Source organism: Hypanus sabinus, chromosome 2 (genome assembly GCF_030144855.1).
Source record: "Hypanus sabinus isolate sHypSab1 chromosome 2, sHypSab1.hap1, whole genome shotgun sequence".
Taxonomy (NCBI): Eukaryota; Metazoa; Chordata; class Chondrichthyes; order Myliobatiformes; family Dasyatidae; genus Hypanus; species Hypanus sabinus.
This window is the reverse complement of record NC_082707.1, coordinates 148,990,363-149,134,541: the sequence shown is the minus strand read 5'-3', so window position 1 is coordinate 149,134,541 and position 144,179 is coordinate 148,990,363. Positions and strand designations below refer to the sequence as shown.

At 40.0% G+C, this 144,179-nt stretch overlaps 2 protein-coding genes and 1 long non-coding RNA gene across 4 annotated transcripts; 2 read left to right on the top strand and 1 right to left on the bottom strand.

Moving 5' to 3' along the window:
* Positions 1-69,095: 69,095 nt before the first annotated feature.
* Positions 69,096-111,756, top strand: gemin2 (gem (nuclear organelle) associated protein 2). 2 transcript variants are annotated; one of them, XM_059956859.1, is made up of 11 exons: positions 69,115-69,562; positions 73,166-73,348; positions 73,742-73,826; positions 80,010-80,099; positions 82,764-82,823; positions 84,606-84,719; positions 86,876-86,920; positions 93,796-93,864; positions 99,800-99,910; positions 106,897-106,955; positions 111,447-111,756. In XM_059956859.1, the coding sequence occupies exons 2-11, from the start codon at positions 73,203-73,205 to the stop codon at positions 111,481-111,483; spliced, it is 816 nt and encodes a 271-aa protein (XP_059812842.1). In that variant the 5' UTR covers positions 69,115-69,562; positions 73,166-73,202; the 3' UTR covers positions 111,484-111,756. The 2 variants fall into 2 exon arrangements, with proteins under 2 accessions (XP_059812850.1, XP_059812842.1); XM_059956867.1 differs by lacking the exon at positions 86,876-86,920 and having other exon boundaries at positions 69,096-69,562.
* A 3,904-nt stretch (positions 111,757-115,660) lies between these two features.
* Positions 115,661-143,940, bottom strand: trappc6b (trafficking protein particle complex subunit 6B). The gene is made up of 6 exons (XM_059956881.1): positions 143,705-143,940; positions 134,323-134,390; positions 133,093-133,210; positions 124,986-125,069; positions 121,815-121,908; positions 115,661-116,574 (listed from the first exon to the last, which is right to left on the bottom strand). The coding sequence occupies exons 1-6, from the start codon at positions 143,798-143,800 to the stop codon at positions 116,543-116,545; spliced, it is 492 nt and encodes a 163-aa protein (XP_059812864.1). The 5' UTR covers positions 143,801-143,940; the 3' UTR covers positions 115,661-116,542.
* Positions 133,217-141,882, top strand: LOC132385120 (uncharacterized). The gene is made up of 3 exons (XR_009509083.1): positions 133,217-133,947; positions 136,249-136,292; positions 141,123-141,882. It is a non-coding gene; the product is annotated as an uncharacterized LOC132385120 (long non-coding RNA).
* Positions 143,941-144,179: the final 239 nt, after the last annotated feature.

Genomic DNA, 144,179 nt, shown 5'->3' with positions numbered 1-144,179 from the left:
GAGGCTCAAGGTCACACTTATGGAATGTTAGTCACCTTTAACATTTCTGGGTGGCTATCCTTGCCTAACACTCAATAAAGACTTTCATCAATACCTCCCAACACCAGCCCACTCCATTCTTCCTCAATAATGGAAATCTGCCTCACTGTGAACTTTATGCATCTTAAAAGTGAAAACTGAATGAAGTAGGAGGAACTAAAGCACACACTGACTCAGTCCTCAGCACTGAACAATATCCTGCCATATTAAAGTAGCTGCTTCTCACCATACAATTTTCAGTGCTTCAATTTTTTTCTGCATTTTTTTCACAGAATATCAACTTATTCTTTATGAGAGCCGATATTATTTTCTATCCAATGTGAATTTGTTAGTTGATGCCTGCAAACAGGTGTTGAACCAATGTGAGAAAAAAAAGAGAGAAGATTGAAGAAGGTGCAGAGCAGGTTTACCAGGAATTGGCCCGGAATAGAGTGCATGTGCTGTAAGGGGGTGACAGGCCAAATGTGGATTATTTCCTCTGGAGCGGTGGAGGCTGAGGGGAGACGTAATAGTGGTTTATAAGATTATGAGTGGCATAGATAGACAGATGAAATCTTTTTCCCTAGGCTTGAAATGTTTAATACTAGAGATCATGCATTTGAGGTGAGAGGGGATAAGTTCAAAGGAGGTGTGCAGGGCATGTTTTTAAACAGAGTGCTGGGTGACTGAATTGTACGCACAGGGGATCTAATATGAGAGAGATGTTTGAGAGACTCTTAGTTAAGCACATGAATATGCAGAGAATGGACCGATATAGATGTTGTGTACGCAGAAGGGATTTGCTTAGTTAGGCGTCTAATTACTAGTTTAATTAGTTTGGCACAATATCGTGGGCTGAAGGTCCTGTCCTGTGTGGTAATGTTCGATGTTCAATGACTTAATTATCTACTAATTCTTTTATTCATTTTACAATGGTAAATAATAAACTTTCTACACTGTCTGTAATAGCATTTCAGAAAAAATAAACAATTAAGAAAAATAACATCTCTAAAGTACATAAGCCTATAAATTAATTTTGTTTTCCGAATGCTCATACACCCACTTCTTCAGCAATAAATGGTGCAGAATCACAGTCTTTTCCCAAAGTAGGGGAATCTAAAACTACAGTAGATGGCATAGGTTCAAGATGAGAGCGGAAGGATTTAAAAAGGATCTGAGGGCAACTTTTTCACCGTGAGGGTGATGGGTACAATTAAACCATTTAAAAGACATTTAGACAAATATCTGGATAGGAAAAGTTTAGAGTAATATGTGCCAAACTTGGGGAGATGGGATTATAAGTCCAAAAGACATGGATGCAGAATTAACCCACTCGGCCTATCAAACCTGCTCTGCCATTTGATCATAGCTATTTATTTTTCCTCTCAACCCCATTCTCCTGTCTTCTCCTTGTAACTTTTGATGCCCTTACTAATCAAGAACCTATCAACCTCTGCTTTAAATATACCCCAATGACTTGGCCTCTGCAGCTGCTTGTGGCAATGAATTCCACAGAATCACCACCTTCTGCTAAAGAAATATCTCCTCATGTCTGTTCTAAAGGGGTGCCCTTGTATTCTGATGCTGTGCTCTCTTGTCCTAGTATTTCCTATTTGAAACATGCTCTGCGCATCCACTCAATCTAGGCCTACGTGAAGTAGTGACTTTAGTCAGCAGGCCAAGTTAAGCCAGAGGGCCTGTTTCCATCCTATATAGCCCTATGACTCTTTGAATCTAATCTGTTCTGCAAACTTCACATCAACCACACTGCTTACTAGATATTCAACAGGCATTTTTGGACATTTGACAAATGAATCACCAATGCCTTTTAGAGGAAATTCACCTACAATTTCTAGCATCTACCAATAGTAGAGTGCTAGACACACTTATATAAATAATTATCTTTGTCAAATAAAGCATGCTGGTCATCATAGACAGGAGCAGAGGGATACACTGGAAAAAATGCTGTGCAAGACTTCTTCATTTGTTAAGCTGACTTTCTCATCCTGAATCAATTTCACATAATAAAGTGCATTCACCAGCCCCTGTTTCCACAACAGAATCTATTCCTGTTTCTTTCTTTAATTTGCTTTGCAGAGAAGTTATGAGCCCTTGCACCACCTCATGAAGAGTAGTCAGCATTACTGAAAGTGAGCTCTCTTTCAGTCCAACCTATACAGCCACTGACTCAGGATTTGGCACCAGTTATATAGAGCATGAGTTTATGAATAGTTAATCCTTAGGGCCAGGGCATGGAGATAAAATGTAAAAGGTTCCCTGGAAGGCAACACTGTATTCGTTCTTTGCTGGGGTCAGACTAACAAGAATGACGATGAGCAGATGCATCATAATGTTGGGCAGGCTTCTTGGAAGCTTGCATGTAATGTTGCAATGCATGGTGGAATAAAGACAGGAAAGGAGAAGGAGCAGGAGTAAAACATTCAGTGTTTGAGCTTGCTTTGCTATTCATCAAGATCATGGTTAATCTTCTAAGCAAATGCCATTTTCCACCACTATTTCCTCAATATCTCAAAAATCAGCTTCAGTTTTGAAGGAACTCTGAGATAGAGCCTCCAGAGCCTCTCAGGTACAAAATTACAAAAATTCACAATACTCTGCATGAAGAAATTCTCCTCATTTCAGACATAAATTACCAACCCATTATTCCTGGTCCTGAGCTCCTTAGCCAATATATATATATATATATATGAGTAGAGCTACTAGGACTTGATGTTTCAATCCCAATGATAAAGTCGGCACTCTCGATATTGGCAGTAGGTTTGGAGTGGTGATGAGGAGGGTAGCTACTTCATCGGGGTCATCAGGTGGGCACCCTCCTTCTTTGACGTTTCATTGATAAGCCCAAGACATCTCTAGAGGGCTCAACAGTGCTACCTGGTGTACCAGATACACACCCCTCAGTTCCATACCCTCCTGTCTTCATCTTGCAGCCCAGTTGTTGTCTTTCCTTTTAATCCAAACCCAATTGCTGCTTTCTACTGCTGCATTTGACAAGGACTTGATTGCTTGTTGGAGGGAGACACCCCTCACCCCCACTGTCTTCAATAGACTGGTCGTAGATGTAGCAACAAATCCCCTGCATCCCACTTCTACAGGGAAAATCTTGGTCTTCCAGCCGTTCTGAGCAGCTGCAGTTGCCAGTACAGAGCACTTGGTCTTTTTCCTCTCATTAGCCTCTTCAACACCATCTTCCCATGGTACTGCCAATTCCACAACATGTGCAGCTTGGCTGTTGTGGACCACAGGACTATGTCTGGCCAGAGTGTTCTTGCTGCAATGTCTGGGGGAAACACAAGCTTTTTCTCCAAGTCCACGTCCATTTTCCAATCCCGAGCAACATGCAGAATGCTTATATCCTTTGATGTTACTTGGTGCTCTGGAGGTCGGCCTGCTGGAACAAATCGTGTAATGTGGATATTTCCTGCCAATGTTTGTGGGAGAGCATTTACAGTGGTTTGCCTCTGTTCCAAAATTGATGCCAGCTGTCTGAGAACTTGGTTATGCTGCCAAGTATACCACCCCTGGCTGAGGCTCATGGTGCATCCTGTTAAAATGTGCCTTAGTGATCCAGGTGCTTGACAAAGAGAGCAAGCGGGGTCTTCTCCCCACCACTGGTTCAGGTTTTGAGGTGTTGGTAGGAGGTCATAAGTGGCTCTGATGGCAAAACTTAGCCAAGATCCCTCCATCTCCCAGATGTCACACCAGCTGAGTTTCCTCTTTTCCAGGCTCTCCCAATTAGTCCATTGGCCCTGCTTGGCCATTGAAACAGCTCTGGCATGTCGTTGTGCCTCCTCCTGTCTCCTCACCTCCTCCACCGCGAGCCGTCTCATCTGCACTGATGTTGCCTTGTGCCATTGAGGAGCCTTTGGGACAAGCCCGAGACCGGCTCTCCCATGTTGGACTTGGCCAACCACATCCCTGAAGTGAAGAGCAAACCTAGCACTCTGAACGGCTTCACATGAGAAACATTCTGCCTTTATATTCTGTGAGAAATTTTGAACTATCAGTGAGATCTCATTACTATGAACTCTGGAGAATGCAGATCAAATCTTCTCAATCCTACCTCATAACACAAGCCCATCAGTGCTTTCCTACTGTGGCAAGTACATCCTTTTTAATTAAGGTGACTGAAACTGTTCACAATACTCCTTGTGCATTCTCACCAAGGCCCTGTTTAAATGCAATAAAGTATCTTTAATCTTGCACTTAACTCCTCTTATAATAAGGGCTAACAAACCGCTTGCCTTCCAGAAATAGTTGCACAGAGAATAACATTTAAAACTAAGATCAAAAGAAATTAATTCACCCCAAAGTCTTCTGTCATAAAAAAAAGTATTGGAGGCCAAAGCAATAAATATTTTTGAGTTGGGGGAAGGTATGCACAAAGTGGCCACTTTATTAGGTACACCTGTAAACCTGCTCATTAATGTAAATATCTAATCAGCCAATCACATGGCAGCAACTCAATGCAAAAAAAGCATCATCAAGAGGTTCAGTTAAGTAACACACACAAAATGCTGGAGGAACTCAGTAGTCCAGGCAGCATCCATGGAAAAGAGTAAACAGTCGGTGCTTTGGGTCAAGACTCTTCATGAAGACTCAGTTGTTGTTCAGAGTAAACATCTGAATGGAGAAGAAATGTTATCTAAGTGACCTTGACCATAGAATGATCGTTGATGCCAGACCAGTGGTTTGAGTGTCTTAGAAACTGCTGACCACCTGGAATTTTCACACACAACAGTCTCTAGGTTTACACAAAATGGTGCAAAAAACAAAAACATATCTAGTCAGTGGAAGTTCTGTAGGTGAAACACCTTGTTAATGAGAAAGGTCAGAGGAGAAATTCCAGACAGATTCAAGCTGACAGGTATGTGATAGTAACTCAAGTAACCATGATTTATAACATGGGAACAATTCCAGAATTTACAATGCATCTGAAGAGGTTAACTGGATTGTTGACTATCTACATAGCTGTCTTTACTGGTAAAATAGAGAAAGTGTATCAATTTGAATTTTGTTGGAATGTAGGTATTCTTGAATATGAATATATTAATAAGAATAATATATTAATATATTAATTAGAATATAAGAATATGAACTAAGCACAAGACCCATACATTTAGACTGAAGGCCAACAGGATGGAGATACTGAAAACAGAGATGCAAGGGTAGCAAATAGAGGTTGTATTGGGTATGAAGATATTTGCCTGAAATGCTCTTCAACGGACTGTTTCAGAGCTTTGACAGCCAATGTTTTTAATAAAATCCAATGGCTTGCTCTTCTCATCCAAGTTGCTCTGGCATTAGAATCAAACTGATTCTCCTTTGTCTATCACAAAGTACACTGCAGATTCTGTGGTCAAATCAAGACGTACAAAAAAGCTGGATGAACTCAGCAGGTGGGGCAGCATCCGTTGAAAGAAGCAGTCAACGTTTCAGGTCGAGACCCTTTGTCAGGACTAAAGGAGGAGGGGGCAGGGGCCCTATAAAGAAGGTGGGGGGAGGGTGGAAAACCAATCAGAGGAAAGATCAAGGGGTAGGGGAGGGGAAGCAGGGAGGGGATAGGCAGGAGAGATGAAGAAGGAATCTAAGGGGAAAGCACTATGTGTAGTAGAAGAGGACAGAGTCATGAGAGGTGATAGGCAGCTAGAAGACGAGACGGAGTGAAGGTGGGATGGGAGAAGGGAGAGGGAGGGAATTACTGGAAGTTGGAGAATTCAATGTTCATACCAAGGGGCTGGAGACTACCCAGACGGTATATGAGATGTTGTTCCTCCAACGGAAGTTTGGCCTCATCATGGCAGTCATCATGTATGGACATATCCGAATGAGAATGTGAAGGAGAGTTGAAGTGAGTGGCAACTGGGAGATCCTGTCTGTTGTGGCAGACGGAGCGGAGGTGCTCGATGAAGCAGTCCCCCAATCTGCATTGGGTCTCACCGATGTACAGGAGGCCTCACCGGGAGCACCGGATGCAATAGATTACTCCAACAAACTCACAAGAGAAGTGTTGCCTCACCTGGAAGGACTGTTTGGGGCCCTGAATGGTGGTAAGAGATGAGGTGTAGGGACAGGTGTAGCACTTACGCTTGCAGGGATAAGTGCCTCTTGTGACTGCCATCTTCTACTACTCATAGTGCTTTCCCCTTAGGTTCCTTCTTCACCTCTCCTGCTTATCCCCTCCCTGCTTCCCCTCCCCCATCCCTTGATCTTTCCTCTGATTGATTTTCCACCCTCCCCCCCACCTTCTTTATAGGGCCCCTGCCCCCTCCTTCTTTAATCCTGACGAAGGGTCTCGACCCGAAACGTTGACTGCTTCTTTCAATGGATGCTGCCCGACCTGCTGAGTTCATCCAGCTTTTTTGTACGTCTCCTTTGTCTATCCTGCTTGTTATTTCTTAAAATTTCCAGCAGATTTTCCTTTGTGGAAACCATGCTGATTAAGGCCCATTTTTACCTCCAAGTACCTCATCCTTAATAATCAAATCTAACATTTTCCCAGCCACTGAGGTCAGACTAATTGGCCTATTGTTTCCTTTATTCTGCTTCTTGAAGAGCGGAGTGAGATGTGCAGTTTTCTAATCATCGGGAGCCATTCCAGAATCTGGTGATTTTTGAAAGATCATTACTAACGCTCCATGATCTCTTTACCCACTTCTTTCAGAACCCTTCTCTCTAGTTATGGTAATTTCACACACTTCATGAGCTGTGACACCTGGAACTTACACTGTACAGCTAGTGTCTTCCACAGTGAAGACTGACGCAAAATACTTATTCAGTTCGTCTGCCTTTTTGTTGTCCCCCATTACTACTTCTCCAACATTGTTACGTTCAATGTTGATAGATTTGCTCTACACCCATAGCATATTGCATGTACTCATTATAATAGTGTTTTAAGGAGCATTTGTGATAGCAAAATGTCTCACCAATGTTGCAACAACCGCAATACTTTCTGTTACATTTGTGGTGAGTATACGCATAAATCTCAAAGACGGAATATGATTCCTCTTATTAAAAAAGCCTATGAGCTCTACTTCGGATGTAAAATTGGTGACCAAGACATGGTTTGTGCTCCTCACATCTGTTACACAACATACGCTGTTGATCTTAGAGCTTGGCTCAGAGATACTCAGAAATCTATTGATTCAGTTATATGGCGAGAGCAGAAGGATCATGTAACAGTTTGCTACTTCTGTCTGATCAGTGTGTCTGGTTTCTCTGCTAAAAACAAGCAATCCATTGAATACCCCAATGACTCTTCAGCCATGAGACATGTCGCATGATGATAGTCTTCCAGTACTGAAGCCACCAAAGACATGGAGCCTAGAGGAGGCAGACAAAGATGCCATGATGCAGAAGCCAGGAATGGAAAATAACACAGATACCGAGATCTGTTAAAGAGTTTGACAGGCTAGATGCAGAAAGTATGGTTTTCCTGACAGAGGAGTGTAGCACCAGGGAGCACAATTTGAGAATAAAGGTTAGAATCTGATCAGAAGTCATTTCTTCTATCAGAAGGTGCTGAACCTTTGGAATTCTCTGGAGGGCTATGGTGGCTTGGCCTTTGGGTTCTACCTAAACAGAGTAGTAGGTATTTCTGGAATTTAGGAGATATATGGAGATATATATGGTAATGAAAAGTGCTGCTGAGTCAAAGATCTTGACAAATGAGAGAGCAGGCTTGAAGAGCCCAAGAATGAAATTATTTGAAATATTCAGTGGGCCTTGCAGCATCAGTGGAATGAGCTCTGGCAAAAAAAAAATGCCTTTGACCTGAAACATTAATTCTGTTTCTCTTTTTGCAAATGCTGCCTGATATTTTCTGTTTTTATTTATGATTTCCAAGCAGGAAGGGCCAAATGGCCCACTCCTGCTTCTATTTCAACTAACAGGATAACCAATTTGAGGGTGTAGCAAGAGGAAGCCTCTTATATGGAGACCAGTATTTATGAACAGCCAGCTTCCTCTCCAGCAACATACAATAAATACAGCAGTAAGTGAGTAACATTCTACTTGAAGTGAGAATAACACAAAGTATGATTTACAAGTAATGATGGTGGAAAATACCCAAAATAAACAATAAAAATCTGACCTCTGAAATGAAGAAAATGACAAACTGCTTTGTTAAGAAATGAACAACAGAACACAAATCTCAGAGTCACTCTGTAGCGACCAAAATACAGCTTACATGATTAATGGCAAAGGAATCATTAGTTTCTTCAAGCTAATTTGGAATTTTCCACTAACATTTTTTTTCTTTAGAAATCCACATTATCCCTTTATCTTCACATTCTATTCAGATATCCATGCAATCTTGGAAATATTGACTAAATCAAGCAAGGATCACAGAATTTAATGTAAGTAGTCTACATGAATGAAAATATACAGCTGATTCAATGAAACGGGTAAGACTTTCACAATGAATAGCAGGACCCAGGGAATTGTAGCAGAGGGAACTTGAAGTACATGTTTATCAAAATTGGAGTTACATATAGACAGGGTAATCAAGAAGGGTTTTTGCATAATGACCTTCATAAGTCACACCATTAAATATAAAGTTGGGAGGTGTGGTGAACTACATATACCTGTCTGGACATGCCCGTCTGCTGACTGCTCCTGTGTCTCCTCCCACAGACCCCTGTATAAAGGTGGTTGGAGGCACTGCTCCTCCCTCAGTCCCCAGGATGTTGTGTGGTGGTCTCTTGCTACTACCCGTGGTTTCTTGCAGCTAATAAAAGCCTATTATTTGCCTCCCGTCTCCGAGAGTTATTGATGGTGCATCAGGAGGTCATGATGCAATTGTACAGAAGACGGGTCAAACCACACTTGCACTATTGTGTTTAGTTACGATCACCCTGCTATAGGAAAGATGTTATAAAACTGGAAGGTGCATAGAAAATATTTATGAGAATGTTGCCAAGATTTGCATACTGAGTAATGGGGAGAGGTTGGACATTCTAGCACTTTATTCCTTAGAGTGTAGCAGACTGAAAGGTGATCTTATAATACTGAGGGGCATCAACAGGGTGAATGCAGTCAGTTTTATTCCCAGGGAATCAAGAACTAGAGAACATATGTCTAAGGTGAGTAGAGAAAGATTTAGTAGGAACTTGTGGGGCAAATTTCTTTTGCACAAAGGGTAGCATCTATGTGGAAATAAGCTGCCAAAGGAAGTGGTTGAGACAGATACAATAATAACTTTTTAAAAACAGTTGGACTGGTGCAGGTATTGAAAGGGTTTAGAAGGTTATGGGCCAAATGCTGTCAAATGGGACTAGCTTGGATGGAACATCTCAGTCAGCATGGACCAGTTGGACGGAAGGGTCTGTTTCAATGCCGGATAACTCAATTTCTCTATAAAATATGAACTTACCACTGAAGCATTTAAATTTTCATAAACTTTAGAAAGAATTCACATAATCATCATTATTATAAGGCAATAGAACTGGAGAGAAAGATTGCATATCATTCAATACAATTCATTCGTTGCAAATTTTCCCAATGGAGATAAAACACACAACATACTTCAACATTTTAATACTTCAGTATATATTTACTCCAATATCCTCATATCTACAATTAACTTTTGCTTTGAAAGTATTGCTTCATTTGACATGCAATGTCCTCTGCCTCAATATCTTGGCAACCCATGGTAATTGAAGAGTAAGCACTTCCTTGTGATATGACAATAAATAATTAGGCATGTTGCATGAATGAGATAATTACCTTAATTTCTGTAGGGAACCCTGAATAATTTATTCTAAGTAAGCAGTATCAGAGAACCTTCAAGTGCACCATTTCTTGAAACGTTGTTAAAGGTTTTTTTTCTCTTCGTAATCACTCAAGTTCTGTTTCAGCACAGAATAGGGATTCTATTACACAGAAATCCGCACTTATTTTCTCCATTGATTTCAATGTGATTAAAAATAAATAGAACTATCTGTTTACAATGAAACATTATATTTTAAAAGCATAGCTAACAACTTTAATGGAGGATGGTATTTCCAATAGCTACATTCAAATATCTGTATAGGAAAGTGTTCAAGTAATCATGTGAATGAACAAATAAAAGCAATCTATATGTTGTCTCATCTGTCAATATAAAGTGATTAATATTACTTTGGATGGATGTGCTGAGATTGAGATTAAGTTAGAAATGAGCTCCCTATGAAATTAGCTCATGAATTTAATATAAGCTCACCTAGTACAGCTTTGTATCTTGCCACATGAGATATTACAACCTAGAAATTATTACTCAGCAAAAACAGAGTCATGTACTTGCAGGGCAGTCTTTCTATGGTACAGATTTATATTTAGGGACGATGTATACCCTTTTTTCATATTTGCAGTATAAACAAAATCACACAAATATGACAAAATAAGTGGATTATTCTCAATGCCTAATCAGTGCCAGTGAAATTAGGCTTTAAATGGAGAACTCCATCCATCTAGTTCATTTTTAATGCAATTAACATCTATTTTTAATTAGAATTCTTTGGGGAAGACCTTGCTGTAAAATTTGTACTGGGAATGCAATGTACAATTAACTCATGCAATTGACCTGATCAAAAAGAAGTGTTCCCTCTTCATCAACAAGATTACAGAACACGTCAGTGTTAGCTTATTATTTTAAGGCTTATACACAGGCCAAACTTGACCAGCATTAGATGAAGCAAACTGGTGCTGACCAAAGATAGTCTTGAGATGTTTGGACTGCAGTTACTAAATTTTTAGGTGCTTGGAGGAAATCAAAGCCAAACTGGACACCCTGATGAGGAGAGGATGAACAAACCAACTTACCCTCTGGGACACCCAGCAGTCTGATAGTCAAGTGCTCATTAGAGTGTATGGCCATTAAGCTAATGATATAGTGGAGTACCACAACCTTACTGACTTCATACAGTGCAGTGAAGGTAAATGATTCCAACATCTAATTTCAGTTCCTAGCAAATTACCATAAACCTCATCTTTCTCCAAAGCTGAACACCTCACTAATCAAAAGTGTTTTATCAATTGAGATTTCAACTTAAGCTATGCCGTGCCCCCTTACACTTACTGAAAACTGTTACACAGTTACCATATGTGAGCAGTTTCGCCATCATGACAGCCACATCACCAAACACATTGTAAAACATACGCTAGAAGAGTTTTCTCACTCCTGCAGAAAAAGACAGAACACTGGGCAACAAATTTTTGTTAAGTGTTGCTTCCTCAGAATTTTTTTCAGCTTGAAGCTAAACACAAATATGATTTCAGACTACCTGTATCACACAGGAATTTGGAGAAATGCGAAATTAATTTTTATTCAATATAATGCATTTAATTGCATAACAGTGCTGATGTTTTGCAATAATTCAACCAAGCTAAAATATTTTGTTGACGATTTTCATTTGTACTCTTTGACTGAGGCTTCTCAATTCAGTGTCCAACAATAATCAGCCAACACTGATGGATTCCAGTTGCCCTGATACTGTTTCTCCAAGACTGTAATGTCCTGGTGAAACCAAGATTTGTAAGGAAGAAATCTAACTGGGAATACAGAAAATGAATCTTTAGTGACATGTTGTACTTCATGGTTTTGTATGCTTGAGGCATGTTGTCAACCAGTTGCATTTGGTTTAGTGCTCTGTAGTTGCCAAGGAAATTTCCAACATCATTGAATGCCTTCAATGTGATTTTCTAGAAGTTCTTCGAATTTGTTGTCATTGTTGGCCTGTTTGATTTGTGGACCAACAAAAATGCCTTCCTTAATCTTGACATCAGTCATTCTGGGAAACATCTGTCACAAAAATCAAAATCCTTCATAGAAATTTATATCCTTTCTAAAACCTGTCTTGTCATGCAGCATCTGCCATGCCTAAACAGGCCCAGGCATGCCTGGACAGGATAGAAAACTTAATTGCTTTCTTGTTAGTCCTCCAAAATATTCCACATGGAATTTAAACAATTGTGGGCAACTATTTAATTGACTTCAAATAACAAATATAGGTGATTTTTTAAAAACTAGTGCAAGTGCATGATAGGGAAATTTTAAGGTTATCTTCATGATCAGAAACACCAAATCAATAAGATACACCCAAAAGTATTCAGGTAGCAAAATCTTTGTTGTCCAGTGTGATCAAATACTCCAAGGGAATGCAGTAGGGGACAGACTGTAATCCAACAGCTGATTAACCTGGAGAAGAGTGAAAAGAGCTCTCAATCCATGGTCATCTGCAGATCATTGATGACGATGACTTGTACACATCTTACTTCAGATTCATGCCCCAATTTTTCAGAAACACAAGACGAAGATTCTGGAGGTATTAAGAGCATATGACTTAGGAGAAGCATTAGGCTATTGGGCCCTTTGAGTCTGGACTGGCATTCCATCATAGTTGATTTATAATCCTTCTCAACCCCATTCTCCTGCCTTCTCCCTGTAACCATAAGACATAGGAGCAGAATTAGGCCACTTGGCCCATTGAGTCTGCTCCACCAGTCAGTCATGGCTGATCCTTTTTCCCCTTCCTTAGCCCCATCCACCAACCTTCTCCCTGTAACATTTGATGGAATGTTCAATCAAGAACGTGTTGGTGCATGGCCAAGTGGTTAAGGCTAGCAATCTGAAGGTCGTTAGTTTGAGCCTCAGCCAAGGCAGCGTGTGTGTCCTTGAGCAAGGCACTTAACCACATACTGCTCCTGCACGTTTATAGCCCAGTGGCAGTGATTGGTGCAGTATAGACAAGAACCTATCAAGCTCTGTCTTAAGCCTCCACAGCTGCCTGTGGTAATAAATTCCACAAATTCAGAACCATCTGGCTAAAGAAATTTCTCCCCATCTCTGTTTTAAATGGACACCCTTCCATCCTGAGGCTGTGCCCTCTTGTCCTAAACCACCCTTCCCGCCCCCCCCCACCATGGGAAATATCCTTTCCACATCTACTCTGTCTAGGCCTTTCAATATTTGATCCTCCCTCATCCTTCTAAATTCCAGTGAGTACAGATCCAGAACTATCAAAAGTTCCTCATATGAAAACCCTTTCATTTCTGGGATCACTGTTGTGAACCTCCTCTGGACCCTCTCCAAATTTTTCTTAGATGATGATGCACCATCAATAACTCTTGGAGACGTGAGGTGAGATATAGGCTTTTATTGGCTGGAAGAAAGAACAAGCAGCAATTGACCACCACACTGCATCCTGGAGACTGAGGCCGGGACGGAGTCCCCAATCGCCTTTATACCGGGGTCCGTGGGAGGAGCTACGGTCAATGGGAGGAGCCACAGGTGCAGTCAGCGGGGGGGGGCATGTCCAGACAGTTCACCACAGATGAGGAGCCCAAAACTATTCACAATACTCAAGGTGAGGCCTCACCAGTGTCTGGTAAAGCCTCAGCATCACATCCCTGTTCTTGTATTCAAGATCTCTTGAAATGAATGCTAACATTGCATTTGCCTTCCTCACCACCAACTCTACCTGCAAGTTAACCTCTAGGGTGCTCAGCACAAGGGCTCTCCATTTTGGGGTTCAGCCTAAATCTGACAAGGGCAGCTCCCTTGCTTTGTGAGTGTGTGTGTGTTTTTCCTTAAGGAAGCAGATATAATTTAGGTTTAATAGTTCATCTGAAAGTTTGTCCATATAAAATGTTGTAGTGCCTCGGGGATACATTGAGCTGTCAGTCTAGATTACATGTTCAGATCAATATTGGGTCTTGATCTCATGACACAACACAGATGCAACAACACAAGAATTGACTCAAACTGACACATTTTAATTGCTCTTAATTAACAATTTTGTAAAATTGAGTAACTGCCATTGATAACAGGAACTTGCAGATCAGCAGGAACTTGTGAAATCCAGGCACCAGAAAAAAGAAAACAGTGTGAAATGATTGTTTTCTGGTTTTTTAAGATGATTTGGACCGATAATGAATACTACATGTATTCACCAGTAGATCTCCTATAATATCATTCTCAATGGTTGTTTGAAAGATTAAATTGCAAAAATTATGTAAGATAATAAGCCAAACTACTACTGTTTTTATCATAAGAGAAGAATTGGTTGCTAAGAACTGAAGTATTGCCAACAGGTCTTACTTTAACTTTGAGTCCGTTTTCAATCATATGTGGCTAAGTTTTCTAGATTTTGTGTAACTTGGCAACTGGGAGTTAGCAAGACCCCATGAGTGAATGTCTTTTCAGCTGTACAAGCAGGCTACACTGAGCCAGAATGCTTTTTGTGCCCTTTGACACCAATTTACCACCCTCTCACAGGACACTGACTACAACCACAATAAGGCCCTAAGGCAGGGGTCAGCAACCTTTACCACTGAAAGAGCCACTTGGACCCGTTTCCCACAGAAAAGAAAACACTGGGAGCCACAAAACCCGTTTGACATTTAAAATGAAATAACACTGCATACAACGTTTTGTTTTGCCTTTATGCTATGTATAAACAAACTATAATGTGTTGCATTTATGAAATTGATGAACTCCTGCAGAGAAAACGAAATTACATTTCTGCATGCAACAAAAACATTTTGAACTCCGAAAAAAAGACGTTGGGTTGAAGGTTACTTTTAAGTAAAATACTCAACGTCTATTTGAGTCCTTCTTGTATTTATGAAAAATGCCAAACTTAAATTTGCCGCCAGCAGCAAACCAAAAATAACGTCAGCCAGCTGTCAACCTGAAAAATAAAAGGACTATTTCACTGAACAATGAAAACATATGAATATACGTAAAATAATAGGCAATTAAAATATTTATCATATTTGTTCAGGTTGACTCACACCTGACAATGCAGTCGTATTCAGTAGGGATGGATCGATGCTTAGGGGAGTGACCGGGAAGGATAATGTGTTTTTTTCCTCTCTGAACTCACAGAAGCGTTTCCCAAACGATGTTTGCATTGCGATGATTGCAGAATGTAAATACCCCGAATTTATCATGTCGTGACCTTGTTTGAACTCTCTCAAATTGGGGAAGTGAGACAATGTGCCTTTCTGTAAATCTCTGGCAAGCACTGTCAACTTGCACTCGAATGCCAAAACATCCTCCAACATGTGCAGGGCTGTACGTCCTTACCCCTGAAGAGCTGTGTTCAGAGTGTTCAGGTGCGCTGTCATGTCTACCATGAAGTGTAGCTTTTCCAGCCACTCTGGCTGTTCCAGCTCAGGAAAGTTGAGCCCTTTACTGCCCAGGAAAGTTTTCACTTCTTCCAGACACGCGACAAAGCGTTTCAGCACCTCCCCTCTGGACAGCCAGCGATAAAAACACGTTGTAGCGGTGTGCTACATGCAGTCAGTAAACTGCAGTCAAAGATAGCTTTATTCGAACTAAACAGCCTTGCTTTTAAGCCTCCCTCAACCCGCCCCCCATGGGCGCGGATGCTGCAAAAGACACGTACTCACAAACCCCCGTAGGCTAACTCCCTTAGCCTGAACGCTGGCTAACTGTGAGCCGGTTCGGATGTGTCAGGAAATGGGTCGCCACAACGTCTTATTTAGATTGTACAAGATCACCATAATCTTCAAATTTAGATTTACATTTCAAAAACTAACAAACTAACATAAAATACATTTTAATTAAATACTGACCATGTAGCGGTGTGCTACACGCAGCGCTAAAATTACGACACGGAGTCGGTAACTGCAGTCGAAGGAAAAAACTTTATTCGAAATCTTCAGCCTCACTTTTAAGCCTCCCTCAACCTGCCCCCCCCCCATGGCGCAGAGGCTCCAAAGCTCTGTGCTTGCAAACCCCCGTAGGCTATCTAATTGTGAGCCGGTTCGGATGTGCCAGGAAAAGGGTCGCCACAACCAATTATTTCCCAAAGCAACAGGGAGCCGCAGCACAGACGTAAAAGAGCCACATGTGGCTCCGGAGCCGCGGGTTGCCGACCCCCGCCCTAAGGTAATGTGCTCAAGATGGCCCTGGCAATATAGGCCAAGGTTTAGCAGGCAACTCACAAAAATACTAGATATTCTACTAAATATACTTCTTCTGAACTATGATCACCAATCCTCAGCCTCTAATTTCCCTTTAAGAAATGTACTTTTGGACCGCCTAAACAAACTAGCAATTTTACTATCTCCTAAAGGATATGGCAAATTTGACTCTCAAGAATGCAGTTATGGCTATCGCTGGGGTGGCCATCACTGGGGGTGGATGGTGCATTGACGCCAGGGTGCTCATTCCATTACTCTGCACTGATTAAGGAGTCAAGCCAGATTAAACCAGAGCAGAAAACGAACCAGTGTTCTTATCCATGCCAGCCAAAATACCCCACCTGAACCCATCCTGTTTACCTGCGTTTGACACATCTTCCTCTCTTCTTGCTACTGTCATCAGGCGGGAGGTACAGGAGTCTCAGTTTCCAGGCCGGCAGGTTCCGGAGCAGTTCTTACCCTGCAGCCGGGTTCCTGGCCCGGCTTCACTCGCCTCACCTCACTGCTGAACTGAATGCAGCAGTGGACTCGCTTTCAGGGACTCTTGCAGTTCATGCTCTATGCATTATTTGTTTACGTTTCTTTACTGTCTGTATGATTTGTCCTCTTTTGCACATTGGATGCTTGTCAATCTTTGTTGCATTTGTGTCTTTTGTGGATTCCATTGTATTTCTTTGTGGTGCATGCAGGAAGGTGAATCTCAAGGTTGTATATGGTATACATACTTAGATAATAAATGTGAACATAGATATAGGAGCAGAATTAGCCTGGTTGGCCCATCAAGTCTGCTTCTCCATTCAGTCATAACTAATTTATTTTCCTTCTCAACCTCATTCTCCCCGTAGCCTTTGGCAATCTACAATTCATAATCCTGCACCACAATCAGAATGTATTGTCCCAATCTGTTACACCCAGGTATCAAGTCACTATGAGCATCTTCTACAAATGGAACTCTTCCCCATACAGCTCCCTATATCAATGTTCTCAGGCTTCTGGTCCTACCCCTCCACATCTCTCATTCCAATCTACCTAATGGCTTCCTGTCAAATTACTTTCTGGAAGCCTCAAACTGACACTAGTCACAGTAACTCTTGCAACCCATCCACCTCATCCTCAGCATCACATAGTATATAGCTCCAAGCTAACATCCAGACCAACTTTTCAAGAGCATGGTCCCAGGGCAAAGAAATAAGCTACTAATTCAACAACAGCAATGTTTATGTTGCACTGCTATTTATCAATTACAGCTTGGCATTCAACAACATCATCCTGTCAGTACTAATCAATAAGCTTCAAAACCTGGGATTCTGTACCTCCCTCTGCAACCAGATCCTTGCCTTACTCATCAGGAGACCACAGTCAGTGCAGATCAGTAATAACATCTCCTCTTTGCTGACAATCAAAACAAGTGCACCTCAAGTAGAGGTGCTCTACTCTCTCTACACTTACGACAGTGTGGCTAGGCAAAGATCAAATCCCATCTATAACTTCACTGATGACCACTGTTGTCAGCTGAAGCTCAGATGGTGACAAAGAAGAGTACAGAAGTGAGATAAATTGGCTGGTTGAGTGATGTTGCAATAACAATATTGCAGTCAACACCAGCAAGATGAAGGAGTGGACTTCAGAAATATGAAATCAAATGAACACAAACCAATCTTCATTGAGGGGTCAGCGGTGCAAAGGGTGAGCAGCTTGAAGTTCCTGGGTGTTAACATCTCAGAGAATCTATCTTGGGCCCAACACAATGATGCAATCATAAAGAAGGTATGTCAGCAGCTATACTTCATTAGGACCTTGAGGAGATTTGGTATGTACCAAATACTCTAGCAAATCTCTACAGGTATACCATGGAGACTATTCTGACTGGTTGCATTGCTGCCTGGTATGGAGGCTCCAATGCACAGAATCAAAAAAGTCTACACTATCATGGACACAAGCCTCTCCACCTTCAAAGATATCTTCAAAAGGTGGGATTCATCATTAAGGACTCTCACCACTCAGGACATGTCCTCTTCTTAATACTACCACCAGAAGGTATGGCAGCCTGAAGGCCCACACTCAATGTTCTAAGAGCCGTTTCTTTCTATCGGCCATCAGATTTCTAAACCGTCCATGAACTCATGAACACCACCGCATTATTTGGCAAGGTAGCGTAGTGGTTAGCATTCTATAATGGCACTAGATACCTGGGTTGAATCATGCCACTCTCTGTAAGGAGTCCGTATGTTCTGCTCATGACCTGTGTGATTCCTCTGGGTGCTCTGGTTTCCACCCACATTCCAGTTTAGTAGGTCGAAAAGCCACCTGTCATTGGGTAGCATGGGCTCATTGGTATGGGCAGGCCTGTTATTGTGCTGCATCTCTAAATATAAATAAATAAATAGATAGATAGATAGATAGATAGATAGATAGATAGATAGATAGATAGATAGATAAATAAATAGATAAATAAAATGAATTTCACACCATATGTCAAATATAATAAGCTTAATTCTGAATGGAATTCGACTCCAAATGTCCTATCCCTTCTTTGGTTGTGGTTGGTCAGTTTATTCCTCTGTCATCATTTCCTTGTCTTCTGCATCTTTGTCTAAGCCACCTTCCCCTTGGTTCTGCTTAGAAGATTAAATGAACACAAAACAGAGCCTCTCTCAGCAAAAGGCATTTGAAATAATGTAAGCTGAATAAAAAAGCAATTCAGGTGATTTTAGTTGAGAATTGAAAATTTCTTGCCTGGTTTGCAGCAAATTATTATTGTGGTATCACAGAAAGCATATCATACATGAACTGCTCTCACAGTTCTGAATGCACATATACAGACTGCATACAGAATTAGTATCACCCATTTCACACCACAGCCAATTTCATCCCATTTCATGAATGGTGGGTTTAATTTCCTGTCATTTACTTCTCCCTCACCAACTAGGATTTGTTGATTATTATAGCTGGTTTCTTTGAATAAAGTGATTTTATCATTTGAAAATTTGCATAAAGCACAGTACAATAAAGATGTGAAGAAAGGACACAGATTTTAAAATTATTTTAATACCCTAGTTCTCCATGGGATTCCACCACATGCTTCACATTTGCCAAAATGATAAACTTTATTCATAGAGAGTGAATGACTCACATGAAAATTAATAGGTATATTTATTCAAACATTCTTTTATTTAAAATTTTAAAGTACATTTATTATTAAAGCATTTATACTATATACAAACTTGAGATTCATCTCCATACAGGCAGCCACAAAACAAAGAAGCCCCCTTCAAAAAGAGACCATCAGCACCCATTGTGGCAAAAAAAGAAACAAATTGTGCAAACAGCAAAAGCAAACCAGTTCACGAAAGTGAATCCACAGCTGCAAAAATCGTCTTCACAGCAGCCCATCCAGTAGCCCATTAGTTACAAGCCACAGCCTCAGTTGAGTGCAGAGAAGAGTAACTCTCAAGGAGCCCATCCTTCACCTCTAGCCCCAACACTGTGACCTTTGCAATCTGACCCAGCATTTAAATTGTCCAAACCTTGGGTCACTCTTTGCTCTCACACCCAGGCCCTGCTGCTTTGCTATACTCTCGGGCCCGGACTGATGCACCATCAATAACTCTCTGAGACGTGAGGTGAGATATCGGCTTTTATTGACAGAACAATAAGAACAAGCAGCAATTGACCACCATGCTACATCCTGGAGACTGAGAGCCTCCAGCAAGTCACCGCTGAGCTTCACCAGTGTCATCCTCAGCCAGAAGTACAGGAAGTGATTTAACCATTCTAAGATTGAGACTTTGGGTTTTATTTCTACAAATATCTTAAGAAAGAACAAGCAGCAATTGACCACCATGCTACATCCTGGACACTGAGAGCCAGGGCTCAGGCCCCAATCGCCTTTATACCGGGGTCTGTGGGAGGAGCCACAGGAACAGTCAGCGGTGGGGGGGAGGGGGGGGGGCATCCAGGCAGGTATATGTAGTTCACCACACAGACCCAGGTCTGGGCCCCACTATCTTGATTTGGCTCATACCTGACCTTTGCAATTCATTCAGGCACTTAAATCAATCAAACTAGTCCTGCTGAAGGGTTTCAGCCCAAAACGTTAAAAGCACTTTTGTCCGTAGATGCCGCCTGACCTGCTGAGTTACTCCAGCATTTTGTATATATTGCTTGTATTTCCAGCATCTGCAGATTTTCTCTTGTTTCAAATTGTTCTTTGCTCTCAGGACCATCCTCTACCACTTCCATACGCTCTCAGGCCTGGACTCCACCGCCTCAATTTGACCCGTACTCAACCTTTCCAATTCAGCCTGGTGTTTAATTTGATCAAACCACAGGATTTTCCTTGCTCTTGGGCCTGGGCCCAGGCCCCACCACCTCAATTCACCTCGTCTCAGTTCAACTGCACCGAATTGCCTCCAACAATGGCCAAACATTGGCTCATTCCCCGCCCTCGGGCCTGGGCTCCACTGCCTTTACTGGTGCCATACACGCCATGCCACAACCTTCCTGCACAATCAAAGACTTCAGTTCATACCACAAAAATGTCAGATCGTACAGGCGGTTCAAAAGCTCGACTCCAAAAGGGAACTCGCAGGCTATTGATTGCAGTGATCATTTTCAAGAAAAAGTGTAATTAATACAACAGGTAATTGTTGTTTTTGCCTCCAGCAAGTCACCGCTGAGCTTCACCAGTGTCATCCTCAGCCAGAAGTACAGGAAGTGATTTAACCATTCTAAGATTGAGACTTTGGGTTTTATTTCTACAAATATTATTCACCCTAAAACTGGGATGTAGATGGACTCAAGATTCTTCATTCTAATCAGCTATATATAACAAATGACTATGATACAGCTTTAATAAATAAGGATATGGAGCACCATCCTGTCAAAAACTCATATCATTAGCTGTCTTTCTCTGGATCACTAAAGATTTTTATTTTCAGTTTGTTCTATGAAATAAGTTCCAGGTTGCAAATTGTATGTGGAGGGCAGTAAACTTAGTAATAGAGAAAATTCCCCATCCGCATGTAACTAGGAAAATGTGTCAGGATTTGGGAGAGGCTTAGAAATGTGGGGCTAAATGTATAGCTTGAAGATAGGTTGATTGAACTAGCGCTTTTCTCTTTGAAGCAAAGGAGGATTAGAAGTGATTTAACAGAGGTTTACAAACTGATAAAAGGCATAAGTCAAGTGCAGTGCTAGAGTATTTTTTCCCATTGTGGAAATAGCTAATACAAGGGGGCATAATTTTAAGCTCAATATACAACATACAATAATACAATATACATTATACAAGTCAAGGAACAGTACACCACAGGAACAGGCCCTTCAGCCCATCTAATGCATGCCAAACTATTAATCTGCCATAGCCCTCCATACTTCTCCCATCCATGTACTTATCCAAATCCCTCTCAAATATTGAAATCAAATCCACATCCACCACTTCCACTGGCAGCTCATTCCATACTCTCACCACCCTCTGAGTGAAGAAATTCCCCCACCTGATTCTGATTCATGTTCCCCTTAAACAGTTCATATTTCACCCTTAACCCAGGACCTTTAGTTCTTGTATCCCCCAACCTCTGTAGAAAAAACAACACACACAAAATGCTGGTGGAACACAGCAGGCTAGGCAGCATCTATAGGGAGAAGCGCTGTCGACATTTCAGGCCGAGACCCTTCATCAGGACTAACCGAAAGGAAAGATAGTAAGAGATTTAAAAGTAGTGAGGGGAGGGGGGAAATGCGAAATGATAGGAGAAGACCGGAGGGGGTGGGATGAAGCTAAGAGCTGGAAAAGTGATTGGCGAAAGTGACACAGAGCTGGAGAAGGGAAAGGATCATGGGACGGGAGGCCTCAGGAGAAAGAAGGGGGGGGGGCGGGGAAGCACCAGAGTTCCACCAGCATTTTGTGTGTATTGTTGTTTGAATTTCCAGCATCTGCAGATTTCCTCGTGTTTGCTCTGTAGAAAAAGCCTGCTTGCATTTACCCTATTTACACCCCTCATAATTTAGTATACATTAAGTCTCCACTCATTCTTCTATGTTCTAAGGATTAACATCCTAACCTATTCCATTATAACTGGCAACATACTTGTAAATTTTCTCTGGAGCTTTTTGATCTTATTGAGATCTTTCCTGTAGGTAAGTGACAAAAGCTGTACACAATACTCCAAATTAGACCTCACCACTGTTTTATACAACCTTATCATTCCAACTCCTATATTTTTGAAGGTCAATGTATCACAAACTCTCTTTACAACCCTACCTATCTGAGATGACAGTTTTAAGGAATTATGTCTACACCTACCATTCACCTCCTTCATTCACTTAACCAGGGCCTCAATATCTCTCAAAAACCAAAGCTCCTTAAAGGTGTTATCCTTGCCTTTTATTCTGACAGGAACATACAGACTTCTCAAACTTCCACTTTTGAAGGCCTTCCGCTTACCAAGTACACCTTTGCCAGAAAGCAACTGGTCTGAATCTGTACCTGCTGGATCCTTACTATCAAAACTGGCCTTTCTCCAATTTAGAATCTGATGCACCATCAATAACTCTCGGAGACTGGAAGCGAACGATAGGCTTTTATTAACGGCAAAAAGGGAGCACGACATCTCAGAGACTGAGGGAGGAGCAGTGCCCCAATCGCCTTTATACAGGGGTCTGTGGGAGGAGCCACAGGAGCAGTCAGCAGAGGGGCATGTCCAGACTGGTATACATAGTTTACCACAGAATCTCAATCTGAAGACCAGACCTATCCTTTGCCAAAATTATCTTAAAACTAATGGCATTATGATCACTAGGTTCAAAGTTCTCCCCTACACAAACTTATGTCACCTGCCCTTTCTTATTCCCTATTATTCTTATTCTCAGCCAATCCTTTACCAGTGTGGGAGTCCCAGTCAATATGTGGAAAATTAAAACCTTATGTTGTGATAGTATACAACCTTGCTACAAATTTACTCCTCTAAATCCTTTAGACTGTTGGGTGGTCTATAATATAATCCCATTAACTTGGTCATTCCTTTCTTATTCCTCGATTCCACCCATATAGCCTCAGTACAGGAGCTCTCCAGACTACTGACTGACCACTGTCATGACAATTTCCCTGAATAGTAACACCATCCCTCCCACTCTATTACATCTCAAACAATGGAACCCTGAACATTGAGCTGCCGGTACTGCACCTCCTGCAATCAAGTCTAACTAATGGCTGCAATGTCATAATTCCACAGGCTGATCCATGCTCTTTCAGCCGGCTTTTCTACAATACTCCTTGCATTGAAATATACACAACTCAGAACATCGGTTCCTCCATGCTCATCCTTTTGATTCCCGACTTTCTATGTAGGCTTAAAAACATTTTTCCCCACAACTACTCCACTGTCTGTTCTGGCACTCTGGATTAAACCCACCCATGCAGCACTAGCAAACTTTCCTGCAAGGATATTTGTCTCCTTCTAGTTAAGGTGCAAACCATCCCTTTTGTACAGAGCCCACCTTCCCTGGAAGAGAGCCCAATGATCCAGGCCCTCCTTCCTGCACCATGTGTTAAAATGTACGATCTTCCTATTTCTGGCCTCAATTGCACATGCTATGGGTAGCAATCTTGAGCTCACAACCCTGGAGGCTGTGTCCTTTCTATGACTCTACCTAACACAAAGCCATCATTCACATCACTTTGGAGGACAATGCTATCAATTACTATTGTATGGATCACAGTCAATTTAACAACATTATCAATGATACTACTGAAAGCATGTATCCATTAAACAGAACACATTGCTTTGATTAAAAATGACAGATTCAAAAGTAACAAGCTTTATAAAAGCAGAAAGAGGGCTTGCATTTATATAATGCTTTTTATACCCTTTGGAATCTCTAAACACTTTACAAATAATGAAGTACATAATGAGCTTTCAGATTGTTGGCAAATAAATCATTTAAAGGTGTCTTAGGATAAACCAGAAACAATATGCATTGGCACTAAGAATGAGAAATTATTCTGTTTCTCCCAGGAGTGTTTCCTCAGCAATGGACATTCTCCCATGCATCTTAAAATATAAATGTTTATAAGTGAGAAGAAGAGTGTACCATTCTCCAAGCATTCATGTGCAAGTAAATAGTCTTAAGTCAGGTTAAAGGTTCTAAATCAGATTCAGCACACATGAAATTTAACTCTATGTGGTCTCAAACCACAATTATGGAAGACCACCTCCAGGGACTCTTTCTCTTCTTTATTCTGGAGTCACATTGCACTTTAAACTAAGATTATAAATTCTGATCAGTGTCTACTCAAAACCGAAATTAGATCTGCTGAAGGGTAATAGAATGCAAATAAGAATAACTAGTACTGATATTAAATTAGTGAATGCTGGAAAGGGTCTAATAAACACTGATGCTAGCTTGAAATGAGAATTAAGACTAAGCACAAAACCAGAGCTTTGATGCATACACAGATTGTTAGTCTATAGAATATTCAAAGCACGACTAGTCATCACGTAGTTGAAAGGTAGCTGATTATAAATGTTCAATATGTCACTGTGCAAAAGGAAAAAGCACATAGCTACATCCTGAGTTGCTGCACTATCACCTTCTCTGAAGTTTATAATAACCTTTTATCTCAGCCTTCTCGGAATTCTTCAGCATTGTTATTTAGCTATTGATTTCATTGACTCTCTTTCTTCTTGAGCTGAGGATCTTACCAGTACCATGCAAAATGTAAATATGCACACCATATATCGGTACTTCCCTGCTTGCAGTTACAATGCCATATTTTAAATAAAATTGTTTGTCAGGCACAATTAGTTTTTTTTTCAAATCTAGTTGTTATTTAACATTTTCAGCTGATATCGTTTAGGTTGAAGCATTATTAGAATCTTCACTGATGATCTATCCTATGATTTAAATTTGCAAAATTTAAATTCCAGCAGCCCAATCAGCAGCATGAGCAGGACAGAGCAACGATGTTTCTCACAGGTCGGCTTAAAAAGTACAGAAAGGACAAGTGGGGCTGCCATTGTTGGGAGTAGGCTAGTGGTGATAGAAGGATTGTCAGGTTTGGCTCAACGGAGGCTTCGGATCAGAGGAGGCGTTGGTTCTGGGTAAGTTTCTGTTAAGGTTCCCTTTTCTTTTCTTACTGTCCCTAGTGTAATAAATGGCCAGTGTGTGTTCTTCATGCCGGATGTTAGAGTCCTGGGAGACCCAGAGCCCCTCAGGGAACTACACCTACATGAAGTGAATCCAACTGCAGGATCTGGAGCAGCAGCAAGATGACCTTCGGCTTGTATGGGAGAGCACGGGCTAGGACAGATGGTTAAAAAGCAAAGATAGCATGTAGTCAGACTGTTGGGAAGGACAGGCAGATGATAGGACAAAATTTCAGCCAGCAGGGTGAGTACCTGTGTATTAGAGATGCAGAATCAAAAAGGTAGCAAATACAGCACTCAAAATGTTTTATCTTAATGCACCGAGTATAAGAAATAAGCAGGATGATCTTGTTGCACTTTTACATATTGTCAGGTATGATGTTATGGCCATCACTGAATCATGGTTGAAGGATAGTTGTAGTTGGAAGCTGAATACCCAATGTTACACATTGTATTGGTGGGATAGGAAGGTAATCCGAGGGGGTGGCGTGGCTCTGCTAGTAAAGAATAGCATCAAATCAGCAGAAAGATGTGACGTAGGATCAGAAGATGTTAAATCCTTGTGGATTGAGTTAAGAAACTGCAAAGGTAAAAGGAACCTGCTGGCCGTTATATACAGGCCTCCCAACAATAGTTGGGACCTGGACCACAGATAGAAAAGGCATGTCAAAAGGGCAATGTTATGATAGGTATGGGGGATTTCAACATGCAGGTCGATTGGGAAAATCAGGTTGGGAATTGATTTTAAGAGAATGAGTTTTTTGAATGCCTATGAGATGGCTTTTTAGAGTAGTCTGTCTTTGAATCTACTAAGAGATCATTTGGGAGGAAGGCAGCAGAAAGGAAATTACAGTCTAGTTAGCCTGATCTTGGTGGTTGGGAAAATGTTAGACTGGATGTTATGTAATGAATTGGAATTGATTAGGGAGCTTAAAGTAAAAGAACCCTTGGGAGCCAGTGATCACAAAATGATTGAGTTCAACTTGAAATTTGATAGGGAGAAAGTAAAATCTGATGTAGCAGTATTTCAGTGGAATAAAGAAAATTATGAGAGAGGAGTTGGCCAAAGTGAATTGGAAGGAGATCCTGGCAGAAATGATAACAGAGCAGCAATGGTGTGAGTTTCTGGGAAAAATGAGGAAGGTACAGTATTCCAAAAATGAAGAAATACTCAAATGGCAAAACAGTTCAACACTGGCTGACAAGGAAAGTCAAAGCTAATGTAAAAGCAAAAGAGAGGATTGAGAAGTTTTAAAACCTACAGAGAGAAACTAAAAGTACCATGAGGAGGAAAAAGATGAAATATGAATGCAAGTTAGCAAACAATATCAAAGTGCATAGTAAAAGCTTTTATCAAGTATGTAAAACATAAAAGAGAGATGAGAGTGAATACAGGACTACTAGAAAATGAGACCGGAAAAATAATAACGGGGGACAAGGAGATGACAGATGAACTACATGAGTATTTTGCATCAGTCTTCACTGTGGAAGTGTGCCAGATGTTGAAGGGTGTGAGGGAAGAGAAGTGGGTGCAGTTATTATTACAAGGGAGAAGGTGCTCAAAAGCTGAAAAACCTAAGGTTACACTAGTCATCTGGACCAGATAAACTGCACCCTACTGTTCTGAAAAAGGTAGCGTTAGAGACTGTCATGGCATTAGAAATGATCTTTCAAAAACCATTGGACTCAGCCATGATGCCAGAGGACTGGAAAATTGCAAATGTCACTCCATTCTTTAAGAAAGGAGGAAAGCAGTAGAAAGAAAATTATAGACCACTTAGACTAACTTCAGTGGTTGGGAGGATGTTGGAGTTAATTGTTAAGGCTGAGATGATGGAGTACTTGGTGACACAGGACAAGATAGGACAAAGTCAGCATGATTTCCTTAAGGGAACCTATTGGAATTCTTTGAGACTGCATGTGGGATAGATAAAGGGGATGCAGTGGATGTTGTATATTTGGACTTTCAGAAGGCCTTTGACAAGGTGCCACACGAGACTGCTTACCAAATTAAGAGCCCATGGTATTACAGGAGTGTTATTGGCATGGTTAGAGCATTGGCTGATAGGTAGGAGGCAGCAAGTAGGAATTAAAGGATCCTTTTCTGGTTGGCTTCCAGTGACTAGTGGTGTTCTGCAAGGGTAGGTGTCAGGACCACTTCCTTTTATGCTGTCTATCAATGATTTAGACAATGGAATAGATAGCATTGCCGCAAAGTTTGCAGATGATACAAAGATTGGGCAGGTAATGTTGAGGAAACAGGTAGGTTGCAGAAGGACTTAGATAGATTAGAAGAATGAGCAATAAAGTGGCAAATGAAATACAATGTTGGAAAATGCAATGGGGAGAAAATCCAAAAATATAAGATGCAAAGGGACTTGGGAGTTTAAAGGTTAACTTGCAGGTACAGTCAGTGGAGAAGAAGGCAAATGCAATGTTAGTATTCCTTTCAAGAGGTCTAGAATACAAAAGAAGGGATGTGATGCTGAGGCTTTACAAGGCACTGGTGAGGCCTCACCTTGAGCCTTGTGAACAGTTTTGGGCTCCTCATTAAAGAAAAAATGTGCTGACATTGGAGAGGATTCAAAGGAGGTTCACAAGGCTGATTCCAGGAATAAACTGGTTATCATACAAGGAATGATTGATGGCTCTGGGTCTGCACTTGCTAGAATTCAGAAGGATGCGAGGGGAACTCATTGAAATCTTGCAGATGTTGAAAGGCCTAGACAGAGTAGATGTGGAAAGGATGTTTCCCTTGGTGGAATGTCTAGGACAAGAGGGCACAGCCTCAGGATAGAGGGGCGTCCATTTAAAACGGAGATGCAAATAAATTTCTTTAGCCAGAGGATGGTGAATTTGTGGAATTTGTTACCACAGGCAGCTGTGGAGGTCAGGTCATTGGGTGTATTTAAGGCAGAGCTTGATAGGTTCTTGATTGGACATGACTGGGGAGAAGGCCAAGGAGTGGGGCTGAGGGGGGAAAAGGATCCGCCGTAACTGAATGGTGGAGCAGACTCGATGGGCCAATGGGTTATTTCTGCTCCTATGTTTTATGGTCTTGTGGTCTTAAAACAGTTTGTGATGCCAATATTCCTTTTCTTATCTTTTTCTAAAATTGAGTTTTCCACTTATAAGTGTCACGAGGACGTACAAGAAAAAATTTAAAATCCCTCTTCAGAATCTGCTGCTTATTGCCTTTATTTTTACCAACCTTGAATATTTGACACCAGATCCCTTATTTAATTTAAACATTTTACACTTCCAAGAATTTCTCTTTCCCTTTCTATTCAGATAAGATTTTCTAAACAGTCATGGTATAACAGCACCGTGGCGTTAGGATAAGCAATGTCCATGGAAATATGTTTCACAAATTTCACTCTGCTGTTTGCTGTCAGCACAGAACAAATAAAATGTACTGTGACATCTACAGTCAAATCAAGTCTTTCATAAGGATTACTGCATGCTGCAGTAACTCTCTCCAAAAACTAAATTCCTACCACTCACTTTGATAAAAGCTGAAGGAAACCACAACACTGTAATTAGCCCTTGCTCTACCCCGATTTACCTTGTTTAATATATTTTGCACCCATTGGTAACTTCATGCACAATTCATGTCACATAATCAGTCTTTCAAAGAGCATACTCTGATAAACAGAACTTTTTCTGTCAGAGACATCTACAACTGTATTTTTTCTTAATTTCTACTTCTTATTCTGAGCTTTGTAAAATAAGGCCACATTTTCAATTGGAATGATATCCATGTGCTTTTCTCTTCAAATTTCTTTAATCTCTCTCTTGCAATTTTCTCAACCACTGTTTCTCACAAATGAATTAAGTTACTTTAGATTATGCAAATTGAAGATTCTGAATAACCAAGCATGTATAGAATCACAGAATTTTTACAGCACAAATTAGGTGGCAATTAACCCATTTAATCTATGGCTTTGTTGCCATCTTGGGCCACATGGCTTCATATTATCTCCTTACCTGTCATTTCCTCCCTCTGGTGCTCCTTGCCCTTCCCTTTCTTCCATGGTCTTCTGTCCTTTCCTATCAGATTCTGCCTTCTCCAGCCCTTTACCTCTTTCACCAAACAACTTCCCAGCTCTTTATTTCACCCCTCCCCCTCCTAGTTTCCTCTACATCTCGAACCTTGTACTTCTTCCTCCTCTCCCCCACATTCTTACTCTGACTTGTCATCTTTTTTTCCAGTCCTGCTGAAGGGTCTAGGCCCAAAACATCAACTGTTTACTCTTTCCCATAGATGCTGCCTGGCCTGCTGAGTTCCTCCAGCATTTTGTGTGTATTGTTTTGATCTCCAGCAACTGCAGATTTTCTTTTGTTTGGCATTTTATTGAGCAATTGCAGTTACAATCCCCTGTGCTTTTCCCCACAGTGCTGTAAATGATTTTCTTTCTAACAACTGTGCAATGTTATTTTGAAGGGTCTGCTTAATTTTATTTTCCTACTCTGTAGGCAAGGAATTCCATAAGACCATAAGACCATAGGATAGAGGAGCAAAATTAAACCATTTGGCCCATCAAGCTTGCTCCACTGTTTCATCATGGCTGATACCTTCTCTCCATATCCCTCATGCTCTGACCAATCAAGAATCTATCAACCTGTGCTTTAAATATACATAAAGACTTGGCTTCCACAGCTGCCTGTGGCAACGAATTCCACAGATTCACCACTCTCTGGCTAAAGAAATCCCTCCTCATCTCCATTCTGAATGGATGCCCCTCTATTTTGAGGCTGTGTCCTCTGGTCTTAAACTCTCCCACCATAGGAAGCATCCTCTCCACATCCACTCTATCAAGGCCTTTTGTATTTGATAGGTTTCAATGAGGTCACCCTCATTCTTCTGAATTCCAGTGAATGCAGGTCCAGAGCCTTCAGTCACTCTTCATATGACAAGCCATTCCGTCCTGGATCATTTTCATCAACCGTCTTTGAAGCCTCTCCAATGTCAGCATATCATTCCTATGATAAGAAGCCCAAACTGCTCACAACACTCCAAGTGAGGCCTCACCAGTGCTTCATAAAGTCTCAACATTACATTCTTGCGTTTATATTCTAGTCCTCTCGAAATGAATGCTAACATTACATTTGCCTTCCTCACCACCAGCTCAGCTTGTAAATTAACCTTCTGGGAATCCAAAAGAAGCACTCCCAAGCACTCCTTTACACCTCAGATTTTTGAATTTTCTCTCTATTAAAAAAATAGTTCAAGTTTTTATTTCTTTAGCCAAAGTGCACGACCCTACACTTAACGATGCTGTATTCTATCTGCCACTTCTTTGTCTCCTAATCTGTCTAAGTTCTTCTGTAGCCTCTGTACTTCCTCAAAACTACTTGCCCTTCCACCTACTTTTATATCATCTTCAAACTTTGCAACAAAAACCATGAATTCCATCATCCAAATCATTGACACATAATGTAAAAAGAGTCAATCTCAACACGGACCAGTGTGGAACACCACTAATCACCAGCACCCAACCAGAATAAGTCCTTTTATTCTCACTATTTGCCTCCTGCCAATCAGCTGCTGCTTTATCCATGCTAGAATTTTTCCTGTAATAACATGGGTTCATAGATTGTTATGCAGCCTCATGTGTGGCACCTAGTCAAGCGCCTTCTGAAAATCCAAGTACACAACATCAACCAATTCTCCTTTGTCCATCCTGCTTGTTATTCATTTGTTCTGACACTCTGTTTGGTAGTCACACCCTTGCCATGTCAACCCAAATCCTAAGTCCCAACCAAACTACACTGCTATAGTTGTCTTTTAGAATGACTCCATATCGTATGCTTTCTGGACATCCAAGCACAATTACCTCTTAGTCACCCTGTTCATTTCACCTTCAGAGTTCTATCAAATCTATCAAATACAGTTTACTTTTTATGAAACCATGTTGACTCTGATTGATTGTTCAATGATTTTCTGAATATCCTATCATTATTCATTAAAACTCAATACTATTCATCTGCTGCTGAAACAGGTCCATGGTGAATGCAATCTCCAATCTCCCTGGCCATACACTCATCAATGGAACAGTTATTTCTGTCAGACTCTTATTTATTGACAATAGTTCAACCTTTAATATCATAATTCCAAACGAACTCCTCTCTAAGCTCTTACTCTTAGTTCTTAGCATCCTCCTCTGCAACCAGATCTTTGACTGTCTGACCAATAGACTTCATCGTAAGATAAGGCAGTAACTCCTCTGTCACATTCATTCTCCATATTGGAGACCCATGGAGCTCCATTATCAGGCCCTTACTTTACTCTTTATGCACCCCTGACTGTGAGAGCAGATTCTTCTGTAACTCCATCTGCAAGAGCACAGATGACACAAGCATTGTGAGTCTGATCTCAGATAACAATGAGATAGAGTTAAGGAAGGCAATTGTGAGCCCAGACTGATGGTGTTAAGACAACCATTTCTTCAACAGCAAAACAAAATAGCTGGTTACTGACTTCAGGAAGTGGGGCAGACAATGTGCTCCTGTCTGTGTCAAAGGTGCTAAGGAAGAGATGGTTGAGAGCTTCAAGGTCCTGGGTGTAAACATCACCAATAGATTGACCTGGTCCAACCACAGAGAGGTAATGACAAAGAAAGTACACAAGCAACTCTACTTCTTCAAAAGACTAAAGAAAACTGGCACATCCCCATTGACCTTTACCAGATTTACAGATGCATCATAGAGAGTGTCCTATCAGGATACGTCACAGCTTTGCTCTTTAGAAGGTACAGGACTCTCAAGACTCACACCACCAGGTTCAGGAACAGTTATTACCCCTCAACCATCAGGCTCTTGAACCAAAGGGTATAACTTCATTCAACTTCACTTGCCTCATCATTGAAATGTTCCCACAACCTATGGACTCAACTTCAAAGAACCTTCATCTCATGGTCTCAATATTTATTGCTTATTTATTTATTATTACTATTTATTTCTTTTTATATTTACACAGTTTGTTGTCTTTTGTACACTGGTTGAATGCCCAAGTTGGTGTGATCTTTCACTGATTCTATTATGGTTATGATTATATTATGGATTTATTGAGTATGCCCACAAGAAAATGAACTTCAGGGCCATATATGGTGACATATATGTACCTTGATAATAAATTCACTTTGTACTTTGAAGACTACAAGAAAAGGCAGAGAGCTGCGAACAAAGCCCAGTCTATCATGAAAACCATCCTCCCCTCATTTAACTGTCTACACTTTCCATTGTATTGGGAAAACAAGCATCGTAATCAAAAACCCCACCCACCCCAGTGATTCTCTGTTCCCCATTCCACTGGATATGAAAGCTTGAGAGCACCTACCAGCAAGCTCAAGGGCAGCTTCTATAAAGCTGTTACAAGACTCCTGAACAGACTTCTTACATGATGGAGATGAACTCCTGATCTCTCACTCTACCCCATCCTGTCCCTTGCACCTTATTTTTCTATCTGCACTGCACTTTCTCTTTAATTGTAAGACTACATTCTGCATTCTGCTCTTAGCACTATCTCAATATACTTCTGTATGGAATGGCTGTCAATCAAAACTTCACTGCATCTTGATATATGTGACAATAATAAATCAGTGAACAATTACTAATGGATTCCATGAACTTTCCAAAGTGTGAAGTTAGATTAATGAGTCATTTGTCTGCCTTGTTTTTGGAATCTCTAATCACCCTCTCACCAAACAATGTTACATTGTTTGAGTTCTGCCTTACCATCCACCATTGTACTCAAGCACAGTTTGTATTATTGGAATCCAGACCTTCGGTCAAGATGGTGCCTGCAAACAATGATTCCTTGGGCAGCATATTCCAAGTAGCCAATCTCTTCAATTATTTCACTTTCTCTACGCCTTCTGCTTGTTCTTTTTGCCTTGATTGTGCTACAGAAACTGTCAGAGTCTGTGATGTGCAATTCAGAATTCGATGAAGTGATCCTAGCGCTCTGCTATGCCCAGAGAGACACCTCATGAAAAAGATCAGAGACAGGGTCCTGAAAAGGACCAAGAACACGAGCTGACTCATGGAAAAGATCAGAGTCGGGGCACGGAACCAAGAACAACTCCAGTTCAAAGCATCGAGGTAGATTGAAGCATCGCAGCGAATGCAGAGGACGTCCGCAATCACTCTCAATGGAGGCCATTGTGGCAAGGACAATCAGTGGTCAGGTCAACAGCATTCAGAACTGGCATGATAGTTGCTCGTACGGTAGGACTGAGTTTGTGTGACCGCTCTCCTCAAATGCTGACAGGAAGATGTTTTCAATATTCTGAGATTTATGTGATTATTGGACTGTACTTTATACTGGTCTCCTGCAGTTTTTCGGTGTTTTCTTTTTTGTGGCCAATTGGCTGGTGGATGATCTGCTGGTTTTTTTGTGTGCGAGAGACAAGGTTGGGGATTTTGATGCTATTGTCGCTGTTTTATATTGCAAGTGCGGGGTCAGGGATTTGATGCTGGGAGAGGCTGTTGGGGATTTGATGCTATTGTCGTTGCTTTCTTTCTGAGGGGAGGAAGCTGGAGATTTGATGTTTTTTTTCTGCAGGGAAGGGGGCGGGGGGTTTTGGAGTTTCTTTTTCTTTTCCATTTGGGGAGGGAGTTGATCATTTTTCTTTCACCAGCTCCCATGATCTTTTTGTATTTCCTAACTATCTGGAGAAGACAAATATCAGAGTTGTACTGTACATGCATACTTTTGCAATAGAATGAAACTTTGAATCTTTGAACATTTGAATCTTTAGAAATGAACCATGCTTGTCAGAAAAATTCTTTTAGCATATCATCCTTGCTCTGGGGCGTCAGATTCTCTGAGTATCAACCAGGGCATGAAATTTTCATTTTCGTTAACAAATTATCCAAATAAGGATCTCAAATGTCAATAGAAAATTAGGGCACCGTCTTCAGGTTTTCTAGCTATGTTAAGCATCACCTGCTGTCTATGGCCCACTGCACCTTACCCTAACAGAAGCAGCATTTTCTTTCATTTGTATGGTGTCAGCAGTGTATGAATTCTCTACAGGCTTTGTGACTACACACCAAGATCCACAATGAACACTTCCCAAACCTTGTATATCTAATTTTAGCTACAATGGAATTTTTATAATATTAAAATTAGATTAAAATATCTTGAAATTAGCTTTGTTTTCCCTCTGATCTGATTATAGAGCAAATAAAATGAACAAGCAGAAGAGCTAATTTTAGATACTTAAGGAAACTGGGCATAAAGCTAATGAAGGCACAAGAGACTGCTGGAATGTGTTGCAACACACAAAGTGTTGAAGGAATTCAGTGAGTCAGACAGCATCAGTGGAAGTTAATTAAAGGAAAATAATATCTCAGTCAGCTTTCCAGCATTTCACAGAAACTTACTGAATTACAGCATAAATAAAGTGCATGAAATAGTCTCCTGCCCTTATTCTCAGCTTGAATATGATGTATTCTAAGGGTGAGGAGAATTAAATTAAGCTAGAGAAATACAAACAACAAAATCAGACACAAATTGATTTCTAATTTTTTTAAGAAATGAAGTTAGTCCTCATCCACAAAGCCTTGAGAAGACTTTCAATCACGTAAATAGAGATTGCATTAGAGTAGTAAGAAATGCGGTGCTGAATAATTAGGGTGATATAAAGGATGCTGAATTTCAGACCTGAGATGTTGGCATTGTTCTCCTAGTGCTAGACATTAGTTAAAAGTGTAACTTCAAAGTCATGAAAAGTTTTGCCAGAACAAATAAACTGCTTCCAGTTTAGTCACATACAGATCAGACTGAGTAGGGCTGCAGATGTCCCCTGAAGAGCATTACTGAACCTGATGAGATTTTGATAATAAACCGGTAGTTAACCATCATTTAGCTATTTATGTATATGAAATTACACAATTAATTATTTGAAAAAAATATACTTTTATATTTCATACACTCAGTTATAGATTTAACTAAACATGAATTCAATCCCTTAGTCTAATCTGCAACTTTTCATTGCAATCTATCCTTCACAGCTCAAAATAAACTACTTTCATCCTCCAATACATTACAACTTCATGTAGATCTCATACACTTTCAGTTTATCATCACATGCTAAATTGTTGCATTAACATAATTCCCTCCATATGTTTGAACATATTGTATTACTTTCTCAGGATTACCATTTCTTAATGTTATCTGCATGAGTTAACACGAACATCCAGTAACTTTGGAAGTTGATTTCTGAATTTGGCAAAATATTTGCAGATGTTTCGGCTCCAATCAAGAGGCCATCATCAGTGTGCAGTTGAGGGTGTTATCTCCTCAGAATGCTGGCTTATATACTCCTCTGGGGTCCAAATGAATATTGATTAGACATCATGATCTGGTAGGCTGATTCAAAGCACTGTAAACAGTTTGGCAGTGGAAGATTCTGATTGGCTACCTTCAAGGGAGGCCCATTGGAAGTGTTTGCTTCACTGTCCAGATCCTGAGATTACTGATGATTCAACACACCCTCTCTAGTATCAGTTCATGAAGACAAAAAAGGACACCATTTCAAGTGGATGACAGCAGTGGCCTTGACTCAAGCAAGAACAAGAAAAGAATGAGAATTTCTTGAAGCATGGTTCTCTACAGAAGGATCCATCAACAAACACATCAAAATAGATATGGCAAAGGAACCCTTACGGAGTAAAGAGAAACAAGGACGTCAATGATCTATGAATCACCAGTAATCTCAGGATTTGGACAGCCAAGCAAACACTTTCAATAGCCCTCGCTTGAAGCTAGCTAATCAGAATCTTCTACTGCTAAACTGTCACAGTGCTTTGAACCTGCCAACCAGATCATGACATCAAATCAATATTCATTTGGGGCCCAGAGGAGTATATAAGTCAGCATTCTGAGGAGACAACACCCTCAACTGTGCACTGATGATGGCTTCTTGATAGAAACTGAAACATCTGCAAACATTTTGCCAAACTTGGCAAGCAGCACTTACCACGCAACATAGAGCTTACATTGCTGGCAATCAGCTAGAGCTCAAGAAAAGTAGCTACGATCTGCGCAAAGCTATCAAGGCTGTGAAACAACAATACAGGGACAAGACTGAGTCAAGATTCACAACGAATAGTACACGTGACTCGTTGCATAACATCGCAGACTTCAAAGCCAAATATAGTGATGCCGCCAACATCGCGGCCTCTCTCCCAGATGAGCTCAATTGATTTTACACTCGGTTCAATGTCACTAACTCTGAGTCTCCGAGGAAAGCCATCACTCCAACCTGCAACCTGGTCATCTCTGAGGCTGAGGTACCCAGATTGGTCCAATGAGTGGACAGCTGCAAGGCTGTGGAACTCAACAGCATCCCAGGTCAAGTACTCAGAATGTGCACTGCACAACTGGCAGGTGTGTTCATTGACATTTTTAATCTCTCCTTCTCCCAGTGTAAAGTGCCCTCCTGCTTCAAAACATCCACTATTGTCTCTGTACCAAATAAGACCAAGGTAACATGCCTGAAGGGCTGCTGTCCTGTCACACTCACCTCAATAATAAGTAACAACACATACAAAATGCTGGTGGAACACAGCAGGCCAGGCAGCATCTATAGGAGAAGCACTGTCGACGTTTCAGGCCGATAATTGAGGCTGGTCAAAAATTACATCTGCAGCATGCTACCACCCAAACTGGACCCCGTACAACACAACTGATTGACAGACGATGCATAGCCACTGCTCTACATACCATTCTTACACATCTGGAGAAGAAGGATGCTTATGTGAGAATGCTGTTCTTGGATTACAGTTCAGCATTCAATACCATAATCCCAGCTAGGCTCGGAGACCTAGGCCTTGACCCTATTTTGTGAAGCTGGATCCTGAACTTCCTGTCAGATCACCGGCAGGTGGTAAGAGTGGGCTCCCTCACCTCCACTCCTCTGACTCTCAACACAGGAGCCCATCAGGGCTGAGTCATAAGCCCCTCCTTTACTCCCAGACTGTGTTGCCACCCACAGCTTTAATCTGCTAATTAAATTTGCCAACAACACTACATTGATTGGCCTAATCTCAAACAACAATGAGCTGGCCTTCAGGGAAGAAGTCATCTCTCTGACACAGTGGTGTTAAGAAAACAACCTCTCCCTCAATGTCACAAAAACAAAGGAGCTGGTTGCGGACTACAGGAGGAAGGGAGATGGACTAACCCCTACTGACATCAATGGGTCTGGGGTTGAGAAGGTAAACGGCTTTAAGTTCCTCGGCATCCACATCACCGAGGGCCTCACCTGGTCTGTACACACCAGCTGTGTGATAAAAAAGGCACAACGTCACCTCTTTCAGCTCAAACGGTTGAGGAAATTTGGTATGGGTCCTCAAAGCCTTTCTAACAGGGGCAAAATTAAGAGCATGCTGACTGGCTGCATCACTGTCTAGTATGGGAACTGGACCTCCCTTACTTGCAGGACTCTGCAGAGAGTGGTGCGGACAGCCCAGCACATCTGTAGGTGTAAACTTACCATGATTCAGGACATTTACAAAGACAGGTGGCTATAAAGTGCCTGTAGGATCATTGGGGACACAAGCCACCCCAGTGACAATCTATTCCAACTTCTACCATCCGGGAAATGGTACCGCAGCATAAAAGACAAGACCAATAGGCTCCAGACCAGCTTCTTCCACCAGGCCATCAGACTGATTAACTCACATTCATTTGAGTGTATTCTATGTTACACTGACTGTTCTATTTATTATAAATTACTATGATTGTACATTAACATAAAGATTTTTACTCCTCGTGTATATGAAGGATGCAAGAAATAAAGTCAATTCAATTCATAGAAACATAGAAAATCTACAGCACATTACAGGTTCTTCAGCCCACAATGTTGTGCCAACCATGTAACCTACTCTAGATGCTGCCTAGAATTTCCCTAGTGCATAGCTCTCTATTTTTCTAAGCTCCATGTACCTGTCTAAGAGTTTCTTAAAAGACCTTATTGTATCCACCTCTACCACCTTCACTGACAGTGCATTCCACACACCCACCACTCTCTGTGTGAAAAACTTACCTCTGACATCCCTTTGTACCTACTTCCAAGCACCTTAAAACTATGTCCCCTCGTGTTAGCCATTTCAGCCCTGGGAAAAAGCCTCTGGCTATCCACATGAACCACATGATCAATGCTTCTCATCATCTTATACACCTCTATCAGGTCACCATTCCTCCGCCACTCCAAAGAGAAATGGTCAAGTTCACTCAACCTATTCTCATAAGACATGCTCTCCAATCCAGGCAACATCCTTGTAAATCTCCCCTGCATTCTCTCTGTAGTATCCACACCACATCTTTCCTGTAATGAAGTGACCAGAACTGAGCACAGTACTCCAAGTGGGGCCTAACTAAGGTCTTATATAGCTGTAACATTACCTCACTGCTCTTGAACTCAATCCCACGGTTGATGAAGGCCAACATACCATACGCCTTTTTAACAACTGTTAACCTGTGCAGCAGCTTTGAGTGTCCTGTGGACATGGGCTCCAAGTTTTGTCTAGTCCTCCATACTGCCAAGAGTCCTACCATTAATATTATATTGTCTTCAAATTTGACCTACCAAACTGAAGCACTTTACACTTATCTGGGTTGAACTCCATCTGCCACATCTCAGCCTAGTTCTGCATCCTATCATTGTCCCACTGTAACCTCTGACAACCATCAAGACTATTCACAACAACCCCAACTTTTGTGTCAACCAAGCTTCCAAATAGCCAACCTGAGCTATCAATATTCTGCGATATTTCATCTTAATTAATAATTACATTGAGTATAGGACTACAGTGAGGTGGAGGATAAAGTGTGGCTGAGGGATTGGAGCAGGGGGCAGGGATTCAGATTTCTGGATCATTGGGACCACTTTTGGGGCAGGTGTGACCTGTACAAAAAGGACAGGATGCACTTGAATCCGAAGGGGTTCAATATCCTGGCAGGAAGGTTTACTAAGGCTATTGGGAAGAGTTTAAAATAGAATTGCTGGGGGGGGGGGGGTGGGAATTGAACTTAAGAGACGGAGGAAGGGGCAGTTGGCTCCCACATAAAGAAAGCACGGAGACAGTGTAAGAGGAAGGATAGGCAAGTGACAGAGAAGGGAAACTCTCAGACCGATGGTTTGAGATGTGTCTATTTTAATGCAAGAAGCATCATGAACAAAGCAGATGAAGTTAGGGCCTGGATCAGTACTTGGAGTTATGATGTTGTGGCCATTATAGAGACTTGGATGGCTCAGGGGCAGGAATGGTTACTTAGAGTGCCTGGCTTTAGATGTTTCAGAAAGGACAGGGAGGGAGGGAAAAAAGGCGGGGGCTTGGCTCTGCTGATCAGAGATAGTGTCACAGCTGCAGAAAAGGAGGAGGTCATGGAGGGATTGTCTATCAAGTCTCTGTGGGTGGAAGTTAGAAACAAGAAGGGGTCAATAACTCTACTAGGTGTTTTTATACACCATCCAATAGTAACAGTGACATTGAGGAACAGATAGGGAAACAGATTCTGGAAAAGTATGATTATAACAGGGTTGTCATAGTGGAAGATTTTAATTTCCCAAATATTGATTGGCATCTCCCTAGAACAAGGGGTTTAGATGGAGTGGAGTTTGTTAGGTGTGTTCAGGAAGGTTTCCTGACACAATATGTAGATAAGCCTACAAGAAAAGAGGCTGTTCTTGATCTGGTATTGGGAAATGAACCTGGTCAGGTGTCAGGTCTCTCAGTAGGAGAGCATTTTGGACGATAGTGATCACAATTGTATCTCCTTTACCATAGCATTGGAGAGGGATAGGGACAGACAAGTTAGGAAAACGGTTAATTGGAGTAAAGGGAAATATGAAGGTATCAGGCAGGAACTTGAAAGCATAAATTGGGGACAGATGTTCTCAAGGAAATGTACGGCAGAAATGTGGCAAATGTTCAGGAGAGATTTGCATGGCGTTCTGCATAGGTATGTTCCAATGAGACAGGAAAAGGATGGTAGGGTACAGGAACCATGGCTGTTGAAAATCTAGTCAAGAAGAAAAGCTTATGAAAAGTTCAAAAAATTAGGTAATGATAGAGATCCAGAAAATTATAAGGCTAGCAGGAAGGAACTTAAGAATGAAATTAGAAGAGCCAGAAGGGGCCATGAGAAGGCCTTAGTGGGCAGAACAAAGGAAAACCCCCAAGGCATTCTACAAGTATGTGAAGAGCAAGAGGATAAGATGTGAGAGAATAGGACCAATCAAGTGTGACAGAGGAAAAGTGTGCATGGAACCGGAGGAGATAGTTGAGGTACTTAATGAATACTTTGCTTCAGTATTCACCACAGAAAAGGATCTTGGCGACTGTAGGGATGACTTAACAGCAGATTGAAAAGCTTGAGCATGTAGATATTAAGGAAGAGGATGTGCTGGAACTTCTGGAAAGCATCAAGTTGGATAAGTCTCCAGAACCGAACAAGATGTACCCCAGGCTCTGGCAATGATCTTTGCATCTTCAGTAGGGACAGGGGAGGTTCTGGAGGACTGGAGGTTGTAAATGTTGTTCCCTTTTTCAAGAAAGGGAGTAGAGATAGCCCAGGAAATTATAGACCAGTGAGTCTCACTTCAGTGGTTGGTAAGTTGATGGAAAAGATCCTGAGAGGTAGGACTTAGAACATTTGGAGATGCATCATATGATTAGGAGTAGTCAACATGGCTTTGTGAAAGGCATGTTGTGCCTTATGAGCCTGAATGAATTTTTTGTGGATGTGACTAAACTGGTTGATGAAGGTAGAGTAGTAGATGTAGTGTATATGGGTTTCAGCAAGGCATTTGATAAGATGCCCCATGCAAGGCTTATTGAGAAAGTAAGGAGGCGTGGGATCCAAGGGGACGTTGCTTTGTAGCTCCAGAATTGGCTTGCCCACAGAAGGCAAAGAGTGGTTGTAGACTGGTCATATTCTGCATGAAGTTCAGTGACCAGCGGTGTGCCTCAGGGATCAGTTCTGGGACCACTACTCTTCGTGATTTTTATAAATGAACTGGATGAGGAAGTGGAGGAATGGGTTAGTAAATTTGCTGATGACACAAAGGTTGGGGGTGTTGTGGATAGTGTGAAGGGCTGTCAGAGTTTTCAGTGAGACATCAATAGGATGCAAAACTGGGCTGAGAAGTGGCAGATGGAGTTCAACTCATGTGAGGTGGTTTGTTTTGGTAGGTCAAATGTGACAGCAGAATATAGCATTAATGTTAAGACTCTTGGCAGTGTGGAGAATCAGAGACATCTTGGGGTCCAAGTCCATAGGACACTCAAAGCTGCTGCGCAGGTTGACTCTGCGGTTAAGAAGGCTTACAGTGCACTGGCCTTCAATCAACCATGGGACTGAGTTTAGGAACCAAGAGGTAATGTTGCAGCTATATCGGACCCTGGTCTGTGCTCACTTCTGGTCACCTCACTATAGGAAGGATATGCAAACCATAGAAAGGGTGCAAAGGAGATTTACAAGAATGATGCCTGGATTGGGGAGCATGCCTTATGAAAACAGGTTGAGTGAACCTGGACTTTTCTCCTTGGAGCGACAGAGGATGAGACGTGAGCTGTTAGAGGTATATAAGATGATGAGAGGCATTGATCATGTGGATAGTTGGAGGCTTTTTCCCAGGGCTGAAATGGCTATCAGGAGAGGGCACAGTTTTAAGGTGCTTGGAAGTAGGTACAGAGGAGATGTCAGGGCTACATTTATTACACAGAGTGGAGAGTGTGTGGAATGGGCTGCCAGCAATGGTGGTGGAGGCAGAAACAATAGGGACTTTTAAGAGACTCATGGATAGGTACATGGAGCTTAGAAAAATAGAGGGCTATGGGTAACCCTAGGTAATTTCTAAAGTAAATACATGTTCAGCACAGCAATGTGGGCCAAAGGGCCTGTATTGCACTGGAGTTTTTCTATGTTTCTACAGCAGACAGAGTCATGTCGTAAACTCAAAGGGAGTACATTCTATTTGTTAACTAGGAAATCTCAGTCTTCTTTTCTCTGTTCCTGTGCTGTTTTGCATTCTGACTTCTCTTCCAATTCCTGAATTGTACCTCTGCACTTTTCTTTTTTCCTTTATCACCCCCAACTGCAAATTCTACAAGTACATACCACCTTCAGTCGTGCTATATCGAGGCCATGGCACAACAAAGAATTAATAATTCAATCTTGCCTAAGGTTTTATCCACTATTGATTATGAAAGTCCTCAGCCTTCATTTAACTTACTGCTTCTTTTCCGGACTTAGTGTTCAGAATGTGAAATGTGGAATTTCCTGAGTAAAACTGATCAGACATTAAAAAGCAGGAATGGGAGCAGGCCAACCACCCCTTTGTGCTTGCTCTGCCAGTCAGCAGAGCATGGCTAATCCTTTATCTCATGGCTACATTACTCCACTAACCAAATTTCCCTCAATTCCTTTAGAATAGAAAAGTCTATCAGTCTCTGTCTTTCAGAGACTTTCAGAGTCTCTGAATATATTCAGAGACTGAGCCTCCGTAAGCCTCTTGGCTTGAGAAGTACAAGGATTTACAATCCCCATACAAAGAAACTTCTCCAAATCTCTGAAGCAATGATCACTTATTTTGAAACTCTGCCCCTAGTTCAAGATATCCCAGCCAGAGGAAACATTAACTTCTCATCCACAGAATGTTATATGTTTCAACAAGACCACCTCTCATTCCCTGGAAGTCATGAGTATTGACAAAATCTGCTTACTCTCTTCTCATGATAAATCCACCTTACCACGAATCAATCTGGTTAACCTTTTTCTGCATTCCCCCTATTGCAAATATATCCTTTCTTAGACAGTGTGATCAGACTTATACATAATATTCAAAATATAGTCTCACTATGGCCCCATTTATTTGCAGTGAAATGTCTCTACACTTGTATTCATATCCTCTTGCCAACTATTTCCCTTCTTTATTGCTTGCTGTATCTGTATATTAACATTATGATTCACATACAAGACCAACCAAGGCCTTCCGAATACCAATACTTTCACCATTTAAAAATATTCCACCTTTCATATGTTTTCTATAATGGTGGATAACCTCACAATTTTTACACATTATTTGCAATCTGCTATGTCCTTGCCATCTTTATTCTGCTAATGCCTCTCTGAATATTCCTCACTACTCACAAGGCCTCCTTGTTTTGCATCATCAGTGTACGTAAGCTAACTATATCTGATCTGCTCTTCCAGTTCACTGATATAGATTATGATGCCCCTGCACCAATCACTATGGTACCCAACTAATCACAACCCTCCCTCCTTAAGATAACATCTGTTAGATTGGACTGTATAATAGGTTTTATACTATTACCTATATGCTTGTAACTATCCAATGTGCTTTTAGTGGTTGTAATTACCTTTGTATCCCTCTAGAAACCTTTCAGTTTCAGTGGTGTGTATCGCATTACTTGACTAGGGGCTATCTTATTAGTTAACTATTATCGTTAGAAATTCAGTGGAATTAGTGTTCTGTAGTGATCTCGTTCTTCATCCCCTGCCACTGGAGTCTCTTCTTTTTCTCTCTGCTCCTTTTCCCTTTCCCAAGTTTCCTTTGTTCTTGTGATACTTAAAAAAACCATTGTAAACAACAAGTTTCATGCCTCATTCTTGTTTCCAAAGAACTTGGGATCGCAAAAACATCAGTTTGGCATAGTCAGCAAGATGCTTGCAAAAATTTAAGGATCTGGAAGAACCCCAGATGAAGTGGAAAGTTTAAGCATGTAAATTTAATACAAAGTAAGACCTTCTTTCTTATTTTCCTAATTGTCCAAGAAATCACCTAGTTCTTGTTTCACTACACCACCTAATGGTAGTTAAGAATGAAGGAAAACTATAATACTTTGCTATTCTGGAAAAGTCAGATATAAACTAAGATTAAAATGGTACTCAATTCAATTTGTACTATCTGTGGAATACCTAAGAATTTTTCTGATTGCAATTTAGTGTTTTAGAAAAACATCTTTAAATTCCAATCCAATAAGAAAAAAACATCATTTGCAAATCAATAATATTCCAATTGCAATCCAATAATATCCTGACTGTAATCCAACAGTATTTCAATTGCAATCTAATAATATTTTGATACAATCCAATGGTATTTCAATTGTGGTCTAAGTAATAAGAAGTACATACAAATTAAGTGTTATGTGAGATTAAATTAAGACAATGGTCAAAGTCGTAAAACCTATTACAGAAAAAGGCCGAACTGGATCTCCATTTGTTATGTTTGAACAGATAACTGAGGGTTTGAGTTCTTACCTGAATAAAATATTTCAATTTGATAAGATTAATGAAAAAATGCAGATAAAATATAGCATCAGTGTTGAGGCTATTAAGAAGGGTTGGGCTAAGATCCAGAGAATGTCTAAGGGCAAAGAGGAGAAATGGATGGACATTAGCTATCTTGTCACAGTTAAAGTACCCAACACATGCTCAGCTGGAAAGCTGGATACATGAGCTAACGGGACAAGTCATAAAGTTAACTGAACAAGTGAAAAAGGAAAGGAAAAATTGTGACAAACTACAAAAGCAGTTAACAGGTACAGTATAAAGTCTAAAGAGCAAATCATTGCATTAACTGAACGAGTGAAAAATAACATGATAAATGTAGTCAAATCAAAATGCATTGTATGGAGCTTCAAAGTAAACATAAGCAAATTCAAAGAACCCAGCAGGGACCTCAGGTGGGCAACCCTCCCAGTGATGCTCCTCTTGGGAAATGCCCCCTACTTTGAACAGTCTTCCAAGACATCACCACCATCCAAACTCCAAGGAATTACCATATGGACATGCCATAGACTTTACAGAGACATCTAGTGACTAATGTGATGAAACAATAGGATTGGCAGCCATGTTACAACTTCCCCAATAAAGAGCAAGGAAGTTAAATCTTGCTGGACTGAAGATGGAATCAAGGAAACAAGATAAATGGTCTTTCATCAACTACCTGAACTAAAAAAGATTGATAAATGCTCCAAAAAAGTTCTATATCCTAAAAAAGGAAGTTTAAAGATTTGAGCTGAACAACTAATTAAGAACATATACAAATTGGACCCATATGATGGCATCTAAGTTTTGGCTACCATGTTGTTTTCTCAGCAAATCAGACAATTTTCTCATTGAGTTGATGATGACATGGGAGATGATAATCAAAATATTTGGGATTGGGATGTTACTGAGAGGTGGTTGGAAGAACAAGACCCCAATACAGAATGATTGAAAGAAAATAGTTGATTGTAAGCAAAAGATTTCTGAAGATGTTTCTGAATATGAGGGATGCAACAGGGTAACATGGTTAAATTACCCAGGAGTTCTGGGAGTAAATGAAGATAACTCGGAGGATTGACATATGGTCCTGGAAGTCAACTTTAATGGATGGCTTGAAACCAGATATTGTCAAAGTGATGAAGCTGACAAAAACAGAAGTGAAGCTGGTGTTCCATATAGTGAGCTAGAACAAGCCATCAGACAAGTGGAATGAGGTATCGAAATCTGAATAAGATTATTATACGTACCTCGGTTACCTGTTGATCAACAGCCACTGACCATGGGTCAACAGTCTTTGCTTGCTAGTCAACAGCCACAGCTACTGTAGATAAGTCAACAGCAAACACCCATCCATTAACCAACAGAAAAAGCAGGACTGGAATTCATCGTGTGCACCACAGCAATTTCAGTATGAATTGTAGGCATAAAAAAACAAGATGGATATTGGAAGCAAGCTCAACAACAAATTCAATCCTCTGCCCCTCAAAAGTTGCAAGATCCTGATCTGATTATAGGGTTTCAACAAACAACAAAGCCCTTGCTTGCCTTGATAGTGCAAAAGCCAGGTGCCTTATATGTTAATTTACTGATTGGGAATGAATGTGCTCAATTATTATTGGACATGGAGGACTATGATGACCATGACTGGGCAAGGATAATAACATACCATGAAGATGAGAATTATCACAAATAAATGCCTCTATTGAACTCAGATCTGATTCTGTACATTGCTAACTTGAAGGAAGAGTTAAAATGGCTGGTTGGGCCATGTTTCTGAAACTGTAGTGCTAGTATCAGAAAGCTTGGCTCCTGGTACATCTGCAAAACAGGAAAAACTGAAAGGCCTCATTGAAGCCTGTAAACTTGCAGAAGGAAGATCAGCTAATATCTACACAGACTCAATATGTTTTTGGAGTTGTTCATGACTTTAGAAACATACAGCGGCCAAAAGGATTTCTTACGGCTGAAGAAATCCAATCAAGAATGACCAAATATTATAGGAACTCATGAATGTTACACATTTGCCATCAGAAGTAGCTGTATTGAAGTGTAAAAGCCACTCCAAAATAACAACAATGAAAAGCTGATTTCACAGATGAAATTGCAAAAAAAGCAGCACAGGAAGGGATAAAATAAATAAAACAAGTAAAAGAAGTTAAAGAAAAGTCAAAGGATTAAAAGTAATGGGAACATATGCAGTGAACCTGACAACTGAAATTACGGAAACAAATTGAATTCTTATTACAGATGTATATACAAGATATTTGAGAGATGCAAGCTCAATGCTCTAAGAAAAGTGGTTCTGGACGGAGAATGGTGAGAGATTAAAAAGTGATGGAGCATGGAGATATGCATTAGTCATAGACTAGTAGCTCCAATTACATTGCTTTCTTACCTAGCACAGAAGATACACTCTCTAGGACACATTGGAGAGGAAAAGATGATCAGCAGGTTTTTCCATTGGTGGCAGAATACAAAGTTCAGAGCACAAGCTCGACAAACATTTTAAAGATGCATGATATGCCAGAAAACAAATCCTGGAGCAGTGGAAAAGCTACCACAACTAAGTGTTCCTATCCCCAACTAGTCCATTTTTACACATATGAGTGGATTACATTACTTTGCCAAAGTGTCAAGGATACTCAGACGTTTTGGTAATAGTGGATAAGTTTTCAAGATGGGTCGAAACTATTCCAGCAAGGAAAGCCACTGCCACTCATACAGCAAAAACTCTGATCAAAGACTATACTCCTGGACAGTAATTGCTATGTCACATTGAATCTGAACAAGGTATACATTTCACTGGGAGTGTTTGTCAGGAATCATGTTGACTAAAGAACACTGAATGGTCTTTCCATCAAACAGGTGAATGGGATCATCAAATGACGACAAACAAAATATCATGAGGGAAGTGTACTACAGCCTACAAATCTTCCTTTGGTCTTAATTAGATTCAAATGAACCTAAAAAAAAGAAAATTAAATTAAGTCCATTCAAGATAGTAACAGGGTAACCTATGTCACTGCCAGCAGCTCTTGATTTTAGAGAGGCTGGTATACACAATCTGGCAGACAATTTAGTTATCTATTGTGTGAAATTAACCCAAGCTGTACAGTCTGCTTCTCCACAGGTTTTTGCTGCTTGAAATGTCCAACAGAAGGGGGATACGTCCAAATTCCTGGTGAGTGGGTCCTGATTAAAAAACCTCATAAGAAGCCACTGGAGCTCAATGGAAAGATACTTATCAAGTGTAGGTAACTAATAATTCGGCATAGAAAAGTAGGTAAAAGCAAGTGGATGCATGCCAGCCACTCCAAGTGAGCTAAGGTAGCACCTGACAAAGACAACAAGTGCTGATGTTAATGTGTTAGTAATCTCTGACTTAGTGCCTATGCTGCTGGACTACAGTGAACAAATCACCTACCAACCTGAAGACTTCAAACAGATTTGATAACAACTGGACATAATGATGCTGTTACATCTTTACCAAAATTTCCTACTCACAACGTGCCAATTAAAATGACTCATAATGTGTACTTGCAGGTATCAGATGAATTTACTAATATTGTTAATGTTTCTGTCAGTATACCACACACTTCAAAAGAAGTATAGTATAAGAGAAATTTAAAATGTATATGCAGCTTTAGAAAGAGTAAGCAATGACACTGCTGGTGCCTTGGAGGAAATAACAGTTGAGGCCGGTTCATTGGCTATATTTAAGAGGAAGTTAGATATGGCCCTTGTGGCTAAAGGGATCAGGGGGTATGGAGAGAAAGCAGGTACAGGGTTCTGAGTTGGATGATCAGCCATGATCATACTGAATGGTGGTGCAGACTCGAAGGGCCGAATGGCCTACTCCTGCACCTATTTTCTATGTTTCTAACAACAGAAACAGTTATTATGTATAAGATGGTTTGTCAAAATCAGATATTCTCTCATAGGCAAGAAGCTGACAGGTCTGAAAATAAAACTGATTTGGCTGATCATATTTGTTAATAAATAGCTCAAATACATCAATTTGATGGATGATATTTCTTCGACTGGACTCAATTAACTCTAGGAAGATGGGGTTACTCAATAACTATAATTTTTTTCCTGACATGCCTTATCATAGTTTATATCTTTTTTATTGTTTATGGAAATCATTAATAGAGCAATTCAAACTCAGAGAAGTGCACCTATTTACAAAGGTAATCTACCTAACTCTGATATAATCCTATGAATACCCTATGATGTTTCCACATCTTGGGTGAACTTTTTAATTATGTTATACTTAACGTAGGTACCACAAGTTTTTCTGCCTCTGAATTTTCAGATGTAATAATTCTAAATGTGTGATTTAGAATCAAAAGGGGGAATGTTGGATTGGACTGTATATTTGTTATTTCACTTGAAGTTTAACTTTCTTATGATTATTTGTATTTTTAAATAATTTCCAATATACACATAATTTGTGTTTTAGTGATTGCAGTTGCCTTTGTACATTTCTGGAAACATCCTAGTTTCAGTGGTGGGTATCAAATTACTTGAATTTGGACTATCTTGTTAGTTAACTGTTATCCATGGAAATTCGATGGAATTAGTGGCCTGTTATAAAAAGACCAACTTAGTTTGGCATCTTTGTTCTTCTCTTGCCACTAGGGTCTTTTCTTTTGCTCTCTCCTCGCTTTCCATTCCCCTCATTTCTTTCATTCTTGTAACACTTAATAAAAAAGTTTTATGCCTCATTCTTGACTTCTAAAGAACCCTAGATTGCAAAAATATCAGGATCCAACACCTGTTTATTGTTATTCTGTTGACTCTCTGTAAACCAATCCTCAACCCACGCCAGTATATTGCCCCATTCTTTGTTGTTGTTGTTGTTGTTTTTTAAATACCAGATAATCTCTTGTGTCACCTGATTGAAGTCTTTCAGAAAGTCCAAATCTATTACAATCACTGTTCTGTCCTAATCTATTCTGCTAGCTGTAACTCAAAAATTCTGACAGAATGATCAAATATGTTTTCCTTTCAGAAGTCCATATTTTCTATGTTTCCCCCCAGGGGTAGGGAATCAAAGGTTAGAGGCAATGGGTGAAAACTTCAGAAGGGACATGAGGGGCAACATCTTCACACAGAGTCTGCCGGTGGAAGTGGTTCAGGCAGGTGCAATCACATTTAGAAGATCATTTGAACAGGCACGTAGATAGGAAGGGTTTAATGGGACTTGGGCCAAACACAGGCAAATGGGACTAGCTGAGTTGGGTATCTTAGTCAGCACAGACAAGCTGGGCTGAATGACCTCTTTCCCTCCTGTATTATTCTATGACTTTTCTTGTGTATTCTTTCTATCAAAAGTAAATCTTCCCATTTTAAAGTTATTGCCAATTTACTATCTTCTTTATCTTAAAGTGTTGTATTTTTCATGCATCTAAAATCCTGCAGTGCCATTCCAGATGCAGGAAGTCACAATACATTATGGAGGGCCCTATCTGTATGGCAGAAAGAGACCAAGCATTTCAAAGATCTGAAATGCTATTTGGCAACTCTTTGTAAATGACTAGTTGATAAACAAGTCTGCCTGTAGCAGAATATTGCAGCCACTTCTGTGTTTCTCAGGGGAGCTACAATCATGAAAAGCAGTAAATAACTCTTTTCTCCAAGCAGCCAGCCTGTCATTTGACAAGAAGCAACAACAAGAAGCATTTTCAGACACCAGTTAAAGAAGGAAATTGTAACAAGGTGTTTTATAGAAGTTTTATAAGAGAAATATAGACATTGCACTGCAGGAGAAATTATCAAGATGGACAGTTAATAGATTATTTTGAAGTGGGGAAAATTCTGAAGATAACATCAGCTTTGACTACTGTTGCTAATGGACTACTAATTTTAAACCATTAAAATTAAAATATACTTCTCCTTGAAAACCACATGGAAAGGCAGAATCTCTGGATTTGACATTGAGCCACAGACACGACTGGTGGATTTAGTGCAATCCCATTTCTGGGTTCACTGACCAACACTTTTGAAAAGGTTCCTAAAGGAAAGTGGTTCATTTTTCTTTATCATAATGTGTTTGGTTAATTTACATATTTAATATACTTTGACAAATTCATTATTTTTAAATCACTATTAATGATTTCGTTAAAAATTTTAACAGTTTCTGAATGATTCCAAACACTTTCCAATCATCAGAAAAAGATTATAAACATTAGGAAAGGTATTTTCTAACCTCTAATTGTTAGTTATCTAAACTTCCATGTTGAACAGCAAACTAGTTATTAGTTAGCAAAACATAATCTCCTAAAAGAATCCAGCAAATATTTGAACAACTGATCCAGGGTTTTGGCCTGAAATATCGACAATTTCTTTCAACCCACTGATGCCGCTCAACCTGCTGAGTTCTTCCACAGACTGTGTGTTTCTCCACATTCCAGCATCTACAGTCACTTGTGTCTCTCTAGCTATTAATTAGATCTGAAACTGTAACTGATTCATCGGTTGTTTTTAGGCAGTATTTGTTTTCATGTGACATCTCTTGAATTGGCTGATGCTATTGTTTAAGCCAAGTTTGAATAAAATGCTCAAGTGGGAGGCACATGAGTTTTGAAAAGCATACAGAGAGTGGGATCATCTGGAGAATAACTAGATTAAAGCTGCTTTCTGACATTTCTTATGAAGATTTTGTAAAATCCTGTTCTGTTAGTATCATTTACATTTTGGCGGAAGTTTGGATCCAATTCACCTGTGTGATACTCTGAATAATCCTGCTTCGGGTGCATCAAGAGTACTCCCAGAGTAATTCTGATGAGAATACTTTATCATGACCATCAATGTTCAATGGATTCATTCCTCTCCTGGTATCTCAGAAAGAATGCCCTAATAATTAGGAATGGTCTGCTTCAGCTAACACTAGGAGGTTTACCGGTTCTTCCTAGTTGGCATAATCAAGCATTCTTACAAGCAGAATACTGAGATATTTGATATAGTTTTGATGATGACTGTTGAAATACAATAACAGCATTGAGAACACTTCTCTGAATTTCTCATGAAAGCTGAATTCTATGTGAGCACAGAAGCTCATTTTAGAAATTAACCACACTTGCAAACAATTGTAATGGTTTCACAGAGTACACTGTATATAAGTACAGTATGTTACATATATTTACAAGAGAGAAAACAAAGTATTGCCATGTAGAATCTCTTAGCTAATAGAGTGAATGATATGACAATAATACATTACTACAAAGAATGTACGTTACATGATTATCTTGAGCAATAGAACTATAATATGAAAACACGCTGATTCAGAGTGAATAACATATCTATGTTTTGAGGTATACAACACTAATATCTTTTCATTAACTATCACTTTTGTTTATATAATTATTCCATACTTTGGTACTCATACAAGTTACAGAAATTCTAATTTAATTGAGCTGTTCAATTATTTGTTTTTTAGTTCTCAGTGCATTAAATATATTAAATCAGTTATTGAGTTTCATCAAGAGACTGAACATTCTAGCAATCTAATTTCTTCTATAAAATGTAGACTCCTTTTCAAAGATTGAATTACTGAATGAATGATTGAAGAGGCTGTATTAGAAACATCTTCTAATCAACTATTTTTAGCTGGACTATGAAAAGTTTGATACAGGTTGGGGTTGCCTCATTTAAATTGGGCTTCAGATAAAGTTATTGCCATAATAATACAAACAAGATTGGTAAGAAATGTGAAATTTCATTTCATGTTCTTATGGTTAAGATAAAATGTCAAAATTATAGTTTAGGAGCTTGTGAAAACCAACCCAACAGAGCATACAACAAAATATAAACATTGTTTTTGGAATTTCATTTCTTCTCTGTATTGAAAGATAATGTAATAGCTTTACTATGTATTACTTCAGACAGATTATTCTATTATGGTGTGATTAATTATTTATAAGGTAATGGTACTCTTCTAGTGAAACCATCATAAAGATCAGTAAACTGCCATTTTTCTATTTTCCAAACGATTGTTTGGAATATTTGTCAAATTGGTAATTTAGTGAATTATCCATTACACATGAAAAGTAGGGGATAGGTTTTATGAACTGGTACTGCAGCTGAGTATCTCTTCAGGATGACAGTACACATTTTGAGTTCAGTTGCTTTGGCCATGCTCTACATGATTTATATCCATTAAAATTAATACAGAACAGTCTTTACTGGAATACTAATTCGCAATCCTTAACTCAAGAATAACTTCAAGTAACATAGCTGAGCTCTCAAAATTTAGTGTTTCTCAACACACCAGTATAGATTGTTCCAACTTGCATGCAACATTTAGGAATGCGAGAAGCACAATGAAACTAGATAGTGCTTCTTTTGGAGTATTATGAAAATCCTTATTGGTCCAAACTGTGAATCACACAAGTTATGCTGGATGCCTCATCAGTATGTAATATCTAGCGGCATGGTCTCTTATTTGGGGAAGGCTAACATTGCCTCATATGGGATAAACCATACAGATAATATTCCCTTATTATTGTCATACTTTCTTACAACACAGGAGGAGGCCACTGAATTTATCAGGTCTATGCTGGCTCCCAAAACATTTCTCTCAGTCCTATTCATCCACTTATTTCCCTGTCATCTATTCTATTTCACATTCCCGTTAATTCCTCCAGATTCTCCTGCTGGCTACCTACACTTTGGTACACTGAGGGAAACCAGCATGTCTGACGAACATCCACGCAACTACCGGGAAACCATACAAACACCACACGAACAACACCTATCAGGATTCAACCCGATTCACTGTAGCTGTGTAACAGCAGTGCTAACTGTGCAACGGGGGTGACTGGATTGTGCATGAGAAAGATTGACTGGGCTGGGCCCAAACTTTCTAGAATTTAGCAGATAAAAAGGTGTGAAGTTCTGAGGGGTAAACACTGAGAAGATATTTCCTCAGGTGCTGTAATCCAGAATCAGGAAGCATACACTGGCGATAAAGGGGAGCCCATTAGACTGAGATCATGAGGAAGTTCTTGTAGTGTTCTGAATCTCTGAACTTTTCTACCCTACAGAGTTGTAGATTCTGAAATAATGTATATCAAGGCTGAGGTAAACACATTTTTGTACTCGAAAGAGATCAAGGATGTTCGAGGATCAGGCACAAAAGCAAGGGTGATCTTACTAAATAGCAACACATCCCAAGGTGCTGTATGGATTCATGCTATTTTTATTTGTTCGGTTTTTATACGTTAACCATTGATAATGTTTAGTTTGCAAGCATGTGCACTCTAAACAGTCACTGAAAAATGTAAAATAGGCAGTTCATGCTGTCTATAAACCTGAAATGATGATTTATCACCAGCAGTGCTGTTTTAGAGATTAGTACTCCAGCTCACACCCACTCTTACATTTGAAAAGCTGAACATGCTTTCAGCAGCAGGAAGGGCCAGCCCACCAGTGCTATTTAAAAGGATCATGAAATAATTGCACTCTTTGACTTCTATGAACTGTTGCTGAGATAATTCAAGTACTTGATCCTTTCTGAAGTTGGTTCAAACTGCAGTGGCCTACAAAAAGTGTGGTGTCAGGACCAAAGGACGTTTTCCTAAGAGTACAAAACAGCTTTTCGCAAATAGGGATACATGAAAAGACATTCTTCTTCTGATGTAGCATTACTGGAGGAATGAGCAAAGGGATACAGTGGAGGACACGCTGTTGGAAAGGGGAGAGAGAGTGAAGAGCACTCTCAAGATTGCCTGGGGTACAAAGGAAGTAGGTCTTCAATCTGAACCTTGGTAAGGAAAAGCAGGTGAGACATCTATGCTTCCACAAAAATGTCCTCACAGAAATCTGTACGCTGCTACATCATAATGCAGGTTCAGAGTAAGGCAATGATCCATATGCAACTGCTTTCAATGTGAACAAAACAAAAAAAATGTTCTTCAATCCTTCCAGTTTGGAGCAGAAGCATTTACAACATCTGGTAATTTACTGATCATTGTTGAACATGGAAGATCAGTAATGTTCTCGATTCATCATGCACTAATTATATTTCAGTCACTCTTGCCAGATACCAACAGGCAGAGGGAACACATGATAACATCCATAGACACAAAGCAGGCCCGCCAAAATGCTTTGCCTCATGGGTACTGCATAACAACTCTCTCCTGAACTAAATCCCAAAATATTCGAGGTTCCAATCACTCAGTACTAAGCTGATGTAAAACAGCAGAATAAGCAGGATCAATGCTCATTATCCTATCAATGCTTTCATTCTGAAAGTCTACCATGTGATATGCACATCTGCCATCCTAGTAAATCTTGTTGGGAAAGGTTACCACTAATTATATAGCTGATGAGCACTTTGTACAACTCATGCATGAGCTGAATAAAAGGCATGTTGCCAAGTGAAATATGGTGGTCGTGCGTACAGCACTGTGTTTGCATCTGAATCTTTTGCAGCAATATTCAGCAGGCCAATGTCAAGAAGTGCCAACCAATAGTTGGCCTGAGATGAAGCCCAAGGAAAATTGTCATCAAGTCAGGCACAGTCTGGGAACTTTAGCCAGAGAGTGGTGAATCCATGGAATTCTTTGCCACGGGTAGTGGTCGATTGATTCCTGTCAGGTCAGGGCATGAAGGGATATGGGGAGAAGGCAGGAGATTGGGGCTGAGAGGAAAAATGGATCAGCCATGATGATGTGGAGGAGCAGACTCGATGGGCCAAATGACCTAATTCTGGTCCTATATCTTATGGTCTTATGTGGACACCAGACAAAGTTCATCACTTCAGAAAATCTTTGGTCAGGAATTTACCAGTACTGAGCCATGACAGTTTTTGCTGCTGCCTCACAACATCAAGTTCAATCTGACCTCAGGTTTATGACCTCAATGAATATGATTGTAGCTGATCTGTGTCAGGTCTCATCTCCTTTTCTTTGCTAGATCATTCCTACGGACCACATTTGCCAGATATTTCTAATACAGTACTTATCTACTTCCTCATGAAATGACTCTCATTGATCCCATGTCCATAACGATCAGAGGTACTGAATTCCACACATTCACTTCCCTCTGTTAGAGGTCCCTATGTGCCTCAGTTTTAAATAATTGCCTTACAATTTTGTAACTATTGCCCCTCATTCAAGATTTTCCCATTAGTGGAAAGAAGCTGAAGTATTGGTTAAATTACTCATACCTATTAAGACTTAAGAGTTGACATTATTTCTTATTTTATTTTCTAAGCTCTGCTTTATGGCTTTGAAATAAAGAAGGAAGAAAGAAGCTAGAGAGCATCCAAGATGGTCCCCTTAATTTTCATCATTAGAACTAGTGTAACAACTGAATTAGCCTCCAAAACTTATAACCTTGCTTTCCAGTGATGAGAATCTATAAAGTAATTTCATCTGGAATGTTAATTCTATCTCTCTCTCTTCTGACCTACTAAGTTATTTCCAACATTTTCCGATTTCATTTAAAATTGTACTTGTGAAATATATATGTATTTCCACTGGTCTCTAACAGTAACAACCCATAGCTGAAAAGAAATCAATCAATATATGATATAAACATATTTGTCTTCCTAATAATATACCTCTCCATCAGACAGAATAAATTGATACAATGGATCATGAACTGGCTATTTGTCTTTGGACAATGCTATTTCTGAGGAATTCTTTGGAGAACAGGCACGATATTGCCATTAAGTTATGGATTCAGAAAGAATCTGGAAAATGTTTCTGGGTGATATGCATAAGGAGCTTAGGAGACTACAAATAAAATAAAGATACATTGATATCGCACCTTTAGATTTCCTTTGAGAACATATCAAAACAACCTAAAATCAAAGAAAAATTTTTTATATGTTAGTTATATTGTAGAAGATAAGGAAGTTGTTCACCCAGAAAATAGCAAATCTTTGAAATCCTCAATTATGAAGGGGCTGTGGAGGTTATCTAGGAACATATTTAATTCAGAGACTGTGAGATCTTTAGGTATTAAGAGGATACTCAACTAGTGTATTAAGAGAATATTTAGGTATTAAGAGAATCGTGGAATATACAACTAGTGAAGAAAAGAGGTGCTGATGCAAAAGATCAGCCATCGTCTTACTGAATGACAAAGAAAGCTGGAAAGGTGAATAGCTATTACTGCTTCTATCTCTTATGTTCTTTTCTCTGTTCCACCCATTAGCCTGGTACTCCCTAACAAACCCTATCAAGCAGCATTTGGACACATCATTCATAAGTCCCAGCACATCCTGTCATGAATATTACTATTCCAAACCCTACTCCCAGAATTCACTGTGTCAATAATTGCCACCCTTTCAACTAGGACAGGTGTATCAATAGTCAATGAATCTCACAAAACGTATTTTCCCATTGTACAGCATATTAGTAGGTCTTCATTGGCATGCCACAATCAAGGAAAATCAGAATCAGGTTTATTATCACTGACATATGTCATGAAATCTGTTGTTGTTGCAGTACAGTGGAAAACATCAATAATTATTACAAGTTGCAATAAAAATAAATAAACAGTGCAAAAAAGAAGAAGTGTGTTAGTGTTCATTGGTTCGTGGAGCATTCAGAAAACTGATGGCGGAGAAAAAGAACCTGTGTGCATCTTTAGGCACTTTTGCCTCTCCCTGATGGTAATAATTTCAATAGGGCTTGTCCCGAATTGGGGAGTGACACCTTCTTAAGGCACCACCTTTTGAAGATGACGATTGTGAGGCTAGTGCCCATGATGGAGCTGGCTGAGTCTAGAACCCTCTGCAGTCTCTTCTGATCCTCTGCATAGGAACCTTCATACCAGGCAGTGATGCAACCAATCAGAATGCTCTCCATGATATATCTGTGGAAATTTTCTAGAGTATTTGTGACATACCAAATTTCTTCAAACTCCTAATTAAATATAGGTCCTACTGTGCCTTCTTCATGATTGTATTAATATGTGAGCCCCAAGTTAGATTGAGATGTTAACGTACAGGAATTTGAAGCTGCTCTACCTTTCCATTGCTGACCCCACAATGAGGATTAGTGTGTATTCTCCCAATTTCCCCTTCCTGAAGTCTACAATCAATTCCTTGGTCCTGCTGACACTGAGTTGACACTGAGTACTTGTTGTGATACTACTCAACCATCTGATCTATCTCATTCCTGCATGCCTCCTTGTTGCTATCCGAGATTCTACCAACAACAGTGAATTTATAGATGGCATTGAGTTGCGTCTAGCTGCAGTCATGACTTTAGAGGGAGTAGAGCAGAAAGCATGCATCCTTGAGATGTGCCCGTGTTGGTTGCCAGCAAGGAGGAGGTGTCATTACCAATCGCCTCTGCCAGTGGTCTCCCATTGAGGAAGTCAAGGATCCAGGTGCAGGGGAAGGTACAGTGGACCAGGTTTTGGAGCTTGTTGATTAGCACTGAGGGTCTGATTATATTGAATGCTAAGCTGTAATCAATAAACAGCAGCCTGATATAGATATTATTGCTATTGTCCAGGTGGTCCAAGGCCGAGTGGAGAGTTGGTGAGATTGCATCCACTGTAGAGCTGTTGTGGTGATTGGCACACTGAAGCAGGTCTAGGTCCTTGCTTAGACAGGAGTTGATTCTGGCCATGACCAACCTCTCAGAGCATTTTATCACAAGGTCATTAAAGCAGCTCATATTGCTCATCTTGGACACCAATATAATTGATGCCCTTTTGAAATTGGTGGGAACCACTGACTGCAGCAGTGAGAGATTGAAAATGTCCTTGAACACTCTGGCCAGTTGGTCAACAGAGGTTTTCAATACCCCAACAGGTACACCATCAGGGTCTGATGCCTTTCGAAGGATCAATCTCTTGAATGTTAGCCTCTGATATTAGCTTCTGAGACAGAAATCATAGAGTTGGCAGATGTTGTGAGGATCCATGCAGGTGTACTCTTATTTCTCCCTTCAAAGCATGCAATGGAATTCTCTTTTCACTCTTACAATCGCATTCAGTAGATTGCAGAGTTCTGGATCACTGATCCCGAATGCCATTGACCTAGCCCTCAGCAGAATACCAATGTCTTGGTTCATCCATGCCTTCTGGTTTGAGAATGACTATTACACTCTCCAAGACACACAGTCATCCACACAGGTCTTGAAGTAGCAGCAGATGTTGGTGGCATATTCATTAAGATCCAAAGATAGATCCCTGAATATGGTGTAATCCACTGACTCAAAGCAAACCTCTAAGTGTTATTTCACCTCCCTTGACCATGCCTTCATGGTCCTCACCACTGGTGCTGTGGTTCTCATTTTCTATCTGTCAGTAGTAGAAGTATAGCCAGGTGATCAGTCTTGCCGAAGTGCAGGTATAGATGCTGTGGTAAGCGTTCTTGATGGTGGTGTAACAGTGAACAAGTGTGTTGGCTCCCTGGTTCTACAGCTAACATGTTGGTGCTTGATTGTCAAACTTTTTCAAGCTGGCTGAGTTGAAGGCCCCTGCAATGACCAGGAAAGCATCAGAGTATACTACCTTGTAGTTGTTGATCACAGTGCTCAGCTCCTCCAGTGCCATCTTAACGTTTGCCAGGGATGCAAAGTACACTGCAGCCAAGATGATAGTGGAAAATTCCCATGGTAGTACAGAAGGATTCAGTGTTGTTAAAAAAAAATCTGTAGCCAAATGTGACATTAAGATGATAGAAAATATTGTCAGACTCATGTCTGCTTCTCCATCTCACATCTCAATTCAATCTCAACCCCTTCTTATTTACAAGATCCACCTTGTGTAAGCTATTACCTCTCTTCTCCACTCCTTTAATCATCATTCCAAAATCCTGTGCTTTTCTCCTTTCTGATAGCCAAAAGCTCTCACTTGGCCAAGGAGAGCCAGGCAATTAGCAAGCTTAATCAGATGATCTAATACTTGCGACCACTTTGAGAACAGTCTCATCCAAAATTTGTCCTTCAGTGGCCAAAGTTGCTTGAGGATGTCCCATGCTCCAGATCAATGTAGCAGTCAAGGTACATTAATTTATAATAGGAAAATGTTTCTATTGACAGTTGTTTTCAATGATAGTTGTAAGTATAAATGATGTTTGCAAAGCTATTATTGTTTTGTGGCAAAAGATCACAAAGATACTCAACTGCAGAAAAAGGCTGCAATAGATATTCTTGGATAATATTTATTAGATTTTCAATTGAATTAAGATTTAACTGCCTGCCAACAGATCCTCTGACTTTTTTATTGCTTGTTGAAGTAACTAAGAAGACTGATGAAGTGATAGATGCAGCTTTTTCTGCAAATGATAGCATATTCCAATTTGGGTGCTGGAGGAACTCAACAGGTCAGGCAGCACCTATGGAGAAAAGTAAAAAGTTGATGTTCCAGGCTGAGGATGGAGAAGCGATGGAGGGAGAAGAAACCAGACAAGAAGGTAGAAGGAGGGGAAGTACATGCTGACAGGTGAAACCCGGTGAGTGAGAAAATGAATGGGTGGGTGAGAAAGAAGAATTAAGAACCTGGGAGGTGATAGGTGGTGAAAAAGGCTGCTCAAGAAGAAATCTAATAGGAGAGGACAGTGGAGCATGGGAGAAAGGGAAGGAAGAAGAGTTCCAGAGGGAGATGATAGGCTGGTGAGGAGAAAAGAAGGGGTAAGAGGGAAGACAGAACAGAGAAGGGAAAAAGAGAGAGGATTGGGGAAAATTACCGGAAGTTGGAGAAATCCATATTCATGCTATCAAGTTGGAGGCTAAATAGACGGAATATGAGGTGTTAGTCTTCCAAACTGAGTGTGGCCTTATCTTGGTAGTAAGAGAGGCCACGGACCGACACGTAGGATTGGAAATTTGAGGCCAAGTTGTGTTTGACAGAGCGAAGATGTTCTATGAAGAGAACCCATTGGTATTTTAACTGTCTTTCATAAAATGTGATCTAATGCAAGCTCAGCTCTCAGAATGAATGAATGCAACATTAAGAGAACACATTGGATCTCATGGATGGCACTTCACCTGGAAGGACTGTTTGAAGCCCTAAATGATAATGAGGGAGGAGATGTAGGGGCAGGTGTAGTACTTGTCCTGCTGACAGGATTAAATGCCAGACCACTCTAATCATGTTACTGATGATTCTAGAAATGCATGCTCATGCATGAAATTAGAAAGATCGCATTCAATGTGCCAAAAGTGGTGCTTTGCATTCAATTTAGTAATTCAAGCATCCTTACTTTCTTGAAACAGAATTCAAACTGATTGAGGAAAGGAGTCTTGGAATTAGTGCAAAATTAGCCAAAGACTGGTGAACAATATAGAAGATTATAGATGAAGAGGGATAACAGATTGTATTAAAGTTGTATATGTAAGGTATTTGCTGTTATTTTTCTTAGAAACATGTTAATCTATGGAAAACATTAATGGATTGTGTAGCAGATGCATTCATTCTGAGAGCTGAGCTTGCATTAGATCACATTTTATGAAAGACAGTTAAAATACCAAAATATAATTATTCTTGGTCTTGGTCTTGTTTTACTGCTGATGAGATTCAAAATTTTCCCTTGAGTTTTTATTCTTTCTTTTCATCCCAGGACAGAGTCAGATCATGGTTGGTTTCTAATTATGATACTTTAGACATCACTAGCTTGATGGACTTTTTTACCTGTCATTTCCATAGGTTTATAATGTTCTCAAAATATTTTAATGAGAGTTTGAATACCACCATTGGAATAATGATGCCATTAAATGCTCTTTTCTTCTAAGCTGTCGCTGAAGGATGAATTGCTTCTGGCGCCACAAGGGAAGCAGGTGGTGCTCAATAGTTCTATGGGTGATGATGTTCTAATTTCTCAGTGAGGATCTGGGAAAATCCTACAAACATTTTCTCTAAAATTCAGGAAATTCCTTGCTATGTAGGAGCTTCAAGTACCTGATATCAGGCATATGGATGATGGGGCCCTGATGAACGTGATTAGAAGCTCAATGCAGCTGACACTGGCCTCTATACTTCAGCTTTTGTGTGGGTGTTAGAAACATAGCTAATATTTCAGCTCAAAGACCCTCCAAGTTGGACTAACACTCTTGACACTTCAGATCTAGAAATGAATGAGATCAATTTTCCATAAATAATTTGTATTATATACTATTTCTGCTCCTTGCATTTTGCTAGAGAAATAACAGGTCTCTAATCAGGAAATACTGCTTTTTGACTGGTTGTATTACAGTCTGATATGGAAGCTCCAATGCACAGGTTCACAAGAGGCTGCAGAAAGTTATAGGCTCAACCATTTCCATCAGGGGCTCAACCCTCCCCACCAACAAGGACATCTTCAAGAGGCGGAATCTCAAGAAGGCAGCATTCATCATGAAGGACCCTCAACATCTAGATGTCCTCTTTTGGTTACTACCATCAGGGAGGAGGTTCAGGAGCCTAAGACCAACAATGACTCAGAAACAGCATGAACACCACCTATTTATTTATTTTCTTTATGTCTTTCCACTGTCACTAAACAACAAATTTTGCATCATTTAAAGCAATTATATTAAAAATTGATTCTGATATTGATTCAGAACTAGGATAGTGAGAAAACAGGTTGGTATTCTTATAGAGAATGTAGAGCAGGGATGAGTAGGACAAAATAAATGTTTCTGATAGGTTGAAGCAAGGGTTGGTCTAGAAATAAATTGTTGAAGCTTTCAAACTGAGGTAGAGACATAGAGAGAGTGAGAGAGAGAAGACAAAAATAAGAATTTTAAAGCAGCATATGCAGAACTGTAGGGAAAGCTGGCATGTCAGGCTATTCTGGTAGAAAAACTGAGCCAAAATTACAACTGAATAACCTAAAGCAGAAAAGGAGCACTAGAGATGTAGCAAGTCAAGCAGAGAGGATTTATGCACTGGGATTTTCAAAAATGACTGAAATATAAAACAGCTCCAACTTCTATTCAGTTATGTAACTTTATAATTAAGCATAGTTTCCAGTGAGTGGAAAATGTTAAATCTCATCCAAAAAATGTTGTACTCTACTGGTTTGGTTGCTTTATTATTGATAACTATATTAGTGGACAGCAACATAGAAGAACACTACATTGATCATAGGGACATGCACCCAAAATGTCTGAGATGTGGCTGCTTGATACAATAGCAAGGTAGTAACAAACTGAGGTAATAGAAAATAGGGAATTCAAGGAAGAACATAATATTGGTATGCAGTGAACATGATGGGTGTTTAATACATTATTGTTCTAGCCACTGCTGTTAGTGAAATACCTTTGATATTTCTTTAGATTCATGTTTGCTATTTGTTGAAGAGAACAGCAATGCGTAAGAAACTGCCAGTCTCCCACACAAGAAGATAGCAGGAGCAGTACCACAAGCTTGCCCCTCCATTCCATATGACCATAGCTGATCTGTGCTGGACTTAACCCCTCTTCAGTGCCATAACTATCAACTTCATAAATAAACTATCAACTTAAGAAATAAATGCGTGGTCTATTTTCTAAATGGGGAGAAAATCCAGGAATCTGAGATGCAGAAGGACTTGCGAGTCCCTGTGCAGAACACCCTACAGGTTAACTTGCAGGTTGAGTTGGTTGTGAGGAAGGCAAATGATATACTAGCATTCATTTCAAGAAGTCTAGAATACAAGAGCAAGATGTGATGCTGAGGTTTTATAAGGCACTGGTGAGACCTCACCTTGAGTATTGTGAACAGTTTTGGGCCCCTCATCTTAGAAAAGATGTGCTGGCATTGGAGAGTGTCCAGAGGTGGTTCACAAGGAATGAAAGGGTTATCATACGAGTAATGTTTGAAGGCTCTGTGTCTGTACTCACTGGAATTCAGAAGAATGAGGGACAATCTCACTGAAACCTTTCGAATGTTGAAAGGTCCAGACCAGGCATGGGCAAACTACTGCCCGGGGGCCATATGCGGCCCGTTAAGCTTTTTAATCCGGCCCGCAGAACTTGATGAAATTATATTAATAAACCTTGTTAACGTTTTTTTCCCTGCAATTCTGGCATTTTCCCAATAGATGATGCACTCTATATACATTGACCTTTGTTGAGGTGCAGCGTAATACTCCACATTTGCGCTTTACTCTTTGTTCGGCTCGACCTATTTGTGTGAACAGGCGTTCAGCGTCATGAACATCAACAAAGCCAGCCACAGATCCAAATTAACTGACCAACACCTCAGATCCATCCTGAGAATCGCCACAACAAAACTAAATCCAGACTTTGATGCACTGGCTAAAAAGGGAGACCAACAACACTGTTCCCACTGAAATTAAAAATGTTTCTTCGTTGTGTTATGTAAAAAATGCATTTGAAAATATGTTTTTCAATAAGCCTTACATGTTACATGTCATTTTTGTTAAGTGATGGAAATGAGTAGTGCGCAGGTGCACATACTTTCTCAAAATAAAAAATGCGCTCCAGATCAAATAACGCGCTCCGCATACTGGCGCGCTGTCACTGTTCTGTCCTTGTGCTGGTCGTTGTTGAGTTTTGGCACAGGGGACAATTGAATAAGAAGGAGCAGGACAAGTAGACCTGCATCTCCTACCGTTTTTGAAATAAAGACAGTCAGGAGGAGAGTGATGATGATAATATCTTGAAGGATAACAGAATTTTCAGTGCTTTAAAATAATAACTGTTACTATTAAAAAAAGCTGTATTTTATTCATTTAATTTTCAGTGTTTTAAAAGTCATTTCAATAAATAGCTAAATACCATGGGACTTCAAAGACAGATATTTTGTTGTAATGCATTTGTTCATTTTCAATTGAAATTAAAGCACATGTTTTCTACATATCCCATGATATTTTATTTTCTCTTATTAGGTGTATTACCAAAACACTCCGTCCATCTGCTCCTGGTCCGGCCCCCCTGTCAAATTTTAGAACCCTTTGTGGCCCACAAGTCAAAAAGTTTGCCCACCCCTGGTCTAGACAGAGTAGGTGAGGAAAGGATGTTTCCCACGGTGGGAGAATCTAGGTCAAGAGGGCACAGCCTCAGGATAGATGGAGCCCTTTCAAGACAGAGATGCAGAGAAATCTCTTTAGCCAAAGGGTGGTGAATTTGTGGATTTTTTTGCCACGTGAATTTGTGGATTTTTTTGCCACGTGAATCTGTGGAGGCCAGGTCATTGGGTGTATTTAAGGCAGAGATTGATAGGTTCTTGTTTGGACATGGCATCAAAAGTTACGGGGAGAAGGCCAGGAATTGGTGTTGAGGAGGAAATAGAAAAGATGATCAGCCATCATTAAATGATGGAGCAGACTCAATGGGCCAGATGGCCTAATTCTACTCCTATGTCTTATGGTCTAATTTCTCAATCTTTCAAATATTTACCTGTCTCCACCTTAAATATACCTAATGACCTAGCCTCCACCACCATTTGGGTAGATATCGCCAGAGATTCACGCTCTCCCTACTGGGACTCAAGTCTCATTTTGATCAAGGTTGGAGCAGAACCTCATCTGAAATTTCTCATATTAGAGTGTATGTGCTGATAGCTTCACTTGTAGAATGAGCCAAGTAATTATAAGATAAATACTATTGTGATGATAACCTACCTCATTCTTCATAACAAAAACAACCCAATAAAGACGCTGTTACTCTTTTAGTATATCCTTCCAGAGATACTTATTTATGCTTCTCAGCCTTCTTGTTAAGATCAAGTGTCGTTCAAGTGTAGTGTGTGTGTAGGACACTTTGTCCATTGAGTTGGACTTCTCCAGCCCGATGTGTCTCACTTATGGCAGTGATATTAATGTTGCTCCATGTTGTGAAAGCAGTGTACCATGCAGGCACTCTTGAAGTGATTCATAAGAATCCTAATGGTCGAGCTCCCAAATTTTACTTTGAGCAGAGAAAAATATATGTGCTTGATTTCTTTTAATAGGAAGTGACTATTGCATGCTAAATATTGCTAAGTAAATAAACAGACTATATGGTCCAGGCAGACCAAAATCTTGTCGAATGGAGAGTGAACACTAATGCATAAACTTATCAGATACACATAAATGCCCACACCCACACACAGTCTTCCTGCATTACCCACTCTTCTCAAACATTAGTTTTACCCCTTGGCCTTTTCCTCACATGCTCCCCCAATCTCTCACTCACTGAGTCAGGAAGCATCTGTGGAGGGAAATGGACAGACAGCTCTTCAAGTCGAGATTTTGTAGGCTAATATAATAGGTGGAAACACAGAATTCACAACTACCAACATTAGGTTGGGGTTCATTTTAGGAGGCTTGTATGACATGATGAGGTAATTTTATAGAGGACTTTTATTGTGCTTGTTGTTCAGTGTATTGGTGTTCAATAATTCAGTTGCTACATTTTTTTCCTAATCATAAAAACATCTCTGCCATTTTATTTGTGAAAGCCTACATTGGTAACCCTGATACTCTGGGATGATTTCAGAGTTATTGAGCATGCTGGCCAATGCAGTCACGTGGAAACCGCAGGAATTTGGGGAGTATAATGCTGTTGCTTGGTCTGTACAAGCCAAGGCCCAGTTCACGCTATGAGAAATCCCTGCCAACACCACCAAATATTTCTATGTAGTAGCATTGCTCAGCAACTCCACAGCTGCAAGTGTGGTGAGTTGACTAGAACATCTGCCTGGACATGATAAATACCAATCGCTGAAAACTCACCTTTTCCAGACTTCTGGACTATTGGACACAGCAGACCAGGCAACATCTATGGAAAAGAGTACAGCCCTGGCTAAAAGGGCTAGACCTCTGCTCGGTGCAAATTTACTGTGTGCCCAACGACTTTTAGTCAATCTTGCCAGCTTGTGGATGTCAAGGACTTTGGGTCATTACCCTGCTTCCCCAGTAAGTTCCCCACAATGATTCTGCCAAGCACATGCACCACTGTAGGTGAGCTTACTCAACTGCAAGGTGAATTCCCAAACCACACCAAGCCCACATTCTCCACTGCAGACACAAAACATGGGGTTGAGCACCACATTTCTACAATTGGTCTACCAGTCCATGCCTGTGTATGTAGAAAAGATGGCTATCACAAAAGCTGAGTTTACCAACATGGAAAGACTTGACATTGTATGCCAGTCAAACAGCACCTGGACTTCACCCTTCCATATTATCCTTAAGTCCAATGATGGTTATGGTGGTTGCTGCCCACATGGCAATTACCAACACCTTAAGGAAGCCACCAATCCCAACTGTTACCTGGTCCCACACATCCAAGAGTTTTCACCACATTTAGCAGGTAAGTTAATTTCTTTGAAAATTGACTTAAATAGCAGCTACCATCAGGTGCCTGTGAGCTTGGAGGATATTCCCAAATTAATTGTGATAACCCCATGTGGCCTCTTTGAGTTTCTGCATGTGCCATTTGGGCTGGAAAATGCAGCACAAACTTGAAGGACTCTATTTTCCTTTTGTTTACCTGGATGGCAAACTTGTTGCTAGTGTCTCCAAATCTGAACACATATCTCATCTCCGCTCCCTTTTTGAGCGCTTAACCAACAGGGGTTGATTACTAAGTGCCAGCTTGAATTGTCAACCATTGACTTTCTCGACCATCATATCTCTGCAGGTGTGGAACCCCTCCCAAAACAAATAGCCACTACTATGGATTTCCCACTGCCCCCACTCTACTAAAAAACTACATGATGAATTTCTGTCACCACTTCATTCCATTAGCTGCTAAACTTGTGCTTCCCCCTCTATACTGCGCTTAAAGATAATGCCCCTAATCATGTGCTTGACTGGTCAGCAGACATGACCAGGGCATTTGATGATACCAGACAAACTCTTTCCAACATGACCCCACTGTAGCACCCACTCACCTGATGCTTCAGACTATGCTGAGGGTGCTGTGCCCAAACAGCTGGTCAGAGGACGGTGGCAGCTCCATCTCCCCGAAAGGAAGTACAACATGTTTGACCGTGACCTTCTTGGTGTCTATCTCGCTGTCTGCCATTTCCATTTTCTTCCAGAGGGTCACCACTTCACAGCATTCACTGACCAAAAACCCCCTCGTGCATGCGATGGCCAAAATATCAGACTTTTGGTCTGCATGGCCGCAAAGCCAACTGGCCTACATATCAGAGTTCACAACTGATACACAACATATCAAGGGGAAAAATAATGCCGTGACTGATTGCCTCTCACGGCCAGCCATTGAGGCCATACACCTAGGGGTTCACTAAGCCAGCATGGCAATCAACCAAGCTACTGTCCCAGAGGTCCAGGCTTACTGAACAACATTCGTGGGTTTGTGGCTGGCTGACATTAAGTTTGGGGAAGCTGTGATTTCTCTCCTGTGCATTGTCTCAACCTGTCGTCCTTGCCTCATAGTGCCCGAAACAGGGGGTGGACTGTTTTTGACTCCATACATGACGTCTCGCATCCGGGCTGGAACGCCTCATAGCAACTGGTTGCACTGAAGTTTGTGTGGCACAGCCTTAGAAAGGAAATGTGCATTGGACTTCAGCCCATGTTGAATGCCAGTGGGCAAAAATTAACCATCATATCCAAGCACCATTGGCACCTTTTGAGGTCCCTGAGTGCCAGTCTGGCCATGTTAATGTGGACCTTGTTGGACCTCTTCCCCCAGTTCTGTGGTTTCACACAACTCCTTACCATGGGGAACCATACAACCAGGTGGCCAGAGGCTATCGCCTAGCATTGACGATGACTGCAAACATGGCTCAGGGGTTTATAAGCACCTGGGTTGCTCAGTTTGACAGACCATGGTCCCCAATTCATATCAGACCTCCAGGAGGCCTGGAACCTCGTTGTTCGGCTACATCAGACAATGGCGTGTCACTGCAGTCCAATGGTCTATTCAAGTAGTTTCACTGTTCATTAAAGGCTGCTCTGAGCTTCCCAGATGGATGAGTGTTGGCATGATCTTCTCCTGTGGATCTTGCTGGGCTCGGAACATCTCCAAAAGAGGACCTGCAGTCATCCATGGCTGAATTGGTATACAGGCAGTCTTTAAGAGAGCCAGGTGATTTTATTCCTGATGCCATGACTGCCTGGTCAGCCTCTAAACAGCGTTCCACCCTCCTCAGTGAATTAATTTCCTTGCATCTATTCCTACCTCCCATCATGGTGTACAACACTCTTGGGTCCCTGTTGATCTACATTCCACCTCTTTGTTTTCGTCCACCATTATGCACACCAACATCCCCTTAGGCCCCCTTACAATACCCCATTCTGCAGTTTGGAATGGAGAGAAACGACTTTTATCATAGATAAAAGGGGTAAACCTTAATGTAGATCGCCTTAAACCGGCCAATATTTGGAGGGTTCTGCTACCATGCCCCTGCCATCACGACATGACCATGAGTGTATCCACACACCTCTAGACAAGCCAAAATCACCTGTTGTTCCTCCACCCAAGAAACATTGGGCCCAAGGCGGGCGTTTTGTCTGAGATCCAGACAGGCTCACAATGCCGGCTCTAGCGTATTCTGCAGGGGATGGGGGTGGGTAAAATAATTGGTGGAAATGTACAGAATTCACAGCCACAGACATTGGGTTGGGGTTTATCTTAAGAAGCTGGTCTGATGTGACGAGGTAATTACTTAAAGGACTTTCAAAGCGTTTTGTGTTCAGTTTTTGGTGGTGAATAAATGATTTGCTATGTTTTTTTCTGGAAAAAAACACCTTCGCCGGTTTATTTGTGAAAACCTACATACTGGCCCCAAGGGCAGTCATGATACAGGGTCCCCGACTGAAACGTCGACTATCCACTTCCCTCCCGAGATACTGCCTGGCCCGTGGAATTCCTCCAGTACAGTATTTCACGTGTGCTCCAAAGTTCCAGCATCTCTCTCGGAATCAGGTTTATCACCACCGCATGTGTCGTGAGATTTGTTAACTCAGCAGCACAGTTCAATGCAATACATAATATACAGTAGAAGGAAAAGAAGATATAATAAGTAAATCAATTTCAGTAATTGTGGTCCCTCCGTAAGTATCTTGTGAAAGGTGTTGCACTGTAAAGTCTGCGCGCTGCGACATGTTCAATTCACTCACAAAGCCAGCTCCTCACCCGGGCCCGGCCGGGACTCCAATACGCAGCGGCAGCGTACGCAAGGCCTGCTGGGTGTTGTAGTTCTCTCTGAGCCGCGGGCCGGTGGCGACAGGAGCGACGCTGCACCGTGCCAGCCTGTGAAGGGGACGGGTCTGAGGACAGTACGTACCCGTGGGGTGGGGGACGACGACCGTTAAACGCCCGGTGCTCTCGCGTGTGGGCGGGGCTGGCGAGCCCGCATGTGGAGTTTGGGCCAACTCTGCGGCGGGGCTGTGCGTGGCCTCACGGCCTGGTGTCTGCTCCACACATTGGGTTGTAGCGATCAGCAGACGCGGCTTTTTCGGTGAATCCTTGCCCTGTCCTGACGCCCCAGTGGTGCCGGTAGAGTCCACGATACAGCCTTTTGTAAACGTGCTGCTAATTCCCTTCGGGGGCCAGTCACTGGTTCGGAGAAGGGCTGCACTTTCGGAACTGACATTTGGGTTGATTTGAAAATATATTAATACATTTTAAAGATTAATCCCTTACATTTTGGCCAACTTCCACCAATATGCTGAGATTTGTTTCAGTTCGCGACTATTTGTAAAATTTAGCTGGTGTTTTATTACTGTACATTCGTGCTTGCACTTAATTCCTCCACCACATCGCTGTTATTTTGGTATCAATACAAGTTATTTTTGCTCTGCCCCCCGCTGAGAGACTTAAGTTTCTGAGTAGCAATCATATCTCTTAAATAAGTAGTTCAAATCGCATCCCAATTCTTTGCAATTTTAATATATGCACAAACACAATTTCATACGCTAGCCTTTCGCTGGAAACAGAACTTTTTCTGCAGTTTTCCCATTGTTACGTTTATAGTAATTCTAGACCATTTGGAATGACCATTAAAGGGAAATTTTGTTTTACAGTTAAGCTCCCAAGATTTGCTATTATACTTTTCAGAGATTTCAGTGTTTTGATGAATTCATTAGATACTGATTTCTGCAGTTCATTTGAATCTCGTGAGTTTGGGGTCTAATTTTCTGTAACGCCTTTGGTGTATTGGAGCTCCACACTTACCTGAAGCTCGCCTGGTCCTGTATCCCCCTCCCCCAAACTCTTGAAACTCACCTGGTTCTCTCACTACTACCAAATTAACAAGGTGCTTTTTCCTGCAATTCTTTTTAACTCACCTATTGCATATTTCCTGTGCACCTTTTATGTCCTAAATCCAGGATTTGAAATACACGAGTGATAACATGGTTAGCTATAAAAACAAATTTGGAGTACAGTAGTACGTATTTAACAATGTATCTATCTCACTGCCTTGCATTCAACATCTCAATTTCAGGACTGACAAGAAGATATAACTGCTTAAAAAATCTTAAACCTTTTCCCAGTTGTTAGGTGAACAGAGAAGGTGAAAATAGTGCTTTGGTATCTTTTAACCATATAACAATTACAGCATGGAAACAGGCCATCTCGGCCCTTCTTGTCCGTGCCGAACACTTACTCTCACCTAATCCCACCAACTGGCACTCAGCCCATAACCCTCCATTCCTTTCCTGTCGATGTACTTATCCAATTTTACTTCAATTGACAATATTGAACCTGCCTCTTCCATTTCTACTGGAAGCTCGTTCCACACAGCTACCACTCTCTGAGTAAAGAAATTCCCCCTCGTGTAACCCCTAAACTTCTGCCCCCTAACTCTCAACTTATGTCCTCTTGTTTGAATCTCCCCTATTCTCAATGGAAAAAGCCTATCCACGTCAACTCCATCTATCCCCATCATAATTTTACATACCTCTATCAAGTCCCCCCTCAACCTTCTATGCTCCAAAGAATAAAGACCTAACTTGTACAACCTTTCTCTGTAACTTAGGTGCTAAAACCCAGCAAACATTCTAGTAAATCTTCTCTGTACATGTAATCTTCTCTATTTTGTTGACATCTTTCCTATAATTCAGTGAACAGAACTGTTTTAATGTCAATGTCCAGTCATAGGAATTTGGGTGATGAAGATCTTAAATTTATTATTAAAAACACTCCAGAATTGTATTTAAGTTTTGTCCCTCTGGTCTCTGCAAAATCTTTGGCATTAATTTTTATTATGATATAATTTACTCCACAAAATCACTGGTATGAACACAGCTTTGATAGTTTCACTAGCATACAGAATACTGGAGTTACACCTAATATGACCCTCTAATCAATCCAGTCTTTCCAAATATCAATTTATTCTAATTTATATGAAGTACTACAGGAGCTTTCATTGGGCTTTGGCCACAACTCAGTTCTGTATGTGAACAGAAAGCTTTATTCATATATTGATCCTGTCCTTGGCAAAAAAATTTTATCCTGCTGTTTAGGAACAATGTAATTTGTTCTAATCAAAGAGTAATGACTAGAAACTGTAAATCATATACTCTTCCAGTTCTTTCATTCAATTAGTACAAAAATGTACCATTATCAAAAATATACTGTTGGACGCCCTGTTTGGAATTTATTATTGTAAACATTAAATGTAAACCTGTTCTCATAAGGTACGCCCTCCAAACCAGTTGCCTGGATTTGAGGGGGTACCTTACGAAAATAGGTTGAGTGAACTTGGCCTTTTCTCCTTGGAGCACCAGAGGATGAAAGGTGACCTGATTGAAGTGTATAAGATGATGAGAGGCATTGATTGTATGGATAGCTAGAGACTTTGTCCCAGGGCTGAAATGGCTAACACGAGTGGGCATAGCTTTATGGTGCTTGGAAATAGGTACCGAGGGGATGTCAGGTAAGTTTTTCACACAGAGAGTGCTGGGTGCGTGGAATACACTGCCGGCAATGGTGGTGGAAGCAGATACAATAGGGTCTTTTAAGAGCCTCTTAGATAGGTATATGCAGCTTAGAAAAATAGAGGACTATGCGCTGACATTCTAGGCAGTCTCTAGAGTAAATTACATGGTTGGCACAATATTGTGGGCTAAAGGGCCTGTAATGTGCTGTAAATTCCTATGATCTATATAACTGGGCTGAGAAGTGGCAGATGGAGTTCAACCCATGTAAGTGTTAAGTGGTCCATTTTGGAAGGTCAAATTTGAATGCAGAATAAAATATTAATGGTAAGACTCTTGGCAGTGTGGAGGATCAGAGAGATCTTAGGATGTGTGTCCACAGGACACTCAAAGCTGCTGCTCAGGTTGACAGTATTGTGAAGAAGGTGTATGATGTGTTGGCATTCAACTGTAGGATTGAGTTCAAGAGCCATGAGGTAACATTAACTGTAATGTTACCTCATGGCTCTTGAACTCAATCCGACTTGACGTACTGCATTCAGTTCTGCTGACCTCACTACAGGAAGGATGTAGATACTATAGAGAGAGTGCAGAGGAAATTTACAAGGATGTTGCCTGGATTGGAGAGCATGCCTTATGAGAATAGGTTGAGTGAACTCGGCCTTTTCTCCTTAGAGCGACGGAGGATGATTTGGTAGAGCTATATAAGATGATGAAGATATAAGTTTTTCACACAGAGTGTGGTAGGTGTATGGAATGGGCTGCTGGTGCTGGATACAATAGGTATTTTAAGAGACTCTTAGATCTCTTGGAGCTTAGAAAAATAGAGGGTTACGTGGTAGGGAAATTCTAGGCAATTTCTAGAGTAGGTTACATGGTTGGCACAACATTGTGGGCCGAAGGGGCTGTAATGTGCTGGAGATGTCTATATTCTATGTAAAATATTTGTTCAAATATTTTACTTCTCATTGTATGAATTTTCTTCTGATTCCATCTTAGGTGAATCAAATGCAATTCTGAAGTTAAATTTTCCTTTATGGGTGGCAAAAAAGTTTTGACAGAAATGAATTTTGATGAAGAACTGATGCCCAGGCAATTACCTGTGGATGACTGGGATACCACAGAAGACTTTGACCCTAGTGTGCCACCAAGAACACCCCAAGAATATTTAAAAAGAGTCCAGTAAGTAAGAGTGTCTGAATTGAATTATTTGAATTAACAGAAGGTGCAAAGAAAGTCAAATTGCTAGACCAACAGTGGATGTTTTGCTTTGCATGCCAGTGCACTTGAGATGTAACTGATGTGTAAAAGTGTGGTAGTATCTACTTTCCATCAGTAGATTGGTGCTCTAGCTGCACCTTTATCAACCAAATATGGCACTGGTTGCCTAACAAAAGATTGGTTTATGGTGTAAAATTGTTCGTAGATTACCAGAACATAATGGATATTCAAATGAAAGTTTAGAAGCAAATAATGTTGGATAATAAAAATGTAATCAGGTAATTGGATGGTTTAGTTTTATTTACAGTTTATTGCTATGGATTGTAGAAGTTACTTCTAAATTTTTGCATTCAGGATTGAAGCATCAAGATGTCCTGAAGTAGTGGTGGCAAAAATTGACCCAAGAAAGTTAAAAAGCAATCAAACAGTAAATATTTCGGTAAGTTCAATATCAGTTTTATTAAAATAAAATCCTCTCTATTTTCTTGACTACTTTTATTTCTTTATTATCAGTCAATGCCACTGAAATTAGCGGTAAGGTTCAGGTTCAGATTTATTTATCGATCTCTCACATGTACGTTGAAACATACAGTGAAATTCAGTGCTGCCAAAGGGTTTCGGCCTGAAACATCAACAGTACTCTTTTCCATAGATGCTGCATGGCCTGCTGAGTTCTTCCAGCATTTTATGTGTGTTGCTTGGACTTCCAGCATCTGCAGATTTTCTCTTGTTAGTGAAATGCATTATATGTATTAACAACCAACACACCCAAGGATGTGCTGAAGGCCTGCAAATGTCACTACACATTCTAGTGCCAATAGTGAATGCTCACCATGTTTGGCAGAGAAGTGCGGAACACAAAACAGAACATACCGTATGACAAAGCAACAACAGCAAAACAAGCCCTGTTCCTCCCTCACCACCCACCCATGCACATACACAGGCCTCCAGCGGACTCGTGGATTTGATCAAACAATCAGCATCCCCAGCATACTTGCAGAGATTTGCAGACTCAGGGCTCCAGCCATCAAACCTCAGCTTTTGGACCTCCAATTGACCTTCTGGTTTCTTCCTTTATTGACTTCCTTCCTTTTCCCCTAATCACACTGGACCCCAATACCTTCCCTACTCTCTCAATCTGCCCAACACCCTCACATTCCTCCTCCCACTTACCTTCCTCACCTCCTCTTACTGATGGCTTACTGTCCTCTTCAATCAAATTCCATTTTGTTCAGTCCTTAGCCAATTCCACTAATCACCTCCCAGCTTCATGATATCATTCACATTCTCAACACCAACCCTTCACCTGCCTTTCAGCCCAACCCTTTACCTGGATCTACCTATCCTGCTAGCTCTTAGTCCACTCCTTCCCCCTATCATTATATATTGTCTACTGTATCTTCTCTGTTCCTTTCCAGTACTGATAAGAGTCTCGACACCAAACATCAACAGTCCATTTCCCTTCATCAATGCTGCTTGGTCCACTAAGTTCCTTTGAGTTTTTAGATATGGCTCCATATTTCCAGCATCTGCAATCTCTTGTGTCTTCTGTTAACTGAAGAATGACTCTCCATTTTAAAGGCAAAATGAAAGAGAAATAGCTTAATTTGGTCTATCAAATCCATTTGTTTGTAATTACATTATGCAGCATTGCAAGTTGTTGGATGGGATAGTCATTTCAAAGGGCAGAGTCCAGAAATAACATTTTCTCAACTTTAAGGTGAACATTCCACTCTACCTATAACCATTAAATTACATTGATTATTTGGACATTTGCTGTTTTTCTCTGCTTAATATTGGTCTAACTTCAAAAGATTTTTATAAATGTTTTAAAATGCTTTATAGCATAGGTTGTAAAAATGGTATAAATTCAGGATAGTTAAGATACTTTGTAAAATAGTAGCTAAGAAAATAAATTGATAAATTAACACATTATTTTTACTTTTAAAATAAATCTTGTTTATCTGTGTGGTGATTCCCTTGAAATTTGGTTGGGCCTTGTAACCTTTACCTTATCACTTACATAAAGAATGCTTCCTTTTATATGTACATCTTGAAAATATAGTTGGGGAATAGTCAAATATATTTTGAAACACTGAGGTAAAGGGATAACACTAAAGCAAGTACACATTTTGTCTCCATTTGCAGTTGCAAAATTCATAAGGTACAGTGTCATATTAATGTGATTTTGTTAACTTGTGTGGTTAGCCATGGTAATATTATATGTGGCTGATGCAATTAAATTATATGTGGCTGATGCAATTAATGCAACATGTCATTTTTAAATTGTAGTCCTGTAAGCTCCAATGCTTCCCTTCAGAAGCATCCAGCTCACACACACCCAATCATCTGCTCAATATGGAACCCATTCCTTTATGAATTTCAGCTCCCAAGAGGATTCACAGTTCTGACAAGCTTCATGTGATACATAGCCAGTCCTCTCATTCCTACGCAGAGCCACTCAACAACATGCATCTTCTAATGGGTACCAACACCTCACCCACATTGTCAGGTAGCAGTAGGTGGACAAAATGGGGAAAGCAAGTGAAGGCAGTAGATGTAGTAAACTAAGTACCCATTCTAGCTGGGCAATGTGACTACCCGCTCTGTCACCTTTAACGAACATTGAAAAAACTGCTGCAACTGGATTGAAAATTGAAAAATAAATGAGCACTTATGATCTTGAGCAAGGTCAAGTAGCTACAGCAAGTCCCTGTGAATTAATTTGAAATGAAACTGTGCTAAAGTCATAGGCACCCTAGATTTTTTTATATAAATATTGTTTTAGGTGTTTTTTTTTTTGTCTTCTGCATTAGTGTATCAGTAGAAATTAGCAAATTTTATTTTTCCAAACATTCTTTTTCCAAAAAAATTAAATTTTACAGAGAAGTTTTTTGTATTTCAGTAAATAAGGTAATATATTAAGCGTAGACCTCTTTTCAAATTAAAAAGTGATGACTTTGCAGGTATGTAGCCCAGTGCATGATTAAACAACGATAACAAACAGGTCCTAATTATCAATGATATTATGAGTTGAATGAACTAAACTGATTAACTGAAACAGAAATGCGTGCAAAAGAATTGAATTCAAATTGACTATTACTTACATCCTTTCTATACATGAGGAGTAAAAATCTTTTAAGTTATTTCTCCGTCTAAATGTGCAATTTATAGTAATTTATAATAAATACTGTAGTATATCCAACAAGATAGTCAATATAACATAGAAATACAGTTGTCTCAGCATAAGTTAAGCAGTCTGATGGCCTGGTGGAAGAAGCTGTCCCGGAGCCTGCTGATCCTGGCTTTTATGCTGCAGTACCTTTTCCCAGATGGTAGCAGCTGGAGCAGTTTGTGGTTGGGGTGACTCGGGTCCCCAATGATCCCTCGGACCCTTTTTACATCTGTCTCTGTAAATGTCCTGAATAGTGGGAAGTTCATATCTACAGATGTGCTGGGGTGTCCGCACCACTCTCTGCAGAGTCCACCAATTGAGGGAAGTACAGTTCCCATACCAGGCAGTGATGCAGCCAGTCAGGATGCTCTCAATTGTCCCCTTGTAGAAAGTTCTTAGAATTTGGGGTGCACACCAAACTTCTTCAACCATCTGAGGTGAAAGAGGTGCTATTGTGCCTTTTTCACCACACAGCTGGTATGTACAGACCACGTGAGATCCTCGGTGATGTTTATGCGAGGAACTTAATGCTGTTCACCCTCTCAACCCCAGATCCGTTGATGTCAATAGAGGTTAGCCTGTCTCCATTCTTCCTGTAGTCCACAACCAGCTCCTTTGTTTTTGCGACATTGACGGAGAGGTTGTTTTCTTGGCACCACTGTGTCAGGGTGATGACTTCTCTGTAGGCTGCCTCATTATTATTTGAGATTAGACCAATCAGTGTAGTGTCGTCAGCAAATTTAATTAGCTGATTGGAGCTGTGGGTGGTGACATGGGAACACAGAGAGTAAAGGGGGGGTCAAAATGGGTGAAAGACAACTAAATTAAAAGGTGAGGGTGTGGAGATGTGACTGTTTAACCTTCAAATCATCAGTTCTTACACCATGGCAAGAGTGAGTATAGCAACAAGAATCAAGATGGTCATCCTGCATCAGCAAGGTTTCTCCCAAGCATAAAATTTCACAGCAGACAGGAGTTTCAAGATGTGCTCTCCAAGCTCTTCTGAAGAAGCACAAAGAACTAGGCAGGGTTGAGGACAAGAAATGCAGTGGTCAGGCATGGAAACTGAGTGCAGCAGATGAGAGATACATCAAACTGATGTCCCTTCTAAATCAGAAGAAGTCCATCACTTCTATCAGCTCTGAACTCTCAGAAACTAGTACACACTACACCACTCTAAAGTCTGGAGAAGTCCTGTCAGAAGTGGTATTCATGGAAGAGTTGCTGCCAAAAAGCCATTCCTCCAAAGTTGAAACAAAGCCAAGAGACTAACCACACACAAAAACACATGGACTGGGGTGCTGAACAACAGCAGCAAGTGCTCTGGACTGAAGAGTCAAAATTTGACATTTTTGGCTCAGGGGAGGCAGTTTGGCTGTAGAATAGCTGGAGAGTGCTACATAGATGACTGTTTGCAGCCAAAGTGAAGCACAGCAGAGGTTCCCTGCAGGTTTGGGACTGCATTTTTGGAAATGGAGTGGGTCAAAGTTGATGGAATCCTCACACACAACAGGCTGGAGGAACTCAGCAGTTCGGGCAGCATCTGTGGAAACGAACGGTCAACTTTTCGGGCCGAGACCCTTCATCAGGACTATGGAATCCTCAATGCTGAAATGTCCAAGCAGATTCTCATCCATCATCAGGTAGCATCAGGGTGTTGTCTGATCAGTCCCAACTTCATTTTGCAGCAGGACAATAACCCCAAACACACAGCCAAGGTAATAAAGAGCTGTCTTCATTGAAAAGAAGAACAAAGAGTTCCGCAACAGCTGGTTTGGCCTTCACAGAGCCCTGATCTCAACAACATCGAGGCTGTCTGCAATTACCCGGAAAGACTGAAGCAAGCGAAGTCTGTTGAAGAACTGTAGCAAGTTCTTCCGAGATGCTTCAAACAACCTACCAGCCGATTTTCTTAGAAAACTGCCCAACAGTGTATCTGAAAGAATTGATGCAGTTTTAAAGGCAAAGGGAGGTTACACCAAATATTGATTTCATTTAGATTTTTACTGTTTATTGCTCTTTATAGTATTTTTTGATATTTAAAAACTTTTTTATTTTATTATTTTTGAAAGCATCTTCCCTTTGCAGAAGTTTTTTTTTAACATGTGCCCAAGACTTTTCTACAGTACTGCAACTGTAAATTTGCAGAAATTTTATTTACCGATGCAGCCAAAATTGTGATTTAATCATGAATGTTTTTAATCTTGCATTCATTTCTAATCCTTTGATATGTCACGGGTAACCCCAGTTTGGAACGGGGTCCAGAATTGACCCTTTGAACTGTGCTGCTATTAAGAGAGAGAGAGGAAGGCATCAGACATAATGAGAGAGAGAGAGAGAGAGAGAGAGAGAGACAGAAACTGCTTGAAAGATTGATGTTATGGTTTCTCTGCAAGTTGTTTACCTTTCCACAAGGACACTTACCTGCTTGTAAAGTTCCTGCAGAGGGCGGAGCAGGTTGATGGACAACTGGTGTCCAACATGTGGAGATAAAAACCAGGTCTGCTGAGACACAGACAGACACACAGTTTCAGACACTGGACGAGCTCTGTTACACGCACAGGCAGGTGGGGTTTTTGGAGGATCGATTTGGGGAAATCAGTCATTTGCTCTCACAGTGTAAAAAGGTGCGACCGGTGGGAAATTATTTTTGTGTCCACTCTCGCCTGGGTGATAATTCCACCACTGAAGAACGATTATACATATCATGGTCATAGTCGGTGACCACAACAGGATTTCGGAAGACAACGAGAAGATTGACGGCATCAGCTCACCTCTCTCTCTCTCTCCAACGCTACTCAAATAACTACCTCGAACTGAACTGAATTCACTTCATCATCGTAAGACTCTATTCATTCACCCCTAACGTATAAAAGAGCTTAGTTTTCTTCCTCTCTCTATATATATATATATATATATATATCATTGCTAATCTGTTTGATATATCTGCATTTATAGTACTGTATTGCGTAGTTACTAATAAACACAATTAGTATATAGCAATACCAGACTCCAGGGTGTTTTCCATTTCTGCTGGTTCTCTAACCCGGTCACGGGTACATGACAGATAGTCCTTGTATTGTATGAAAATTAACTTTGCTTTTGTGTGCCTTTGCTCTGTGTGATAAAACAAAATATGAACATTGAAAAATATTCAGCAGATGATCAAAGTTCACTATTCAGAGTGTAACTTTTTTACATTATCTGATAACTTTCTATAAAGATGTATGTCAGGACTTAGCTGTTTTTATTGTTTTTGTTTAATAAAACTTAAAAAGGAAGTAGTCCTGATACTACATGAAATGTTTCCAACCTGGTTGCTATCTTTTCTGTTGCTGCAGAAATTGAGTTATTTTATCTTCATAGAGTTTAAAGTACAGATGTATTCAAGCTGTAATGTTGCTGCATGTTTTGGATATTTATCATAATTCAATTTATATATTTTAGCTGTCGGGATGTCAACCTGCCCCTGCAGGATTTTCTCCCAGTCTCAAGTGGCAGCAACAGCAAGTAGCTAATTTTTCAAGCCTTCGACAGGTAAAAATATTTGTTTATACTACCAAATCAGGAATACAGTGGTGAAAAACATTAGAGTTACATTATAGGGGAAAGTCAAATTAATTTTCTAGCTACGTATAATATTACATTTACGGTATTTAATATTACAGAGTGGATGAGTGTGTGCCTTCAAAGACTTACTGTACATTACCAAACCAAAAACCGTGAATGAACCAGGAGGTACGTCATCTGCTGAAGGCTAAATCTGTGGTATTCAAGTCTGGCAATCCAGACCTGTACCAGAAAACCAGGTATGATTTGCGGAGGGCTTCTTCAAGGGGGAAGAGACAATTTTGATGAGGTTGGAGGTGACATCGGATGTATGACAACTCTGGCAGGGTTTGCAAGACATTCCTTCCTACAAAGCGAAACCCATTAGCATGAATGGCAACAATGCTTTACTACCAGATGATCTCAATGCCTTCTATCCCCACTTTGAAAACCACAGCTGTGAAGAACCCTGCTGCACCTGATGACCCTGAGATCTCTGTCTCAGAGACCGATGTTAGACTGTCTTTAAAGAGAGTGAACCCTCAAAAGGCAGAAGGTCCGATGGAGCACCTGGTAAGGCTCTGAAAACCTGTGCCAACCAATTGGTGGGAGTATTCAATGTCATTCTCAACCTCTCACAGCTACAGGCGGAAGTTCTCCTTGCTGCAAAAAGGCAACAATTACACCAGTGCCTAAGAAGAATAATGTGGGCTGCCTGAATGACTGTTGCCCGGTAGCATTCACATCTACAGTGATCAAATGCTTTGAGAGGTTGGTCATGACTGGACTGAACTCCTGCCTCAGCAAGGACCTGCACCCGTTGCAATTTGCAATTCACCACAATAGGTCAACGGCAGATGCTATCTCAGTGGCTCTCCATGCAGCTTGAGACCACCTGGATAATACAAACACCTATATCAGGATGCTGTTCATCAACTATAGCTCAGCATTTAATACCATCATTCCCACAATCCTAAATGAGAAGTTGCAGAACCTGGGCTTCTGTATCTCCCTCTGCAATTGGATCCTCGACTTCCTAACTAGAAGACCACAGTCTGCAGATTGGTGATAACATCTCCTCCTCGCTGTCAACACTAGCGCTCCTCAGGGGTGTGTGCTTAGCCCACTGCTCTACTCTCTCTATACCCATGACTGTGTCACTAGGCATAGCTCAAATACCATCTATAAATTTGCATGATACAACCATTGTTGGTAGAATCTCAGGTGGTGAGGAGAGGACGTAACAGGAGTGAGATATGCCAACTAGTGGAATGGTGTTGTAGCAACAACCTGGCACTCAATGTTGGTAAGACAAAAGAGCTGATTGTGGACTTCCAGAAGGGTAAGATGAAGGAACACATACCAATCCTCATAGAGGGATCAGAAGTGGAGAGAGTGAGCAGTTTCAAGTTCCTGGGTGTCAAGATCTCCGAGGATCTAACCTGGTCCCAACGTATTGTTGCAGTTATAAAGAAGTCAAGACAGCGGCTATACTTTATTAGTAGTTTGAAGAGATTTGGCATGTCAACAAATACACTCAAAAACTTATATAGATGTATTGTGGAGAGCATTCTGACAGGCTGCATCACTGTCTGGTATGTGGGGGGAGGGTGGGCACTACTGCACAAGACTGAAAGAAGCTGCAGAGGGTTGTAAATTTAGTCCGCTCCATTTTGGGTACTAGCCTACAAATTACCCAGAACATCTTCAAGGAGCGGTGTCTCAGAAAGGCAGCGTCCATTATTACGGACCTTCAGCACCCAGGGCATGCCCTTTTCTCACTGTTACCATCATGTAGGAGGTACAGAAGCCTGAAGGCACACACTCAGCGATTCAAGAACAGCTTCTTCCACTCCGTCATCCGATTCCTAAATGGACATTGAACCCTTGGAACTACCTCACTTTTTTGTAATATATAGTATTTCTGTTTTTGCACATTTTTTAATCTCTTCTATATACATATACTGTATAAAGTATACTGAATAAGATTTATTTATTTTTTTCCTTCCTATATTATGCATTGCATTGAACTGCTGCTACTAAGTTAACAAATTTCACATCACATGCCAGTGTTAATAAACCTGATTCTCATTCAAATAAGATTTTGAACTGGGATGTTTTTAAATATTGAATTTATTTTTTAATCATGAAAGTACTTTTGGTAATAACTTCCTTAAATACTAGGATAGTGCCATAATCCTATGGCATTCTATATAAAGTTCTAATTACAAAGGGACAAGTATACCAACCGTATACATATAGATAATTATGACCTAGCTAAGTATAAAATATATAACTTTAAAGGGCTTAAAAATATACCCAGAAAGATACTCAAAATAGCTATCTGCTTTTGATAATTGTATTTCAAAAATAAAATGTATGTACATTAAGATGATTGTAGTCATTGGGATGCGTTTATGCTAACTTATGGAAAGCCACAATAATGTGAAAGGTTACCAGATAAGCAGGGGATGCAACATGTAGTCCCACACCTCTGTGCTAGCGAAGTGCTGGTCAGAGAATATTATTTGTATTACAGTCTACTGGAATGCCATCACATTTTTCATTTTTCTGTTTATCATTTCTTTTGTAGCACAATAATGTTCTTGTTTTAGGGAAACGACATTAAATTTTCTTTGCTCTATTTTCCAGAATATAGACAAAAACAGAGATCGTTGGAAGTCGCAGCCTTTGGACAGTAATGTCTTGTTGGTAAGTGATAATATGGGTGAGCTAAAGTAAAGCATTAGCTATATTTGTGGTGATGCCTTCAAACTGAATCATTAACTCGTATAGTCAAGGATATTTATCAATTTGAAGTTGTAATTTTCAGCAAAAGTAACCACTTTTTTAAAAAATGAAGCAAAGATTCAAATCACATTGATGAGGATTTTGCTGACAGCGGCTCTTTGATGAGATACGAAATTGTCCAACACGTGCCCCACACTTGCTCTGTGCCTGGACAAGTGCCTTCTAGACTTGACTGGGGAGGATTCAATTGATACCAGGATTGTTCACAATGAAATCTGGTCATTTATGTGGGCCAGTATAAATTTCACCCATAAAAGGCTGGGAGAACATTAGTGATAAAGCCTCTTCTCAGCTTCATCAATCAGTTCTGTCATTTTTTTCAGTGATATGTGTCTGTGATGTTCAATCATGTTAAACATTATTAAAACAAAATAATCAATTGATTTTTAAAAATTGGAACGAAACACCAGAAATACTCAACAAGTCATGCACCATTCCTGATGAGAAAAGCAAGATGTTTGTGCTCAGTAGTACAGAATGATCTTGAAACTGACGAAAGATCAACAATCTAAATGATTAGTGTTTTTTTGTCTTCGCTGTTGCTTCCTGACCTGCAAAGTATTTCCATCATTTTCTTCTTTTATTTCAGATTTTCTACCACCTGAAGTTCATTGCTTCTCAGTTTAAAAAGTAACATCAATATTGGTCTCTAAATCACTTGAAAATAATTTAAAATATAAATATTGAAAATATTAATTTGAAAATTACCTTTATTGCCTTTGGAAGCACAGGAGACTGCAGATGCTTAACCCTAATGCAGATCTCAATCCAAAATGTTGGCCATCCCTTTGCTCCTCAGATGCTGTATGAACCACTGAGTTCTTACAGCAGTTTGATTTTTGTACAATATTGATGTTTTTCCATACATTTGTAAAATCTCATTTGAAATTAAGCTTGAAGATCTGGCTACAAAACCCTCCTTTATTGACCAACTACCTATACTCTCCCTCTACACTTGCTTGTGAAGACGAGCCATTTGGATAAGGCATTGACGATTTGCTGGCATTAATGCTGTTTTACACAAGTATGGAGTCTTCAGAAGGTGGGGCAGAAGTGTAAAGGAGATGTGAATATCCGTTTTAGTGTCACAATTCCTTCAACTGTGTATGTGCTTAAAATATTTTGTGTAATAAGCTGAAATTGTGTCCAGTTCCCAGTGGTTAATTATGCCATATTATTGTCAAGTATAGAAATGAGCAAGGACTAGCAGGCTACAGTTCACTCTGAACATTCTCCACTACACGGAAGTATTTCCTTGCCTTTTGTCCCTGTATTATTGATAAAAAATTATTAAATTTAATTTAAAGCTTAGCCTTGGTAATTCTAGCACATTTATGTAACTATGCAGGTGAGGAGAAAACCTTTCTCTCATTCTTTTCGAATAAGCAATAGTTGCACACAGATCTTCTGTATTAGGTATTATACTAAAATGCTATTCAGTGTAATGCTCAGGAGTGTTTACTGTGTAAAAGACAAGTTATTTAGAGATAAGAGACATCTAATGGTTGCAAAAAGTAATGTTATTCAGCAATATCTTGCTGCCATCTAGTGACAGATGAATGGCCTCAAATATTTGCCATGTTCAATAAGTTTTAGTTTTAAAGTAGAATTTATATTAGTTTTTGTTTCCAAGATGATGAAATATTTTTTCTAAACACATTGAAATTCATTTATACCTCATAGCCATCTCCTGAAGATGAAGAAGGGTGGAAAAAATTTTGTCTTGGAGAAAAGTTGTACTTAAATTCATCATCAATTACTGAAGAAATTGATAATCCAGGGATTGACTATGTGCAGGTAAATAGTTTTTTTAGTTATATGAAGATACCACAAAGTTTTATAATTCCAAAGTTAGTCATATATATTCACTAATAATTTAATGACAAGGAAACCTTTGTTTATATTAAATAAATGCAGCTTCCTATAATGGAATTGATAAAAATGTAGAGGGTCATCAATTTATTAATGCTTCTTTCAATTTCATTATAATCTAGTATTTTATTAGCATTTTTCTTTAGTTAATTGGTAGACACCAAAAATTTGTGGTGGAATAGGAACACAAAGTAGAAGGTATCTATTTGAATTTCAAAGCTGTAGATATTCTAGATTCATAACTAATTCCAGTAAATATTTTGTAGTTTAGTACAAACATTCAAATAATTAATCACCACAAATAATCATTTTGTTATCCACTTGCTTTGGCATTTATTGTGGTAATTGAAAATGCTTCCATAAGCTATTGTTTTGGTTGTTAATAATAACTGAACCAATATCTTCCCTCTTGACAACAATTTTGTGCACTTGTTAAGCAAAGTTCTGTACAGATTTGTATACTTGTCATTTAGGATAAACCTTGGACATGAAGATCAATAAATTCAAACAACACTACTTATTATGAATTGAATATTTCATCTAGTTTGAAATGGTTTTAGAAATCTGCATAGAAGCTTTAATTGTTAGTAATTTGTACATTACTATATTGATCAGCAGCAAGCAAAAAATAATTAGCTGATCTGAAATGAACTCAAACAGACCTTGCAAAGAGCAAAGTAAACTGGACTGTTGAAAAGCATGCTGTTAAACTTTTGGTGAGTTAGTAAGCATCTGGTCACCTGAGCTTTTTAGTAAATACAAAGTGTTGCTGGTTATAACTGATGAATTTGTTCCTATGGCTGCAAGAGAAGAGTGCACATTAAAAATAGAAGCATGATAACTTGTCTTATGACCATATCTTGGTAATGTAGTAGGAAGACTTTTGTGAAACCATCCTTATCTGTATTTCCAAATAAGTCTTTACAAGTTCATAGTGCAAACTAGAACAAGATATATGTACAGTTTATACCAAAAGAACCATAAAATTGTGATTTTTAAGCAAAATATTAGAGAATTCTGCCTGCCATTCTAAAAGGTTACAAGTTAGTCTACAAAGTAGTTTATTTTCTTGGGAAAATATTGCAGTATTTGAAAGTAAGTTATAAATTTGAGTATATATTTTGTACCTCTGAAAGAAAATAACTAGAATTTTCCATGTATTCCCTATGCAACCTCTTTAGTACATTTTTTTCTGAAACTGAACAGAAAGAGATCTGTGAATTTCTTATTACGTAAGTGGTATTTCAGTATTTTAGTTAACATGTAAGATATATTGTTAAGATATATTTGTACCTTCATGCTCTTTTCTTTCCATGCACTCAGATTGCAGGCTGTCCTAGGGTTAAGAATGGGTTCCATTTTTACATACATCTATAAGTCTTCTTTGTTGTTAAGTTGGAAAATATGCAAAATTACTTAATTTGGTAACCATGCCTCTACAGTATTGTAATATAAGGTGTTAAGTAGAGCTATTTAACGTGAATGTTTTTAATTGCCTTTCTCTGCCTAGTTACAGTGTTACAAAAGCAGGGCGTTTCATGCTCAGTGGCTGGGTTTGAGTATCAGTGTGGTTGCATACCAGTGGAAGCCATTGTGCATCACTTTCCGAAGCAATTCTCTTAAGTGGCCTCCAGTGATGAAAGTGGCACTTTGTGATCTTAAGAGATAAAGGTGTCTGAATACTGCCAGGAGATTACATGTAAACAGGGTTGTTTTTGTAAGCATGAGAAAGTCTGCAGATGCTGGAAATCCAAAGCAACACACACAAAATGCTGGAGGAGCTCAGCAGGTCAAACAGCATCTGTGGAAATGAATAGATAGTCGATGTTTCAGACCAGGACCTTTCTCCAGGACTGTGAAGGAAGGGGGAAGACCCCAGATTGCCAGGATGCTTGGATGTTTTTATCTGCTTTTTGTTTGATTCTAATAATATTTAAGGGAACACATTTATATAAATAGGGTGACCATAATCAGTTGTTTCTAATCTAAAGAAGGTGTTTTCCATGTTATTCAGACTGTTTTTCTGAGAATTAGACTGAAGTCAAGCTTGATTTGCTGAAGGTGATTTCTCTATCTTTCAGGTGGGATTTCCTCCCCTATTGAGTATTGTCAGCAGAATGAGTCAGGTATCAGATTTTAAATTTTCAACCTTTTTTTTTAGCAGTAAACAAATTCTAATTTGCCTTGAGGTTAAGTACTTTGTTTTTACCAAAGAACAAAGACATCTTTGCCTGGCATTTAAATAAGAGTATGATGTGATTTTGTGAACTATTCAATTTAAAATTGTACCTAAGTGAAAATTCAGGTTTAGACAGCTAATTGCAAAATGTCCCAAGATTTTCCCTCCCAGGTCTTCAGTGTGACTGGTATGCTGATGTAGACACCATTTGGAACATAGAACATAGAGCACTACAGCACAGTACAGGCTCTTGAACCCACAATGTCATGCTGACCTTATAACCTGCTCTGAGATCAATCTAACCCTTCCCTCCTATATAGCCCTCCATTTTATCTCTTATCCATGTGCCTATCTTTCTCCAGGATTTTTGGTCAGAAGCAGCCCTTCACGTCATTTGTAAGAAGCTTCATCCAGGTTGCATTCTCTCAAATCTGATGCTAGAATAGCCTCCATATCTGCCTTCATTTTGTGAACCCTAAAAGCCCTTCTCAACGATCTTTCTTTTGCAGTGCCAAAAGACACAAAGCCCTTTCCTGATTTAAGGCCTAGGCAGTAGCATGTAGCTTTGGATATTGTGCATTACTCAGTTTCCTTACCACCTGTGTTGAGGTCAAGCACCATGTCGAGGTCAGAACTTATTAAGACTTTCAGAAGCAGAAACAGAAATAGGCCATTCAGCCCCTTAATGCCTGCTTTGCCATTCAATAGGATTATGCCCTACCTGACATTCCTCAAATCCACTTGCCCTTGGTATCCTTATCTTCACTCTTGATTCCCATACTGATTAGAACTCAGCTTTCTCAGTCTAAAAAGTATACCTGAGGATTCCAGGCCTACTACTTTCTTCAGCAAAGAGATCCAGAGGCTTGCAATTTTTTCTGAGAGAATGAATTCTTCTTCCTCTCTTACACATTCTTATTTTTGGGCTGTCACATGAGTGAAAATATTCTATCAGCATTTACCCTCTCAAGCCTCCTTAGAATCTTACATACTTCCACAAGGTTGCCTGTATTCTTCCAAACTCTGTTGAGCTATATGTGATGTTTCTGTACTTCGATAATAAATTTATATTGAACATTGAATGTTGAGTGGGTCCCATCTTGTTGGACAACTGCTCCATACCTGGAATCATCCCAGTGAACCTTCTCAGAACCACTTCTAACAAAATAATTTTTTTTAGATTGTTAATAGTACTGAAAATTTGATCTCACAAGTACCTTGTTCATTTGCAGTCAAAATGTCTCTACTTTTGCTCCAACACTCTTGAAGAAGGGGGTAATATTCTATTAGTCTTCCCTATTACCTGCTAGACTTGTGTGCTAGTTCTCTGTGTGGTATATACAAGGACTCCCAAATTTTCTGGGTCTGCAGTTTTACTTCATTTAATTTTTATTTTGTTCTTCCAAAATACACAACTTCACACATGCCCACTCCATCTGCCAATTTTTTGCTCTCTCTATAAACTGCTTGTATCCTCATTGCTTGTCTTTGAGCATCTTTCTGTGTCTTGCAAATTTGGCCACCATACATTCACTTGCATATTTTCTCCAAAGTATTAATACAGTAGTTTCTGATTAATTGGGGTAGCGCTTATTTGGAACAACTCTTGAAGAATAAAAACTAATCAAGAAAATAGCCGGAATTCCCTTTGTGTACTTAGGACACTGTGCCACTTAATTGGGACAGGAGAATGCTGCCAAACAGTTTCTGGTTAGTATTAGTCACATGTACTTGGGTGGCCATTAGACACTACACTGAGTTTAGACCAAACAGTTTTTAAGTAGCGTCAGATGCGTGTGCTTCTGTTATGATACCCGTATTGGCCAATGGGCACATTTGAAGCTAGTGACTACACAAGATGCTAGGAAATTTGTTGTTGGATTACGTCTCTACTTTATGCAGGAAGGGCAATGAAGGCAGTGCATTATCTGCACTAAGTGTGTGTACTGGTTTTGTTTATGGACAGTCACTCAAAAGATCATGCATGGCAGGGAACACTGAATGAATTCCTCCATCAATAACTATTAGGTTTTATAGTACTGTAGTAAAATTGGTGGTGTTCTAATTTGTTCTGTATTTCATTTAATTACATCATTTGTTACTCAGTTAAACAGTAGTTTTTTTTAAATATAGTTTTATTACTTCCACAAAACTTTGGCTAATTGGGGCAACTTTTTAAATGGAACAGCCTGATGTGTTATTGATGAACAATGAGGTACAGAACCTAACAAGAGAAAATCTTCAGGTGCTGGAAATCCAAGCAGCACACACAAAGTGCCAGAGGAACTCAGCAGGTCAGGCAGCATCTAGGAAAAGAATACAGTCAATGTTTCGGGCCGAAACCCTTGGGCAGGACTGGAGAAAAAAATGCTGAGTAGATTTAGGAAGGTGGGGGAGGGGAGAGAGAAACCCGAGGTGATAGGTGAAACTTAGAGGGGGAAGGATGAACCAAAGAGCCGGGAAGGAAATTTGTAAAAGAGACAGAAGTCTATGGTAGAAAGAAAGGTGGGAGAGGAGCACCAGAGGGAAGCTGTGGGTGGGCAAGGGGATAAAGTGAGAGAGGGAAAGGGGGATGGGAAAGGAGAAGGGGGATGGTGGGGGCATTACTGGAATTTAGAGAAGTTGATGTTCGTGCCATCAGGTTGGAGGCTATTCAAATGGAATATAGGGTGTTGTTCCTCCGACTTTACTGTGGCCTCATCACAACCGTGGAGGAAGCCATGGATAGACATATTGGAATGGGAACAGGAAATGGAATTAAAATGGGTGGCCACTGGGAGGTCCCGCTTTTTCAGGCAGACAGAGCATTTCAAGCAGGCGTTTTGTGTGTGTTGCACGGTACTGAACCTGCTCAAAGCTCGTGACGCCTCTTACAAATCCAGTGAAGCTAAATCAAATCTTAAAGAGAGGAATCAAGACCACCAAGCACTGTATAGACATAAAGTACAGATTGAGACATATTTCTGTAATGTCATCCGTCCCCAATATGTTTGGGAAGGCACCAGATCCATCTCAGATTACGAAGGAAAGCTCTCCTGCTCTGCTCATGGTGACACCAAACTAGCTAAAGAGCTAAGCAATATCTTTGCTGGCTTTGATGAGAACAATAAGGAACCAGTGTTGAGGGCTTTAGCATCAGATGGAGGAAGTGTGCTGACACTAAACATACAAGAGATGAGGCGTGTACACACAGAGCAGGGAAACCAGACAGTGTACCCAGATGGGTTCACAGGGACTGCACTGATTAGCTGGTGGGAGTTCTGACGGGTATTTACAATCTTTCATTGTCCCAGGATATGGTTCCAGCACGTTTCAAAGCAGCAACCATCATACCAATTCCCAAGACGTCAGTGGCAACGTGCCTTAATAACTACAGACTGATGGCACTCAATCCCATGGTTGCTGGGTGCTTGGAAAGATTGGTCATGTCCTACATCAAGGATGTAATCCTGGCTACCTTGGACCAGCACCAGTTTGCCTAAAGATGAACAGATAAACTGAAGATGCCATTTCTGTTGCCTTTCATACTGTCTTAGACCAGGATGATTTTCATTGATAATGCTCAGCCTTTTACACCATACTACCAAGCAAGCTGACAGTCAAGCTCTACAATCTAGATCTTGGCACATCAATCTGTAATTAGATCTTGGACTTCCTCACTAATGGTACCCAGTCAGTGAAACTAGGCCAGTGCACATCAACCTCCCCACCACCACCCTGAATACCAGTGCACATCAACCTCCCCACCACCACCCTGAATACCAGTGCACATCAACCCCCCCCACCACCATCCTGAATACCAGTGCCCCACAGGGTTGTGTACTGAGCCCACTTCTCTGCTCTCTCTTCACCTATGACTGCACTCCTGCTTGTGTTACAAACTCAATCAAATTTGCAAACACACAACTGTGATTGGCCTAATCAGAAACAATAACGAATCTGCATATAGGGAGGAGGTGCTGAAACTGTCCAATTGGTGCAGGAACCACAACCTATCACTCAGCATCAAGAAGACAAAAGAAATGATAATTGACTTCAGGAACGTAAGAGGTTCTGAAGAAACCCCACTATTCATGAATGGTGAGGCAGTGAAAAGGGTCTCCAGTTTCAAGTTTTTGGAGATGAACATCAATGAGGAGCTCTCTTCATCCATCAACACACCTCAAAAGTAGTGAAGGCACAACAGTGACTTTACTACCTGAGGTGCTTAAGGAGATCTATCTGCCCCAAAAATTGCTGGCCAATTTTTAATGGATGTGTGATAGAGAGCTGACATATGGAATGACAGTACAGCACTCTAGCTGCAGCAAGACAGATGAAAAAGCACTCCAACCAAGCAGCACATCATTGAGACTCAGCTGCCAGACCTGGAGACAATCTACATCTCTTGATGCCTATATCATTAAAGACCCATCCCATCCCATCCCGGACACTTGTCTGTTCAATCATCTGCCATCCTATAGGAGATACAGAAACATCTTAGCCAAGACAGCTTTTTCCTGAGGGCTGTCGTGCAGCTGAATAATACTGCACCTCGGCTTGCCAACGATCTATCAATAGTTATGGACTCTCAAAGTCAATTGTTATATGTAAATATGGAACTTTTTTTTAATTAAGCCGTACTGCATGTACTGTAACTATCTGTTTGGCATGGACTGTAGCACCGCAATCTTGCTTTGAGCAATGACAATTAAGTTCTAATCTGTTCTATTATGATAAAAGTCTCTTATCCCATTTTGCTGCTTCCTGTGTTATAGTAGATTCCCTATCCATGTTGATGTTTTACGTCCAGCACTATATTTCTTTTTGTTCAATGTTTCTGAACTGAAAGCACATTCTAAATGCAAAATTTTGAAATTAAGAAATAAACTCAGATTTTTATATTTATGGTTATCTAAATAATCCAGTTTAAGCAGTATGATAACCTCTCTGTAATTGTATAAAACCGTACAAGTTATAATAATTAGAAATTTGATATGATTGCTTGTATCTTGGAGAAGTTGCATCATTGAACAAAATGGCTGCACAACTAGTTTAGCATTAGTGCAAAAAAAAATTAAATGCAGAACACTGCGGGCTTGCAGCTTGAAATTGCTGGTACATTGCAAACTGTCAAAGAGCAATTAGTCTCTAACTTGACCTGAATCTTTCTTATCTAAAACAGTTGTACTGTGTCTTAGCAAAGAAAGAGAATGAATTGCTCAGTAAACCTGAGATAGCCAAATCTACATTGGGCTATGAAATCACAAGGCCAAGGGAAGAAATAATTAGGTTTGCCTGTCATTGTAGTTACATTCAGTTGTGAATATCCAGACTTAAAATTGCCTTGCACCAGATCTACATTGTCCTAATTTAAATGCAGTGTAATTTCATAATGAGAATTGAAGGACATGAATTACATACAGTAAAAATGTCCTAATTTGGTATGAGTATCACCATAAAGAAGTTTCTCATTTTACAAATTACATCATGTTTCCAAGGAGCTGGAAACAGCATCCACCATATTTTCTTCTATTATTCTCTTATTCTGTAGTAATTAGTGGCCATAGGAGAATGTATTGCTTTCTCACCCACATCGTAGGGAGAATTTATTTTTCATGTAGATATATACAGTACCTGATTAAGCTGTTTCATTAAGTTAACTATGGGTTACTGAACAATTTGAAATTCGCACATGCAGTAAACAATTTGGCCATTAATTTATAATTGTAAAGTGTATGTCTGAACAAGGTGCAACAACCAACTAACTGAATGATGTTATTGCAGCTATTTGCTGGAAAAGCTAAAAAATATAATTAGGTTTGTTATCAGTATCTTACATGACATGAAATTTGTAGTCTTGAAGTAGCATTACCATGCAAAAACATAACATTACTATAAATTACAAAATAAATAATGCAAAAAAAATAGCAATAATGAAGTAGTGTCACGTGCTCTTTGAATGTTCAGAAATCAGAAGACAGAGCAGAAGAACCTATTCTTGAATTGTAGAGTGTGGATCTTCAGGCTCCTTACTCTTCTCAGGTAGTAAGAACAAAAAGAGGGAAAATCCTGGATGGTGAGGGTCTTTCATGACAATGCTACCTTCCTGGAGGCACTGCCATTCAAAGATGTCCTTAATGGTGAGGAGGGTGTGCTTTTGATGAGGATGACTGAGATTACATCTCTGCAGCCACTTGCAATTTGGTGATATACCAAATCTCCTCATAAACTCCTAAAATGTAGAGCCTTTGTCATGCCTCCTCAGTGTGTTAGTCCTAGGGCAGATCATCAAGATGTTGACACCCGGGAACTTAAAGATGCTCACCCATTCATTCTACTGCTGACCCCTCTGTGAGGACTGGTGCACATTCTCTCAGCTTTCCCTTTCTCGAGTCCACAATCAATTCCTTGGTCATACTCAGGTGCTTGTTGTGACATCACTCAACCAGCCCTGTATGCTTCCTAGTTGCCATCTGAGACTTTATCCTACGAAATAAATGTTAAAAGGAACCCTTTTGTTTAAAAGGAGGTTTGTTGTGTTTTTAAAATGTCACCACTGATAATTAAGATAAGGTATTTAAAGTTAATATTGCAAAAAATAGTGTTTATTTCATGAGTGGAAGAATCATGAGTTTAAGATGTGTGTATTAATGGCATAGTAATGACAATTTAAACAACATTTCGATCTGTATTTAAAATATTTCAGGCTTGTTTAATCTCCTATTGGGCATCATGCAATATGCAGAATTCATTGCATTATATTTAGTTCTGCTTCAACTACCTTTTTTGTGCAACTGTTTTACATGATATCATAATTAATTTTCAGTTTTTTTTCCCCAGCCAACAGTATTTAACATATTGGAATACTTAATCAGCTGGTTTGGAGATAAAAAATTATATCCTGAATTGGTAAGAGACTCCTTGTGTATAGTAAACAACCTTATTTTTGTAGTTTAAATGTGTCTTGCTGCTATGAATGATCATAAATCATGCGGGTGTTTAATTTATGCTGGTGTAAGAGTTATGTCCTCTGATGCCCTGCCTAACTTTATTATTTACCATCTGCTAAGATAACCAGCCGCCTAGTCTCCATTTGTGTAGCTCTGTCTAATGGTACTGAAAAATTGAATTAATTTTGTACTCTAATGTTAAGGACATATTTTAATGGTTGATCACCGATCTTGCAATTTACTTGCAAACATTTTGCCACCAAGCGAGGAGACATCAGTGTAAATTATTTCCAACACATTTTAATATCAATGAAAAGGAAAATTTTCCTAATACACAAACGAATCATATGGCTTGTACTAAAGTTCTCCCTGTCTGGAATTTTACTGCCCAGTAGCTCTAACATCCACTGTCATAAATTATGCATCAACTCCAGCTTCCAGATGACCTTAACCCACTGCAATTTGCGTTAACCAGAATGAGCAGATGTCACCCCCACTGGCACTACACTCATCTCTGGAAAGTCTGGACATTAAAGACACCTACATCAGACTATTGTTTTTTGACTACAATTCTGCCTTCAATACAATTATTCCAAGCAAACTCATAACCAAACTTCAAACCCTGTGAGTTAGCCCATAAGACATAGTAGCAGAATTAGGCCATTCAGCCTGTCAGGTGTGCTCCACCATTCCATCATGGCTAATCCCAGATCCCACTCAACCCCATACACCTGCCTTCTCACCATATCCTTTAATGCCCTGACCAATCAGGAAATGATCAACTTCCACTTTAAATATACCCATGGACTTAGCCTCCACTGCAGCCTGTGGCAGAGCATTACACTATTCTCTGGCTAAAAAAATTCCTCCTTACCTCTGTTCTAAAAGGTTGCCCCTCAATTTTGAAGCTGTGCCCTCTAGTTCTGGATACCCCACCATAGGAAACATCATCCCCACATCCACCCTAACTAGTCTTTTCAACATTCGGTAGGTTTCCATGAGATTCCCCCGCATCCCCCTCCCCCCGCATCCTTCTAAATTCCAGTGAGTACAGGCCCAAAGCTTCATTCCTGGAATGAACCTCCTGTGGACTCTCTCCAATGACAGCATCCTTTCTGAGATATGGGGCCCAAAACTGTTGACAATACTCCAGTCTAAGTCAGGCTACAATCGCATTGCTTCCTCATCACTACCTACCCCTCCACTTATCTTTGTATCATCTGCAAACTTTGCCATAAATTCATCAATTCCATTATTCAAATCATTGACAAACACTGTGAAAAGAAGCAGTCCCAATACTGACCCCTGAGGAACACCAACCAGAAAAGCCCCCTTTATTCCCACTCACTGCCTCCTGGCTATCCACCGTTCCTCTATCCATGGCAATATCTTTCCTGTAACACTGTAGGATTTAATCTTGTTAAGCAGCCTCATGTCTGACACTTTATCAAATGCATTCTGAAAAATCCAAGCAAATGACATCCTCTGCCTCTCCTTTGTCCACCCTGCTTGTTACTTCCTCAAAGAACTCTTAACAGATTTGTCGGGCAAGATTTCCCTTCATAGAAACCATACTTTATCTCCAAGTATCTTGAAACCTCATCCTTAACAATAGACTCCAACCACTGAGGTTAGGCTAACTGGCCTATAATTTCCTTTTTTTGCCTTCCACCCTTCTTAAAGAGTTGAGTGACTTTGCAATCTTCCAGTCCCCCAAGACCATGTCAGAATCAAGTGATTCTTGGAAAATCATGATTAATGCATCCATTATCTCTTCAGCAACCTCTTTCAGAACTCTGGGATGTAGTCCATCTGGTCCATGTAACTTATCCACCTTTGAGTTTGCCTGGCACTTTTTCTTTTGTAATAGCAATGGCCCTCAGTCCTGCTACCTGACACTTACAGACCTATGGCACACTGCTAGTGTCTTCCACAATGATGACTGATGAAAAATACCCATTAAGTTCATATGCCATTTCTTTATCCCCTATTATTACCTCACCAGCGTTATTTTCCAGTGGTCCAATATCTCACCTCCCTTTTACTCTTTATACAGCTGAAAAAAACTTTTAGTATCCTGCTTTATATTATTGGCTAGTTTACCCTCATATTTATATTTTCCCTTATAGCTTTTTTAGTTGCCTTTTGTTTGATTTTAAAAGCTTCCCAATCATCCAATTTCCCACTCACTTTTGTTACTTTATATGCCCTTTCCTTGGCTTTCATGCAGTCTTAAACTTTCCTTGTCAGCCACAGATGCCTAGACCCTGCCATTTGAGAACTACTGCTTCTGTGGGACATATCTATCCTGCGGCTTGTGAACTATTCCCAGAAACTTCAGCCATCTCTGCTCTGCCGTCATCCCAGCTCAGTATCCTCTTCCAATCCACCTGGGCAAGCTCCTCTTGCATGCCTCTGTAATTCCCTTTATTCCTTTGCGAAACTGATACATGTGACTTATGTTTCTCCCTCTCAAACTGCAGGATGAATTCAATCATATTATGATCACTGTCTCCTAAGGGTTTCTTCACATGATGCTCCCTAATAAGATCCGGGTTATTACACCACACCCAATCTAATCCCTGAGTCGGCCCTAGCACAAGTTGCTCTAAAAAGCCATCTCATAGGTGTTCAACAAATTCCCTCTCTTGCAATCTAACACCAACCTGATTTTCCCAATCCCCTTGCACATTAAAGTTCCGCATTACAAACATGACCTTACCCTTATTACATGCCTTTTGCAGCCCCCTTTGCAATCTCAACCCCACATCTTGGCTACAATTTGGAGGCCTATATATGATTCCCATGTTTTTTTTACCCTTGCAGTTTCTTAACTCCACCCACAAAGATTCAACTTTCTAACCTATATCACCTCTTTCTAAAGATGTAATTCCTTCTCTTACCAACAGAGCCACACCACTGCCTATGCCTTCCTGCCTGTCCTTTTGATACAAAGTATATCCTTTGATGTTAAGCTCCCAACTATGGCCTTCTTTCAGCCACGACTCAATGATGCCCATAACATCATACCAACCAATCTCTATTTGCATCCAGAGTTTGTCCACCTTAATCTGAATTCTTTGTGTATTTAAATACAGCACCTTCAGTCCTACATTCTTCGCCCTTTTGGATTTTGCCTCTTTGGTACAATTTAACTCTTTGCTTTGTCTGCATTTGTACCCAGTCATTGCTTGTCCTTCCTTACATTCATATTACCCATCATCTACTCATAAACCTGCTGGCTCATCCTCAGCTCTATCATACTGGTTCCATCCCCCGCCATATTAGTTTAAACAACTCCCAATATCTCTAATTAACTGGTCCACAAGAATATTGATCCATCCCTTTTGTACAGATCACAACTGCCCCATAAGAGCTGTCAATTATCCAGAAATCAGAATCCCTGCCCCCTGCTCTAATTCTTCAGCCACACATTTATCTGCCACCTCATTCTATGCCTATTCTCACTATCGCATGGCACAGGCAGCAATCCCGACATTACTACCCTTGAGGTAAATCTTCTCAGCTTCCTTCCTAACTCCCTGTATTCTTATTTCACAACCACCTCCCCTTTTCTGCCTATGTTATTGGTATCAATATGTACCACTACTTCTGGCTATTCATCCTCCCTTTTCAGGATATAGTTGACGCGTTCAGAAAAATCGTGGACCCTGGCACCAGGGAGGCAAGCTATCATCCATACTTCCTTTTTAGCATCCACAGAATCACCTGTCTGTCCGCCTAACTAAAGAGTCCCCTATTACTTCAGTTCCCTACCCTTCTGAGACACAGGGCCAGACTCAGTGCCAGAGGCACGGCCACTTTTGCTTCCCCCAGATAAGTTGTACCCCCAACAATACTCAAATTGGAGTACTTATTGTAGAGGGGGCCAGCCTCAGAGGTGCTCTCCCTTCCCTCTCCTGACAGTCACCAATAGCCTTGGGGTAGTTCTTGACTTTCACTGCTTCACTTTCCCTAACAAGCCGAAGGTCATCAAGCTGCAGCTCCAGTTCTGAAACACGGTCTCTAAGGACCTGCATCTTGAAGCACCTGGTGCAGATGTAACCATCTGGGAGGCTGGTAGTCTCCTAGAAATCCCAAATCTGACACCCAGAACAGACCACTGGCTCTGTAGACATACCCCCTATTCTCTCAAGAGTTAAATAAGGAATGAACTCACTTACTTACCTTGCCTCCACCTGTTCTCACCGAAGCCTTGTTGAGCTAAAGCTTTACTACTCTAACTCAGACCAGTCTGATGATGACTGCTCCCACGACCTGCATGGGCACAGTACTCCAATCAACGACGAGTTAATGCCTCACTCTGCAACTGGGTTCTTGACTTTCTGACCAAAAGACCACAATCAATAAAGATAGACATTGACACCTCCACCACAATAATTCTAAACACTAGAGCTCCAAAAGGCTGCATCGTTAGCCCCTGCTCACACAGCTAGATTCTGCTCTAACCCTACAGGTTTGCAGATAATGGAGAGGTGCCACATCGCAAGAAACAATGAACTAGAGTACAAGAAGCAGATAGGAGAGCTTACTGACAGCTTCCCCTCAATGTCAACAAAAGAGCTGGTCATTGACTTCAGAATGTGGGTGATGCACATGCTCCTGTCTACTGAGATTAAGAGGATTGAGATTTTCAAGTCCCTAGATGTGAACATCACCAATAGCCTGTCCTGGTCCAACATTGTTGATGTCATGGCTGAGAAAGCTTATCAAAGCCCTCTACTTCCTCATGAGGCTAAAGAAATTCAGCATGTTCCCATAGACCCTTACCGATACTTATCAATACACCATAGTAAGCATTCTGTCTGGATGTGTAACAACTTGGTATGGCAACTGCTCTGCACGTGACTACAACAAATTTAGCACATCACAGGAACCAGCCTCTTTCTGTGGACTGTCTATATTTCCCACTGCTTTAGTGAAGTAGTTAGCATAATCAAAAACCCCACTCACCCTGTTATTCTCCTTTCTCCTATTGCCATTGGGTAGAAGGTGAAAAAGCTGGAAACATGCACCATCAGACTCAAGGACAGCTTCTATCCCACTGTTCTCAGACTTTTTTATGGACCTCTTGTACGATAAGATAGACTGTTGGCCCCACAGTCGACCTGGTTATGATCTTGCACTGCAGTTTTTTGGTAGCTTTTACACTATATTCTGCATTGTTACTGTTTTACATTATTCTAGCTCAATATATTGTGTAATGAGTTAATCTGTTTAAACAAATCAGGCTATTCACTGTATCTTGGTACATGCAACAAATGTATACCAGTACTAACTTTAACAGCTTTTACTGCATAGATTGAGTGATACATTCTTCCAGATATTTCTTTTTAGTTGGGATGTTTTTCTCATTTTTGTTTTTTTATTTAAGATTAAAAAGCACACCTTCATAGTTAATAAATTGAGGACAGATGACCATAATCTTGAATTACTTTTGTGGTTTTATTGGAATGTGGTATGCTTTACCACAGGTGAGTGGCACTACATTGATGAGGCAATTTAAAGAATATCATTTGAAGAAAATTAATGACAGCAAAATGCTAAATCTGAATGTGCGTATTTTGTATGGCTTTCCCCTTCCTCGTATGACTGCCAGTCGGATAGATTCTGGAGCTGTTTATCTCTGCACGTAGTTTATTCCCTTTGAGCTGATTTCACTTCCAAAATTCTTTTGAGCTCTGATATTTTTCTCAAAGGCAAAATTGTACTCAGAATTGTTAAAGGATGGTCAGAGTATGCAATCTGAGTATGATCTTAATAAACATGGCCTTGTTCAGATAATAGTTTATTTTGTGTATTTAATATTATATTGTATTGGAAAACTATTAAAATAGCTATCTAATGCTTTGTTATTTTATTTGTTTCCTTAGGGTAGGTGGTTATATGCTTTGTTAGCCTGCATAGAAAAGCCACTACTTCCTGAAGCCCATTCTCTTATTCGACAGCTAGCAAGAAGGTGTTCTGAAGTGCGTGCTACACTAGTAAGTATCTGGTAACTTTATTTTCTAAAGTCAGTGGCAATCTCTGTGGCTTTGATTTTATTGTGAATGCATTTAATATTGTTGAAATAAACTTTAATAAGAGCTGAGAGACCAAATTGCAGCTGTTCCTTGATTGCCGCATGCACCAAATGAGTTTAGATTTTGTAAATAATACACATGTTTATGTGTCGAGTGAGTCACACTGTTTACTATTTTGGAAGTGCAGTTGCATATGTATTGCCAGCATCAACTAGAATTATGTAGATTAATTATAAAGTCAATCAGTCTGCATTGTTGATTGTAAACCAGATCTTTCAAATTAGAGGTCATATGTTACAGTTATGGGTTTACCTTGTGCATCTTCAGAAAGGTCCCATTTCAACTGTGCAGTATGAAGAAATTGCAAGATAATTATCAATTTGTTGCTTGATAGTTTCTATAGTCTGTAGTTTCAACTCACCTAGTATTTACTGCTTTGCATCTTTAAAATTACAAAGTCAGCAGAAGATGGAGTGTCACAGCCTGAAGGTATTTATCTTTGGCTTTGCACTAAGCAGTTACTTATAAATATTGGTACATGAGTTAGAGACTCTCCTCTGAGTACAGCATGTGGGGTGAATCAATAGAGGTTATGCAGAACTGGAAAAAGTGCTAGAGGAGGAGGAAGAAGGAAAAGCAGCAAGTCATATCAACACCAGGTGCTCAGGCTACAACTTTGCTTTACATCAGGAACAACCACACTGAATTACATGTGTAACTTGTGAGTTTGTTGACCCATATTCGCTCAATACTGCCAAGATCATGTTGGCTATAAATTCTGTATCAAGCTCCCTCTGTTCTGGAGCTTTGTACTGCTGATCTCAATTCCAAAGCTGCAGATTTTCATCTCTATTGTCAGAGATGTGACTTCTCAGAATCTCAGCTGTGGCTTGGCTAACCCATGTGTCAGTTAAATGAAGATCTTGCGATTCATTTAACTAAAGGTAAATTTAATATTAGTTTGACTTCAGCCAATGAACAATAGGAAATCAGATTTATTTTGTAATCCAAAGGCCCCTCATCTATTTGTCTGGTTTACACTGAAGTTGTTGTTTCTTTGTCTCTGCTATGGTTCCAACCCAGTCAGTGATTTAATTGTGATAACATTATAGATGAGACCAATTTAACTCAGTATTCACTATCAAATTTCCAGTTAGCTGTCGAGAATATGATTCTTTGATTTTTCTCTCCTTCAATTTAACATTTACTCATAATTCTTACTATTATCTTGATTGAGGTTATATTTTAGATCAGGGTTTCAAACAGGCATTTTCCTACCTGCTGTCTTAACCAAATTATTCAGGGAATTCTCTAATGGATCATTTTGAAACCGGGTAGGAAAACAGAATGTAGCAGAAGTTTTAGACCGTTGGTCTGTCAACACAAACTGAATTTTGTCATGCTTCAAAGAGTCAAAGTACATTAATTCAAAGTACGTTTATCATCAAAGTATGTATGTAAGTATTATTACCGCTGGACTATCAAGTTCTTTTGTATTTTTGTTGTCTTTTGCCCATTGGTTGTTTGCTTAGTTTAGTGCTGTCTTTCATTGGTTCTATTATGTTTCTTGCATTTACTGAGAATGCCTGCAAGAAAACGAACCTCAGGGTTGTATTTGGTGACATATACATACTTTGATAATAAATTTACTTAGAACAATTCTGGAATGTTAAAACAAAATGAATCCAAGTAATGGTATACATGAAACTGTAGCGGTGTGCTACACACAGCACTGAAATAACGACACGCAGTCAGTGAGTTGCAGTTGCAAAAGAGATTTATTCAAACTTCGCAGCCTCGCTTTAAAGCCTTCCTGTTCCGGACCTCCCCGGGCGGGAATGCTGTATTCACAGTCCTATCCCGCGCACAGGCTTTCCTCTTGCTGGTGAAGAAGGCCAGGCGCCCTTTTTGGGACCGGCCTCAATGCCAGTGCACGCCACTTTGTGAGCCGGTTCGAGTGCGCTGGGAAGTGGGTCACCACATAACCCCCCCCCCCAGAACCGGCGATACACCCCTCAATGTCCTCAGTCTGGGTCGGTCTCTCTTTGGGAGGTCTGCCTCTGCGCTGTGGTGCCTGAATCTCGACCGGCTGCGCCAAATCCACATGGGCTGGTTTGAGTTGGTCCACTGTGAAAACCTCCTCTCTTTCCCCAATGTCCAGCACGAATGTGAACCCGTTGTTTCGGATCACCATAAATGGCCCCTTGTAGGGCCGTTGTAACGGTGCCCGGTGTCCGCCCCATCGTACAAAAACAAACTTACAGTTCTGCAGGTCTTTGGGTACGCAAGTCGGGTTCTACCCATGCTGTGAAGTGGGTATGGGGGCCAGGTTACCAACCCTCTCACGTAGTCTGTCCAGGACTGCTGCAGGTTCTTCCTCTTGCCCCCTTGGGGCTGGTATGAACTCTCCTGAGACAACCAGGGGTGCACCGTACACCAACTCGGCCGATGAGGTGTGCAGATCCTCTTTGGGTGCCGTGCGGATTCCGAGCGGGACCCAGGGAAACTCATCCACCCAGTTAGACCCTTTGAGGCGGGCCATGAGAGCCGACTTCAGGTGATGGTGGAAACACTCCACTAGTCCGTTCGACTGTGGGTGGTAGGCAGTTGTGTGGTGCAGGTGTGTCCCCAAAAGGCTGGCCATAGCTGACCACAGGCTGGGGGAGAACTGGGCACCTCTGTCGGAGGCAATGTGGACCGGTACACCAAAGCAAGATACCCAGGTTCCAATCAGTGCTCGGGCGCAGGATTTGGAGGTGGTGTCAGTGAGCGGGACTGCCTCTGGCCGTCTTGTGAACCAGTCTATGATTGTCAGGAGGTGCCACACTCCTCGCGACATTGGCAGGGGGCCCACGATATCCACATGAATGTGGTCGAAAAGCCGGTGGATGGGGTGGAACTGCTGCGGCAGAGCTTTGGTGTGCCGCTGCACCTTGGTGTTTGGCAGTGCATGCAAGTTTTGGCCCATTCATTGACCTGCTTGCGGAGTCCGTGCCAAACGAATCTGTTGGCTACCATCCGGACAGTTGTCCTGATGGAGGGGTGCGCTAAGTTGTGAATGGAGTTGAAAATGCGCCGCCGCCAGGCTGCCAGGACGATGGGACGGGGTTGGCTGGTGATTATGTCACAGAGTAGGGTCCTCTCACCTGGGCTACAGGGAGGTCCTGGAGCTGCAAACCAAAGACTGCAGTTCTGTAACTAGGGATCTCCTCGTCTGCCTGCTGCGCCTCTGCCAGCACTTCATAGTCTATCCCCTGGGACAGGACTTGGATGGTAGGTCTGGACAGAGTGTCCGCCACAACATTGTCCTTTCCCAAGACATGCCGGACATCCGTCGTGTATTCGGAGATGTAGGACAGATGTCGCTGCTGGCAGGACGACCAGGGGTCGGACGCTTTTGTGAACGCAAAGGTAAGCGGTTTGTGGTCCGTGAACGCGGTGAAGAGCCTACCTTCTAAGAAGTACCTGAAATGCCAGATTGCCAGGTATAGCGCCAACAGTTCCCGGTCGAAAGCACCGTATTTGAGCTCGGGTGGTCGCAGGTGTTTGCTGAAGAACGCCAGGGGTTGCCAGCAACCCTTGATGAGTTGCTCCAGTACCCCACCGACTGCCGTGTTGGATGCGTCCACTGTGAGGGCGGTAGGGATGTCCATTCTGGGGTGCACTAGCATCGCGGCGTTTGCCAAGGCTTCTTTCGTTTTAACGAAAGCAGCTGCGGACTCCTCATCCCAGGTAATGTCCTTGCCCTTACCCGACATCAGGGCGAACAGGAGGTGCATGATTCCTGCAGGCCTTTGATTGTGTTGGGTCGGGGGAAGTGGCGGACTGCGCCTACCTTGACGGGCAGAGGGGTTGCCCCGTCTTTAGTAATCCTGTGGCCCAGGAAGTCGATGGTGTCGGCTGGCATTTGGCATTTGGGTTGATTGTCAGGCCGTATTCATTCAGTCGGGCGTAGAGTTGACGGAGGTGGGACAGATGCTCCTGATGACTACTGCTGGCTACGAGGATGTCGTCCAAATAGATGAAAGCGAAGTCCAGGTCACGTCCCACCACGTCCATCAACCGCTGGAATGTCTGTGCAGCATTCTTTAGGCTAAACGGCATGCGGAGGAACTCGAAAAAGCCAAACAGGGTGATGAGTGCCGTTTTGGGGACGTCGTCCGGATGTACCGGGATTTAATGGTATCCCCGGACGAGGTCTACCTTGGAGAAGATCCATGCGCTGTGCAGGTTTGCTGCAAAGTCCTGAATGTGCGGCACAGGGTAGCGGTCCGGTGTGTTAGCCTCGTTCAGCCTGCGGTAGTTGCCGCATGGTCTCCAGCCCCCTGTCGCTTTGGGCACCATGTGCGGGGGGAGGCCCATGGGCTGTCGGACTGCCGTATGATCCCCAATTCATCCATCTTCTTGAACTCCTCCTTCGCCAGTCGGAGCTTGTCCAGGGGAAGCCTTCGAGCACGGGCGTGGAGGAGTTGTCCCTGGGTCGGGATGTGGTGCTGTACTCCATGTCTGGGCATGGCTGCCGTGAACTGTGGTGCCAGAACCGATGGGAAATCCACCAGGACTCTAGTGAAGTCGTTGTCGGACAGCGTGATGGAGTCTAGGTGTGGGGCCGGCGACTGGGCTTCACCCAGGGAGGATGTTTGAAAGGTCTCGGCATGGACCAGTCTCTTCCCTTGCAGGTCGACCAGTAGGCTGTGAGCTCGCAAAAAATCCGCCCCAGGAGCAGTTGGACTATGGCAGCCAGTGTGAAGTCCCACGTGAACCTGCTAGGCTTGTGTCCTCTGGCTAGGGACAGCATCTTGTTCATCAAAGCCAATGGTGGCCTGTCCCCCAAACCATCCAGGTGCAGTAAGCAGGCAGCTTGCTCCCACCGTGAGAGTCCAAAAGTCCGTATGAGCAAGACTTTGAATTCTGTGTATTTGCCGTTCTCCGGGGGCGACCGTATGAACTCCTCAACCTGAGTGGCTGTCTCCTGGATGAGGGAGCTCACCATGTAGTAGTAACGTGTGGCATCCAAGGTTATCTGCCAAATGTGGAATTGGGCTTCTGCTTGCTGGAACCATAGGTGAGGTCGCAGTGTCCAGAAGCTTGGCAGTTTTAACGAAACTGCATGAACAGATGCAGCGTCATTCATCTCCGGTCCAAACATCGTTTGGGCCGTCGGGATCACCAATTGTAGCGGTGTGCTACACACAGCGCTGAAATAACGACACGCAGTCAGTGAGTTGCAGTTGCAAAAGAGATTTATTCAAACTTCGCGGCCTCGCTTTAAAGCCTTCCTGTTCCCACCCTCCCCGGGCGGGAATGCTATAGGGGGCGCATATTCACAGTCCCGTCCCACGCACTGGCTTTTCCCCTTGCTAGTGAAGAAGGCCTGGTGCCCTTTTTGGGACCGGCCTCAATGTCGGCGTGCGCCCTTTTGTGAGCCGGTTTGAGTGCGCTGGGAAGTGGGTCGCCACAAAACTACTGAATTAGTAAATTAAACAAATTAATTCATCTATGTACACCAGGAAAGGAAATCTGCCATACCTACCCCATCAGGCCTGTATGTAATTCTATTTCCATGTATGTGGTTGACCCTTAATTTCTCAGTTCAAGGCAGTTAGTAATGGACAATAAGGCCAGCATTGCCAGTGTTGTTCAGATCACACAAATAGACAAATTCCTTATGCAGTTACAATATAGTGATACTCCTTGGGAGCACAGGATGAATACTCAAAAGTATTTAAAAGGTTTACTAATTTTATTGAACTTTTTCTGGAACTAAATGATGAGAATCATATTCCCACCATTTGCTACAATAGTGACATGAGCAGGCAGATACTAAGATTAGTGATTAGACCATATAATTATTTGTTTGTTCCACTCTTCAGTTAAATTATGGTTGATCCGTATATTGATTTCATTTACCAGTCTTGGTTCTTAACCTGATAGCTTTATATATTGCTTTATCAAGAATAGCCAAAAGGTGCACTTGACTGGATTAAGGAAAGTTGTTTGTGAATTGAAAAACTTCTCCACTCTGCCTCAGAAGTAGAACTACCGCCACCAAGCTCTAAGGTTCAATCCCGATGCCCATGTGGAGTTTTGGTAATTGAGCAGCACGCTAGAGAAGCAGTTAACATAATGCTATTATGTTCAATTCCTCTGCTGTCTTCAAGGCCCATGTGGGTTTCCTCTGGGTTCTCTTGTTTTCCAGCCACATTCCAAAGACATACAGGTTAGTAGGTTAATTGGTCATATGGGTATAATTGGGCATCATGTGCTCATTGGGACGGAAGAGCCTGTAACTGTGATGTATCTCTAAATAATCAATCAGTCCATTAAGTAGAGGAATGTTGGTGAACCTCTGGAATCTGCATTTTCATAATTTTTGATTCAGTGACGATAGTATGCTTTTCGTAAGTAGTTTATATTTCTTTACAGATGCACTTTGTCTATCAGGAACCGTAATCTTTTGTGTGAAATAATTATAAAATGGGTTTATTCAGTGGCTTTCATTGTGATATCGGCAAGTTACCTAGAGTATGGTTAAAGTTAAAAAACTGTGTGCAAAATGGTAATCAAATCTGTTTGATACTTTTAAACCAATGGAAGGGATAGGGCTGGACCTGTATACTTTCACTTTGAGGTGTGGAGAGTGAATAGAAAAGCTGGATATGTTTCCCCCACCAAGGTTTTCTAAGCCACTCTCTTTGCCCATGAAGACTATCTCCAGTATATGCAGTAAGTATTTCAACTTACTGTAGCTATCAATTGGTACTTAAGTGTACCTAAGTTGTTTCTTTATTTAAAACATTCCTGCTTTATACTGACATTTTAAATTTTTTCATGGAAGGGTTGAATACCTGCATCACACCAATCTTTAAATTGTATGTTGCAAATGAACAAATATCAACTCCCTAAGAGTTTCCAAAAATAACTATTTTTCCCTTTTTTTCTTCTAGGAAAATCCAGAAGATGGAGAATTGTCAGCATTAAATTTACTCATTTGTTTAGTTGCCAGGTATTCCACAAATTTTCTTGGTCTCTGCATGCTTATGGGTATTCTTTAACTTCTTAACTGAGGGAATTCATCGCTCAAATAAAAATATAGCAGCAACACCTAATAATTTGATTATTCTGGTATTCATATTTTTTCTGCTATGTGTATTTATAATTGCACACTACAATCATAACATCAGGAATTGTAATGAAATGTATTTAATTAATCAAATAGCAGAGACTTAAGTCACATCAGACCGTTTATATATATATACACACACATCAATTTATAAATTGGTTTATTATTACCACATGTGCTGAGGTACAGTGAAAACTTCATATGTAAGTATTGGCAATAGAATAGCTAATTTGTTTAATATAACTAAAAGCAGAAATACCCTATCACAATGCAACATTTTTTAATATAACTAATCTACAGATAACTATTTTTGGAACATCAGCTTTTCATAATGAGCACATGTATAACCCCACTTGGAGTGTCTGAATAATATAACACAAGCTTTTAGGGGAAAACATAGGGAAATCTGGCAGTTCAAGTTCAGTTTATTGTCATTCAACAGTACACTTATACAATATACTGCCAAGTGAAACAATATTCCTCCAGACCAAGGGCACAACACAATTTATATAAATCACACAGATAACACAAAGTAATATTACCACTACTAAGTTAACAAATAATAAGATGCATTTACAACACAAATTTAAAAGTAAACAGTATAACACTACTGGCACTTCATACATGATGAAACCTGGGTGGTAGCAGGGAGTTCAGTAGTCTTGGCCTGGAGGAAGAAGCCATTTACCAACCTAACAGTTCTTGTCCTAATACTATCATACCTCCTGCCTGATGGGGGGGGGGTAGGGGTCAAAGAGATTATTGGACAGATGGGAGGGGTCAATGCTAAGGGCCCCGCATCTGTACTGCTCCTATAAATATCTCTAATGGGTGGAAGAGAGACCCCGATGATTACTTCAGCAGTCTTCACAATTCTTTGTAGTGTCTTGCGGTCAGATGCCTTGCAACTCCCCTACCAGATGGTGTTGGTCAGGACAGTCTTAATGGTGCTCCTGTAAAAATTGGTTAGATGGGTGGGGAGGGGCGCTCACCTCAATCTCCACAGGAAATGGAGACATGCTTTGCTTTTTGGATCAAAAAGATGGTGTTAAGGGACCAGGTGAGATAATCTACATAATATTCAATGAATGAGGCCATTTAAGCCATTTATCTTTTCCTGTATCCTGACTATTTGTTCCAAAGATCATAACACTAATCATTGATGCATGCACATGGGGCTTTTTCTGAAGGAGCTAGCTAAAATGTACAAATTTGGTGTATGTGAAAATGACTAACTTAAGAAGACAGATCAAAGATTCAATGAAATTGTTTAAATTTAACCCAAATACAGTGTAAAATTGTTTCCTATTAAATTTGACATTTTAATTTCAATATAGATGATATAATCCATAATAGTTTTCATACTTCAATAATATCAGCAAAATTAGTTTTATTTCTTTAATTGTGAAGCAAACCAGAACATTTTGATCTTCTACTTTGATAGAGTGTTTACATATTTGTGTCTATGTGTAAGAATAGATTTATTCATTGTCCTCTGATAGATTTAATTTCCTATTCACATCAATATTAAACGGGCATGCCTCTTTCTGAAATAAGGAAGGAAGATTAGGAGGGCAGGAATATTTAGAGACTTCACACTATTATAGGAGAGAGGGATCTGTCTTCATACATGAAACTCAGTAGCCATTTAAATACATGTGATCGGAAAGGTAAATGGAATGATGCCTTTTCTTGCAAGAAAGACAAATTGAATTGACTTTATTTCTTACATCCTTCACATACGTGAGGAGTAAAAATCTTTATGTTGCGTCTCCATCTAAATGTGCAATTTATAGTCATTTGTAATAAATAGTATGTACAACAGGACAGTCAATATAGCATAGAAATACAATTGTATCAGCGTGAATTAATCAGTCTGATGGCCACCATCAGAAGCTGTCCCCGGAGCCTTTTAGTCCTGGCTTTTGTGCTGCGGTACCTTTTTCCAGATGGTAGCAGCTGAACAGTTTGTGGATTGGGGTGACTTGGGTCCCCAATGATCCTTTGGGCCCTTTTGAAGTGCCTGTCCCTGTAAATGACCTGAACAGTGGAAGTTCACATCTACAGCTGCACTGGGCTGTTCTCAACTCTCTGCAGAGTTCTGCAATTGAGGGAAGTACAGTTCCTATACCACACAGTGATGCAGCCAATCAGGATGCTCTCAGTTGTGTCCCTGTAGAAAGTCCTTGGGATTTGGAGATTCATGCCGTCTTCAACTGTCTGAGGTGAAAGCGACACTGTTGTGCCTTTTTCACCACACAGCTGGTATGGACAGACCACATGAGATCCTCAGTGATGTGTATGCCCGTTCACCCTCTCAACCCCAGATCCACTGATGTCAGTAAGTCCACAAACAACTCCTTTGTTTTTACGACATTGAGGGAGAGGTTTTCTTGACACCACTGTGTCAGGATGATGACTTCTTCTCTGTAGGCTGCCTTGTTATTATGAATATATTAGATGGAATATAAAAGAAAAACAGCTTTGTTACAGCTGTACAGAGTACAAGTGAAACCGTACCTAGAACACCATGTGAAATTTTCGTCTCATTTAAGAAAGGGTACACATAGGTTAGAAGCAATTCAGAGAAGTTTGACGGGGCTCATTTCTGGGATGAAGAAGTTGTGTTGTGAGAAAAGACTGAGCAGATTGGGTAAAAACTGAGAAGAGTTCTGAAAATGGGAGGTAATCTATTGAAGTATATAAAATTTTAAAGTGACTTTGCCTTTTATAGGAGACTGCTTAGAAGAGGGGATTGTTTTAAAATAAAAGGCATTTGTATTGTCGGTGAATTTGGATGACATGCATTTTGTCTCTGACTAACCAATTAATATAGGCTGTAAATCATTGAGTTTCCACCACTGATCCCTGTGGTGCTGCACTAATTGCCATGTACTAATTAATTGTTTTGTCTAAATGCTTGCCACTGCTTTCTTACTAACGAAATGCCTCACTGGCCTATAGTTTTGTTCTTAATGTGGGGCACCACATACCATTTTTCCAATCAACTGTCACCCTTCCAGAATAGAGGGAATTTTGGAACATCACAAATTATGTATCTACTAATTCAGCATCTACTTTAAGACAACATACAGAAAATGCTAGAGGAACTCACCAGGCCAGGCAGCTTCAATGGAAAAGAGTACAGTCGACATTTCAGGCAGAGACCCTTTAGCAAGACTTTAAGACTATAGGATACAGTAGTCCAGCAGTGCTGTTGGTTTATCCATTACTTATTCCTCTTTTTCTCAAATAGTTTTCTATGCTGTTACTGTATTGGATGTTTTATAGTATGAAGACGAATACAAAGTTTTTGATCAGTCTTTTTCATTTTCTTGCTTATTAATCATGGTGAATTTTCTAATTACTATTATTAATTTTCTCAACCTCTCTGGAACCAACATTTACTTCAGCAACTTTTTTCAAATATATATTTGTTGAGCATTGTGAAAACCCATATTACGTGTTTGCTTATCTACCATCTTACCTTTAATCATTTTAGCAGTCCACTTTTGCCAGCTCATACTTTTATAACTTCCTTTGAGTTGAGATACTGATATCAGGCCCAACATTTGCACTCTCAAACTGAATATCAATTTTATCATGTTGTGATAATACTCGAGATTGTTTTTACTGTGAGATCATTAATTAATCTTGTATTATGATGCAGGATGTCAAAAATAGTTCATTCTTTAGTTTGGATCCAGTACGTATACTATACGTTAGTCCCAAAAATACTGTTCGCTCATTGCCAAGGCTACTTTGTCAGTTTGATTGCTGTCCTTTCATATTATTTCCTACTATAATGCTATATACTGTATATTTTTCACATTTCCATAGAATTCCTCCTTAACGATCACTACCTATATAACTAATCACTATATAAACTTTATTCTTGCACCACACTCTTCTCCTAATTCAGTTTTGAAAACTAAACCCTGTGCTCTTCACCTAGTTTTGAGGAAGTGTCTCTGATCCAAAATATTGACTGGTTTTTCTTTCCACAGATATTGCTTAACTGGCTGAATTCTTGCAGCATTTTCTATATTTTTGTTTCCTATTTACACTATCACCTTGTCCTAATTTTCCCCTCACCTGAATCCTCCCATACAAATACCTCAATTTTTAGTTATTCTGAAATGTAAACAGAAAATAGTGACAATACTCAGCAAGTCAGATAACATCTATTGGAGGTAGAAAAACAGAGTTAATGTTTCAGGTCATTGATCTTTGTTTTACATTGGTTCACTCTTGCAAATGGTGCATTGTAGAAAAGAATCCAATCAGGTCATGACAAGGATTTTTTTTGGTGGTTTTGACTATAAAAAGGCATCTCACAATGTACAATTTCTTATTTAACTTTCTATTTTTCAGGTATTTTGAACAGTGTGATCTTGCAGATAAGGACTGATGTTAATGGGAGTCGAATCAAAATTCAGTCCATAATTTTCGACTATACTATGGTGACATATTTTTTTATCTCATTTGAATTTAGATCCTTCCCTGTTTTGTTGACACAATGTTGTATGTTATGTCCAATCACGAACAAGATGCTGGAAATCCAAGCAACATATTTTGTGTGTGTTGCATGTTATGTAGAGTCTTATATAAAATTCACATGATAAAATAAATGAGAATCAAAATTAATTCTCAAATGTTATAAATAAATGATTTGACATGGTTAGTTATCTGTTATTGACTGAAAGTCCTTGCACATTAATTCAAAATTCAATCATTTGAAACTGTGACCGAAGATTTAGTGGCATTGCAATAATTAAGTTTTCTGAAGAATTATCTTAATTTTGACTTAACCGTATATAGATACAGATAAAATGACCATTGCTTTTAGCCTAAAACTCTCTCATGGACAGAATCAGAGGAAACACATATTGATAATTTTAAGTTGTATCTTGAAGCTAGTCAAGTTTCTTTCGAACATTTTCTTTAAGTTTGGATATTTATTCAAGTTACTCTGGGAACACCTGACCAAATTCCAGTTTTAAAATGATAGTATGGTTGTATGGGATTTAACAGCACAAAATAGCATCAGTGGTTAAACCAGATTCACTAAGTATCCATGAAATTCTAATTAGCTTGATTAACAAATCAAATACACCACACATATTCCAGCAACGAAGTGCTCATTTTAAGGGAACCTCCATGTGATCAGAAATTATATTTTATGGTTTTTTTATATAATTTTCTCATCTGTAGTAGAACAAACATGTTACAAATACAGTGTAGCAACATAGGTTGGTGCTTGTCAGAAATTTTATGCAATACCAGCTTAATATTTAATGAAGTTGTTTTATTTTGTTACAAATTGCCATATGTTTAGCAAAATCTAAGATTCCTAATGCTTCCATAAACAGCAGCAACATTCTGTAATAAATGGCACAGCAGCATAGCAGTTAACGTAGTGCTTTACTCCGTCAGCTGTAAGATCAAGCTTCAGTTCCTGCTACTAGCTGTAAGGAGTTTATACAGTTTCACTGGGTTTCCCCCCCACATTCTAAATATGTACAATTAGGGTTAGTAAATAGTGGGCATGTCATGTTAGCACCAGAAATGTGGCACAAATTGACATTTCACTGTACGTTTCGATGTGGATGTGACAAATAAAGCTAATCTTTATATTTATAAGACTAATGACATGCATTGTTATGTAGTGCAAGTATCTGATTTATTATACCTTGATCTGTTTGAGTTGTCTATTATGGAAAATAGTTTTTGAATACTTTACACTTTACACATAAAATTAGGATTGTTCCCAATTTCTAATTGCAACAATGTCTGCTAAATAGAGCAGCTAAAAGTTCAATCCATGTATAAAAGTTTGAATGTAACATTTCTTGGACATTTTGAACACATCAGATTCTTCAAAATGGAAGACTGATTCCATTGAAAAATTGACTATTTCAAACAAAGGCACAATGACCTGAATAGTTTCCTCCTGTGTGACTTCTCTTTTTTATTCCTCAAGTACTCAGCATTGGCAGTGCTGGAATTGAAATTTACAAAAGCACCATGTCAAATATGTTATGGAAACATGATTAGAGTTTGATTTCATACATCAAAGGTGACACTAAAACCAAAGAGAAACTGGCTAATTCAAATGCCAGATTTATTTTGGTCAGTACAACGGTTATATACTAAACACCACATAAAGAGGAAGCAGCAAGGCCCAGAGGAACAGTGCCAAAGGAACACCTGGGTTTAGGTCAACGTACGTACTTGTTTAACTGACACTGGGTTTTGACCTGCACATGCTGAATAACTGAGAGTTCACTGTAATAAGTTGGTAATTTGGGGAAACTGCAAGTAGTTTATTTTTGAGCAACAGTTGATACTTCAGAAAGAGGAAACAAATCTTAGATGAAGAATTGCAGATTCACTCTCATTTTGGTGGTGGGATCTTTTCTGGTATTAAATGTCACATTACTACCAGAAAAATGGGACAGCTATCTGTGATTTGATCCAAAATCTTATTCTCAAATACATTCTCTGTGTCCATGTTTATTTTGAAAGCTATGTATGTAAGCCAGAGAAGTGCATATATGTCTAGGAGAATGAAGATTTGATTAATGCTGGGGTTAGGAAGGTATTATTTATTTGCTAACAATTTTAATTCAGGCAATACTTAATCAGCCTTTAAAACTAACCTCAATACAGTACATCTTTCTAACCATGTAGTCCATTCTGTTATCTCCTTTAATGCAGTTTTTTTAAAATAAATATGATTACAATGAAACATTTTTAGGGTATTTTATTCAAACTTTTATTTTGAAACAAATTTGTTGCAGTACGCTTCCTGACCCATGTACCTAAACATATCCTGTTTTCTATTTATTTTCCAAAACAAAGCTCTAAAACATGCATCCAATATGTGTGAAGTTAAATGTGGTTCAGAGAAGTACAATCGAACAGTCAGAATAGAATTCTGTAATAGAATACAAATCCTCCTTCCAAAAACATATTTGCATCAGATGAACAGAACTAAAGTACAAATAACTTGGATGCTAGAAAACAATACTTTCATTAGACCAATGCAAGACATGTCAGAATCTATTATGGAATTTAGTAGAAGTTGTCTTGAATTTTTTGTTGGCCATTCTGAACACTGTGTTCACGATAGTGAGGTCGTACTCTTCACATTTGCTGAGAAGCAGAAGGCTGTTCATCTTCCCGACTCCATGTCTGCCGAGCACTCCACTGATCATGGTCTTGACCGAATTGGGCATTAAAATCTCCCAGCAAGATCAGCTTATCACTGGCCGGCACTGAGCGTAGGATGGAGTCAAGGTCGGCGTAAAACTGCTCTATGGTTTAAGTAGGGCTGGTCAGGGTGGGGGCATTGGCACTAATAATATTTGCATGTCGGTTTTGGCTGAGGGGCAGACGTAGCTTCATCAATCTTTCGCTGATGTCAACAGGCAGGTCGGGAAGTAGAAGTTGGTAGATTATATACAATTGAACTCAGCATTGAAGGTAGAAAGTTTTAATCAAACCTGTACTGTATATGAAATATTTGCTGGTCATATGTAATAAATTATATACATTGGAAAATTTGTGTGGAATTCTCATACGTAATGGGCAGAAAGAAAAATAAAATTGTTTAACGTTTAGAATTTAAATTTTGAACTGAATTTAACGGAAACAAGCTTAATTAGCAGTGATTACCCGATTAGCAGAGTATACTTACAACACCAGAGAGGTACAAAATTAAATAATAGAAGTAATTACATATGTTAAAAAATCAGACTATAACTACAGATTTGAATGGAAAACTACAGAGGGAGAAAGGTTTGTTTTGCCTTGAGTATAAGATTGTAGAAATTTGAGGCAATATTACCTATTTTTATTTTTTTAGTTATCTGTATGTACATATGGTCCAAGGCACAGGAGAGCAGATTGTATGTCCAAACTAGGTGCATTAGATGGCCTGTATTCAACACATCTTTGTTCTCCATCTCATTTTATTATTGAGTAAATGGGACACTGACAACATTACAAGGACAACACGAATCATGACTGTTAGCACTGTTTTCACCTGAAGTAGGTTGAAGCTATTCACATGGAGTTTTAACCAGTAAATGAGATGGAGGAGGCAAATTGAGAAAGTTGATGCAATTAGGTGCAAATATAACAAAATAGAAGCATGGGAGTAATATCATCATGTTAGATACTGCCGATAAAGTGAAAGCTTGATGTAAAATAATTTAAATGAGTAAAAACAATACAGCAGACAAACAAGGTAGAATGTGAGACCTAAATAATGGTTCCTTAGCCAAACAGCAAGAAGAAATTTTGTAAATTTGGGTTGACAGTACAGAGTCAGTGTTAAAAAAAAGAGGGTGTAATCATTCCAAAATGAAGATATAAATGCATATCGAACAGCACCGACTCGGCAGCATAGAGATCTAAGGAAAGATTTATAACTGTAGAGCAGAGTTAGTACAAGCATTTAGCTAACAGTATATTAACTTTTAAAATGCATGAATTGACTGACCGGAAGCGATAATGGGCAGGTATTCTGGATTCAAAACTTGGTTAGTCAGTTATTAAAAGAGATAGAACATAGTCATGTATGTGGAATTAGGTCACAGATCAGTAAAGATTTTATTGCGTGGCTGAACACCCAAATAACATTCATACTCAGATATTCTAATGCAAGTCTATGGAACAAATAATTATTCTTTCCTCCCTCTGCCCACTTTTTAGATCTTAATTCTTTATGAAATAATTTATTCAGGTCAATATTAATCATCTCCCCAACATTCATAGTCAAGTTAAATACCTTATTTCCATGAATACAAGTCCCTAGGGAAAATACAGTAACACTGGCATAGGCAATAAATTTTAGTTTGACAATTTTTACAAGGAAATATCAAACCCCATATAGTCCTCTCTCTGCACAACTCACAAAGGTAATCTCTTACCAACATCATTTTTGCACTCATCTTGCAGGGAAATGGATGAAAACCATTCCACTTTTTCAATACCCAAATTGTAACAAATGCACAGATAGTAAATCAGCGTACTTGGTCACAAAATAGAAAATACTATGAAAATAAGAAACAAGTATATTTAAATAATCAGAGACCTTCTAGAACACCAGCAGAACACACTTGTTTCCAACATTTTGTCTTGAATTTCAGCACATATAGATCATAACTGGAGTTTAAGTGAAACAACATTCCTTTTTCAGTTTGAACACTGAAGAACTTCACTTCATACATAATAATACTTACAATATGTGACTAAGACTCAAATTCCATTATTCTAATTTGAAGTGGATTTTTATTCCAGTAATGCCAGTTAGCATTACTATAATAAGTTTATTATAAAAGTCTCTTTTAATGCCTGAACATACATGTAAACAAAACATCACAATGCCATTTTACAGAATAACACTTAGATATTGTAAATAATGTTTTACCAACAATAGCAGCACCTTTGACATTAACTTCCTATATCTTTTGTATCATTACTTGGAATTTGCCTGAAAAAGTAAGATAACTTTAAGTTAGACCAAACTGTAGTTTCTATCTGCTCCCACCCGCACCACCAACAAAATTATTCATTAGCTTTCATAAGAGATAAATAATTGCAAATCAGTTAGGCAGCTGCAAAACCAATGGTGCAGTTTCATCCCTCAATACTGCAATCCAAGATTTGTCTCCCCCACACAGTGAGTGGAGGGTCACTGCTGAGGTGGTGGTAGAGGCAGATACGTTAAGGACCTTTAAGAAACTCTTAGATAAGCATGTGAATGAAAAAAAACTAGAGGGCTATGTGGGAGGGAAGTAAGTAATCTTAAAGTAGATTAAAAGATGAACACAACATCATGAGCCAAAGGGCCTGCACTGTTCTATAATTTATGTCAAATTCAAAACAGACATTGTTACCTCTGTCAATCCGTGGCCTCCTCTACCGCCATGATGAGGTGAAACTTAGACTGGAGGAGCAACACCTCATAATCCATCTGGGTGGCAGCATGAAACATAAATTTTTCCAACTTCTGATAATTTCTCCAGCCCCTGCCCCCCTACTTTTCCATTAGAACCACAGAACATTACAGCACAGAAACAGGCCTTTTGGCCCTTCTTGGCTGTGCCGAACCATTTTTCTGCCTAGTCCCCCTGACCTGCACCTGGACCATATCCCTCTATACACCCCTCATCCATGAACCTGTCTAAGATTTTTTTAAAAGTTAAAAGTGAGCCCGCATTTACCACTTCATCTGGCAGCTCATTCCACACTCCCACCACTCTCTGTATGAAGAAGCCCCCCCACGCCCAATGTTCCCTTTAAACTTTTCACCCTTAACCCTTGTCCTCTGTTTTTTTTTCTCCCGTAGCCTCAGTGGAAAAAGCCTGCTTGCATTCATTCTATCTATACCCTTCATAATTTTATATACCTCTAACAAATCTCCCCTCATTCTTCTACGCTCCAAGGAATAAAGTCCTAAACTATTCAACCTTTCTCGGTAACTCAGTTTCTCAAGTCCCAGCAACATCCTTGTAAACCTTCTCTGCACTCTTTCAACCTTATTAATATCCTTCCTGTAATTTGGTGACCAAAACCAAAACTGCACACGATACTCAAAATTCGGCCTCACCATAACATTCCAACACTTATACTCAATATTATAAAGGCCAATGTACCAAAAGCTCTCTTTACGACCACTTTTAGGGAATTCTGTATCTGTATTCCCAGATCCCTCTGTTCTACTGCACTCCTCAGTGCCTTACCATTTACCTTGTATCCTTCTACCTTGATTTGTCCTTCCAAAGTGCAATACCTCACACTTGTCTGTATTAAACTCCATCTGCCATTTTTCAGCCCATTTTTGCAGCTGGTCCAAATCCCTCTGCAAGCTTTGAAAACCTCACTGTCCATTACACCTCCAATCTTTGTATCATCAGCAAATTTGCTGATCCAATTTGCCACATTATCATCCAGATCACTGATACAGATGACAAATAACAATGGATCCAGCACTGATCCCTGTGGCACAGCACTAGCTACAGGCCTCCACTCAGAGAAGCAATCCTTCACTATCACTCTTTGGCTTCTCCCATTGAGCCAATGTCTAAACCAATTTACTACCTCACCATGTATTCACCAGTGACTGAATCTTCCTAACTAATCTCCCATGCAGGACCTTGTCAAAGGCCTTACTGAAGTCTATGTAGACAACATTAACCTTCATCCACTTTCCTGGTAACCTCCTCGAAAAACTCTAATAGATTTTTGTTAAACTTGACCTACCATGCACAAAGCCATGTTGACTCTCCCAAATAAGTCCCTGTCTATCCAGATCCTATCTCTTAGTACTCCTTCCAATAATTTAACTACTACCGATATAAAACTTAGCAGCCTATAATTTCCCAGATTGCCTTTACAGCCTTTTTTAAACAACGGAACATAAGCTATCCGCCAATCCTCCAGCACCTCATCTGTAGATATCAACATTTTAAATATATCTGCCAGGGCCCCTGCAATTTCAACACTAGTCTCCTTAAAGGTCTGAGGGAATACCCTGCAAGGTCCTGGGGATTTATCTACTCTGATTTGCCTCAAGATAGCAAGCACCTCCTCCTCTTCAATCTGTATAGTTTCCATGACTTCACTACCTATTTGCCTTATTTCCATTGACTCCATGCTAGTTTCCTTAGATGCAAAAAACCCAATTAAGATCTCCCCCATTTTGTTTGGTTCCATAAATAGCTGACCACCCTGATCTTCAAGAGGACCAATTTTATCTCTTACCATCCTTTTGCTCTTAATATACCTGCAGAAGCTCTTTGGATTATCCTTCACCTTGACTGCCAAAGCAACCTCATGTTTTCGTTTAGCCCTCCTGATTTCTTTCTTAAGTATTTTTTTGCACTTTTTATACTCTTCAAGCACCTTATTTGCTCCGTTTCCTATACATGTCATAAATCTCTCTCTTCTTTATCAGAGTTCCAACATCTCTTGAGAACCAAGGTTCCTTATTCTTATTCACTTTGCCTTTAATCCTGACAGGAACATACAAACTCTGCACTCTCAAAATCTCTCCTTTAAAGGCCTCCCACTTACCAATCACATCCTTGCCAGAGAACAACCTGTCCCAATCCACACTTTTTAGATCCTTCCTCATTTCTTCAAATTTGGTCTTTTTCCAGTTTAGAACCTCAACCTGAGGACCCGATCTATCTTTATCCATGATGAAGTTGAAGATAATGGTGCTATGATCACTGGAACCGAAGTGTTCCCCTACACACACTTCCGTCACCTGTCTTAACTCGTTTCCTAATAGGAGATCTAATATTGCATCCTCTCTAGTTGGTACCTCTATATGTTGATTTAGAAAACTTTCCCGAACACATTTTACAAACTTTAACTTGTCTAGACCTTTAACAGTATGGGAGTCCCAATCAATATGTGGAAAATTAAAATCCCCAACTATCACAACTTCATGTTTCCTAGTTGTCTATCTCTGCAGATTCGCTCCTCCAATTTTCGCTGACTATTGGGTAATCTATAATACAACCCCATTAATGTGGTCATACCTTTCCTGTTACTCAGGTCCACTTATATGGCCTCGGTAGACAAGCCCTCTAATCTGTCCTGCCTGAGCACTGCTGTAACATTTTCCCTGACTAGCAATGCCACCCAACCCCGCCCCCCCCCCGCCACCCTTCATCCCTCTGCCTCTATCATGTCTGAAACATTGGAACTCTGGAACATTAAGCTGCCAGTCCTGCCCCTCCTGTAGCCAAGTTTCACTAATGACTATAATGTTGTAATTCCATGTGTCAATCCACACCCTCAGTTCGTCAGCCTTCCCCATAATACTCCTTGCATTGAAATAGACACACCTCAGAAGATTATTACCACCACACACAACCCTTCTGTTTGTGACTTTGCATGAACTTTTAACATCAGTTATTTTCAACTCCACTCCACTATCTGCTCTGGCACTCTGGTTCCCATCCCCTGCAAATCTAGTTTAAACCCTCCCTGATAGCATTAACAAGCCTCCCTGCAAGGATATTGTTCCCCTTGTAGTTCAGGTGTAACCCATCTCTCTTGTACAGGTCCCACCTGCCCCAGAAGAGGTCGCAATGATCCTGAAATCGGAAACCCTGCCCCCTACACCAGTTCCTCAGCCACGTGGTCATCCGCCAGAGCATCCTACTCTTACCCTCACTGGCACGTGGCACAGGTAGCAATCCTGAGATTACTACCCTCGAGGTCCTGCTTTTTAACTTCCTACCAAGCTCTCTATACTCACTCTTCAGGACTACCTCACTTTTTCTTCCTACATCATTGGTACCGATGTATACCATGACATCTGACTACTCACACTCTCATTTCAGAATGCTGTGCACACGATCAGAGACACTCCTGACCCTGGCACCCACGAGGCAACAAACAATCTGGGAGTCTCTTACATGACCACAGAACATCCTGTCTGTACCACTAACTATCAAGACCCCTATCACTACCGCTCTCCTCTTCTTCCACCCTCCCTTCTGCACTGCAGAACCAGACTCGGTGCCAGAAATCCGGTTGCCGCAGTTTGTCCCAGTTAAGTCATTTTCCCCCCCCCCCACCCCCCCACCAACAGTATCCAAATCAGTATATTTGTTGATGAGGGGAATGGCCACAAGGGAACCCAGCTCTGTCTGCACTTTCCTCTTCCCTCGCCTGACAGTAACCCAATTACCTGTGTGCTGCTCCTTTGGCATAACTACCTCCCTGAAACTACTATCTATAAACTCCCCATTCTCCTGAATGATCCGGAGGTCATTCAGCTCCGGCTCCAGTTCCCTAATGCGGTTTGTTCGGAGCTGCAGCTGGATGCACTTCTTGCAGGTGTCATTGTCAGGGAGACCTCCCTGGTCTCCCTGACTTCCCGCATCCTGCAAGAGGAGCATTCCAACATCCTGCCTGGTATTCTCTTCTACTCTAAACAAACAAAACAAAAACTTACCGGAACTTACCCTCGCCTCTGCCTGTTCACGCCGAAGCCTGTTGAGCCAAAGCCGTCCCACTCTGCTCTCTCTCACTCCGCTGCCCATTGTATGTGGTAGTCATTTATTTAAATCTTTGGGACTCTACGTCACGTACCTGCGCAGTCTAGCCTCTTTTCCCTGAACAGTGTAAAAAAAAATGACTTCTCTCCGAGATTCTGGCATTGCTCTTACCCTTTCTCCTCACCTGCCTGTCACTGCCCACTGCTGCCCCTCCTTCCCTTTCTCTCCTCTCCTCTATCAGATTCCTTTTCCTTCAACCCTTTACCTTTTCCACCAGTCACCTTCCAGCATGTACTCCTTCCCATCCCCCCCTCCAGTCCTGATGAAGGGTCAACTGAAACCCGAAACGGCAACTGTTTATTCTTTTTCCTTAGATGCCGAATGACCGGCTGAATTCCTCCAGATGTCATTTCTTACTCTGAATGACTAGCATTTACAGAATCTCTTGTGTAAACTCACTAAACTCACTTTTAGTGATTAATAGGTGTGAATATTGATTCTGTTGACTTAAATACTAGAAGTCAATATAATCTACAGTTGATACACTGTCACATAAGTCTTACAAATCAAAAAGAGCAATCAAGGTTTATCTACAAGCAGTTTGCCACGGAACCTTGTATCATGGGAATTACAAAAAATACTTAAATTGTAAAATTATTGTAAATTGTACTTTCAGTAGCTACCAAAGAAATTAAGGCAACACACAACTTACATGCTGGCATTGTAGTAACTTCTACAGTCACAATACTTTTAATTCCCAAGTTCGATAAGGCACCTCGAACCAACCCACAAGTAAATGCCAAGTACTGAAATTGAAAAAGATTTTATTAATCTCTGCCATATTCCAAGAGAACTTAAACCTATATTTAGTAGGTACACCTTGGACTTCAAATTCAGATCCGAGTTTTGCAAGACAGCACAAATCAAAGACGATTATGAAAGCAACAAATTGTAAATGAGATTAAAAATATAGACTGCAAACCAAATACCCAGAGAAGGAAGTTCAGATCATGTTTAAATCAGCTTGCCTAGTAGCCTGAGGAGTTGAGGTCAGTCATCATCATATTAAATGGTGGGGCAGGATCAAAGTGCCTACTTCTGCTCCTATATTCTTGTGTTCATCTGGTCAGAGAACACTGATCAAAGCCCACATTGAAAGTGTGGCAAGAAATACTTTAGTAGAGAGAACTGTGTTGTTAAAGATACCATCCTTCACATAATCAAAGCTGAGCTTGCATGTTCCAAGAGATCATGTTTTCATAATTCATTACAAGACGAGGACCATTCGGCTGATTCCATTTATGCCAAGCTTCCAGAGCTTTCCAATCAGCCCTCTTCCATTTCTTTAACAATCCTCTCACATGCCCACCATACATGTACATTAAGGGCCACTTCCTGCAGCTAATTAACTCACTATTGGGATACAGGAGGAAACCACAACACCTGAGAAATCCACAATCACAGACAGAATATGCAGCCACTACACACACACTGGAGATCAGGATCATAGGAGCAGCAACAATTGCTCATCCCCTGTCTTACCCACACTGTCAATTCCATTCTTTGCTTATATAAAAGAATGGAAATTGTGCTTCTTTCCCTGCTCACTGGACAGTTGGCACTATCTCATCATTTGCCTAATTTGCTGCATGCAAAATAGTGATTTTCCAATCCATCAGCAAAGTGACTTAATTCCAACAAAACCACCACAGTAAAATATCACAATAATAGAACATATACCATTTTCCTCAATGGATTATTTTTAAGCATATTAGCAAATCAGATTAAGGTTGTTTTGTCCTGCCATTATACACTCTAGGGGGTGCCACGGTCACGTAGCAGCACACATTATTACAGCTCGGGGGATCAGGGTTCAGACTGCAATTCCTTCGCTGTCTGTAAGGAATTTGTACATCCGCCCTGGGGAATGCATGGATTTTCTATGGATGCTCTGATTTCCTCCCACAGTCCAAAGATGTACCAGTTAGGAGGATAGTGCTCATTGTAAATAGTCCCATGATTAGGCCAGGGTTAAATCAGGGGTTGCTGGGTGGTGGGGCTCAATTTTGAGTTGATTCCCAATAAATAAGCATCCTGGAGTCAGATGAACTGGTCCTTCTGGACAACCTCAAATGCTAGACTCTGAATAGTCATGTGGGATTGGCAAAGAAAAAACAGAACACAAGCTCAAAAAAGGGAGTTTAACAAAATCCTGAAAGAGTCCATGAAACACAGGCTTGTTACACCTAATTATAATCAGCCCCTATCAATTAGTTTCTTTTCCCTCCTCCACTACCCTGTCAGATCATCACTGCCACTGTCCTCTCAGTGGATCCCCTCCTCCTACTTATTCCCATCTGCCCACTCCTCCTTCCATGTTTGGTTTCATGCTCTATTTTCCTTTCCTATTACATTCCATCATCAAGAACACTTTCCTGCTCCTACCTATCACCTATGTTGCTATTTACACCCCACCCTCTATCAACTGTCAATCAGCCACTTCATCTTGATTCATCATTTGCCAGCTCTTGCGCCAACCCTTCCCCTCACTGCTTTCCACTGGCCATCTTTCCTCTACTCTTTCAGTCCAAATGAAGGGTCTTGACCCAAGACACCGGCTGTCTATTTCCTTCTACACACGCTGTCTAATCTTCCAAGTTCCTCCAACTGTTCGTTTTTGCTCCAGATTCCATCATCTGCAGTCTCCTACATCTCCTAAGAAAATTTCTGAATGCACTGATTTGGAATTTGTGCTAATCTAGTGGTCCAATACTAGAAAGAAAGAAATTAATTATACAGGTTAAAAATGTTTGAGTTAGATGTACAGTTGAAAACTAAACATAGGTCACCATTATTTCATAGCATGCCTGTTTTAAAATCAAATAGATAATTCTTAACATCAATATTTTTGTCAAAGACAGCTTCCATCACTGACAAACTATTTACAAAAAAGATTAGTTAAATTTTACATAGATTAAATATCCATATGGTTCAGCATTCAATATTCTTCAGTGAAGCACTACTGGAAAAACAGACTACAGAAAGAGACCATCACACTTAACCGTTTCTATTCCTCTATTTAATAATCTTGGTTATCAGGTGTACTTTCAGATGGAGAAATATAATATTAAAATAACAGTTCCATTACAATTTATATTACTTTGTATTTTGGGAACTGTAAAGATTTCTGCACGGAACAGTTTATTTACTTAAGTGAAAATTTTAGACTTAAATTGGGAAGCATTAATAGGATTATTACTTGGCAAAACCAGAGCTAGGTGAAGCATGGGAAGGGTAGTTTCTATATAGGCCAAGGATAAATAGGAATACATATCTGGGCCTCTCCAACCTGTGGTTCACCTCTCTCACATCAGGAATTCCATCCCATTAAACTCAGCATACAAAGAAGTGTATCAAGTTCCCCAATTTCTGCCCAGTTGTAATGACCATATAGTAACATAGCAGTTACTCTCTCCAACACACCCTATCAGACAGGAAGTCATACTGTCTTTTCTTTATCGTAATTTGTAATTGGTCCCAATTAATTACCACAGCTTTGCATGTTACTCCAATTCAAATATTGATCTTTTCACCATGAAAAGGATCCTTACCCTTAATTACCATCTTACACAAATATTCCATGTTCTAATCACTGCATAAAAAGTTGGTAAATATACTTCAATGACAGTGTTAAACCAGCCATCATTTGTCACCAACTCCTAAATAAAAAAGTACTTCTTCTATTCACAATTTTAAATACCTCTCAGATTTAAACTTCTCCACTGCCCCAATAAGTAATTAAATTGTTGTACTCTTTGCAGATCATAAACTTGTAAGTCTGTAAAAAAAAAAATTACGTAGTTAAGATAACACCAAGATATACCTTGGGTGCATGTTCTAGATACTGTTTCCCTGCAGACATCTGAGTCAAGAGCCGGAACTTGTTGTCTTGAAGCACGTAAATACCCTGTAAAATTAATTAAAAATGCAACTGTTCAAAATATTAAAAGCATTAATTGATTTGCATATTTCAATGTTATTTTCACATCATCCCTTTATCCAGGGCTTAGCTTTAAATTATCTTGACTCCAAAGCACCACGATAAGTGCTGAATTGCCATTAATGGTAACATATTGAATTGGACCATTTCTGTCTCTTTAGATAATTTCTAAATTCCTTGACATTGTTCTAAAAAAGTGGGAAACTTTCTATTGTCAATCTCTTTGAATACCAGAATCAAAATTAATTGGTCAGTTGCCTTCAGGTCAAATTGAGCCCACTGTTCAGACTCAGCCAGCGTGGTCCGTCACCTGCTTATATACAGCTCGGTGAGATGCAGAGGACCAGCTAAACAGCCGGCATGGTCCACCACCTGCTTATATACAGCTCGGCGAGATGCAGAGGACCAGCTAAACAGACCCACTTTGCCCAAAATGCACTCTACAAAACAGAGCAAGCACACCTCAGGAAGTCAGAGTCAGAAAGAGGTACAGAACGGAAACAGGACGTTCTGCCCATTAAGACTGTGCTGACCATCAACCATCCACTAACAATCACCGCATTATACTCTCCCCACATTACCCCCCATTGAGTCTCCCCTAACCTACACTTTTGAGGGGCAATTTATAGTGGGCTGATTAACCCACCGACCTCACACATTGTTGGGATATGGGAGGGAACTGGAACTCCAAGGGGAAACCTGCACAGGCACAGGCAGAATGCACACACTCTGCACAGTTTGTGAACAAGGCTGGGACTGAATTTCAATCCCTCGCTTTGAAACAGCAGCTTAAGTCCCTGATATTCAGACATGTAGAAAATATCAGAATTCCTTCAACAATCAAAATAAATAAAGTTCAATGAAAACATGTTAATAGGCCAAAAACTAATTTTAAAAAGCAACATAAAACTGCTTCACTTACATTTTCCCTGCCTAAACTCCAAACTTGGTATCTCCATTCAAATGATGGCCCCTCACCAGGTCTGACCAGCGTAAGATCAGAGAACTGAATTCCCAGTGTAATGCTGGAAGGTCCCAGCCAATAGCTATGCCATTGAATTCTATAGAGAGAACAACAATGGAACAATGTGCTGACTTCCATCACTCAATAATCCAGGCTTATAGCAGGATCACTCAAGTGCAGAATTGAGAACACAGAATTTAGTTACCTGAAAATAAAACCTTGAAACTAATTTAGTTACCTGAAACCTGCTGACTGCCAGCTGTTCAGTTTGGAACTGCCAGGCAAAGCCAGCACAATATGGTCCATTGTTAATGCAACATCACCATGCAAGTTTTGAGCAGTTATGTCACCAAACTGACAATATTGGTAACATAATGCTCACTACACCTCAAAGTAACTCACTGAAGCAGAAGCGATGTGAAAAGTGTTAAGGTGCCATGTAAATGCAACTTTTAAAAAAAGACTGAGATCAAACATCAAAACAATCTTACAAATATGTTTTAGCCACATTTTAAATGTTAAGGCTATATTCCAATGTTAGAAGTAATACAGGATATTTGGCACAATGCATCAAAGTGACTGTGATAAAACGTAAAGTTTGTTCCATAACAATTTATGCCAGTCAATATTTAACAGTCATAGTCCAAGATGAAGGGAAAGGTAAACTTAGGTAGAGGGATAGGTAAATGGGGGAATGGATTAAGGGGAATAATTAGCTTATGATCAATTGTCTTATAGGTACCTTATGTTACTGAGCAGTCAGAAAGAAACTCTACCCAGCAACAGGTAACACACTAGGCATTGTTCTCTAAAAGTGCTAAGCATAACTAAATATGGGTATAGAATGATTGAAGGGGCATCTCAAGGTATAACTAAATATGGGACAGAATGTTCGAGAGAAGGGGGAAGTGTCAGGGGGAGGTGCCGATATGAGGAATTTAGATTGTATCCAGGCTAGTCTTGGAAGAAATAATTATAACTAACCAATAATGATTTTACATCTAATTGTATATCAACATGTGATCAAAACTATTCTAAAATAGTCTTAACTCGCGTAATTGTAAGATTTCCTGCGATTAATATTATAAATTGGGCAGAATTGTAAGTCTGGGCGGAAAATGCTCAGACTATCTCCTTGATCAGTCTGTAATTTCCCCATAGCATGCTATGAATAAAAAGTGAAGTTTGACGAAGTATCACATGTTTTATGGTTTTAATGAATTCATGGTACCTTGTGTTATTGCATCAGGTTGATCCAGCTTTGACACAAGAAGTTCATTACATCTTTCAAAATTATAATTGTCAGCAATTAGCAACAATTTCGAACTCCAAAAACAACTATAAAATGAATTTATAGCAAATCAACTTTGGGGGACTGGAGAATAAATTGCATGACACTGCACTGCCTAAAGATTAAATGTTAGCCCCAATGGAACACAAGGAAAGTCTACAACTCCAGGAAGAACTGAAGCAATTTTGGGACAGTCTAAAAGAAAATACAAATAAGAAGGCATTGTTGGATTAGATGGTATAACTGTTATTTTCCTTGTGCTTGTTTGTATTTTATATAATTACCAATGTATACACAATTGTTCAGGGTGTTTCCTAGTGGTTTCAGTTCTTCCGTATTATTCGAGAAGTTTCTTTGTTACCATATTATTTGAATAGGGACTATCTGATTGGTTAACTCTTATCAACAAAATTTGAATGGAACGTCTGTTATCCATGGCAATTCAATGAAATTAGCAAACCAGTATAAGACAACTTGTGGACTTGGCTTGTAGAGCCTCGTTATCTTTCTTTTGTTCTTTTCCCACCATTGCCTTCTCTCACTGAATCAAAGTTCATTGTACGGAGCTTCAAGACAAACTGAAGCAATATAAAAACGTTCAGCAAAGACCACAAGAGGGCGGTTCTGCCAGTGACACTTCCTGGAAAATGCCCTCTATGTTGGACAGTCCTCTGAGACAGCACAACCATCCGAAATCCAAGGAATTATAAAATGGACATGACATGGACTCTACAGTGGCCTCTTGCAACTCGAGTGAGGATGACAGTGATGAAACAGTCGGAATAGCAGCTATGTCATGGCTTGGTCCAATAAAGACCAAGGAAATGAAATCACACAGGACTGAAGATAGAACCTATGAAAGAAGACAAAGAAGACAGATGGTTTTCCATCAACCCAGAAAAAAATAGATAAATGGTCCAAAGAAGTTCCACATCCTAAAAAAAATGAACCTGGGCTGAGCTCCAACATATCAAAAACATATATAAACTGCACCCATATGATGGCATCCAAATTTTGGTCTTGGTATCTTCTCAGCAAATCAGACAGTCGACTCATCGTTGGCAACAACATGGGAGATGATAAACAAAATCAAAAGATTGGAGGAAAGTGGTTGATTGCAAGCAAAAGATTTTTGAAGATGTTTCTGAATATGAGGACAGCGTGGTTAAGATATCAAAGAGTTCCGGGAATAAATTAAGATAACATTGAGGTAATGAAGCCAACATAAAGATAACCCACATATGGTCCCCTGAAGTCATCTTTTATGGATGGCTTGAAACTAGACATTGCTAAAATGGTGAAATGGAGTTGGAGTGAAGTTAGTGTTCCATACAGTGAGCTAGTACAAGCCAAAGAACAAGTGGGACAAGATATCGAAATATGAATAAGATCATCACAGGGGTCAGTTACCTATTGATCATCAGCCACTGACCATGGGTCAACAGTCACTGTTTGCTAGTCAACAGCCACAGCTACTACCAACAACTAAGAGAGACTGGACTGGAATTCACCACATATATCACAGCAAAATCAGTCTGAGACACACCTCCAAGACCAATCCCTAAAGCACAATGTCAATTGTGTGGTGAGAAAAGATATTGGGCTATAAGTTATTGGTACAGGAAACAAGGTGGACAACAAAAGTAAGCACAACCACAAGTTCAATCCTCTGCCACACAGAAGTTTAGGGATCCTAGTTTGATGAAACAGTTTCAACAATCAATGCTGGATGTCATGGACATATTGTCACAGTCAAACGAATGACTGGAGCGCTTCCCTGCAGCTTTTGCTTGCCTTAAGAGTGTAAAACCTAGACAACTTGTATGTTAACTTACTAATTGAGAATGAATATGCTGAATTTTATTAGATTATGATGACCATTACTGTACAAGAATAAGAACATGCTATGAAGATGCAAATCATTACAAAGGAAGCACCTCTTTCAAACCCAAGTCTGATTTTGTACACTGAATGGCTGGATGGGCTGATATTTCTGAGACTGAAGTGCTGCCATCAGGAAGCATGGCTCCTGGTACCTCTATGCAAGAGGCAGAACTGAAAGCTCAGACTGAAGTCAGTAATGTGGCAGAAGGAAGATCAGCTAATAATGACACAGAATCTTGATATGCTTTTGGAGTTCTTCATGATTTTGAAGACTTAATGGATACAAAGGGGATTTTTTACAGCTGTAGCAACCCCAATCAAGAATGGCCAACTAGTGCAAGAAGTCATGAATGTAATACTGTCATTAGAAGTGGTTGTAATAAAATGTAAAAGCCACTCCAAAATGAATCAGTTGGTCTGTTACATCTGTATCTTAATGAGTTGCAGATTTTTGTTTTCTCTATCATTGCTTCATTTAGTGTTTTTTCCTCCCTAGCTTGTGTGTTGGAAGAGTACTTCAAGCAGGTTGTGGCCTTCAGTCTGCCTCAAGGCTCAGATCTTCACTGATAATATTTATTTTGGGAAAAAGCATAATATCTTAATATCTTTGCATAAACTGCCTGCCCAGCAGCCTTCTTTTCAGCGCCTCCACATTTCTTTGTTACACTTCCATCTACACACAAATGGAAGGATGTCTTATTGAGCAATGAGTAGACCTGTCCTGTGGGACTTGTCCTAAAACAATGTTTTCATTGCACTTGGGCCACAGTTCCATTGTACCTTGACTAAGCAGTTTTGGTTGTAGGGCTGATTCAGATTAAAGAAATGGGTTATGCAGTAGGGTTATTAAATCCACTGGTTTGTTTATAAACTGAATTTGAGATGGTGAGGTTGCCTTTGGCTTTATGTAACCTATAATTTTAAAGCTGAGTTACTGATAATGTTTAACTAAGCAGTTGTATGTTCATATTTTATCTGGTTTGATCACAGATTTACTAAAGATACAGCACAATTCAAAGATGAATTGGATGTTATGAAGTTCATTTTTTAAAGGCCTCTTGACAAGTGTATTTAAAAATCAGATCGACAATCTTTGGACCAGTTTACTTGTATAAGAGGAATCATCAGTAGAGCGGTTCAAACACACGAAAGCGTGCCTACTGAGAGAAACCATCTACTGAACAATGACATAATCCTAGGAAAACCCTTTGATATTTCCATAATTTAGGATTTTTTTATACTTAACATAGATTCCACAAGGTTTTCTTCCTCTGAATTTTCAGATATAATGATTTTGAATGTGTGATTTAGAATCAAAGAGGGGAATGTTGGATTATACTGTATAACTGTTATTTTCTTTGTAATTTAACTTTCTTGTGTTTGTTTGATTTTATAAAATTACCTATCTATATGCTGTTGTTCAATGTGTTTCCCAGTGGTTACAGTTCTTCAGTATTATTCTGGAAGTTTCTTGGGTATCATGTTATTCCAATTGGGAATATCTGATTGGTCAACTCTTACCTACAAAATTTGAATAGAATGCCTATTTTCTATGGAAATTCAATGCAATTAGCAAAGTAGAATAAGAAGAGCAAAGTACATTGGCTCTCGCTCTCTTTCGTTCCTTTTCCACTATCACCCTCTCTCACTAGAAGGTTCTGTTCTCGCTACTCTTCTTTCCCAATCCCTTTGTTCTCTTAGCACTTAATAAACAACTGTGAGCAACAAATTTTATGCCTCATACTTGGCTTCTGAATAATCTTAGATCAAACATATCAGTATCCAACAGCACAGACTGGTAATATGTTAGAGCCTGGAGATAGCCAATTGCTTTGCTTAAAGGGATGTCCCTCAATTTCTGCTGCATTTTGTCATATACACTACTACAAGAAACTACAATGCTTGTAACAGTTTGCCATAGTAGTGGTTCAGCAAGATACCATAACACCTGGTCTGCAGTCCATTCTGACTGGCATTATATAGAACTCTTTAGAAAAAATGATTTGTGAACCTCTAGTTGGTCTATCATTTGTTATGTTTAAGATTTACATATTACTAGGTGCATTTTCCTTCCATCTTATTCCTAATAAATCATACCATATGAAATTATCTTTGTCTTTCATTCATTGCACTACTTCCTATAAATTATGGCGTGGAAGAGCAGCTCTAAATCTGTTTCTTTACTGGAATTCGTAAGATTAAAGGAGACTATAAAGAGAATTGCACATGCAATATTAAATTAAATGGGTTTAAAATGAGATCTTAAAAACTTGCTGGAAATTAGTTAAGTGGAAAATTACAAATCTGGTAATGATTAGAATGTTAAGCACATAAGGTCATTATTAAGTTTTCTTGAGGATTTCATTGCATTAAATTATATATTGGTTAAATACAGACGACTTATTGTGTGAATTTACTGACAGTATCTCATTTTAATTCTATAGTATTTAACACAAAACCACTCAGCCCAGTTTATCCTAAATTCAATCTAATTTTTAAAATAACTGGAAATGAACATTCTTTACACATTGATTTTCAGATGAGGCAACAATGCACATATTAAAATTCAATGTATAAATCTGGATCAATTATCTTTAAGTAAAAATTTGCTGGGATTCCCAGCCTCAGCCAGCAAGATCCAGAATGAGACAAGACAAAGGAGATGCAGGAAATAATAAACACAGCAACTGACATCCTCAGCAAAATTCATTCTGTGGAATTTCACTGGCCAAGGAGCCCATGAAATCCATTTCACCAGCATCAACTCTGAAACAGTCCTCTGCTTAGCTGTGCTTCAATGTTCTCTCCCTGTCTCTTTTGCCAGATTATTTTCATACTTTTTCAGTGAAATTTAGTTAAAAAAAAGACAACTTGTCAAAGCAAAATAATACAACCACAATATGTGCACATACCCTATTACTATCTCAAAGTTCAAAGTTAATTTATTATCAAAGTACATTTATGTCACCACGTACAACCCTGAGATTCATTTTCTTGCAGGCATATCTAATAGATCCAGAATAAAATAATAACCATAATAGAATCAATGAAAGACCATTTATCTTTTGTTCAACCAGTGTGTAAAAGACAACAAACTATGCAAGTACAAGACTCAATGAAAGTGAATCCATATGTTGTGGGAATGTTTCAATGAAAGGCCAATTGAAGTTAAGTGAAGTTATTCCCTTTGGTTCAAGAGCCTGACGGTTGAGAGGTAATAACTGTTCCTGAACTTGGTGATGTGAGTCCTGAGGTTGCTGAACCTTCTTCCTGTCTTCGATGTGTGACTTAGAATCAAAGGGGGGAATGTTGGATTATACTGTATAAATCAGTGAGAAGAGAGTGTGTCCTCAATGGGGGTCTCTGAAGATGGATGCTGCTTTCCTGCGACAACACTCCATGTAGATGTGCTCAATGGTTGGGACCACTTAACCATGACGAACTGGGCTGTACCCACTAATTTTTGTAGGATTTTCCATTCAAAGGCATTGGTGTTTCCATACCAGACTATGATGCAGCCTATCAGTATTCTCTCCCCTGCACATCTATAGAAGTTTGTCAAAGTTTTAGATGTCATGCCAAATCTTCACAAACGTCTAAGGAAGTAAAGGCACTGCCATGCTTTGTTCATAATTGCACTTACGTGCTGAACCCAGGACAAGTCCTCCAAAATAATAATACTGAGGAATTTAAAGTTGATGACCCTCTCCATCTCTGATCCTCCAATAAAGACTGGCTCATGGACATCTATTTCTCAATTTGTTGTTATAATAACAATTTATGTGAGCAGGTTATTTTAACTACACAATTGCTTAATTAATAGGTACTTTAAACATCTGTGAACAATATACCTGATGGTTGGTCCGAAGATTATCGATCTGCTTTTTAAATACACTTGTCCAGAAGTCTTTACAAATGAACTTCATAACATCCAATTCATCCTTGAATCGTGCTGTATCTTTAGTGAACCTGTGATCAAACCAGACAATGTATGAACATCCAAATCCTTTGTTAAACTTTATCAATAATTCAGCTTTAAAATAATATGTTACCTGAAGACAAAGACAACTTCACTACCAAAGATTCAGTTTATAACAAACTAGTGGTGTTAATCCCCTAATGCATAACCTATTTTCTTTTATCCAAATCAGACCTACAACAAAAACCACTTGGACAGGGTACAATGTTACTGTGGCCCAAGTGCAAAGTGCTCTCTCTTTTGAGATAAATCCCACAAGACACGTCTACCCATTTCTCAATAAGAAATCTTTCCATTTATGTGTAGATGGAAGTGTAACAAAGAAATGTGGAGACAGCAGGCAATTGATGCAAAGATGGTAAGATATCACTATTTTTTCCAAAACAAAAGCTCTATCAATGCAGATCTGAGCCCAGAGGCAAAATGAAAACCACAACCTGCTTGAAGTCCTCTGCCAACACACAATAACCAGAGAAAATACTAAATGAAGTAACCAGTCAGAAAGCAAAAACTGCAACTCATTAAAATCCAGATGAAACTGACCAACTGGTTTAAAAGCAGCCAAGAGAAAGTCTGCAGATTCTGGAAATCCAAATCAACACATACAAAATACTGGAGGAACTCAGCAGGCCAAGCAACATCTATGGAAGAGAGTACAGTCAATGTTTCAGGCAGAAACCATTCATCTGGCCATTCAGTACCAATAATGTAATTCTTCATGACCAAGGTATGTATATGCTTTCCGAGTAAATAAGGACTTTAAGCTTAATGAAATAAAATAAATTAACCACTAAAGGTATGGAACTAACGAATACAACTTGTATATTAATGTTAGCTATTTTTAAATTTTACATATATAGAATTTTACACCAATTAACAGAAATAGTGTTTCATTCCTTACAGAACTCTCCCCAACATTAAAAAATAATACATTAGTTTACTGTTGTAGAGACCATGAGTTAGAGTTGCAACTTTGCAGCCCACTCTTAAACCGACAAGCACAGCTTTCCTGATGAAAATACACCCCCAGTAAATGATGCTGTTCACTATTTTGTATCCTGTTTCTTTTTGTATTTCTTCAGAAAATACCATTGCTTATTACCTTTCTATTAGTCCTTGACCTACTCGGAATCCCATGTTTTCCAGCTTAGTGACATATCTTCCACTTTCCTGAGAAAAAGGAGCAGAAAAAAATAACAAGTGTGTAATTGTGGAGCATTACCAATGAAACTACAGGAACCTATATGTACTTTAGGCATCTCTTGTTAACAATAATATCTTCAAGATTAAAAAAAAATGCATGAAACTAACTTGTTAATTCCACTACAATACAGCATTATCTACAACACTGATGGAAAAACTGACTTAACCTAATTGGCAAGTCCAAATTCAATCCTCAAACCTCAAATAAAAACTTTATATTCAGGTACCAGTCTGAGATCTGTAGGTAAACAATCAGTTCCAATTGTGTGGCCTCCGTCGGTCGTGGTCGACCATGGGTACTGCGCCTCTGGTAGTAATTGGTTTGTTGAGCAGCATCAGTTGTGGCTATTGAAGCCGATCCTGGAACAGTAGGCTCTGCCACAGTTGCTACATGTGCAAGGCATCATGGAATTGTTGTCCGATGTGCTCTCCGTTTAGCTCTCTGCTCCTCAAACTGATTCAGGATCACTCATTCGCCTTGCTCTAGGTGTTGCTGAAGAGTACCTCGCCATTTGTTGCGGTCATCTGCTGTATCCTCTCAACGCTCTCTGTTGATTTTTAAGGCTTTCATGTCGCGCTTGCAGAGGTCCTTGAAGCTAAGCTAGGGTCTACCAACGTTCCTCTTACCTGTTGATAGTTCTCCATAGAGGACGTCCTTTGGCAGTCGACCATCTTTCATACAACAGACGTGGCCCAGCCAGCACAGTCTATGTTGTCTTAAAAGCGTGAGCATTGTGGGAAGTCCAGCACGGGGGAGGACCTCAGAGCTAGGGACTTTGTCTCTCCAGGTGATGCCGAGGATGCAGCGAAGGCTGCACAGGTGAAAAGTATTGAGTTTCCTCTCCTGCTTGGAGTAGATGGTCCAAGTCTTGCTACCATACAGAGGGAGCTGATCACACATGCATTGTACAAGGCATTCTTGGTCTTTGTAGCGATTTTCGGATTCTCCCTGACCCACGAGGAGAGTCGAGCAAGGATCGATGTTACTTTGCCAATATGCCTATTGATTTCAGCATCGAGGGAGAGAGTGTCACTAATGGTCAACCCCAAGTACGTGAACTTGTGGACCACTTCTAGATCGTAATTGTCGATGGTAATGACTGGTGTCTCCACTATGTTCTGGGCAAGGACATTTGTTTTCTTTAGGCTGATGGTAAGCCCAAAGTCCTTGCATGCCTTAGAGAAGAATTAAACAGTACTTAATTGCCTGATTGGCTGAGTCCATTACTCTTAGCACCCAAGCTCACTAAATGACACTCTTTAAATTACAGAAATTTTTAAATAGTCATGATCCATGTGAATGCACATATGCACCCACAAGATCTAAATTAATACTAAATTAAAAATACTTTTTCTTTAGTTTTTGAGCTTCAAGTGCCTCCAAATACTTATTAATTCAGATTTAATAGGATATGAAATATCATCACAAATGACCTTCCTCCAAAACAAAATGCAATATTCACAGTATGAAGACACTCAAGTATACTGTTTTGGGCCACAGCAAGAGAAAGTCACACATATTCTTGTGGAATAAAGAATAGAAATATATCAAAAGCCCAAGAGATTCCACAGATGCTAGAAATCCAGAATAGCACACCCAAATGCTGGAGGAGCTCAGCAGGTCAGGCAGCATCTATGGAAACATTTCAGGTTGAGACACTTCATCAGGATTGGAAATTAAGCTATCCCTCTAAGCTTTTCAAGTTCCAGCCACAAAACATATGTGACTTGGAGGGAAAACATCTGGGACACTACAAGTGATCATCGATTAAAGGAAATAGCTGGATTATTATTTCTATTTTTACTCACTTTTCTCTGCCAACAGGTTCAACTGCACACCATCAAGACAAAAGTATTTTCCTATGATCGGTAAGTAAACAAATAGGACTATTGCATCTCCCAACATTTCATGTGTAAGCTGAGAACTTTATGTTTACTTTAACCACACAAGCTCTATAATATACAGTGCAAATTCAAAGAATCTAAACACAATAAATGGAAAACATTACAGTTATTTGTTGTGGACATTAACAGTGAATAAATGAGAGATGTGCATGGGCTCTACTTCCAGAAGCAGGAGATCTTTTCTGAGCTACATGCCCTAGTAGAACATGACATTATGTGCAAAAGAAGGACATTACCATAAAACTTTCCTTAACCATGCTCCAAGTATGTCAAAATCCTTTAAGGACAAAGATTTAGCAAGGCTTTGCCTCACTGCACAGCCTATCATCATTCAGGTCTTCTAAAATTAAGTAAAGTTACATGCTAAATAAATGTTCTGTGGCATCTAACAAGATGGGAGGGAAGTGTTCCATTTGAGTAACCAATGGCCATTGAACCTCTTAGCTAAAATTACAGGAGACTGGAGAATTCATCTTGATTGTTGAATAAAGACTAGATTTTTAAAATTATTTTGTATTGACATTCTTTTGCAGTGAGTCTTTCTGGCAGCAAGAGAATATCATCAAGAGGTATTAGTACAGCACACTTCCCAGCTCAACTTAATGCCACCAAATCTTCAGAAATAAAATTTCAAAAATTTCTTCTGTGAACCTCATGCTGTACATGCCATCCCCAAGTAATACATTCCATCTTTGCAGCTATCCTTAAGTTAAATTTGTCCACAAGTCAGAAAATACACAAAGATCACTTAAAATGGTAATCATACTTCCGCAGTACTGTAATGAATGGCATCAAAAGGACACAAGACTAACTTTCAAAAAAATAACTACTACAATTGTGGAGAAGTGAGATGAAAGTAGCTCTGCTATTCATAGAAATAAACATATTTATGCAAGTTGAACTTCTGAATTTAGTACGATAATGAAAGCTGACGTATGCAGGATCAGGTATTCATAACCTGGGGCAACCTGTACCCGTAATGTACAGAATGTCATTTTGTCTAAGTATCATTCTCTTCCCCCCCCCAATTAAATGATAACAATTTTCATAGCTAAATATCTTAATATCTTTTAAACCTATCATCTATCTATCACTACTTAAAAGATTAATGTTCCAGCTTGAATGTTCAAAATGAGTTGTGATGTTTTTATGGCAGCAACATATTTATAATTACCCTGTTAAGTCACTTTACCATTTGGATAGTTAAGATAACTATGGGAATTTACTGTAAGGTGTATCCAATTTGTTCAGTGGTTATATAAATATCTCTAAAGTGGTGAGATTGGGCAACCATTCAGAGCTTTCTACCAGCAGTTCTCAGATTTAGCCACAGGAGATGCACAGTAATACTTTACTTCCCTAGTAACAAAGCTGTATTTAGCACAAAGAATGAACTATCAATGTTAGATTGATAGAATCTAACTACAATTTAAGTCACAAATTCTGATTTATCACAGCACAAAACTTGTGCAGCTAATAGGTTCATTATCAGTGATGTTCAGAATAAAATACAGCATTGCACCTACCAAAATGCCATGCATTTCCATCGGCTTGGAATTGGCTCACTATTGTCACAGTGATAGAGCAAAAACCTTGTTTTACAGACTCTTCACATAGATCAGATCATTACACACTGCATTGTGATAGAACAAGTAAAACAGAATGCAGAATAAAGTGTCACAGCTACAGAGAAAGTGCAGTGTAGGTAAATAATACAGTGCAAGATCATTGTGAGGTAGATTGTGAGCTCAAGACTCCATCCACACCGTGAATACCAACATCTGAACACTGCCTAGACAGCTTTCAAATTATACTTGTACCCAGATGCATTTAGTTTCTTTGATTAGACGATATGTTCAATGACAAATAGTCCCATTAGCAAACTATAATCTCAAACTAAGAACATCTTCAGAACATCACCATTTTTGTCATAATACCCTAATAGCAATTTCAGTTCTTCTGACAACAGACCATTTAGAAATTTTTTGGCTACTTTCAACTTCTGTTTCTGTTTTGTTTGTTCTCTGCTACTCTTCCTGTATTTTGTACAACTTGAAGCCCAACACAATGGTGAACTTCCTTCCTGCCTATACTGTTCCTCCAATAGCCATTAGATGCACAGCTATAATTCAGCCTTCACACTGGAAAATATCAATACTCCAAATATCAATCCTCCTCTAAATATTAGATTCTGCACTACAGATTTCAAACGCTTCTCATCATACAAGTTTGTGTCAAGTATCTTTTTATTTTAACCAAATGATAATCAAACTGTACAGTTTTCTCCTTTTTTTAAAATGGAAAGGTATTCTGAATAAAATATTAACTGCACTACATAAGCAGATCTCAAAAGAATTACAATGCTATTGCCCAGTCCTTCTCAAAGAGGATTCCACTACAAAACAACATTTGAGAAGTGAAAATATCTCTGGCATATCCAGCATCAGTGAGTTTCATGTACTAACTGCTGAGCAGATGAGATTTGCTGAACTTCAAAACCTGAAGGTCGGAGCTAGAACAAGCCAATGATATTTTTAAAACACCAAGGCAACAAATATTTTATTGTTCAATAACAAATATTATGAAATCAAGGTCTTTTTGAAGGACAGAAGGATACAAAAAGATCATTTTAACTGAATATAAAAAGAAAATAACTTTTATATTTTTCTTGAACAAGAACAAGTCAATGACATTTTCCAAAATACTGTTTGGTTCAGTAGCTGACAAGAACAGCAGCAAGAACTTGTGTTCAAATACCACCAGGAAACATAGCCCAGGTGCAATCACAACAACTTGGGAGTTGAATGCTCTCAAAACTGTGGAGTTGCATATTGAGTTCAGGAGAAATGTGTCCACACACTCATCATTAACAACTCTACAGTTTGCACCATTTCAACAGTCAGGGTCCTTTGCATCATTATTTCGCAGAACCTTGTGGGAGAACCACACCTCCTTCATTAAAAGTAAAGCTCAGCAGAGGGTGTACTTATTGCAGCAGTTGGTAAAATTCCATCTTCCCCAGAACATACTGGTGCAATTCTACACCACAGTCACATTACTGTCTGGCTTGGTGGAACATCCTCTCACAATATACAAAAACCACAGTGAACTGTCAGGACAGCCTGTAGTCTACCATCACTGCAGGGCTTGTTATGTGGCCAGGACAAAGAGGTCGGCAGAGAAAAAAATCATTGTGGACATTACCCAACCAGCAAAATGCCTTTTCCAAAAGCTTCTTTCAGGAAAACACTTTAGGGCTATTAAAACAAAACCTTCACACCACCCAAAAAGTTTCATCCCCCAGGCAGTTACTCTGATCAACCATCTGAGTTTGACCTTCCTTCTATTTATTACATTCATCCCTGGGCTACAGCCACTTTTTATAAGTTTACATTATAAACACATGCTGGTACTTATGTATTTATGCACATTTTACTCCATATCTGTCCTTCAAGCTTTATTGTTACGTAATTCTTTATTCTGTATAATTGTTAAATGTTTTTGTTTTGAATGTTGCATGTAACACTAACACACCACAGCAATTTCCTAATACATGTACATGTATCTGGCAAATAAAGTTGATGTTTGATATTAATGTAGAAAAGCAAGCTTGTTAACTTTACAGCAAATTACACAGAGTTGGAATTGTTACGTTTCCAATATTTTGGTCAAAGAGACAGGCCTTAAAAATGCGAAGTGGATTGAGATGGTTAGAGATCTAACTGTCGAATTGAGTCAAGAGAGAATCACAATGTGGCTATGAAACAGACAACTCCAAAGACATTTAACCAAACCAATGAGATTTTAAAATTTGTAATGGAAGTTGGTGAGCAATGATTTAAATGATGAGTGAATTGGATTTGGTGCATCATAACCTCTGTACTTTGTGTAGGGTACAGGGTTGCTGGAAATCTTGAGTAGTCAAGTCCAAATAAACCATATATGAACTGAGGATGAAGATAAGACAATTGTAATTATTCTCATTGCAGAATCTCTCAGTAACTATGTTAAATATATCAGCTTCTTATAAATTCCACATTTTTCTTCAGGAAAATAGGGAGGTGCTCATGCTCCTATTTACAACAACAATGCTGAGGATGAGAAGGATGAGAACTTCAGACTCCTCGGAATAAGCATTGCCAATAGACTGTCCTGGTCCAACTATATATGGGCACTAAACCAAGAAAGTTCACCAGTGCCTCTACTTCCTCGGGAGTTAAAGATATTTGGCATGTCCCCTTTGACACTCACCAATTTTCAATCGATACACCATAGAAAGTGTCCTATCCAGATATATCAAAGCTTGGTATGGCAATTACTCTGCTCATGAATGCAAGAAAGTGCATAGAACTATAGACACAAAGCAGCACCCTTCCCCACTCCCATGGACCGTCTGCCCTTCCCGCCGCCTCGGTAAAGCCGCCAGCATAATCAAAGACCCCACACACCCTGGGCATTTTTAATTCTTTCCCCTCTCATTAGGGAGAAAATACAAAAACCTGAAAGCACATCCTGCTAAGCTCAAGGACAGCTTCTACCCTGCTGTTGTATCAATTCCCTAGTATGCTAAGCAGACTTTTGACCTCACAATCTACCTTGTTATGGCATTGCACATTGTACTTTGTCTGTAACTGACATTTTAGTCTGCATTGTTATTGTTTTACCATGTACTTCCTCAATGCACTAGTGTAATGAACCGATCTGTGTGAATAGTGTGCAAGACAAGTTTTTCACTATACTTCGGTGGATGTCAAAATAATAAACCAATTTATCTTTTTCTAATGTCTATTACAGTGTGATCAAATACAAATGACAACTGTGCAGATAAGGCTACAAGCAACACTGACACTGCCTATAATGCGTAAGATTCAATAGAAATGGCCTAACCACACTCCAACAATATAGCCAAATGACCTTTAAAAGATTCACAGTGCATTGCTGATTCTGCCAAAGCTAGCATTCTGTTTTGATTCCCATGTGTCTGTGAAATTATGGTAGTAGATTGTAGAATACTTCCACTAAGCCTGAACTTTTCTGAATGCATTTTTAAGTGAAGATTTCTAGGAGTTGGGCCTGTTGATAATGAAAAGTTCCTGGGGCAGAGGAGAAGGTGTTTTGGAAGGAATGATGGAGATCATGATGATCTCTTGCACAAGCTGGTTGTATCTTTCTTGGTGATGGGAATTACGGATCTAGGTAGTACCACCAAAAATGCCTTGCCAACTGCTGCAAAGTACTGATTTTCAATACTGAAGTTATCAAAAATAATTCAGGTTTTGGAAATCTGAAATAAAAAGCATACTGGAATACAATGCATGAAAAGAGTTCACTCTTTGGGTCAAGCAGGAGGAAGAAAGAGAGAAGGATAAATGATGAATACCTCTGGTGGTATGCCACAAAGAGCAACATGCACAAATATAGAGTTTTCAAACACAGTAAAAAGTCCCACAAAGTGAGTTGAATCAAAATTTGCCAGCAAGCCATTAAAAAAATCATTTGGTCATGACTAGAAAGGTTAGTCAAAGAAATAGGTTTCAAGGATGTGGAACATTAAAGAGGAAATTACAAAGCTTAAGGTTTTGTCAATTTTTTTAAAAAGCTGTCAATGAATGCCATTCTTTTTCCCTGTGACACTCATGTTATTTGCCATTTCAGTACATACCAGAATGATGCCGAAACCTTGCTTATGCTGGCACAAACCACTTCACTTTCTGAAGAATTGCCAAAGAAGCTGAACTCTTTACACCAATGAAATTGACCTTATAATGCAAGGAGGTCTTTGATGAAACAAAATAATTGAATCTGGAACACTGCCCTGAGGAACTCCTGGAGCGACATTAATTTGATTCCAACAACCAAGATTATCCTGCCTCTTCCTCTATAAAATCCACCTATCAAGCAGTTTCACATATTCTCTACAACCTATGTCACATCAAGTCAACATTTAGTCATGATATACAAAGAAATGAATTACAAATGACCTCGTGGAGGCAAAACTTTATTAATCCCCACTTGGATTTCCTGCATGAGATATAGAAGTTTCTTGAGCTTTTGACCATTAGTTGCTCAGTGACTACACAAAATATTTTCTCCAGTAATACTAGAAACAACCTTTGCCACAACCTGCCCTCTAAAGCTAATGGCCATTGTCCCCCCTCTGGGTGGAAAAGTTGCCAGTCAGGTTCCTATTAAATCTCTCCCCCTCACCTTAACCCTACAACCTCTCCAGATGTTGATTGTTCAATCCTGGGAAAATGACTGCACACATCGACCCTCTCAATGCCCTTCCATGATTTTACACACTCTATAAGATCACCCCTCATTCTTCAATGTGCCGATGAAAAAGTCCCAACCTCTCCCTATAGCTCAGTCCCTACAATTTCAGCCTCATAAATCTCCTCAGCGCTCTTTCCAGTTTCACAGCATCTTTTCAAACTAAATATTCCAAATGTGGCATAGCAAGCACCTTGTCCAAACGGAAAAGTACAGCATTGTGGTGAAAAAAGGTCAGTGGCCACCATTTATGTGCTACCAATATTCACCAAGATAGGCTATGTACTGAGACAAGATTGAAGTACTGTACACATGCTGTCCAGAGCAAGTAATGACATCACATGATTAAAGACCCAATATACTATGATTTTGCAGAATTGCAGATCCCATCAAAAGCCTTTTGCCAAGGCCATAAATGATGAGTACTCCTTCCGATCCCTTTACTCAACGACTCTCTCGCCCATATGCTGAACTTCATTGACCCATAAGCCAGATTCATAAAGGTGACAAAGACAGCAACAAACTGCTCCAGCACTGGAAGGGAGCAACTCAGAGGGGTTGTCACATGCGTGCCCAGGTCTGCAACAGTCAGATGAAATAGTAGAAGTTTCCTAAAGCTGGCTTTATGGGATACATCTTCAGCATCCACCTCCAACCAGGTGTATTTTCAGTTGGTTCACCCGTCCCAAAACAAATACGCCTACTACTGTTTTGTTTTTGCAAATTACCAGCATTGACAAAATAGAAAACATAAACTTTCTGCAATTTTACTTAGCGTGTCTACAATCCTGCTACATTTTTATGTTATTCTACAATTTAGGAAGGTCCTTCCACTTGTCCAACGTCGTTTAGAACTTATTTCATATTTGGTTATCAGGGTAGCAAGATGCCGATCCTGGATTCTGGAAGAGTGCAGTAGCAACATCTTTCACACAATCTAGCGGGGGACCTGTCTAACTGACTGGACGATTACGACAGAGAATTGCTTTGGAACTTGTTTGCTGACTGATGCTTTGAACGCCGCCAACCCCGCAGTGCGAGGGCCAAGCTCTGTTGCCAAGCAGCCAGCTGCCCACCCACCCAGCCCCCGGCCGCTTCCTCACCATCTCTCCCTGTTCCGCCCATTTATAAACGTAAGAAACCATCTCGGTGTGAAGCAACTGAAAGAGAGCTTCGTCCGCCATTTCCTGTTTGTTCATCCTTCAAACGGTGAGGATCAACCGAGGCCCGAGCTGACCGGCTGGAACGGAGAAGCAAGAAGGTCCCGAGCCCATCCGGCGAGACGCCAGCACCGTCTGACAGCTGCGGCGGTGTGTGGCTCCGGTTCCGCCCGGCGGCTCATCCTCCCAGCGCAGCGCCACCTCTGGCCGGTGGGGTCGGCTCTCTTCCCAATCCAACAACTTTATGGCAATGTCCTCAAAATTGTTCTTTAACTCCCTCTAATAATATTGCATTCTTCTTTTAAACTAGAAAATGACACAATAATCCAGCGATCGCCAAACTTTCTCAGAAAGCCCAGTTGAGAAAGGCAAAACTCAGGAAAAGTCAGGGTGCCGCTGATGTTCCACAAAACAGCTG

Coding starts and splice junctions, on each gene's coding strand:
- gemin2 (XM_059956859.1), top strand. CDS start 73,203: ATGGGTGGCAAAAAAGTTTTGACAGAAATGAATTTTGATGAAGAACTG. Junction 84,720..86,875: donor CAGGGATTGACTATGTGCAG/GTAAATAGTTTT, acceptor TCTATCTTTCAG/GTGGGATTTCCTCCCCTATT. Junction 106,956..111,446: donor CTCATTTGTTTAGTTGCCAG/GTATTCCACAAA, acceptor TCTATTTTTCAG/GTATTTTGAACAGTGTGATC.
- trappc6b (XM_059956881.1), bottom strand. CDS start 143,800: ATGAACAAACAGGAAATGGCGGACGAAGCTCTCTTTCAGTTGCTTCAC. Junction 125,070..133,092: donor ATCTTCGGACCAACCATCAG/GTATATTGTTCA, acceptor TTAATTTTACAG/GGTATTTACGTGCTTCAAGA. Junction 116,575..121,814: donor AGTTACTACAATGCCAGCAT/GTAAGTTGTGTG, acceptor TTACTTTTTCAG/GCAAATTCCAAGTAATGATA.